The sequence below is a fragment of the Cebidichthys violaceus genome, unplaced genomic scaffold (assembly GCF_023349555.1).
Source record: "Cebidichthys violaceus isolate CVI_PGR_0920_01 unplaced genomic scaffold, fCebVio1.0.p SCAF_7, whole genome shotgun sequence".
In the NCBI taxonomy this organism is placed as follows: Eukaryota; Metazoa; Chordata; class Actinopteri; order Perciformes; family Stichaeidae; genus Cebidichthys; species Cebidichthys violaceus.
The window spans coordinates 3,749,271-3,889,290 of record NW_027176927.1 but is presented as its reverse complement, the minus strand read 5'-3'; the positions used below and the strand labels follow the sequence as shown (position 1 = coordinate 3,889,290).

The window sequence follows — 140,020 nt, the reverse complement described above, 5'->3', positions numbered from 1 at the left end:
AATCAGGACATCAAGAGTGGCCAGAGTCCTCTCATGCACGCGGTGGAGAGCAATAACGCAGACATGGTCCACTTCCTCATTGAGGTAATGAGGGTGTGTGGGCAGCGAGGAAGGAGGGGAGAGAAGGGTTGTGACTCGGCTCTATTTGATAACTCTGGTTTTCTCTTTCTACCTCATAAGCTGCATACTAAGTTTCCCATTCTTTTCTAGCTTAAAGATAAGACCTTCAAAGAATTTGAGCAAAATAGTCATAGTTTAACTCTATTATCAGAGCTGATGTGTTGTACATGGACAGAATTATCTTAATCTCTCCTTTTAAAGCATCGTCTCTTCTTCCTCTCTCCTATCTGATCTAACTCACCCTCTCAATGGATCTATCGTCTGTTTCACTTTCTATGCTTAACTGCGTCTCCTTTGGCTTTCTTTATGAATCACATCTGTCTCAACTTCTTGTTTTTCTCTTACAGAGAGGCTGTGATGTCAACAGCCAGTCATACAGTGGGAACACAGCCCTGCACAGCGCCTGTGGCCGAGGTCAGGTAGACACGGCGCGGCTGCTGCTGAAGAGTGGAGCTGACAGCAGCCTCAAGAACTACCATAATGACACCCCTGTGATGGTGGCCAAGAACAAGAAAGTGAGCAAAGGCTGACAGAAAAAAAACATCCATAATAACAGACCAGATAGTGTCGAGAAAAATAGTAAACACCAAAAGGTTGCCAAATTGAGAATGAACAAGTACCTTGTGATTGTCCAAATTTCCAATCACTCACTGTAATTTTTATGATGGAAATCCACCAAACGAAAGCAAACAATTGCAAAATCTACTTGACTAAGCTCTGGTTGGAATAGTAGGAAGAAATGGTTGGAAATGGAAAGTAAATGTGTGTATCCTTCCCTCTAGAGGACAGACCTAAATGGTGCAGTTTTTTTCTCCACCAATATTACATTCTTGTTTGACTAAAGAGTAATCTTTTTATAGATCACTGTGACATTCATTTTAGGTCATGCATGCAAGTCTGTAAGCAACTGTAAATGTTTTGCAGATAGCAGATGTGTTAAGAGGGAGAGGCTCCAATCAGATTAGAGCTCAAGATCAACACTGTGTGTCTGTCTCACCACATGGGAGTAGCTTTACAGATAATGGTAAGCATATGCACGCAAGTTCACACTCAGGCTGGTACAATCAGATACAAATTGTGATTTTCAGTATTACAATTGTATTAACTTGTAGTCTTTGCTTCCATTTTAGGGTCCCCATCTCCCAACCACAGTCGTGGTTGTTCACCTTTGACTACACCACACACCCCTCATCATAGCACCTCCCATTCTCCGAAGACTCCATCTACGCTTGTATTTCCATTTTACTAGCTCAAAGTTATTGTTGAGTGCAATTTGCAACTACCTCCACACAGCGAACCAAAAAAGAGACTTCAATGCCCACAAGGACATCCAAAAGAAGGTTCAGCTAACCAGCAAAAGACTGCACCTGAATTCTCTACAAGCTGGCCTTATTTTCCTGGATTCCATGCAATCCCTCCTTGGGTTTAGGTGCCTGGACAGTGTGTCTGCCTGCTACTTCCCCGCTCATCCAGCTGCTGTTGTGACTGGGACCAAACTAGCGACTGACAAGCTACTGCTGGATTTCTCCATATGCAACTATGAAGCAACAGAAATGTGCCACTACTGTACATGCAATCGAGGCTGAACATAAAGGAATGTCAGTAAATGATGGGCATGGGCCTAAGCTCAGTGAACTCTGACTCTCTTCAATTATTTTTTTTTGTATAGAGGACTGTAGAGAGTTGGCAGGAAATGAAGGGCAACAAATGTAAATTTGGACACCTTAATTCTTTTAAAATTCCAGTCTGCTTACAATAAGACTGGGCCTTGTAACTTGACCTGCTTAATGTTGCACAGTTCATTTCCTTCTTTCTGCCATTTTTTAAATAATCTATGTCCACAGTACCTTTAAGATGTTCGTGTGCATAAGTGCCTGTGCGCACGTGTGTGTTATTTTATCACTGTCAAAAGTTGTTGATTTTTTTTTTTTTTCTTTTTTTTACATAAAATGTGTCCAACAGATTCACTTTTGTCTGGATTTTGTCCGTTTATCCCGCAGCAACGTTTGCGAATTTGAAAGCAGTGTTGTGATTGGTCGGTGGGAGGTCCTTCGGAGCAAACAACCAGCCCAAAAACGAGCGCGCGGCCATGTTGAATTGTCAATATTCCGAAAGAAGAGACAAAAGAGTGAAAACTCGGTGGATTTCTCGAAACAGCGAGTGTTTACCAAACTCAATTAAACTGCCGATGAAACGTTAAGCAACGGCACAGCGGGGAAGACTAACGGTCGACGTTGCAAAGTAAAGGTAACATTTGTCTCTGTGTGGCTTAAGAGTCAATTATTATGCTTATTGATTTACCGTGTAGCCTGTGTTAACACAGCCTAGCTAAGCTAACACTAGCATGCTAACTCAATCGTTTGGTTAGGTTAAATAAAAGTGTTTAAATAACGGTAGCGAACTTAATGGATGCAGACAGGCTTCCTTTGCGCACATCGTTTCTCGATTGAAAGTTTGAATTGCGGTCCTTTTCACACACTGGAACGAGACTTTACGTTGGTGTTAGCATGCTAGCTGGACGGTCAAAGCCACGTTGCTATGCATAAAGTTTTAACGCCATTTACTGGCATAACTTAATGTCACTAATTAATTTACTTCAAGCTAACTTTGCTATCGACATTGGCAATAACGTGTTCATGAAAGTAGATCCCCACGGGGCAACATCCTGGTGGTTGGCATTACTTTCTATTTTGTTCAATGAGGTTACAAAAAAGTCCAGTGGCTAACATTAACGAGCTAACTTTCAATACAACTTGGTCCGTCAGTTGGCTTGAGTTCTTAGCTTTTAATACTGTTACTTTAGCTCCAGTTAGCATTATGTTAGCTGGTACCCATGGTATCACAACAAAGCTGCACCGCTTCAGTTGTTTGAATTGTTTTTCATGTCAAAATTATGCTGTTGACTCCAGTGTCGCGCTGTAATCTTGCTAACCGTACTTACAACCGTTTTACTTTTTAAACCAGTTTGCGGTCTAACGTTAGCTTTTGCTCCAGCTTATCAAATATAGCCGCTGCTAATGCGCACACATCTGAAATGTATGTAGCTGATATTCAGTAACGTTCGTCTGGTTTCGTCATTGTTAAGTGGCCTGTTTTTTTTAAAAGCTTTGTAATAACCGCCCACGATTGTTTTGCTTATTTCTTGGCAGGTAACCTGGATATTTTTTTGTTGATCGGCAATTCCCAAAGCACTTAGCAGACTGTCATCTCCAATTTTGCTGCAGAAGTGAAGGAAACCGGAACAAGATAACCACAGACATTTAAAGTGGACTATCCATCTATAAAAGCAAAATTGCTAGAGTGACTCTTTTTGAGCCGCAGCAAAGACCTTTTGTGGATTTTTTTTTCCTCCCCTTTTTTTGATGTCAAAGGAACAAATCATAAGAGTCTGAGTTGTGACCAATCAGAAGTTATTTTACTACTGGCCATTTTGAATGTGTGAACATAGCACTTGGACTTATAAATCCAAAATACTTAAAGAACACAAAAAGAAAATTCTGGATCATCATTACAGCAAGGATAAGAGTACTCCTTCAAACCGTTTTTGAAAGAAAAGACTATGTTTTGGTCACATATTTGATTTATTTATTCATATGAATGTTAATTTCTCCCTTTTTTGGAGAGTTGTCTTGTAAATAGACAGAATTCATACGCAGACCTCTTCTTTTCAAGAGGTTTGAACGTCAGATTGTGTACAAAATACATTCTTTAAAAATAGAGAAAGACAAAGTTTTTATTTTTTTACACACTGGTGCATTAAGCAGAACATCGGTGGAAAAGATAACACATTGAGGAAAATTGCCAGTTAATGTGTTGAACCCATGGCTACTGCAAGGACCGCAAACCCCGCACCAATGCTTGGATTGAACAAACCAGCAAATGGGCAGATCAGAGGACAGACGGGACTCCTTCCGACTGCCCAACAGCCCAATGCCCTCCAGAAAAGGACCAGCATTCCTCAGAGCAGTGGGGGCATCAAGTAAGATTCAGTTCCTTTTTTTTTTTTTTTTCTTTTTCAATCCTGCATTGAAAAAAAAATGTTTATGTATCAGTTAAACACTTCTGTTCTGTAGCTTGACTGCTTGATGCAAGGATCTGCAAAATGTAAATGTAATTTCTTTCCAGAGAACAAAGCTTCTAATAGGTATGTCTTGTACAATAAAGTTCACCACATACGTAAAAACGAATCACGGATTTCTTTTGCCATTGTGCACTTTATTGAACATGGTCAGTAAAGTTTTCATTACTTGTGAAGGAAAATAAAGGAAGTCTTTTCCCGCCCCAGTCTTTGAGTAATATACCTTTTTGAAAAATAGTTTTGGGGCTCAATAAATTTCAGAGCCCTCCTTTGTCTATTTTTGTTTTTTATTTTACACATAATGCGAATTCTTGCAATTAGGTTTGGTGATGACTGGAAGAAGTGCCTGGAGCTTCCTCCAAGAGACACCAGGATGAGAACTTCGGTATGGTAACATTACCATTAGCTCTTCTTCTTCGTCTTCTTCTTCGTCTTCTTCTTCGTCTTCTTCTTCGTCTTCTTCTTCGTCTTCTTCTTCATCTTCTTCTTATTATTATTATTATTATTATTATTATTATTATTATTATTATTATTCACAGTTCATAACTCCACATTTTGAATTTGACATGTTTTAGACTCGCTAAAAGTGTGTTGTCTTTAAATGCTATTGGCACGAAATCTGATACGTTTCTGCTCTGTTCACCCAGGATGTGACATCAACTAAGGGAAATGAATTTGAAGACTACTGCCTAAAGCGGGAACTGCTTATGGGAATCTTTGAAATGGGATGGGAGAAACCATCCCCTGTCCAGGTTAGTGACGAGATTAGAATGTAGGGCTGTCTTGTTTATGTGAAGTAGAGGGTGACACAGGAGTAGATTTTCACTTCTGTCCCGTCCCATTCCCATGGCAAAAAAAAATAAAAAAAAAGTTCTGCCCAGAAGAATGATCGGTCATTTTGGCTGTAGCAAATTGTCGGCTAATTTTTTCCTGTCCCAGTCATGTGATGAATAGTGAAATTGACTCCCATCCCATGGGAATCCAGTGATGTGTGGGATTCCCCAAAAAATTTCACCCTCTAATGTGAAGTGAACTTGATATGTATTTTTTTCGGCTGCCTTAATAAATTATACCCACAGTCCTTTCTTGTAAATCAGATTTATACAACTTTATAACTGCACTAACTAAAACCCTGAACAGTACTGTCCATGTTTCAAATTTGAGATGGTTCCAGATTTCACTCGCCAAAATGATGTGGATATTCATTTCAGGTATCTTCTTCATTGGACACATCTAGATGGAATAAAATTACAGATCCATTGGAGATTTAAATTTTGTAGTTTCATAATATAACTTCATGTTAACCTTAAGGTTGATATGGCATACCCATTTATTAAAAATGTTGCTGACTCCTGGTCCGAAGGGTTTGGTCCCACAAAAAAAAATATTTTATATCCTACATCTGAAAAAAATCATAGATTATGCTCTTCGCTCTAGTATGTACTGTTATATTGTGTTATTATGACGTAGCCCTTTTGTGGATTCCAAAGGGTGTTCTTCATTATGGTTTGCCTTATTTCAAAATAAATGTCATGTCCATGGAATCCTACTAATTGTACTGATTGGACTTGTGTGTCTACCAAAAGGAGGAAAGCATCCCCATCGCCCTGTCAGGCAGAGATATTTTGGCTCGTGCCAAGAATGGCACAGGAAAAAGTGGAGCCTACCTCATCCCTCTCCTGGAGAGAATAGACCTGAAGAAGGATCACATACAGGGTGAGTTTCTGTTGCCTCTGGCTGATTAGCAGATGTCGTGTTAAACAAATATTATATTTTATTACACTTTTTTTAAACGATGACGGAAATGGTGCAGAGGTGCGCATGGAGCGCAATTTTCCCCGTTGAAGCGAGTGCTTTACGGATCGGGAAATCCCACGTTCAGAGAGTCTGGTAGGTCCAGTCTGGCAGCAGAGGGCGGGTTCAGCCTTCAGAACAAAGCGTAAAGGTCGTCTGTCCGAGGCAAATGCAGGAAAAGAAAAATGCTTCATATGTGTTGACATGAAGTGACCGCAATGTCGTGTCTCTGTTCATATTTTCTCTTCTAAATCTATAATCTTGTTTGGTATATTAATTATTTTAAAAAAACGCATTCAGTACTGCGAGCGCTGCTGCTGTCAAAGTCCTCAGTCCAAAATTCAAAGAAATTCGAAACTTGATTCAAAAACCTTTTTATTGAAGCTTTGAATGTAGCGAAATGACATTAAGTACAGCCGCTAGGGCTGATCAGTGGGGCTCAGTCACTTCACTTTGTTTCACATTTACAAAACTGTATGAACAATTTTTTTTTTTTTTTTTTTTACAACACTGTCAAAATGACGAGCAACAACAAAGTCTAACGCAACCACTGCCTGATAAGTGCTAATTTTAAAAGAGTTGCAGACGTCTGACTGATGTACCAGATAAATCATCGACTTTTATGTAGTAGTTTTATGAAATTATATTAAAGAATTTGTAATATGCATAACAATTTATTCGGTAATTTTTTCCCATTTCTGTCTCAATCCAGCCATAGTGATGGTGCCAACCAGAGAGTTAGCCCTGCAGATGAGCCAGATCAGCATTCAGCTCAGCAAGCACCTAGGAGGTGTCAAGGTCATGGCTACCACAGGTGGCACCAATTTGAGGGATGACATCATGCGTCTTGATGAGACAGGTACTTGTGCTGTTATTAAAGATAATGAAAATGACTTTTCCATAAAGATTGTAGATAATTCTCTCCTAGAAGCAATTGTAATGGGATGTTTTTATCTTGTCATTAAAGACTGATTTGATCAATTCTTGCTTTTTGAAATTTTCAGTTTAAAGATGATCCTTTTTATAAGCTTTTAAATTAGTTTATTTTTTCTATAAAGATGTATCCACAGCACAAAATGTCTGCTTGATTCCACTTCGGTTGACCGTGGTTAGGAAATGTCCTTTCTCCAGTTGACATGATTTTCCGTTTGTGTCGTCTCCTCTCCTAATAGTGCATGTAGTGATTGCTACACCAGGCAGGATACTAGACCTTATCAAGAAGGGTGTGGCAAAAATGGATAAGGCCCAATTGATTGTGATGGATGAGGTAGGTTTGTCTCTTTTATTTCTAAATTCACTTTCAATATTGTTGAATTTTTTTTTTTTTTTTTTTTTTTTTATTATTATTATAATGACCTTTCTTTAAATATCTTTCCTCAGGCAGATAAGCTGCTATCCCAGGACTTTGTGGTTCTGATAGAAGATATAATCAGCTTCATGCCAAAGGATCGTCAGATTCTGCTTTACTCTGCCACGTTTCCCATCAGTGTGCAAAAATTCATGGTGAGAACTCATAACAGACATAATGTTCACGAAAGGGGTAAAAAAAAAATAAACAATCTGGTTTCATAACATGCTGTGAATGTCTTCCAGAGCAAGCACCTGAAGAAGCCTTATGAGATCAACCTGATGGAGGAGCTGACCTTGAAGGGCATCACTCAGTACTATGCCTATGTGACTGAAAGACAAAAGGTCCACTGTCTCAACACACTGTTCTCTCGGGTAAGTGTGTACCATATGAAACTAAGGGCCTAGAACAGTTAAGAGAATAACACCATGCTAAAAACAGTGCTCAGCCGTCTCTGGTTGAATGTTTAAAGACTGATTATTTTATTCATGGTTTTACAAGTTATTTGATAGACAATGTACAATGTTATCATATATGTATGTTGATATCACAATATAGAACTATGTTTTTGTGATGGATTTAATCCATATTATAAACTCCTAGTTGCAAAATTTAGCAGAAACAAACTTTTTGATTGGTCCTTTTATTAAGTGTGCAGTTTTGTTCCTGTAATTCAAGAGATTGGGTCAATGATTTGCATACCATATAATTAGATTAAAAATGTAATGACAATGGAATAAAAAAAAAAAATGTATTGTGAGGTTATTCCTTCAGTCATCAATTTTCATAAATCTGTATATGCTTATTTCAGCTTCAGATCAATCAGTCCATCATCTTCTGTAACTCAACCCAGAGGGTCGAGCTTCTGGCCAAGAAAATCACCCAACTGGGTTATTCTTGCTTCTACATTCATGCAAAGATGATGCAGGAATACAGGAACCGTGTGTTCCATGACTTCAGGAATGGATTGTGCAGGAATCTGGTCTGCACAGGTGGGTGAAGAGAGTTGAGGGTTTTTAAATATAAAGTGGAAATTAAAATAATTTTTGGTCAGTAAGTTGATCTTGCATCTATATCTATTTTCTTGTAGACCTGTTCACTCGGGGAATTGACATCCAGGCAGTAAATGTGGTCATCAACTTCGACTTCCCCAAAAATGCAGAGACCTACCTGCACCGCATTGGAAGATCAGGTAAGATTAATCTTTTTATAAATACTCACACTCTAAACAATAGGCTTTCTTTTACAGCTACTACTTACAAAAGCTGGCATCTCAGCTTGACACTACTGCTAATGATGTATAACAGCTAAACTGTCTCTTCTCTCGCAGGGCGCTTCGGTCATCTGGGTCTGGCTATCAATCTGATCACTTCAGAAGATCGCTACAACCTGAAGAATATCGAGGATCAACTGGTTACTGACATTAAGCCCATCCCCAGTTGCATCGATAAGAGCCTGTACGTGGCAGAGTTTCACTCTGTTGACCCAGATGCAGAGGACAACGACGAAGACGGCGGCGGAGCCAAAAGCAAGGAACTGGGAGCAATCTGAGTGAATGGTCCGTTTTAGTTTTTTAATTGCTCAGAAATCCACTGTGACTGAAAATAAACCATAACGTTAAATGTTTGATGAGCCCAGTTGAACCAGTTTTGTTGTTGGGCACAAATCAACTAATCTAGTGTAGGAGGGTTGTCTGCTCTCCTGAACACTTGTACAAAGTCGACACAGGTCACACTTCAGCAGCATTTTATGTTCTCCATCTGACACCAAACAAGTACTTGGGCTTGATGCTCAGCCCTGTGTGGCTAGAGAGTGTAAAGCTGCCTTAACCATGACCAATGAAGGTGGGGCAAATTCTAGTTATTTACTCAACTGCAGCTAAGGGATTGACTGGTGGCCTTGAACACAAACTTAATTACCACATTCTGGTTCAGATTGAGTTTGTGTGTATATGAATGAGCATTTTGGTGGACATTTAAAGTCTTATTTAAAACACTACTCTTGCTTGGAGGAGTGCAATCTTGCTAATGGATAATATCCTCTTAACTGAAGTTTTACAGGCTTTAAAGGTGAAAGGTGGAGGGCTGTTGTCCTCAGGCTGTCAAACAGCAGTCAACATAGATTTGCACAGAGCTGATCAGCACAAAGTCGTCTGTCTGCTCGGCAGGTTTGCTTAAGCAGTGACTCGTTCACGTGGTGGTTTTCAGAAATGTCTTATTCTGCTTTTGTCTTGTTTTTCAGGAGAAACACGGCGCCTGGCATTTGTCACATGGTATTGACAAGGCATGACACAAGATTCCAAGGGAGGATTTCTGTTTCCCAGTTGGACACCCAAATGGTCTAATTTAGATTTCTTTTCATTTCCAGTTTGAGTTTACAATCGTCTGCAGTTCTGTCTGTGCATATATTAGTAAACTGGTATCTTCTCATTGCAACTTCAATCATTTGAACTTTCTGCCACAGATGGTCACTGTACATGTGATTTGGGCTATTGCTTAAGTCTGTCATTGAACTCAGCCACTCTCGACAATAGATGGACTTTGTCGTCCTTTGTACTTTGCTGTAAGAATGAAAATGTGAAACCAAAGGTAGACTTGGAGTATAAAGCCCAGCTCACATCCTTGTTGTGCAGATGAACCACGCATTGCAGCGTGCGCATCCTGCTGACATTTACTTAAAAGAAACTCACCCTTTTTTCTTTTTTTTCTCTCTCCAAAAATCTACACTCAGTGGTTACTTTATTAGATACACCTGAATGAAAGCCTGAATTTGTCATGCCAGGGATTTAAAAGCTGCTGGAAACATTCCTTTTTTAAATGATGCTCAGTTAGTATTAAATGGCCAAAATGATATTCTTAAAATCATTCATTATGCTGCCGCCACCAGCCTGAAATGTTAGATTCATGTTTACACCACATTCTGACCCTGTCATCTGCATGGCCATGGGACATCTATCCATTCATCTGCTGTGCTGTGTAGGTGAGCCTGTCTCCTCTGGCCTCAGCTCTCTGTCTGCATACCTCTGCTCTTACGCACAGTGATTTGTTATTGCCACCTTCCTTTCAACTTGAACCAGTCCAACCATTCTCCTCTCACCTCCCTCATTAACGAGGCACTTTTGCTGTCACAGTTGCCACTCATGCGCGGTTGCTTTTTTTTGTGTTGCCGGTAAACCGGATAGACTAGTATGAAAATCCCAGGACGCCAGCACCAACAATCATTCCACAGTCAAATTTCTTCTCTATTCAGATGTTTGGTCAGAATTCTTTTTTTATTTAGTAGCTGTTTTAGACATTGAGCAGGTGTACCTAATAATGTAACCACTGAGTGTATTTTTGTAACTTTTGCCATCATTCCAGGTTTATCGATAACCTTTTGCTTACTAACTTTTATGCTGACATTTGGGGATGCAGCTGTGAAATAGGGCGGATTGTACACATATCCAATCTTTAAAAGGGATCCAAAGTTGGAAGAGTTGACACAGAGTTACAAAAGTATGGATAGAGATGATCAGAAACCAAAATGACCACTTTGCTCTTTGCGACGGTAAAAAGATGGCTGCTATGGTGTTCCAGTAAAGCGCCTGAAACAGTGCAGCTGATGGTTAAATTGTTACTTTTTTATATTGAAGTGTTAACTGTGGAAATACGAATTTAAAGATGGCAGTGTAGTGTCGGAGACATTGTAGTGCATTTTGTCAAAGCACAGATCCCATAATGACAATGTCGGTATTTAATTGTGAAATTACTTTGATCCCTTTTTTAAAGCCATAACACCAGGCAGCATTTTCTTGAGGTTATCAGTAATTAACATGACGGGATGAGATGGGCGATAGTTTACATGTTGTCACCGGCCAACTTGTTCCGTCATGTCGATGTAGATTCTGTGTCCCTCCTCCCCTCCAAAGTGCCTTAGTGTAATGTCAAGCTTCTTATTTTGCCCAGACTCTTATCCCAACTTTGTGTTGTAGGTAAAATGGCCCCCAAACAATTCCTCATTGGTTTCAGTTTTGAAGTGTGTGTGTGTGTGTGTGTGTGTGTGTGTGTGTGTGTGTGTGTGTGTGTGTGTGTGTGTGTGTGTGTGTGTGTGTGTGTGTGTGTGTGTGTGTGTGTGTGTGTGTGTGTGTGTGTGTGTGTGTGTGTGTGTGTGTGTGTGTGTGTGTTGCCTTGGACTTAAGCACAATGTCACAGATGTTTTTCAAATTTAAAACGTTAATACTGTGAAATTCCTGCTTTCTTTTTTTCCCCCTTATCTTTTGGTTCCCCAATTTTCTCAGTACAGTCTGCAATCAATACATAACCATTTTCTCAGTGGGTCTGTAACTTCAGACCGTTTTGGTCCATCACTGTAATCTTGAGAAATGAGTACCTTTTGACTTGATGACCAGATGCTTTAACTAGAAAGACAGACAGGCAACAATTTTCTGTTAAATGTGTCAATGCCAGTGCCCGAAATGCATTAAACTCCAACTGATTTGACTCCTCCTTTTTTGTCTTAATCTTTGTAAATGTGGATTGAAATCGTCTCATACACTGCCAGCCAGGAGCCTTTCTCACAAAGCAGGATATTACTGTAAAACCCACACTTGCACCCTTTTTTTGGCTGGATTAGGTTTGGTTATGGTTTTCCACCAAATATCTCTCCAAGGCCCAGTTTGAAACCACATATCATGCAGTTTTTATTTGATTAATGCTTATGTATTACTTTCTACATAGTCAAATCTTAGTTTCTCTTGACTGCTCTAATCTTATAAATGTCCACATAATGCATATGCTTATTTATATAGCATATGGCAGTACAGGTGTGATTTGTACATGTAGTCATGAACCCTGAACCAGGTGTACCCTTGGAATGTCATTCAGTAGGAGATTGAATGAAATGAATGTTAAGCGAATGAACTCTGGGCTACGTCATCAGGACGGGCCTGTCCCAGCTCTACGTTCAGCCAATCACGATTGACATTACATACATATTAGCCAATCGGTGGATGACTTTCGGGGAATAGGCGGGCCCTCTGTCAACCACGGTCACGGACGTTGTGGTGAACTTTACCGGTGTTGGACTACCCCCGGACCCCAAACCGTCAGTGTGAGTAGCGAAAACGTTACATTAAAATATTGCTTTCATAAAAGGATTATTGTTGAGTGTGTCAAAAGGCCACGTGTTGTATTCCCAGGTACAGTAATTCCCATATGAAGACGAATAGGTCTCGTGGTCGACTCCACATGGCTAACGTTACCTAGCCTGCTAGCTAACCAACCGGCCAATCCTGCTAGCTTGCTTCAGCCTTCACAGGTTAAATACCGGATAGTCTTACCGGCTGCTGGCTTATCTCTAGTTGTAACAAACCACACGTTGCTGCTGAATATTTATTGTGGTCACCAGGTTGTGTTGGAATCTAGTAACGTTATGGAGAGTCGGACTAAACAGGGCCTTAGTTGTAACCAACCGACCTAACCTTACTGTTACTGCCAGGACACCAGCACAGACCACTGGAGCTAAACTAGTCAAGTTAATGTTAGCTAGATGCATGTAGCAAACAGTGCCCAAGTGCACAGGGTCTACTGTGTGAGTGAGTGGGTGATTGTATGCCAAGCAAGTCATTCAAGCTAATAACGTTACTTTTCCAATTTTATATTGCGCCATATCAGGGATTATTTTTAACAGACCGTAACCTGCAGTGATTGGATTACATTGATATATTTGAACATTATTCATCTACTGTCCATCTCTTTCTCCCAGTCTGTTACAGTCTCAGAGTATGGGCAGTGTGTTGGCTGCCGCCTCCCCCAGTCCTGCCCCAGCAGCAGCTGGAGGTAGTCAAGGGGTCCAAGGGCTGGTGTCCGTCCCTCCAGGGTTCAGTATGCCCTCAATGTCTTCCGTCCCTCCAACATCTGGATCCGGCCAGCAGACTGCAGATGCAGACCCTCCACTTCCAAACCCAGGCACCTATGAGGAGTGCCACCGCAAATGTAAAGGTTAGAAAATCAGCCGTTGCGTTGAGTGATGGTAATTTCTGAATGCTGTAGTTTAGCTGTCAAATTTGTTCAGCTTTTTTAGTAACAGGCATTGTATTATAAAGACAGTATGACTATTGGCATGAATAATTGTCTGATGTTGAGCTACATAATCTGGTTGCACTTTCTCTGTTTTAGAGGTGTTCCCTCTGCAAATGGAAGGGGTGCGGTTAGTGGTCAACAAGGGCCTGAGTAACCACTTCCAGGTCAGCCATACGGTTACCCTCAGTACCCTTGGTGAATCTGGTTATCGTTTTGGTTCCACCTACGTAGGCACTAAACAGACTGGACCAGCAGAGGTAATGATCATTGTCCCATCTCTTCAACAAACCACTAAAATTATGTTTACATTTATTATGATAGAAGTCTGATGTATGTCTTTAGTTGCTTCTTTGCTCAATGACTGAAAAAAATAGTCAATATTTGTAAATGAAAAATGTATTTAAAAGCAAGCTTGAGGGATTTGAATGCAAAAAAAATGTCATGGCATGTTTTTTCTGTATCAGTGTTCAAAACTGCATAACATACTTACATTTGTTTTTGCCCACAATGAGAACTAAAGCAGTTGTTAAATACAGCTCAACTTGAAAACTGATGAATGTGTGTTTTGTTCCCCACAGTCTTTCCCAGTCATTGTTGGAGATATGGACAACACTGGTAGTCTGAATGCTCAGATCATCCACCAGCTCACATCTGCTGTGCGCTCCAAAATAGCCATCCAGGTGTGTGGACTTTTTGAGGGAACAGCCTTTCAGATGCTGAGTCTCTTATTCAGCTTTTAAGTGTCACTGACCGTTTCATTCCACTCTCAGAATATTTGTTTTTTAACTTTTTGTGTGTTGCAGACTCAGCAGCATAAGTTTGTGAACTGGCAGTGTGACATGGAGTGGCGTGGTGAAGACTTTACCTCCGCTGTGACACTCGGGAATCCAGATGTAACTGTTGGATCTGGTATGATTTATTTGTTAATAATGCCATGTAACATTATTAGTGAGGGTTTTTATCCCACACTAATTTGCCTTTAACCAGGAGCTCCTGCTGGAGCTCCTGGTTAAGAAATATTTGGTTTCTAAGCATAAATTATTGATATGAAAACTTTTAGACATTCTATGCCAGTGGTTCTCAACTGGTGAGTGTGGCTAAGTTGAAAGCAGAGCCGCCTTTCAATCAGAGGGTCGTCGGTTCGATCCCCGGCTCCTGCTCCGTTAGTTCAGTGTCTCCTGGAGCAAGACACCTAGCCCTAAAATTGCTCCCGTGGCTGTGCCTATGGTGTATAGATATAGATTTTTTACATCATACAGATATTGATTTTTTTTTTTTAAACGTACTATAATATGACTTTTTTTGACATACTATACTATGACTGCTTTTTTTTCGACATGCTATACTACATGGTTGTTTGTGAGGGAAGAAGCTCCGCTTTGCAACGCTGCTGTACATTCGCAAGTGGACTGACCTGCCAGCGGATACTGTCACACCAATTTCAGGAATTGCATTCTCTTAGTTACTTAAGTAATAGCATAGCATGTCGAAAAACATGCTATACTATGACTGTTTTTTCTTTTTTTCGACATGCTACACGATGACTGTTTTTTCCATTTTTAGACATGCTATACTAACTGTGCTTTTGTAGAATTTATTCTACAACAGCCTAAACCAGATGTGGCCAAACTTTTTAAATTGTAGGCTAAATACAGAAAAATATAAGGGATCACAGCCCAAACAACAGTAATAGTAAAACAGTTACACTGCAAGATTGGTACTGCACATGTGCCAACTAGTACTTTACACCTGTGGTTTAAAAACTCTTGTGCACCCTATCGTTTCCGTGATAATGCTACATTGTGAAAAACAAATTTCTGTTGAAATCGGCAGGAGGAGAGCTAGTTATAGTGTGCTCATCACTATTCCACACCAAAGCGAATGTTGGAAGATATCCAAGCTACAAACCATGGCTGAGAAGGGACTATACTGTGTATATAATGCTAGCTCTTCTACTACTTTCCCTCAGGCATTTTGGTGGGCCACTATCTCCAGTCTATCACACCAGCTCTGGCTCTAGGTGGTGAGGTAGTGTTCCACAGGAGACCAGGGGAGGAAGGAGCGGTCACCTCTCTCTTAGGCAGGTACACAGGTAAATCTCCTCTCTGTACTTATTGAAATGTGCACTTCAAGACTACCTAATGCTTGTATTTGTGTATTAAAATCTTGCTTTGTTGACTATGATTAAATATTTGGTTGCCAATTTCCAAAAACGTCATTCATTGTTTTGTGTTACCTGTGTGATGGATGTTCAAATCCCTTTATTTCTCCACAGGGGACAACTACGTTGCTACATTGACTTTGGGCGGGGCAGGAGCTCATGCTACATACTATCACAAAGCCAATGATCAGGTAATGTTAATGATAGTAATGGTGTGTGTGTGTGGATATATTTCTGTGAAACAGTCATGGTTTGTCTCCCAATACTGCTCAAATGCAGCAATTTGGTTGAAAATCTGATGATGAGCTTAAAGGATAGGGTCACATTTTCTCAAGTCTGTCTTAAAACAATCCTCGCTTGCCTATATGTTAAGGCTGGGAAAGTTAACGCGTTATTATCACGTTAACACATTCATTCATCAATTAACGCCGACAATTATATTATCGCGCGTTTACGCAGTTTTTTAAATTTATTATTAAGCAGACATTTTTAACACTAGAACCGGCAGCGAGCGGTGAACAGCTGTGTTTGTGTGGCGTCTCTCCCTTCTCCCCCTCCCCCGGGTGACACGCCCGATCCGGAACCCCCCCTACACGCCGTCACCGTCGGTCCCTCCTGTCTCACACACAAACAAACACACACACACACATACATGCATGCGTCTCGTTACAGGATCAAACGTGACAATATTAAAATACATATTGTCGTGTTTTTAAATAAACATAAGCACGTGAGAACAAACTGCTCTTTACTGCAACTCTTAGCATAACATCCCAGGTTCCCATGCTTCACCTACATTCCCCTGGGTCCTAAGTCCCTCCAAGTACAGCTTCTTATTACCCTCTATGTACCAACTTACATTTATTACAAATACCACACATATTGCACGGTACTCAGCGTTGCATATTTGTCTGACCAACCTTTTCTAAAGCAATTCAAATATAGGGACAAAACCCACAATCCTTGTTCTGTGCAAAAACAAATTCAGCTGAAGCTAATTTGTGGCTCTATAAGTCTGAGTTAGGCATATCAAGCGGGAACATTTCTAAGTTAAACTGTTTGTACTACAAAATGTTTACTTTGTTACTATAACTGCATCCAAGTGTCCGTCCAAAGAAATGTAATTTACACACCATACATTTTTGCATTGAACTAGGCCTGTGGATTTAATTCCCCCCTTCTCTTGCACAGACGGGACAAAAATATCAGTGGCGAAAAGTTCTTTGAATGTCTGTATTAAGACAGACTTGGACTTTAACGTCGGTCTTCTTATACAGTTGCAGATAGGAGTTGAATTTGAAGCCAGCACAAGGATGCAAGACACCACAACATCCTTTGGTTACCAGTTGGACGTTCCCAAAGCTAACTTGCTCTTTAAAGGTAAATAAATACAGTATGAATACCCATATACACATAGAAAACTGCAAAATGAATAATATTTGTTTTTGAAAGGAATTTTCACCGTTTCCCCGTTTCCTCTCCGCAGGTACAGTTGACAGTAACTGGGTGGTTGGTGCGACCCTTGAAAAGAAACTGCTGCCTCTGCCTCTCACACTGGCCCTAGGGGCTTTCCTCAACCACCGCAAGAACAAGTTCCAGTGTGGCTTCGGTGTCACCATTGGCTAGAGGTGTGGGGGCTGCCTGGAGCCAGCTTGCAGGCCACAGCTTGGACCGGCACAGAGACACACAGGAACCTGGACTAAGTTTTAGAAATTTGATTCAGAGACTCTCTCACAACTGTGATTTCTGGGGCAGACAGACACAACTACAAAGGAGCCAGGACTGGCCGAGCCATGCCTACATTCTGTAGCACAAATGTCTTTCCTTTATGGTGTATTGGATATACCCAGAGGCTAGAGAGATGTATATCAGAGGGCATCAGTGATGCATGAGAACATGTGATGTGAAAAACAAGTGGATAGACCTAATATATGGTGATCATGTATGATGATTAAAATAAATGTGATAACTTTTTGTAAAAGTGGGTGTTGTGATTGTTTCTACATTACATTACAGTCATTTAGCAGACGCTTTTATCCAAAGCGACTTACAATAAGTGCATCAACATTGGTAATCAAAAGAACTACTAGTCACCAGAAGTGATAAGTACATCTCCTTTTCCAAACAAGCATCTAAGAGCATGAAGCAGAGCATAACTCAGAGCCAAAGTACAGAGCAGAAACAAGAAAAACAGTTAGTGCTATAAGTAATACAAATACAATAAGTGCAACAAGCTAGTATGAATACAGTAAGTGCTAAGTGGAAGGCTCAGGGTAGCACTTCCTGAAGAGGTGGGTTTTCAGCCTGCGCCGAAAGATGGGCAGCGACTCCGCTGTCCTGACGTCAGTGGGAAGTTCATTCCACCACTGTGGGGCCAGGACAGAAAACAGCCGTGACCGGGTCGATCGGCCGCCAGGACCTCTGAGCGACGGGGCGACCAATCGCCCCGAGGCAGCAGAGCGAAGTGGTCGGACGGGGGTGTAAGGCTTGACCATGGCCTGGAGATAGGAAGGAGCTGTTCCTTTCACTGCCCTGTAGGCTAGCACCAGAGTCTTAAACTGGATGCGAGCTCTTACAGGTAGCCAGTGTAGAGAACGGAGAAAGGAAGTTGTGTGGGAGAACTTGGGGCGATTGAACACCAGGCGAGCTGCAGCTTTCTGGACAAGCTCCAGAGGTCTGATGGCCGACGCTGGGGCTCCAGCGAGTAGAGAGTTGCAGTAGTCAAAATAATTTCCCCTCGCGGGATCAATAAAGTTAGTATCTATCTATCTATCTATCTATCTATCTAGTCCAGGCGGGAGATGACAAGAGCCTGGATGAGAACCTGCGCCGTCTCGTCAGTCAGGAAGGGACGAATCCTCCTGATGTTGTAGAGCAGGAATCTGCAGGAGCGTGTAACGGATGAAATGTTTGCCGAGTGACTGTTGGTCATCCAGGGTCACACCCAGGTTCCTCGCAGTCCGAGTTGGCGTCACCACGGTATCATCAATGGTGATGGACAGGTCCCGGTGCGGGCAACCCTTCCCTGGGAGGAACAGTAGCTCAGTTTTGTCTAGGTTGAGCTTGAGGTGGTGTGTCGTCATCCACTTCGAGATGTCAGCCAAACACGCAGCGATGCGCGTCTCCACTTGGGTGTCACCGGGGGGAAATGACAAGACCAGCTGGGTGTCATCGGCATAACAATGGTAGGAGAAGTCATGCAAGCGAATAACAGAACCCAGAGATGTTGTGTAGAGCGAGAAGAGAAGGGGGCCCAGGACTGACCCTTGCGGAACCCCCGTAGTCAGCGTGCGTGGTTCCGACACGGCCCCCCTCCAGGTCACCTGGTAGGATCGACCCGTCAGGTAGGATGCAAACAGGGAGAGTGCAGAGCCTGAGACGCCCATCCCCTCGAGGGATGAGAGGAGGATTTGATGGTTCACAGTGTCAAATGCCGCAGACAAGTCCAGGAGAATCAGGACAGAGGAGAGAGAGTTAGCTCTCGCGGCGTGAAGCGACTCTGTCACCGCAAGGAGGGCCGTCTCTGTCGAGTGACCCACTTTGAACCCGGACTGGTGGGGGTCCAAAAGGCTGTTTTGGTGGAGATAGGAAGACAGTTGGTTAAAGACAGCACGTTCAAGTGTTTTGGATAGAAAGGGTAGAAGAGAAACCGGTCTGAAGTTCTTGACATCAGAGGGGTCAAGTGATGGTTTCTTCAGAAGGGGGGTGACTCTGGCGGTCTTGAAGGCCGTGGGAAAGCATCCTGAAACAAGAGATGTGTTGATGAGGTGGGTGAGGAAAGGAAGGAGTTCAGTTTCTAGAAGAACTGGGTGCACATGCTCATTATTTTGGGGGTCTATTACACAATACACAGGCTGTACGAACATGCTTAATGCTGTTGAGCCCCGTGACACTACTCCTTCACGAGCCCATTTTTCCAGACCATAATTCCTGCTTTGTAAAAAAACACAAAAGCCCAAACAGAGAATCAAATGTCCAAAGCACCTGTTGTTCCTCTGATACAGACAACCGGACGTTCCAAAGCTACCTGACTGTAATGACAAATTACCTCACTGGTAGATGAAGAGCCATGTTCTACCGACACGCCCCCTTGAGAGTTTCACCAGTGAGGATTTGGTATTTCTGCTTTTTTGCTGTATTGGAAACTGTATCGTATTGAACCAAACCGAGAATTTTGTGCTCAGTTACAGTCTTTTTACAAAGCAGCAAAAGCAAGGCAATAATAATGGAAAGCTCAGTGAGACAGTCGATATGATAAAACTACACTGAAAACAGAAAAGCAACGACATCACATAATAGCCAGTCTGTAGAAATTTGTTTTAAAAGAGAATAACTGATTCAGCAAGCTGTATCTCCTCAGGCAGGTCGTTCCAAACACAGTCACCTTTAGTTTTCAGCCTCGACTTAAGAACAGCCAGAAGGGCCCCACCTGAGGATCTAAAGCTGCGACCTGGTTCATAGGGGGTCAACATTTCCTCTATATATACAGTTGTGGTCAAAAGTTTACATACACTTGTAAAGAACATAATGTCATGGCTCTCTTGAGTTTCCCCGTTATTTCTACAACTCTGATTTTTCTCTGATAGAGTGATTGGAACAGATACTTCTTTGTCACAAAAAACATTCATGAAGTTTGGTTCTTTCATGACTTTATTATGGGTTAACAGAAAAAGTGATCAAATCTGCTGGGTCAAAAATATACATACAGCAGTGCTAATATTTGGTTACATGTCCCTTGGCCATTTTCACTTCAATTAGGCGCTTTTGGTAGCCATCCACAAGCTTCTGGCAAGCTTCTCGTTGAATCTTTGACCACTCCTCTTGACAGAATTGGTGCAGTTCAGTTAAATTTGATGGCTTTCTGACATGGACTTGTTTCTTCAGCATTGTCCACATGTTCTCAATGGGATTTTAAGTCAGGACTTTGGGAAGGCCATTCTAAAACCCTAATTCTAGCCTGATTTAGCCATTCCATTACCACTTTTGATGTGTGTTTGGGGTCATTGTCCTGTTGGAACACCCAACTGCGCCCAAGACCCAACCTTCAGGCTGATGATTTTAGGTTATCTTGAAGAATTTGAAGGTAATCCTCCTTCTTCATTATCCCATTTACTCTCTGTAAAGCACCAGTTCCATTGGCAGCAAAACAGCCCCACAGCATAATACTACCACCACCGTGCTTGACGGTAGGCATGGTGTTCTTGGGGTTAAAGGCCTCACCTTTTCTCCTCCAAACATATTGCTGGGCATTGTGGCCAAACAGCTCGATTTTTGTTTCGTCTGACCACAGAACTTTCCTCCAGAAGGTCTTATCTTTGTCCATGTGATCAGCAGCAAACTTCAGTCGAGCCTTAAGGTGCCGCTTTTGGAGCAATGGCTTCCTTCTTGCACGGCAGCCTCTCAGTCCATGGAGATGCAAAACACGCTTGACTGTGGACACTGACACCTGTGTTCTAGCAGCTTCTAATTCTTGGCAGATCTGCTTTTTGGTGGTTCTCGGTTGACTCTTCACCCTCCTGACCAATTTTCTCTCAGCAGCAGGTGATAGCTTGCGTTTTCTTCCTGATCGTGGCAGTGACAAAACAGTGCCATGCACTTTATACTTACAAACAATTGTTTGCACTGTTGCTCTTGGGACCCGCAGCTGCTTTGAAATGGCTCCAAGTGACTTTCCTGACTTGTTCAAGTCAATGATTTGCTTTTTCAGATCCATGCTGAGCTCCTTTGACTTTCCCATTGTAGCGTTTGTGGGCGTTTGTATCTAATGAGCCCTATTTAAATGGCCTCAGAGAAGTCACCAGTTGTAGTCACTCATAATCACTCACAAGAAGTTAAGAGGCCATGCTATGAAGCTCATTTCATTGACACAACTTTCTAAGTCACCAAAATTGCTAATTCATGTTGCTGTATGTATATTTTTGACCCAGCAGATGTTGTCACTTTTTCTGTTAACCCATAATAAAGTCATGAAAGAACCAAACTTCATGAATGTTTTTTGTGACAAAGAAGTATCTGTTCCAATCACTCTATCAGAGAAAAATCAGAGTTGTAGAAATAACTGGAAACTCAAGAGAGCCATGACATTATGTTCTTTACAAGTGTATGTAAACTTTTGACCACAACTGTATATGAAGGGGCCACACCTATACGTGCTTTGAAAGTGATCAGTAAAATCAATTGTAAAACAAACATGGAGCCACTGAAGAGAAGCCTAGCTGCTGTGTTCTGAACTAGTTAATGCCAGAGAGAAGGGAGTTACAGTGATCGAGTCTTGAAAAGATGAATGAATTACTTTATCCAGGTCAGGGTGAGAGAGGATTATTTAGATTTTGGAGATGGTTCTAATTTGAAGAAAACAGGACTGTACAACTTTTGTGATTTTAATCTGAATCAAATACTACTCCCAAGTTTCTGGCAGTGGACTAAATATGATTTCTGATTTTGAGTTATTGAGTGTAAGATAATTTGTGCCGTCAAACAGTTGATCTCAAGACAGTCTAAAATAGCAGCTAGGCTTCTTTGGTCATCAGGTCTCAGGGGAAGGTATATCTGTGTCGTCTGCGTAGCAATCACGTTGGATGATTTGACCAAGTGGGAGCATGTATATGGAGAATAAAATTGGACCTTGAGGTACACAAGTAATGTGAGATGTAGTTGTAATACGTTTTTATTTGCAACAACAAACAGAAAATTCATCTGCTCAGTATAGTATTTAGAAAAAACGTCAAAAAAATCATTGTATAGTATGTTGAAAAAAGGTCCTAATACAGTAAGTCAAAAAAAGTCAAAGTATGGTGTTTCAAAAGTAATTATTAATAAAACAAATATACTATCATTTGTCAAAAAAAAGAAGTAATTGTGTAGTATTTCGGTAGAAGTCATACAAATGATGGTATAGTATGTCGAAAAAAAATCATAGAATAGTATTTGGTAGAAAGGTAGAGAGGATGGTCTTTCCTCATACTTATTCAACCGGTAGATTTTTGCAAGGTCTCTTTTATAGAAATCTACTTGCTTTTACTGGTTGCATGGACCACTACATCAGACGAACAAAGTTAGCAACCAGTTGGTGAAAATGATGGAGCATTTAGTGGCTAAAATGATTATTGGATTTATTAGTGCAGTGAATGCACATCGGAGTTATATTCATCAGAATGACACACTCCAAATGAATGCTAATGTCCCTCCATATCTGCTGGGTGTAGTGTTCCGTTAATGCTGGTCAACTGTGATTTCTGGGACTGACTCAGTGAGTGAGAAATATCCTGCGACGTACAAGTCACAGTTAAAAACAATATTTAACACCCACCCTATGTTTCTTATTTCCCGCCTTTATGTGTCAAAGAAGACTACCTTCCATCCAGGGTATCCGCATACTTCTGGTACAATCCAATCCAAAATACTAATAAGCATTGTCTTATGACCACAAACAAAACCATGTTAGATACATTTTCTTTATTAATCAAATATGCTATTTATGTCAATCAAGAACCACTGTACAGGCATAGCTATACAATTCCACATCATACTGTACATCTACAGTATTATTATAAAATATAAGCGCTCACCGCAATCTTACCTTTTCATTAGTTAGTTCTAAAATCAGTGATTCTTTCTTTTATTTCTTCGAAAGACTGCAATACCATAAGAAATAGAAGTACATTTGTAAGATAAACGCAGAAAAGATAATACAAATACAAACACCAGAAGTACTGACATGTAAAGACATGTACTTAATTGTAACATATGACGATATAATTGTGACTCTACAACTATTCCCAAAATACACTATCCACCAATAGTTATTTACTTATTACACCTTTTTTGTATTAGTCATCTATATAAGAAATGCTGAATTACTCAGCCAGTGGCAAATTTACTGATGATATCCGAGATGAGATGTGCGCAGGTGGAGACGTACATCAAGGTATCAAAACCATCAATGCTAGCAGGAGGGTGAGGACAGGAGAACACACCAAACCAACAGAAAAGCCAAAAACGCTGCAGCAGGAAGAAAGGACAGGATTAACTAAAATATTTTTCCATTTATATATTTATGAATATACAGACCTGTATTTGTAACTAGTCTATTAGCCCCAACAGCATCATATTAAGCTTTTTGAGCCAGCTGTTTTTACAGCTAACAAATATCTGCAAGTGTAACATGTATGAGTAAATCGTATTACCTGTTGTCATCTGTTGTTTTAGGAGGTGGACGGGTGGTGGGTAAGATCCTGTGAAATGCATATCAGAAATTATATATTCAAATCAGAATTATAAATTATAAATAGTTGTATTCAGTGCTAAAAATGTACTTAATTGATCAGATAATGTCCTACCGTGATGAGCATGGGCCATTATCCTGATCTCTAGGAGGGTGTCTAATCTTCACTGGTTCCACTTTAGGACATGGCAGAGAACTTCCATTAATGAGAGGAGAGAGATCTAACAAAAGAAGAAAGTTTCAGTAATCATGTAAAACAAAACTTCCTCTTAGGTGTAAAGAAATGTTTCAAACAAATTTGTTGTAAACTTCCAAGCAGAGCAGCATACAGTCAAGTTAAGCAGTAAACACTGTTTTATCAACCTGCCTTGGAAGCTGAACAAAAAAATGGCGCTCTCTCCCTTGAGGAAGTCTCTGGATTTCATTTCTTCGGAATTGGCAAAGAAACGTTTGCCAAGCGGCGGTCCGGCAAAAATGGTCTCATTATTTTCATCTACGTATGAAGTTCCAATCGTACGAGGATTGTCCCAAAAATAGCTACCTGTTTATAGAAAGCATATAGATCATTACGGTCAAATAGGATGGCAACCCAGTGGTTTGAATGAGTCGTCTCTTAACCCAAAGTCTGGCAGTTCAATCCCTGGCTCCTACTGTCCTCATGCCCAAGTGTGCCCGAATGAGATACTGAACCCCAAGTTGTTCCCCCACTCCAAATGCTTAGGATGGGTTGGTCAAATGTTATGTAGGTACCTATATGTATGTCACAAGTCTAAAAAAGTAACATATAGTGTGCTAAAATGGTGACTTTTCATTCAAGGATTTCTTTAAGTTTTTTTTAAACTTACCATTATTACTGGATGTGCTTAGATCACTGGTGATACTCCTTTTCTTGGACATCTGCAGCTGGATGTTGGGGTTCTGATCCAGCATTTTGAAGGTCACCTGCCTTTGTGGGCAAGGCCACTCCAGCTGGTCATCATATTCACCAGACAAGAGTTGCACAAATAGTCCGAAAGATTGCCTGGCTAGAACAATCCCAACCCTGTAGGCATAGCCTCCACTGGAGTACTGCCGTGGACTGTATAGAGTGGTTTTATATGAACTAGTATTCCAAAAGTTCTCAAAATCATTGATCTGCATGGTAACGTGTGGATATTTGATCTCAGACAGATTGATGTCGTCGATTGAGAAGCCACCTGAAGAGTTTCCTGTTCCTTTACGAACCTCAAACTCCACCTGGAAGTGCTTCGTGGCATTCAGGGAAACATGCTTGAGCTGCCAGTAAGATGTTGGTGGACCTGGAGGAAAAGTATGCAGTATGAGGTATAGCTTTCAAATATTTGAGTCTTAAATACCATTTAGAGCAGATGATATCAAATAATCATACAGTTTGAGATTACCAGTGATCTGTCCCATGAGGCGGAGTGTTCCTGAGAGGTCCCATTCATCTTGAAACTCTCTGATCCAGATGTTGAGGTGGTCTGACTTGTGTCCACTGTGGTAATAGTAGAACTGGAGACACTGGACATGACACTCCCTATTGCGTCTCATCTTGTGGGTCTCTAGCAAGGCTGAGTCTCCTTCTTGACCCGATGCTGTGCTGGCATGCATGAAGTAACCTGCATCATGATCTAGAATGTTGTTGTCAAAAATGTATGTGTTGTGATGATATAACAGCAAGATTTACGTAAGACTTTCTACAATGCCGTTTTTCCCACTTAAAAGTTATTTTTTTTGGTAAAAATCTGTTTAATTTTAGGGCTGGGCATTGGAACTCAATACATGTCAGGTATCGACTGAAATAATAAAGAACCAAGTAGTATCAAAATGTCTCCAGTCATAACGATACCTGTAATCGATCCTTTTTGTGCCCAGATCTAGAATAAAATGTGTGTGGTTTTGTTCGCAGTCAATCATCACAAGCGTTCTTTGATTTAGTTCAACATGTATAACACTACCGCAGCAGCTACAACCCATACAGCCAGGATGTCCTGCCTGCCCATGGCTCTGAAGACAGCAATGTCTAAAACATGATTAATGCTTGGCGCATCCGCAAGAGTCGGAGTGTGTGCACGGCCAAAGTGACTCACATCATAAGACATGGCCCTTCGCGGGGTTTCTGTTCAGCCTGTCTGTGCACATCCAACATTTTATAACTATGCGATGGGTGGGGAACATGGAGAACTTTGAGGAGCTTTGACATACAAGAGGGGCACAGCTGAATAGGAACAGGGAATATTGTGTTTCATGGTCAATGCCTTAACGACTTGACATGGAACCCCAAAAATTGTATTGCATTAAACTTTAAATTTAGAAATCTTACCACGATCCCCTCCACTTGGTAAATTGGTGTGGTCAGACCTTGGACCACCGGAAACATGTGTTACCATTTCCCAGCCACTGCCACCCTGTGAACAGCGATTCATTTGACACATGGTCCCATTAGAGAAGCCGCAGTACATCTTAAATGCAATGGTTGAGTCTGTAGAGGTAAATGAACCACACAGGATTGACGATTATTAATTAGTTTGAGGATATCAAATACAAATGTAAAAGATTCTGTGTTAAAGTTTGCAGAAGAAGCATCGGTGCATGGTGTGTTATGGCTGAAGTTTAGCCATAGGTTTTGTAGGAGTTAGTGTAGTGTAGAGTTAGTTCAGGGTTGTATTGTAACAATGCCAGGCTTGTGGTTTTGCCCTGTTCACTAACCAGTAACCAGTTGTCACATTCCATTTAACGATATTGATCTTCTCTTCTAATTTTTGCATTAAGCTTTATATATTTTGGGCCACAGTTTCCTCAACAATTCCTGCCACTGAGGTTTTTCTATTCAGGAACTATTGTAATTGGCTGAGTGTTTATTATTAGTCAATAATAATTTTTCAGCTTTTAATTGCTGAAAGGGTAGTAAAAAAACCAACAACAGTATTGGTTGTTTTTTGGAAAACTTGTATAAAACTGTAAAAATGACCTGTGTTTGTAGTCATTTACAAGACTAGGACTTCTTGTGGCTTTTTGAATAATGACTGTTGTCTGTCAGGTCCAAGGATGAAAATAGCTTGATGTTATAGTGCACTGTAAAAACTCTTGAGAAGTCGGAGTTGATGGTTTCTTACGTTGGTTTTGGTTAACCGTGACCACAATCTTTCTCTATCCTTAACCAAGTAGTTTTAGTTGCCTAAACCTGCTTCAAATCCTAACCACAGAGGTGACAAATTGGAAAATGGGCATACGAATTGTCTTTTTATAAAGGCCATTTTTTGCTATTTTATCGAGTACTGACAAACAACATTCACAAGTTTATTATGGAGCGAGATCAGTAAAGCATAAATATTAGTCATTTTGGAAGGCAATGATACATTTAGACTCTGTCTACGCTGGTTGAAACACAGGATAAGTTCCTGAGTTGAAAAGGGAGACTGTTTGCAAACAATTACTTTTCTGTGGGTATTACGTTCACACTGAGTTGACAGATTTTGTAGCTACAATAAATAATGGTTGGTCCCTTTAAACTCCAAACACTTACTGCATTTGTAGAGGAGGTTCAGCTCCAGAACATCACTGGGACTCAGTTCACGTCTTTGACCAATAACATCCTGAAATGTTGGGTCTTTGGTGATAATTGTTGATCCATTGCCATTGTTGAATGCATTTTTTCCGTAGTGCATCACTGACCAGTAGTCGTACGGGACTCCTTGGGTGGTGGTGGTTTTGTTGCTAACTTCTCGAAAATTCCTCTCATAACCTAGATGACACATGAAAGCCAACCTTCAATGAAAGCATACTGTAAAAAAGACCTTGAGAGCAGCGAAGATGGTTAAAGCATAATTCACAAATCATTGATTTGACAATAAAATGAGAGGAAATTAAAACATACATGCATTGATCATACTACCATTGTTTTAAATGCCAAATGATAAGTTAACAAGTGGAAAAAGGACATTGGGAACCAACACATACACAAATTCATTGTAAAACTTGTTTACAATTTTAACTATTCATTAGGTTGTTTATAAGTATTTTTGGAATAATATAAAGCCTTTTTTTATTTAGGCATTAATGTAGTTTTCACATCAAAAATGTGTTTTGGCATGACATATAAAGAACTGGAATGCTATAAAGTATAGTCTTAATACAACCTGCTTTGATGTTCTCGTATGCAATAGTCACATAATTATCTCTGTCATATCTGGATTGTTCATGGTAGAAGCCAAAAGCATGGAGGAACTCATGTTCAACGGTGGAAATCTCATCACAATATCTCCCAATGGAAAGGACCTGTCCCTTGGGTTTTCTGCTTCGCCCAATATGTGAAAAACATCTAAAACAGGAAAAGGCACCCATCAATACTTATCTGACCAGGGGTCTCATTTATCAAAGCATAGTTAGAAAAATAAAAAATGTATATTTATCAAATGTGGTATCAAATATATCTCACAAGCTCTATTATATACTGCCAGATACGGTCAAGTGTTAGCGGCACAAATGTTGAGTTGCTTGTTATGGATAAAAGTAGCAAACAGGAAAAATAAGGACAAAAAAACCATCAGAATTAAGAAAACCTACAGTACATACCCATCTAACTTTTGGACAGAAATGTAATTGTCTTCAGAGTCCCTTGGTTTGAAGTCAATGCATGACTTCAACCTGAACTGGTCAAAGGCTTTCAGGATGACTCCTTTAGCGTTCATCTCTTTCAATGTGGATGGCAATTGTGTAATCAGGACGAACAAAGAAATGACAATGTAAGTGCAAGTTATTCTAGCTCAGATCAGGTTCAATAGTTTTGGTCACGTCAATGTTCTGCTGCTATGCGGCTCCTTCTCCATGTGACAAAAGCCTTCCAGTGGAAGGTTGTTTTTTTTTAACACCGACAAATATTCAGGGTTGTTATGCAGGAGAAAATATATTTACCCAGGTCTTTTTCCAAAACATATGGTACTGGAGATGTCCACAGTCTGCTCTCATCAAGAATTGCACTCCTTTGTGTGTTCGGTGACTGATTTATAAGAAATGTATTTGGTGACCCAAAAAATTCATACACGCATGTTTATCATCTTAATATTTGACCACAAAACTCACCTCCAGAATATCATCATTTAAATCTAAGATAAAAAAATCTAAAGTTAGTGTTTATTTTCAACGAAGAAATCAATAATTAACAGTTGACGACAGTATGAGGCCACAACAAAGGTGCTCTGCCAAATATGAACTTGACAAAACAATTCCACCACAATGCCTATTTAATGATATGAAGAGGTTTAACGTTACCCCTGTTTGCATCTGTAATGTCCTTTTCTTCACCAATATCTACAAAAACAGATGAGATGCTGCCTTATAAAGTAGCATTGATTCATTGAAAATAATTATGTTAAATGACTTCTATCAAATAAAATTAAGAATATTAAAAAATATAACTTACCCACTATCTCCATTTCATTCTGTAAAGAATCATATTTGATCACATCAACATATGTACTAATGTAATGTGTAGATATACAACATAACACACAAGAAATAACTTGATGGCATTCTATTTGCTGGTTATCAGAAATCTGAAAAAGGTTTATTGCCAGGTTTTCATATACAGGGAATTTGTCTTGATGTTTCGGTGCATAACAATGAACATAGTAAAAGATGATGAAGTAAAGATAAAAAGCAAGTATGGCAAAAGTCAAAAAGTCCAAATTCCATCAAAATAAATACTTAATTAAATAACTAACTAATTAAACACTTGTGTAAAATGAAATACATCATAATTTGACAAAATGTCATGAAAATTAAACGATAAAGTAACTCTTACTGGGTTTCGGGAGAATGTTGATGAAACTGCCAAGTTCACAACAAGAAAAATGTAGCCTTTCATCTTGGTAGTGTGTCTTGGACCAAACTTAAATCATCAACATACATCACAGAGATGATATGAAGAAGCATGAAAGATTCAAAGATATACATATATATAAATTAAACACAATTTCATATTTAATAAATTTGAAAAAATTCAGTTTGTTTAATTTGTACTTAAAGAGGATAGAAAATGCTCATCTGTGCTTACCTTCTGCGATTATTTGTTCCTCAGCTGCACAGGAGAGTTTTAAGCGAGTGTGACGTCAACAAAGATTTTTTCAGACTGTTATAAAACAGTTGTAGTCTTGGAACATAGTTTAAATTCCTTTTGTCATTGTCACACGGTTTGTCAATGCCTGCACATGACAGGTAATTTATCAGTAACAGACCATCTGATGCATCAAGTTAGTTGTTTTTTTTAGCATCACTGTAAACCACACCCTCTCAAGGCTTTCTGGTTAACTTACCATTTGGGGCAACGTTCATTTGGTGTGATTCAGCTTTTATGTCTTGCCTAAAGTATCACAATGTAAATGCAAGCTTTGTGCATCAAAGGTGAATATAAAGATTCACTTCTTGAAGATTTCTGAATTATTTTGTAAAAGTCCATGACATAACTGTATATTTAATTACAGCTCAAAACCGCCCTTAGGAGCAGTTCTTGAGTAAATGTACTCACTTACTTTCCACCACTGAATTTAACAATTGACTGAATTTAGTTTGTCTAACAGCTTAATCTCAGTGTTTGTGTGAGTCTATAAAAGGGTCTTTTACTAAATTTCACTATACAATGGCACCTAAATGAGCAGCAGACCCAAAGAAACCCTCCAGATAGCACCTTTTGAAAGTGGAAGAGATAGAGGAGACACAGTGCGTATTACTATGTTGTGGAGGTCCGTTTGTTTCACTTAATAAAGTTCAATGCATGAAGGAATCATGATGACCGAGACCAGGTCTGGAATTTGACTCAAAGATGATCACTTGGCATTAAAGAGAACACAAGTTTGGTGAAGGCCTTGCTACATTTTAGCAAAGGACTCTAGACAAGGCAATGTCTGTCTGTAGCAGGTCATAAGTGATGATCGCAAGATTGTGAAGAGCAAGATGAAGCAAGTGTAAAGGAATGCAGGAAGGTTTTTTGAGTATCACATTTGTACATCACGCACCATGTACACAAAGAAAATATAAAAAAAATATAGCTATATCCTTTAATTATATTTATTATTTGTTTTGCTTCCTAATTTGCTTAATTTTCTCTCAGTCTTTGAGGCGTAGTCTCAAAGCAAACAGAAATAGAAGCTGTCTAGAAAACATCAGAAGTTAATTTAGTTATGGTTAAAATTGTTATGTGCAACAGTGATAAGGTTATTGTATATATATATATATATATATATATATATAGATTAGGCACCTTTAAAAAAAGGGTGACTCTAAAATTACAACTGCACACAGTACTATATATTTACACAAAATGTCCTTTAAAGAGTTATTGTACTTATAAGCAACCTAAAAAGATCCTAACCTTGAGATGCACCTTCATATAGAATGATCAGCTTTAGCGTGACAGAAATGGAATTATGAGGATGAGGTTGTACTGGTTTCCATTCTGTAAGAAGAGGTAAGGTCCCTTTTGTCAAACACACTTTTCACATTCTGTACATACAGTCTCCTGTGACAGACAATCTTTCAACCGATTCATTTTTGTTTTGTTTTGTCCCCCCCCCCCAGCTGGTTTAGACAGGTTCCCTTCTCATCTGTCTGCATCAGAGTCGCTGGGCTCAAGTTAGACCACATCCGAAACTCAGGCGTTCAGTCGAAGACTTGATAAATCTATAAATCACAATGGTGTTTAATATTTGTAAAATTATATTTGTAGGTGTTTGCTTTGGCTGTATGTAACAGTAAAGTAATACTATATTTACAGAGATCAAAGAAGCGGTTCATTACTGGCTACATTTATTTGAATTTTCTGCACCTGTAAGACTGTTTGTTCATCAACCATTTCAGTTGTTCCTTTAAGTGAACTTGTTCTGTTTTTTTTTCTCTTTAGATATATTTTTCTTGTTTCTACTTGAATGGGCTATACATTGACACAAATAGATTTCAGAGATATATAGATATAGAAGATTGTATTATTTTCTCTTGCCGACATTTCATCAGAACAAAATCATGTTTATAAGCATTTACAAAAACAATTAGAAATGGTCATGAAGTACCAAGTTGATAAAACAACGTTGTTTTCTGAGGTTTTCTCCAGTACCCAAAAGGGGCATTTAGGGCAATACCACCTCTTTCTAAAAAACATGTAACCACATTCACACAAAAAATGAACAAACAAAATGAAATGTCACACTTAATTAAATGATTGATGACGTTTTGCTTTTTAACTTAATTGATGTTTTATTCCTTTTCAAATTGGCTGACGTGTAAAGAGTGAAACAAAACGTAAAAGGTCACGTTCACATGGAAAGGTGTGTCAGGATCAGTCCATGAACCAGAATGTTTTTTTATCTGAGTTCCACAATCTTGTGACTCTATTCATTCTTGAAAACTTGACATTTGCTTCGTCTCAGACAATAGCCTGTGTCGACAGGCATGATCCTCTACCTCACACTTGCTTTGAATGCTGGTTAGACTTCTCATGTTTAACACATCTGATCTTACATTCTTTTTGTACATATAGCTGAACACTATTATTATATATTTTGCAAACTACAGTGCCATTGTTTAGAAAACTTTAAATTGAGTTTTGTATGGAAGTAAAACAAATGTTTTCCTTGAAAACGAGAAACACTATGCAGTCAGTCTTTTTGGAGATATAAAGATGTCATGCAGTCACATATTCCCCATTGTACCCTTCAAGCCCCTAAAAACTTGGCACACAAGCAACAATCAAAGTAAAAGCTAATAAATACATTCCTATATTTTCTAAGAGTTTTATAAACAAATCTCAGCTCAACCTGTTCACATGGACTGTTTGAGTGTGGTTTGATAAACAAGTGAAAACAACCCAGCTCACTTAAAGAGGAGTGCAGACAAAAACACAAATAAAGAAATCTTTTACGTGAAATTACTAAATCGGTCCTGACATTGGCAGGTAGGACCATATCATTCATAGCAAGAAGCTGATGGGTGTTTTTAACCTTTAAATCAGTGTCATCCAGTATTGGGTTTTGTCGGCCAAAATTCCTTTTACTGCAAGTGTGACAGAATAGAAACAGCCAAACATAAACTCAAGAGCATTTATAATGTGAATATAATTGAATGAATGATGAGCATTGCTCTAAAATCAAAAGTACCAAGGTAAATGAAAAGTAAATAACAGGAAACAAAGAATTATCTTATTATTGAAATGTGCAGAAAAAAATTAATTTGAAAAGGTCTTAAAATGTTACCATTCGTAATCCTGACAGTGAGTGATGAATTATGCATATAGACCAAATGAAGAGTCAGATTATTAATCTAAAATATGAACTATTAATAAAAAAAATGATTTGATCTAGTTCTTTGGTCTCGTGTATAGTTTTTAGAGAGAGTACTTTACAGCATATTTTTACAAGATGGCCAAGTGGTTAGTGAGCTTGAATAGTATTAATACAGAACACAAAATCTCATGCCATAAAAACAGTTTTTTCCCTTATCTCATTTCTGCACACAACTTCTAGATTCTTTTCTATTCAATATATATATATATATATATATATATATATATATATATATATATATATATATATATATATATATATATATATATTTATAGATCTGAAATATTTTATTCACACTTAAGCTCTTACACTGCCCTGTCACAGTTTCACCACTGGGTGGCAGTCTAGCCTCTTCTATTGGCACAGGTGACACTGACGTCCTAGCATTGCATTACGCACAACAGTAACAATCATTTGGCAGAGGCTTCTGTCTAAAGGCAACTTACATTTCCCCCACACATACACACAAAATTTAGGTTCAGTGTCTACAATCAGGTCGTGGAACTAGTTTTAAATACTTTACATAAGTTAAAGTAACAATACCACCACAAGTACTAGTCCTCAATTTAAAATATTACGTTAAAATACTAGCAACAAAAAGTACCAAACATTAAAAGTAAACATGCTCACTATGCAAAGTCCCTCTCATTTATCATTATTATTATTATTATTAATATTGTTTTTGTTGTTATTAGTTCTAGTATTATTATTCTAAAACAATGTAACACATTTTATAAACTGATCATATATTTAGTATGTAAAACCTGAAAAGTAACTTAAGCTGTTAAATAAATGTAACACAGTACAAAAGTTAAATATTCTCCTTTAAAATGTAGTAGAATTGGAGTATAAAGAAGCATAACATGGACGTACTAAAGTAAACTACAAAACCAACCTGTGGAATTCGCAGACACCACTCTTTATATATGATTGACCCTTACTTTAATATGGCCACATACATACACAGTATACTTATTTTGCAGTCCGATGCAATTGCTCTCCAAAAGATACTACCTTCTTTAGACTAATAGTAGTCTATTTAAGTTTGGACTGAATGGAGCTGTAGTTGATTATAGGTGGAACATTGTTTGGCAATGAGTGAAAAGAAAACCTCCCAGAGACAGTTTTAACAAAGTAAAACCAGTAGCTTCAAGTATTTCATACAGGGCTGTTGGATTATATTATATCTGAGGTGTGCGCCTCCCCAAGATCATCTCCACAAAACAATCCTGTTCTAAAATCAGACCAGCTGATGGGGAACAACAAAGTGGAGCAGACAACACAGCCTAAGTGCATTTACAATGTCCCATGGACACAAAACAGTAAAAATCGTTTCATCTCCACAAGACCTGATCTGCTTATCAAACCAGCAGCAACAGTCTAGTAACAACAACAGTAAACCTCTGTTTGTCACCACAGTGATTAAAGCAAGATGTGTCTTGTTCAAAGGAACTTGTGTGCGTCACAGAACACCTCCCTCTTCTCAGTGGTGTGAGGTGTAGTTTGAATGGAACAGACATGCGTCTGACTTCCTATATTAGAAAGTGGCCATTGGGATCAATGCCTTAACGATGCCCTTTGGCTGTTTTGACTGATAATGCAGTGTTGGATAGTTATTCTGGGTTCCCACACAAATGCTAATTAGGTGTTAAAACAGCATGGAGCATGAAAATGTGAGATCAGACTTGCATTTGTAAAGTCTCACAGAGCTTTACAGTAGTTTGAAAAGCAGTGTTTTACTGAAAGTAGCCCTTTAAATTGCTGCAATTACAATAAGGGGAGATTGAATTCTAGGGACTTGTAGGTTAGGAAAAAGTACAATCTTAGGCTTTGTCTTATAAGTGCATTAACTATTACTCACTATCCTTATAAAGAGTGAAGTTTATAATTTGTGATATCACTTGATATCTCACGATATCTCAAGAATGAGCCACCCATTTTTTTGTATTGTCATTGGACTCTGACCCTCCACGTTGGATGCTGGCACTGTCAATGGTTGGAGGCTGAGGCTATTTACAACAATAAGAGATTGTGCAAGTTTTTATGAAATAAATAATTGTGTGGTTTTCAATGTTCCATCAAAACAAATCTATAATTTTAAATAGAATAAAATAAGAATACATCTCATTTTCAGGGAAAAACACTTTTTGTTTTATATGAAATCTAATGGGATAAATTCACAACTGACTTGTCTAGGCCTCTCTCACATCAAAAAGGTCAGCCACATTTCTCACAAACATTTCTCGATTTTAGTGTCGACACCATGAAGGTGCAGTTCCATGGCAAGCGTTGACAAGTACCCGATTAAGAACAACAGTCTGCATCTGGATTAAGAAGAAAACAAAACTGGGACAAGAGCGAGGACATGTTAAGACACGGGAGAAATACTAGTTGTCTCCTGTGAAAAAAAACATCACTTTTCCCACTGTGGTTTTTGTCCATAGTAGTCCCTCTATGTTTTAGGTAATAATCATATTATTTCAGTGCTTGTCAAAACACTGTGCTCTTAAACAGATGAGGTTGTAGAAGAAACATTTCTTGTGATTAGATTTCTTGCAGATTCACATATTATATGAAAGACTATAAAATAAAAATGTACATTTTCCAGATTTTAATATTTATTTGTGTCAATTTACAGAAATTACAAAAAAGTACATTACAGTCTCCAAGTTCACAACCCACAATAACAACTTAGTATTTACATATTTGATGAGTGCAGAGGTTTGCTTCGCACCTAGTAATAAATATGAGTTTAATTTTGTTTACAGTACAATTCAGATATGTCATGCTTTAAACAGAGGTAGACCAAACAAGGCCAGCATCTTGATAAATGAAGGAGCAAGTGTTGAGGTTGACTTAGTTGGCTTTGGCAAAGGACTCGTAGAGGGACATGAGCTGGGCCTGGAGGTCCAGAGCGTAGGGGTCCAGCTTTTCCCTCAGGTCCTCAGCATAGGGGGCTACCATCTGTTTCACCACATTAGCTCTCTGACTCAGCTCAACCTGGACCTTCTCAGTCATGGGGGCCACGCTATCCTGGAAGTCTTGCAGGTGCTGGTCCACCTTCAGCTTCAGGTCATCGGTGTAAGGCCCCAGCTGAGCCTGCAGATCCTTCACACTCTGCTCCAAGTTGGTCTTAAGCTCCTCACTCTTCTGCATCAGGGTGGTCCTCAGGGCCTCAGAGTCCATGGACTCTGCATAGGGGGCCAGCTCCTGTTTGAGCTGCTCCACTCTCTGCTGGATCTGGGTCTTCATGTCTTTGGTGTAGGGCTCCAGCTGTTCCCTGACAGTGCTCAGCTCCTGGGTCAGCACATTTCTCAGCACATCAGCCTCCGCTGTGATCTTGGTCATCAGGTCCTGGGCTGCAGGGGGAAGTTGCTCCTGCAGGGTGAATGCATACTTGCTGGCTATGTCAGTGCTGTCTGCCAGGCGGGCACTAGAAGACGGACAAAGTAATGGTTAGACCATCAGAGGTTTGTGCAATACCATACTGATCTTAATCACCATGTGACATATTTCACTAACAGGCCAAGTCATCATGGTCCTGTGTGTCACACAACTTACTTGACTTCCTGTCCAAACTGTGATTTTCTGATCATGTGGAGGGTGTCATCAGCTGTTTGGGTGGCCTTGGCAATGTAATCCCAGAATGCATCCGTTAGCACTTCCAGCTGTGGCTTGGGTGCGTCAGCATAGAAGAGGTTGGCATGACAGCCTGAAGGGTGGACACAAGCACAGCTTGAGAACAGTGCAGATTTTCAGCCATTCAGTTTATTTTGACTGCTTTTAGTTGTAATGCCATATTGTAGCTTTGACTATACAGAAAAGACAAGTCAAAAACAGAAAAGCTTGCAACTTACCAGACAGCACTGCAACAACTAGTACAACAAACACTTTCATGACTGCGTCTTGCTGAAAAAAATGAATGATCCAGTTAACTTTCAAGAAGCATTAAAAACATTGCAACAATTGTATTTGTTCCTTAAAATTTAGTATGTAATGTAATGTGATTCTCACCTGCTTTTGGCTTGTTCGACTCTCAGAGTTAAGCGGGCTTGTGGTTCCCTCAGACTGGCACTTCCTTGTATATATACTGAAGCCACATGACAATTGTAGTCAAGAGCCCAAAGTCCAGGAGTCCCTTCCATGTTGTCACAATGGCTCTCTTCCTGTTTCTGGTGCTTCTCAGGGCTACTGTCACATGGCCACCGAAACTACAATGCAGACACACTGACACAACCTTTACAGTATAATTTGGTGATGTGGCTTTTGGTAATGTTTTAACAATAAAACCTCTCTTACGCCACAATAATTATTGCACTAGTCATCCTCTGACCCCTCTCTAGTAAGCATTTAGTAAACAGCAATTAACTTCTCATGCAGTCCAGTGTAAACAGCCTGCAGATAACTCCAGATAACCTTGGCATGCTTACACTAGTGGACTTTGTATGAGGGTTAAGCAACGTGTATACAATAGCACAAGGCACCAAAATGTTTTTGTGTTTTTTTTACAGTAAAAAAGATCAAATTAATCACACATAATGTCAACTTTTAGTATTCAGCAAATATGGCATAGTAAAATATATTCCAGCTGATTGTATTTCACTGGCAGGTTTCAGGCCTTCATACAGGAACTCATAGCAGATGGTGAGAGTTATATTCAGAGTAACAAGAAGATGAGATCAGAAAGGACATTTTAAGAGCACACAGTGTTGTCATTCTGTCTGAGAAAGAAGACCCCCACTGCAAGCTTTGTAGTCACGTCATTTCAAATAGTATAAATTAGCTACTTTTGTGGTGTTTCCGTATTTGGAGCGATTCGCTAACAAGTGATTTATGGTGACCTATTCTCAATTTTAACTGATGATTTCTTTTCTGACAGGATTCTCAATGTAACTCAATTTTATAAATCTCAGTGTGTAAATTCAACTTCAACAACTACAACAGTCTGTCTAACTACTGTGGCAACCCATCTTTGGAGGTCCCAGTATAGTGCTATATAGTGTACCTAAATGCATAGTTAAAGCAGAGGAGTATGCAGAATATGTTAAGTTATTGTAGTATCAATAATAATTGGTCATGCTTAGGCCATGTTCATGTTTCCAAACGAAAACGATCTCCGTCCACACAACGTTTCAGCCATCGTTTTCGAAATGATCTCCGTCCGTTTCTAAAGTCCTCCGTTTTCGGTGCTCGAAAACGCCGGCGTAGTGTGGACGCTCAGTGTAAACGTAGCAAAACATATGCGTTTTCAAATAGAAACGGAGTAGTATGGATGTAGCCTTAGTGTGTTGGTTGTTTGATGGCAGCAGAGAATCAAATAGTGCTCTTTTTTAGACTATTTTGAAAACTGCTTCATCCTTCAAACTGTTAACCTGTACAAATTATTACTGAGAGGAATTACTGGAATAAGTAGTTTGGAACAAATTTACTAAACTACATATTAGAACTCTATTTGAAATTTTATTTGAATACACAAATAAGCAGGAGATAAAATACATATCAAGTTCAGCACATTTGTATAAAAGTCTTGAAAGACTCTCAGGGCAAAAATGATCAAATATTTTCAATAAAATGTTCTAGTTTCAAGTCTCAGAAACGGTGTAGGATCTTTTCCTGTCCATACAATAGTAAACGACAATAACATGCTGCTATTTACAATTTGTTTCAGAGAAGTGGACCATGATATGTCTGGTGTGAATCAGCAGCTACTTTGTCCTTCAGGTGTATGAGTCTGCGAACCTTTGGCCAAATTGACACATAGAGTAGACACATGCTAGAACCATGAGCTACTGTGACGTAAGTTTGTGCATGTCCAGTTAATAGAAACAATAAAACATTCACTGTGTATCTAATCAAATCTGAACATCAAAGAAATTAAGGAAAGAGGTCTTGGCAGGGAGTTATCTGTGATTACAGACAGGCCTATACGAACAGACAGGCTTGTGAGGACAAAGTTCATTTCTGGTTAAAGTTAAGGATTTTGTCAGACTCTAACACTGAAGAATTACACATACATTTAGGTTTTATACATCAAGTAAAGCAAATAAAAAATAAAATCAGGCATGTGATCATTTATATTATCAAGCTGTAGAAAACTGATTATGTATTCATTGTGTATGTGCATTGATGTAAGAGTTTGAGCTGGTGCATGTGTGCTTCATGGATTTTCTGGCACAAAGTTTCGGTGAGGATAGCAGGGTGAGTCAAGGTGACAGCAAGGCACCTGGACTTTGAGATAATTTCAGTCTGACTTGCTATATAAGCTACAGAACCTCATCAGCTGAGCACAAGCACTGCCAAGTGGATTTGCAGATACATTCGCAAACTCAGGTAAGAGGATGAAGAATTGGCTCGGAGTAGCAGCTGAGCTTTTTATTTCAGAAGTACTTATTGCTGACCGCGCTGCTAACCAGCTTTGTATCTCCTTGTTATAAGGTCTAAGAGCCATGAAGGTCCTTGCTGTGCTTGTCCTAGCCGTTTTCACTGGTGAGTATGATAACAAATTACCATTATTCTTTTTTGGAGCATGAAAAACTATTTAAATTCAAATCGAGCTGAAATATTTTGAGCTGTTCTTCAAACTGTCTGTGTGTCTATTCAACAGGCTGTCATGCCAATGACAAGCAGGATCTGGTGACTGATAACTTCATGGACATTGTTGCCGTGGCCACCCAGAAAGTTTATGACACCCTCCAGATGATCAAAGAATCTCAACTCGGACAGGATGTCGAGTATGTCGGACAAGACCATTGTGAACATTGTTGACATGCTAACAGACATGCATTTCCTTCTCACAATAATAATATGAAGTAAAGGTAAACCTTTATCTCACGCTTCCCTCTCTTGTCTAGTGCTCGTCTGACAGAGAGTTTCGATGTGGCCAACAAGTATGCAGTCACCCTGCAGGAGCAGCTTCCCCCTGCAGCCCAGGACCTGATCACCAAAGTTACCACAGAGGCCGATGTGCTGAGAGAGCGTGTCAACCAGGAGCTGAGCGCTGTCAGCCGACTTGGGCTTTTTCCCTACACCGAGGACATGAAAGCCAAGATCCAGCAGAGAGTGGAGCAGCTCAAACAGGAGCTGGCCCCCTATGCAGAATCCATGGACACTGAGGCCCTGAGGACCACCCTGATGCAGAAGAGTGAGGAGCTTAAGACCAGCTTGGAGCAGAGTGTGAAGGATCTGCAGGCTCAGCTGGGGCCTTACACCGATGACCTGAAGCTGAAGGTCACCTCCCTCTACGAGGCCTTTACCAAAGCCAACTAAGTCAACCTCCACCTCATGTTAAACAGAAAAAGATGCATCTAAAGAACACAATTCTCAGATCCAAGCAACATGTTCATGTTCAATATGACAACACAAGTTCACTAGTATTGAAAGTTGAAAGTGTCTTAAACTATACATATTTAAAGTATTAAACAAAAAGATAAATAACAAATATTGAGTGTTTATCTGTGACCAGACACTGTGTTCTCTTTCTATATTATGAAAATAAAGGCAGAACATAAACTTGTGAGTCTGTTGGTTATTTACAAAGTCCTGTTGAAATTACTAAAGAGTGTTAGTGAGGTCTGAGGAGGCCAAATGTTTCGCATTAAATGAAATAAAGAAAAGCACAAGAAACACAGCAATTACAATGTGGTTAAATGGGTAACGAGAAATAGAATAACAATATCTCCAACATGGTTACTCATGTACATGAATAAATGGTTTAATGATTTTAATCAGCTTTAAAAGAAATATTGTTGATGAACATAAAAACAAACACTTTTGGACTTGAATGGATGAAACAAGAATTTTTGATGCCACCTGGTGAACATATAGAGTCACTACATTATATGTACAGTATATTGATGTGCCGGTGAGGGCTAGATAGCGGCCAGCCATTTTCAATGCAGATACTTCACTTTTGGCATTAGTAAGCAATCAATAAACTTTAGCTCCACATACAAATAAGTAGGGAATAAAGCCTTTCTTGTTTGTTCAGTTCATGTTGCAAAATCTTGCCCCCCGCTGCCCCGCCCCTGTAAGATTAAGTTGTGGGTCTTGGATAGGGCATGTTCAGGTTTGCCTTGGCAAGTCTGGAATTTCACATAAACAAGTCCTGCTTCCACCTTGTTTTTTAGTTTTCCTTTTGTGCCTCCATCCCTGCTGCCAGATCGCTCCCACGCTGCCTTACCCAGTGGCAAACAACATTCCTCAGTTCTGCCCCCATTTGTCACTGACTATGCTCACAATTAACCCTCCAAGCACACACAAACACACGGCTCAGATTTCCTATTATGTCTGATTGTGTGAAGGTTTTAGGTTATATTTTGAATCTGCATGTTAAAAGTTGTAATACCGTTCCTGATATATTAATACAAATACCTGATGGGTTTCTTGTTCTACACTATTACAATAATTTTGTCTTGATACGAGTTTGCACTTTGCACCTAGAGCTTTAAAAAATGTTGATTTGGGCTTTACAAACCCAGTTATTACATCATTATTTAAGTAAATGAATGACAAAGAAAAAAAAAACAATCGATTCTGAAAAGCAACAACAAGATGGTATTTTCCAGCATTGTGCAATCAGACAGGAGATACTGGATAGAAAAAATGAAAGACAAATCCATGTAGACTGCAGATCACTTATGATTACTTGCTATGACAAGACAAGTGATCATGTTTGATGATTAAAGCAGACTGAGGAGTTGTGCAATGCGCATTCTCAAAGTAAGAAACTAAGAGTGGTATTAGGCTTATTATCCAACTCTCAGCATGAAAGCGAACAAACGTATTTCCTAAAATGTCAAGCTAATCCTTTAATTAGATGTAATTCACGCTGATTTAAACTAATACTCAACCAAATAAAACATTTGTGATCATTAAGAAACATGTTGCCAACCAACCAACCAACTGCTTTTTATTCTTCAGTCTAAAAGGACAACATCAGCTTACCCTCTTACCCTAAGCATTGAAAAAGGAATGACAGCAGGCAGCAATGTGACTCAGGGTTACTTTTGTTTGTTGATAGACACGCATGAGCTGCTATGCAGCAAACCTGTGACCCCTTCATTGCAGTGAGACGGTGCTATAAACACAGCAGCCCTGCTCGGACAATTGGCTCAGCCTGCACACGTCCCACATCAGCTGACTCTGAGATAGACGGGGGATATGCTGCAGAAAAAACACTCTATTCTGAATTCCAACGCCCAGTTTAACAACTTTTAACCCACAGACTTAACTGCAGTAACCTCACTGATTCGTTTCTACAGATGTTTGCCTGTTTGGAGGGGTGAGATCATCTGGACTTAACAAAAAATACCTAATTCTTCAAATCCAGCTTACAGAAACCATCATCAGGCTGGGGGTTACTTTTGTTCATAACATCTAAAGATGTCCTCTCACACATTTGTTCTTGGTAGACATCAATCATTGCCTCTGTTATTGTGGAGCAAAAGGAGAAGCCACTGTAGTTTCGATGACTGTGGCAGATATTTTACTGTATTACCTCATGCTTCTTCTTGAATCTCTCAGTTTCACTTCCACGCCTCTGACTCTTTATCCCGGAGGTTCAGCAAAGCCAGGCACGCCATTCTGGGTTTGTGGTGTCTGGTTTGTGACCTTTGTTGGTGCATTTGTGTAGTTTGGTCACTGTGGTCCATCACATCTGCAGAATGCAAGCACAAACTATGTAGTTTATGTCTGTTATTGCCATACTGGAAATGCGTTTTAGAAGTGTAGGTGAATGTTTCACAAGAGATCAAACATGTTCTTAAAACAAAACAAAAAAAGTCATTGCGTGACAATGTTTACGGTGGAATTATATTTTTAATCTTGATTTGTTGGTGTGTTTGAACTGGACTGGACTTGTTATCTAGCTGAACATACAGTGTCTTTCTGTGTGTGACACACCTCCTGCAGTGACACACACTACACACTATTGTTGTGGAATATTAAGGTCAAAGGTTTTTTATAGAAAAGTGACACCTAATCATACTGAGTTCAATCTTATCGTATCTTACTTCAAATTTGATCAACCGGTTTTAATCTCATTGTTGTTTGATTAGCGTTTGAACAGGTCCATTACACAACAGCTGAACTATACATTTAGGTACAGTCTTCCGTTTGCTTAGCACACAGTTGACCCCTTTGGGTTATCACACACTAATGTTATCATGCTCTCACACTAATTATCTGACCAATCCAACCCATTTAAACTTTGTTCCTGTGTAAAGTTGGGTTTCTGTAAAATGTTTGGTTGATAACACAGAGCCCAAGTCCTAAAGGGCAAAGGTCATTAAACACAGTCAATGATAGAATCAGAGCAAAACATTTTTTTATATCATAACTAATGGCAGCAAAACACACCGATGACTCATGACAGTTATGCTCTGCCACTGAACATTTGTTGCTCAATAAGCTGAGGTAACCAACTTCTTTCTGTATCAAACATCCCCTTTTCATTTACCAATTGCAAAATCCTGTGAATTTCTTGTCTTCTGTAGTAACCTAGCACATAAACAAATATCATTTGTTTCCTCCATGGTGTATAATCTACTTATTTGGCCCATTGTCCAGTTCACATGTAATACAAATAGTTCATGTTCTCTGTACTTTATTGCCTGTAATCCTTCTTTTGTAGAGTGGTTTTACTGTACCTGAGTGGGATTGACTTGGGGGGTTGTGTGTCTGCAAGGGGTAGATAGGTGGGGTGTCGATGGTCAGCAACGGCAGACCATTTAGATTGCAATGCAAGTGTGAAAGGCTTATTTGCATCCTGGCGCCAGGGGGATTTATATCCACATGAGAACACTTGGTGATAAGGATCAAAGAAAAACCTACAAACTTGTGGTCATTTAACACAAAACATGCAATACCCAGTAGTGGAGGAATTACTAAAATATGTACTTGAGCAAAAGTAACAATACCATTATATAATAAAAGTAAAGGTGCATAAAAATAATGGAATTAGCAACTAAATATACTGAAGAATCAGAAGCACCACTTGTTCAATTACAATTATAGGCACACATTGCTGAGCTGTCGCCACATATATAATTCTTCACATACTGTTGCAGAATATATTAAATCATGCCATCATGCTTCATAGTTCCTCATTCTAAGTAACTAAATGATCTGTTAAATGTTTTTATTTTCGTTTTCAGTAGTGGAATTTAACGAAGTAGGCTACAAGTATGGAACTTAAGCACACATTTAAGGTATTAATTGTTATCTATTTTTTGTGCTTTTTTATAATCCAAATCCGTATTTCAGAGATAAATACTGTGTTTCATACTCAAAGACTTTGCTTTATTGGCAAACATAGTTACTAGTTACTTTACAGACTCAGGTTCTATAATTAAAACTTAAACAAAACAGTATATAAATATGATCGGTAACATCATCTTACCAGCTTTTACTTGTATTGGAGTATATTACAATATTTTACATTGTAGTGAAACTACTACTTGAGTAAAAGAAGCAAACGATTCCAACCTCTGACAATAATGAAACAAGTAAATTAGCCTCATCAAAAAACTTGTAACTTGTAATTTGTTACTTTCTACCTCTAACAGCAACACATGAACGGTTCACTGTTGTTCAGGCTTTGTAAGCTGTGAAAAGAAGAGACGTATTTTCCATGACTATGAACGTGAAACTTTCACCTTGTTATTCTCGTGACATCCAGATTGCTTAATCAACCCCTCAAACAATATAAACCTGTGAGAACTTCGGACGCGGTGTTGGTGACAACTTGCGTGGAGGGAAAACAGGAATCTGTGCAGACAAATCACCATCACCACGTGAATGCTCGCGGGCATCCACCCCCCTCCGCCTCCCCCCTCCCTCCCCCTCGCTCGCGCAACAGTCTCCTGCCACTGTATAAAAACCCGCAGTCACCGTACAGGGAGCACGGAGGAAGCTCAACCTCTCAGGTGAGTGTCAGAACCGCACGGCGTGCAAAGAGACCTAGTGTGTTCTCATTTAATACCCGTTTATAGAAACGTCTTTCTGATTATTCTATCCATGTTAGAATTTGAGTATTTCTCGTTTGAAATCTTTATACTGCTCAGTTATACCTTATGATTATATTTATTAAAAACAGTGACCTTTTTCTTAAAAAAAAAAAAAAAAATTAGCTTAAATTGTAGTCTTGCTGTAATATCTAATGGTAGAATTTCTGCTTTATGTCTTTGCATTGTTGCTTATCTTTCCCCTCTTTAATTTGCAGGAGTATCTGTCTATCCAACAACCATGAAGGCTGTAGCTCTGATCCTTGCTCTGGCAGTCATCACTGGTAAGTGCACTAACTTGGTCCTGGATTGACAACACTAATTATTTGATCAGATTTGCATATTTATCCAACCTTTCCACTGTGCCCATGACAGGCTGCAATGCCCGTGTTGTGCGCCAGGCTGATGCCACCACACAAAAATGGGAGGAATCTGTGGATCGTTTCTGGCAGTATGTCGCTGAACTGAACCAAAAGGCTGATGGAGTTGTGCAGGAGCTCAAGGCCTCTCAGCTCACCAGGGAGCTAGAGTAAGTTAACTTTATCATTCTCTTGCCATCTTGTTTTCAATAGGCAGGGATTAGTTCACTACATCCTCAGTTTCAGTACCTCCACATGCTCCAATGTTGTCCCTTTCCTACTTTTCTCTTAGTCTTATTTCCAAACCTTGAATCTTGCTATCCCACAACCTTGAACTATAGTTACAATCTTAATTTGTCCTCATGTCTGACCATCTTGTCCCTCTGCTTCCAGCACTCTGATCACCGACAGCATGGCAGAGCTGGCAGCATACAGAGATGACATCAATACCAAGCTGACCCCCTACACCGATACCACCACTGGACAGCTATCTCAGGACCTGCAGCTTCTGGCCAACAAACTCCAGAAGGACATGCTGGATGCCAAGGAGCGCAGCACTGAGTATCTGGGTGAGCTCAAGGTCATGATGGCACAGAACACCGATGAGGTTCGCGGCCGCATCAACACCTATAGCCACAAGCTGAAGAAGCGCCTGAACAAGGACACTGAGGAGATTCGCAAGTAAGTGGGGTGAAGGGTTTTACACTTTATCAAACTTTTTTTCTTTGCATGAAATCTAAATGTCTCCTTCTTTTTCCCCCTAAGCACTGTGGCCACCTACCTGGGTGAGATCCAGTCCCGCACCTCCCAGAACTTCGACACCATGAAGGAGAATGTTGAGCCCTACGTCCAGCAGGCCAGTGACACCGCCAACAAAAAGCTGAGCGACATCTCCACTATTCTGAAGACCCAGGCTGAAGGCTTGGGCCAGCAGCTGGAGAGCCAGGCTGAGGGCATCAAGACCCAGCTGGAGGCCACCGTCCAGGACCTGCGCACCTCCCTGGAAGGCAAGATCGACGAACTGACCGAGATGATCTCCCCCTACGCCACCCAGATCCGTGAGCAGATTGAGAACATCATGGAAAAGGTCAAGGAGACCACCACTTCTTAAAGAAAGACTCTGATTTCTTAATACCCTGGGGGTAGTGGGAGTTGATAGTTACCCAGAGTTATCTGGGTGCTCTATTGTTCAGAATAAGGGGATGATGAGATGAAGGAGGGGGATGAGGTGCGTCTTTTACAGAACAGCCATCAGATAAACGTCTGTTTGGGTTCTTGACTGTAGAGTCACCCTTTCTTCTCTTATCACCTCTTATCACTGAACACAAGCACCTCAGTCAGTAACAGCCTTTAATACACAAACAGGAAACAATATTTGGTAATATGCTTTGCTTTTCTACTGGTAATTAACTGTTATAGCTGTCAACCCACCACCTGAGGTTTTGTATTGAGCTTCTTACATTTCGTTTGGTTGTACACATAACTGCTGTCCTCATAGGCAGGGATGGTATATCATTCCTAAATGCACCAAGCATAAGTGTCTTTCTTTTCAATAAATGCACTGAATAATAGATATCATCAAAAGATGGAGGGGGGGCACCTATAGTAATGTGTCTGCTTGTTTTTCGAGAGGTGAACCATTAAAGTGTCCTTCTGTATTCTCTGCATTTCTTGTTGTGCTTCACACAGAAGAAGAATGTAAAACTTGCATCAGTTATTGTAATGCTGCCTGTCTGTTCTTTAGTCTGACTATAGTGTCCCTTGTGTGTCACATGCCCACCATGCTGCTCACTGTAAGCACACTGTCTGTGTGCTGAACAGTGCTGAGTGAATAAAGAACTTAGAAAAGATGCTCCGTTTCCACTGTTCGTTTCTCTGATCAAACACAAGTGTAATCTGTTAAGAAGAGGTTCAGTTACTAACAAGTGGAGACTTCACAAAGATGTTTTAGATAAACTGAATGACTAAATAATAACAATATCATCCTGAGCAACTTCTCATAAACGTTTTCATCTTTACCCATTACATTAGCAATTGCTGCATAAGACTACAAGACTAATTATACAACGGAATTTATAGGAAGTTATCAGCCTATTTGACCACACCCCTTGCTGAATTGGGTCTTTCCGTTCCTACAGAAGTAATGAATCTTAAATAAAAATTTGTTTTACTATTCAAGCTCTCTGTACTCCACCCCAATCCTCCCCCTTTCTCCATTAGCACTCGTCACGCAGCCAAACCCCACAACCCTCAGCCTGCATTTTTGCTAGTCCAGACTTGTAAAGATCTGTTCCCAGATTACTTTCTCTTGATCCAAGCAGGAATTTGGGAACACACTGTGCCCTCGATTGAATACGCATTATGTTGACACTATCATTTCTACCTTTATCTAGGCCCATATTATATTATGCATCAGTGCGTTTGTATACACATCTTTGCTCAGACATGTCAATAAGAGATATTCATATTTGCACAGATGCTGTTTGTAGAGCGTGTGCCCACATGCAAGCATATGTTTGGTGCATACTCCTAGTGGTTGAGATGCATATCATTGAACTGCTATGTTTGTTTCTGGCAGGGGATAATTTGTTGCATGTCATGTCTCTCACCATCAGCTATTAAAGAAAGGCAAAAATGCCCCAAAAAAGATCTATTGAAAAATGTCAGTATGGGTCTTTCTAAATTTACTTTTCATGTTCCTGACAGGTCATACAGTAATTAAGAAACATAACTTTACGACCCAAAGTGGTTGCAAAGGACCCAAATCATGAGATTTTCAGCTTGCTACACATCTGGATCGCCTCAGGGGAAAAGATGGTGATGAATGTCCTAAACTCAGATCAGTCACTCCTCAAATGAAAAAAAGAAAAGTTTATGCTTCTCAAACTCAGCAGGATTTTTCCTTTGAAGTGTAGAGCAGAGGCCAGTAGAGGACACCATTTGTCCCTTGTTCATCTCCTCTCCTATCCCCTGACCCCTTTGTGCAGCTTGAATCCATGCTGCACAAAGTTGCAGCTGTGTTTTCCTTTTTGGAAGATAAAGTAAACCTAATTTGCTTCATAAAGAAACACAAATGCTGTGAGTTTCAAGAGCAGAACACACATTTTTCTGAGATTCATTTTAATCAAGGAGATGGTAACTGCTTAAGAACCACTTTGAGGTGTCTGAACTAAGATAAAACAATGAAATATGAATTCATAAAGATCACATGAACTGACAATTAGAGAATCAATGTAATATAATTAATGCTTGGATTATGCTATATTAGGGATTTTGAGTTGGCATGGGACTACAACATCCATGGTTGGAATCGGACTGGACACTGGGATTGGACTTGACTCCCCCACCCCAATGTCCTCGCATTTCCTTTTTAACTCTTTGTATGCTAACAGAAATAAAGGCAAATGCCCAAAACAATAATCTTAAAGACTTGTGGCTAAGAATGTTATGTTTATGTAGAGATATGTATAGTTAATTGACATTGATATGTCTCTGGAAGTCAATTATTTGTTAATTTAAGCTTCTTTCCTCTACCAGCAGCCTCATTCTGTTACAAGAAAACATGTTTACCCTTTCTATCTGGGTTAAAGGGCATTGCATGTAAAATGAAAGAATGACTAACACCATGGCGGGTGTTTGTCCCCGATGATATCATTTCTTTCAGGAACCAGTGCTTATTTGGCAAATAACAGACAAGTGAAACTGCTACTTTAAACTGTCCTTTGTTGCATGGATCAGTCATGGTTGGAAAAACAGGAAAACCACAAGCATCCTGCCAGATCAGCACTTCTGCTTCGTCTGTTCCTATAGGGTGTCTGCGCTGTGAGTACTGCCCAGCAACCTAAAAAAAACGTCTAGCAAACTAGCAGATGCAATCTAGCCCATGACTGCAAGTAACCCTCCAAAAACACCCCATGCAGAGATTTTCCCTCTTATTGCAACCCCTTTACTCTTTCCACCCCCCCACCCCCCTTCAGAGCTGGCACACAAAATCAGTCACCACATGAGCCCTTGGCCAAACACAAAAACAGCCTTTTTGTAGGCTTGTTATTGCCAATTGGGAGCACGCAGGACGTGCACTTTCACGCCCTATGCCTCCTACAATTATTCAAGAGGAGCTTAAATGCACGCAAGCACAAGCTCATACATAAACCCACTGGCCACTTCATGACAAAAGAGATGGCGATTTAGTCTTTCAGAGGTGATATGTGGGTGTTGAGGCATGTGAAGGCTCATTTAACTCAATTGTAGGCTATTCATCATAGTGATAGCACCTTATAGATCAAGTCGTTCGCAACAAATAGGCATTCGGCCCTTTGCAGCAGAACACTTGGTGTGAAAACAGATATCAAACTATCAGACACAAACTTCTTGGTTCTTACTCAGGTCACAGGGTTACTGCAGTTCAACCAACTGTACTGTTGTTCTGTTGCATGCTAACTTACAAGATGGACCACATAGGGTTTTGTCTGACTCACTTCCCTTTTAAGAAAGGGAAGGTCTGAATAAAAGAGACATCAAGTGAGGCAATAGGGTACTTAGTAGAGAAGTAAATGGAAAATTACACCAAAACAAAACAGGACACTACAGAAAAGCAGTCTGCCCCCTTTATTGTCCTCACTAAGAAAAAAGTAATGGAAAAATGATTCCTTTGCATTAACAAAAATCCCCCCCAAAAAATGTCAACAGAACCCACAGTTTTTTAAATACAGGCCTCTACCAAACGGTTGAGAGGTCACTTTATGGTAAAAGTACCAAAATACATACAAATATCAATACAATAAAAGTATTTAAATAAAATGTAAAATTATTGAAGTAATAAACAGCATAAATGTTTGATACACTTCCAATTTTTGGTGATATGCTGTCTGGTTTTTGATTCAAAAAGGAATATTGCAAAACACAGAAAAACATTGCATTTCTAACATTTCAGTCTCAACACACCTCATGTGCGCAGTGTTTCGACAGCACACATGTTTTTTTGAGCATTATATCTACTTTGTTTCTCATGGTATGCTGCAAAGCATTGCTGGTTTGCATTCAAACACAGGAAAACGTTGCATTACCATCTCGACACACCCTTTGGACACAGGTTGCACCTCCCACGCTTGTCACAGTGAAGGGGCCAATGTCCACAGTTGTCATAACGCACATCTGGTTGTGGTTGTGAGGGTCTTGGGGTGTAGAGTTTCTTCTGAGGTGGTGGAGAGCAGGACGATGGTCTGCCAACTTTGGGTGCTGGCTCGTTGACTCTCATCAAACCATGGGCGACTGCCATGCTGAATCTTTTGAGAGGCATTGGTTTCTCGTTCAGTAGGCCACAATCCCTCTTGTAGACCAGCCAGGAATTTGAGATGCACAGGTCAAGGATGTATCCAAACAGGATGTATCCAAACAGGGGAATGTACCCAAACAGGGGAATGTACTATCGCCTTGACTTGGCTGGGGTCTTGTACAGATGTACCAGCATGTCAGAAAGATCAATACCTCCCATATGCTGATTGTAGGCAGGAATGAGTGATGGGCACTTACAATTACAAACCGTGCACTGTTATAATGCTAGTAATATGTTATTATACCAAAATATGTCAATTGGTTACCATTCAATTAGTAGTTTTATTACTTCTCCGTACTTATTCTAGATCGTTACCATATTTACTTTTTACGAAAATGTATTTATAAAACCATTTAGGAAAACAATATAATGTTACAATTTTTCATCAAATATTTACTGGAATAACATTAAATATATATTAACAGCAGTGAATAATCATATTTGGTGTTGTTGAATTAGAAAAAAGTTGATTTATTATCTCAGAATCACTACTACGTTTACCATAAAATGATAAATCAACCTTAAATGTATCATATTTACAACAATAAATAATCAGATGTGTTTCATTTTATAGAAAATACTGACTTTGATTTACATTAGCTTAACTTTGCTACCTTTATTATAAAGTGACAATTAAACCGTTTGGTCAGGCATGTTTTTAAGAAATTATTTTACCCTTTTTAATTATTTTTTTTGTATCAAGTTACATAATTATCTTCAGTAAGACCATATGTTCTGTAATATGTCAAATAAATTTGCTTACCTTTGAAATTTCCACCAAATAGTGTCCACATGTCTGGAGGAAAATTTGTCTTGCTAACTTCCTGTGAAGAGGCAGGTTAAGAAGGCCTACCCTTTAAGTTGTAGAGATGGCTCAATCAGGTTAAGTCAAAGTTAATACATTTTTTAATAAGATATAGTGACTCAAAATGTGCTCTACCAAACTGTAGAGCAGGGAATTAAAGGGTTTTAACCCTTCAACTCTTTAGCACATTTTGTGCTCTACCAGGAGCTTGTGAATTAAAGCTATAGTGACTTCTGCCCCATGAACAAAATACCATTAAAAAAGTAATTCTTCAATCAGCAGAGTTGGCCAAAAGAATAAGGAATCAATACACAATATAAAATGTTACTAAGATGGCAATGAAAAGTTATTGTACTTATATTCAACTACATATCAGAGTTATGTATTGAACATTTAACTCAATTTATTTGAAAGACATATATTTTTACAAAAGTATAATCATCAAAGGGAAACACCCCAGGTGAATAGGTTAAAATATTGAACTATTGAACCTCCCCAGTTGATTACTTACATTGAGACTATTTTTTGCATTACAATTTTTCTGAAAAAGTGTATTCAAATACACAAATGGAACACTATCTTATTGAATATGTGCCAATTTGCATACATTTCTAGAACAGCAATCTGAACATTGGATAAAGCCAGGTTAAAAACATCTGGTTTCAGGATACAACCATGAAAAAATAAAATGTGCGATATTGTTAGTGATCAAATGTTGCATAAATCAGGCTATGAATGATATATGAACAAACCTCTCTGTAAACTTTCTGAATATAGACAGGAATAAAACTGGTATGAGGAAAAAAATATTTAGGGAAAACGGCATTTAAAATATATTGTAAATTTCCATATATTTTGTATAACACTACAGGTGAATAGGTTAAAAAAAACTATTAGATATCATCATGAAACTTCCCCAATTATTACTTACATCAAGACAATACATTTTTTGGATTACAACTTTTCTAAGATTTTATTTTGAAATATGCAAATGAGGCATTGTCTAATGCTAATGTTTGTTGAATTTAGGAGAACTTTACACAGGCAAATAGACAAAGTGTAGAAAAATAAACATCTTTAGAATATTTTCTTTCCACCTCAATCTTAAAGAGATGTGGAAGCAAAATAGCACTAAATCTCAAAATTGATTAGTGCATGAAAATGCATGTTTTTTCCCTGTTGGTCTTGTCTTGATGCATTGTTATTGATCAAATTAAAGCAGTTAAAGTATTTAAAGCAGCTAAAATTAGCTCTACCTCTACCAAATCCAATATTAGCCTTACATGTTGAATCATCAATAATAATGATTGAAACACTGCCGCAAAGGTATGAAGTATGCAACTATGGAAGTGAAAAATAATAATTTCATCGGAAATCTACATGATGTGTATTATTCTCACAAACATGATTTTTTAAATTTATTTTCACAGTCAGGTGCATACAGTCCTGAAGCAGTCCAGTTCCCTGGTGTGTGTGTATATATATATATATATATATATATATATATATATGTATATATATATATATATATATATATATATATATATATGTATATATATCAGGGAACTGATGATGGTGGATATAAGGCTGTTTGACACAGAGTGCTTGGTTTAGGTCCTAAGGAGCTTCCAAAAAGCTCAGGTTAGTGGTTATAATGCTATCAGTGCTGAACTATGCTCCTCCTGCATCACATCACACCTTATCTATTGACGTCATTGTTGCTGAGGGATACATAATGATCACATCATGATTTTATTTTACACTAAATGTGCAACAGGGACACATTTCTGATAGTAAATTGAGCCATCTGATCTCTTTAGTCATGCCCTCTTCTTTGTAAACGATGATTAGACACTGCACACTGTGGTGGATGATGACCTTTATCGAGAGTCACCTCATCGGTGTGCTGCATATAACAAAATCTTACAAAATTATGCAATTCAGCACGTAACTTATTTGCTTAGGGGCTCTTTACCATAATCAGTATCTTTCAATGCATTTACATAGGTGCTGGCCAAACCAAGAGGGCAGTGATACCTCAAGGTCTCCACGTGGACATGTTGACTGAAGTCTGGTGTTATGTCACCCTCCTATAGAACTGAGTGGGTTTATAAAGAGGAACACACCAAGACCCTCAACTCACTCTTCTTCTTTTTCCTCCTCTGAAACGGACACCAGGTATGTTTGACATTTCATTTGCATCACTCTTGGAACTGAAAATAATATCGTATAGATAAAAAAAAAAAACATTTGCGGGTCAACAAAATTGAGAAAATTCAACCACAAAGATTGCTGAATATTAAGCTTTTAGTTGTTAATCATTAAATTGTAAAGAACGGACTGAACGTAAAGGGAACTGTCCAGTCGCTGTGGTGCTGACGTACGGGGCGCTACTTATAGACTTAATTGCTTCTCTTGTGCCATGTAAACGTGTTTATGCGCGACACAAATAAACCGCAACCCGTCTTTTTCCTTCCTCCTCAAAGAGTCACAGCCAAGATGAGACTGTACCTTGCAGTTACCGTGCTGATGCTGGCTTTTGCCACATACACAGGTATGTATCATGTTAATAAAAAATAAAAATAAAAATCTTCGCTGCTCCATTTTTGTTGTTCTTCTTCCATGTTGTGTAACTTTGTCCGTCTCTGTCCATCGCTCTCACCTACAGAGGCTCAGGATCAGGAACAGGATCTGGCTCTGGCTCCGGATCAGGATCAGGAGCAGGATCTGGCTCCGGCTCCAGATCAGGATCACTATCCGGCTCCGGATCAGGATCAGGAGCAGGATCTGGCTCCGGCTCCAGATCAGGATCACTATCCGGCTCCGGATCAGACTCCAGATCAGGATCCGGCTCCGGCTCCGGCTCAGGATCTGGATCTGGATCAGGCTCTGGCTCCGGCTCAGGCTCAGGATCAGACCATCAAGCAGAGGCTCAATAACTTTGGCCAGCAGGTGGCTGAGAAGGCCAAGAACCTGGCTGAGAAGACCAAGACGACCTTTGAAGAGATACAAAGTGGCAAATTCACAACGGGCTCATGGTAACCGCGCACATGGGAAATAAGTAGGCACACATATATCAATCAGCATGCACACTTTGAATCTGTATAACACGTGTTTTTTTTTGTCTTCTCCTCCTTAGGGACTGGTTACAGATGCAGATTGATCATTTCAAGGCAAAAATGGCGTAAATGAACCAGTCGACATGTCTATGTCTCCAGCCTACAACCGGCCCTCCACCCCTTCAAAGGACACATTGCTATGCTTTCAGTATTCCTTAATGGAAGGAAAATAAGAACATCTGAATGTACTGAATTAATTAAAAAAATGAACAGTTGTGGTGTATAAAAGTATGGCTCCCATATGTTACATAAATGACTGCAATTCATTTCCCTCCAAACTGTTTTTGAAATCACTTACAGAGTTCTAAAATACTGTTACATTTCATAATAAGTGATAAATACAATAATTAATGGGTTGAGATTATTTTCAAATGATCTCACTTATTTTTTTTACAAGAAAGGTCAGTTTTCTTATAAGATGATACATTTTCTTAAACTTCCTTAGAAAAGGTACACTTACAGGGACAAACACTGCAGCGATTGACTGATTTATTTATTTATCTAAAATATTACAGGCAGAAAAATACATTTAAATGAAAGCTGCAGTTCCATTCTTTGCATTGTTTACATTAATTAAACACCCATTTACCTTAATCAATAAATCCATATTTACAACAAGCATAACAAGCAAAACCTGATCTTACTTGGTTATTTGGGAACTAAATTTAAGGCCAGCATGAAAACTGTCAGAGGTTGAATATTCTAAGATTAAATATTTGCACTACTCAGACATAAACAGTTTCCAGGCTTGCAGTTAGTCATTTAAACAAGTCCGCACAATCAGTGTGATATTAAACGGAGGTGCATCTGTGTTTTATTATAGTAAAAATCTATTCATGATCAAGTCCTTGTAATGAGATTTTTTTTTCCTCTTGAGAAAAGTACTTCAAAGCAGACCTGTAAGATATAACGGCCTTTTTGAAAAACTAACCCATGCTGTGAAGAAATGTGAAGAGATGCAAAAAAATGCAGAGGCCTTGCCGTTGCAATTTCTGTTGAGGCTGTATTTCATTGAAGCATCTCGGGACATAGCCTTTTGGGCTTGGTTGGCCCAGGGGTCTCTGAAAACAGCAAGCCGGCACCAGTTGGTCAGAACGGCTGCAGCTGCAAGTTTGGGGAGACTATAGACTTTCGGATGGCCTCAAGGAAGTTCTCACAAACCGTTGGAATACTCAGAAAGCGAGAAAGCTTGTCTCAGTCTGTCTTCAACAAGGGAGGAGAACTGAGGACCCTGATTGAGGATATCGTGGAGCAATGTAAAGAGCACTCTGAGGGACTCCTGAACCCTAACAACATGTCCTTCGTGAAGGAGGCAGAGACTCATATCCCTCCCCAAGTTTGCTGAGGTAGTCAAAAAGCTCCTCTCACGCGCACGCGCACGCGCACGCGCACGCGCACGCGCACGCGCACACGCACACGCACACGCACACGCACACAACTTATTTCCTCAGTGGCTCTTTATCATAGTCAGTATCTTTCAATGCATTTATATCGGTGCTGGCCAAATCAAGAGGGCAGTGATAACTCAAGGTCTCCACGTGGACATGTTGACTGAAGTCTGGTGTTATGCGTCACCCTCCTACAACCGAGTGGGTTTATAAAGAGGAACACATTCAGACGCTCAAACACACTCTTTTTTTTTCCTCCTCTGAAACGGACACCAGGTATGATTGACATTTCATTTGACACAACGATACTGTATGTAGCCTATTTATCGAAACGTTTTGCCATAACCTGAGGAGACTTATTTGTTAGTCATGGCGACATTTAATTCAACCACAAAGATTGCTGAATATTAAGCTTTTAGTTGTTAATCATTAAATTGTAAAGAACGGACTGAACGTAAAGGGAACTGTCCAGTCGCTGTGGTGCTGACGTACGGGGCGCTACTTATAGACTTAATTGCTTCTCTTGTGCCATGTAAACGTGTTTATGCGCGACACAAATAAACCGCAACCCGTCTTTTTCCTTCCTCCTCAAAGAGTCACAGCCAAGATGAGACTGTACCTTGCAGTTGCCGTGCTGATGCTGGCTTTTGTCGCATACACAGGTATGTATCATGTTTGTAAAAAATAGAATAAAAAATATGCGCTGCTACATTTTTGTTGTTCTTCTTCCATGTTGTGTAACTTTGTCCGTCTCTGTCCATCGCTCTCACCTACAGAGGCTCAGGATCAGGATCAGGAGCAGGATCTGGATCCGACCTTCACGACGGGGTTCAATAACTTTGGCGAGCGGATGGCTGAGGTGGCCAAGAACCTGGCTGAGAAGGCCAAGACGACCTTTGAAGAGATACAAAACAGCAAAATCGCAACGGACTCACGGTAACCGCGCACACACACACAGGGGAAATAAGTCGGCACACATCAATCAGCATGCACACTTTGAATCTGCGTAACACGTTTTTTTGTCTTCTCCTCCTCAGGGACTGGTTCCAGACGCAGATTGATAAATTAAAGGAAAGAATTAACCAGTAGACACGTTCCCGTCTCCAGCCTACAACCGGCCGCCCTCATCCCCAACCTCGGACCGCTGACCCCCGTCAAAGGACACATTGCCATGCTGACCAGATGAAATAGTTACGTTGCCTCTCTGTAAAGAGATGTTTTATATAATTTGAAGATAATCCTTTTGAAGAAACAAAGTGGAAAAAGTGATATTACAATTTTTTTTTTCTAAATATACATCCTGTGTTTGCATCAGTATTTCTTAATGGAAGGACAATAAGAACATCTGAATGTACTGAATTAATTAAAAAAATTAACCATTGTGGTGTATAAAAGTATGGCTCCCATATGTTACATAAATGACTGCAATTCATTTCCCTCCAAACTGTTTTTGAAATCACTTACAGAGTTCTAAAATACTGTCACATTTCATAATAAGTGATAAATACAATAATTAATGGGTTGAGATTATTTTCAAATGATCTCACTTATTTTTTTTACAAGAAAGGTCAGTTTTCTTAAAAGATGATACATTTTCTTAAACTTCCTAAGAAAAGGTACACTTACAGGGACAAACACTGCAGCGATTGACTGATTTATTTATCTAAAATATTACAGGCAGAAAAATATTATAAATTAAAATAAATTTTACAACCTAAACCAGACCAAGATACACCCCACACAAGCCAGAAAACCCCCACTCGATCGTCAACCACTCAAAACAAGGTTAATTTTCTGGAAGTGCTCACCATCTTGGCACAAAGGATAGACAGACATCATGTCCTGTATTTTTTGATTCTACATTAAACACCCATTTACCTTAATCAATAAATCCATATTTACAACAAGCATAACAAGCAAAACCTGATCTTACTTGATTATTTGGGAACTAAATTTAAGGCCAGCATGAAAACTGTCAGAGGTTGAATATTCTAAGATTAAATATTTGCACTACTCAGACATAAACAGTTTCCAGGCTTGCAGTTAGTCATTTAAACAAGTCCGCACAATCAGTGTGATATTAAACGGAGGTGCATCTGTGTTTTATTATAGTAAAAATCTATTCATGATCAAGTCCTTTTAATGAGATTTTTTTTTTCCTCTTGAGAAAAGTACTTCAAAGCAGACCTGTAAGATATAACGGCCTTTTAAAAAAAACTAACCTATGCTGTGAAGAAATGCAAAAAAAAAGTGGAAGCCTTGCCTTTGCAATTTCTCTTGAGGCTGTATTTCATTGAAACATCTCATCTTGGTTGGCCCAGGGGTCTCTGAAAACAGCAAACCGGTACCAGTTGGCCAGAACGACTGCAGCTGCCGTGGTAGCTATAGCAAAAACCAGAGCATGTGGCGAGTTTCGGGAGACTATAGACTTTTGGATGGCCTCAAGGAAGTTCTCACAAACCGTTGGAATACTCAGAAAGGGAGAAAGCTTGGCTCAGTCTGTATTCAACAAGGGAGGAGAACTGAGGACCCTGATTAAGGATATCGTGGAGCAATGTAAAGAGCACTCTGAGGGACTCCTGAACAACAACATGTCCTTCGTGAAGGAGGCAGAGACTCATATCCCTCCCCAAGTTTGCTGAGGTAGTCAAAAAGCTCCTTGCGGCAAGGCGTCATGGGTAGAAAAGATTCACCCTGAAATAATCATGGCTCTGGACATTGTTGGGCTGGGCGGATGACACCCCCATCACAGTCACCTGGAAGTCGGGGACAGTGCCTGTGGACTGGGTGATGGTGACCATTTTGAAAAAGAGGGACTGGAGAGTAATGATAAATGGTAAATGGACTTGTACTTGTACGGCGCTTTCCTAGTCTTCTGACCACTCAAAGCGCTTTAACACTACATGTCATGATTCACCCATTCACACTCATTCATACACTGATGGCAGGGGCTACCATGCAAGGTGCCACCTGCCCATCAGAACTCTAACTAACATTCATACCCATTCACACACCGTAGGCACAGCTACGAGAGCAATTTGGGGTTAAGTATCTTGCCCAAGGACACATCGACAGACTAGCGGAGCCGGGGATCGAACATTCGATTTTATGGCGTTGGACAACCCTTTAGAGGATTCTTGGGCATGTCCAAATGTTAACAGGCACCAGGGTAGATCTAGAACCCGCTGGGAAGATTAAACATCTCGTCTGGCCTGGGAACACCTCGGGGTCCCTAGAAAGAGCTGGAAAGTGTTGCTGAGGAGATGGGACGTCTGGAATACCCTCCTAAGCCTGCTGCCCCTACAGCCCCTACAGCCCAGCGCAATATAAGTGGATAATAAATGGATGGATCTTGGGACACATTAATAAAAAAGATTTAAAACTAAAAACAAAAAAAAACACAATCATCCCCGAACATCAAAAAAATAAGTTTACCTTGATGAGTTTATTAAACAACCAACCACTGACTGATTTGATTACATTACATTACAGTTATTTAGCAGACGCTTTTATCCAAAGCGACTTACAATAAGTGTATTCAACATAGGTATTCAAGAGAACTACTAGTCACCAGAAGTCATAAGTGCATCTCCTTGCTTACACAAGCATCTAAGAGCATGAAGCAGAGCATAAACCAGAGCAAAAGTACAGTGCAGAAACAAACAAATACAATAAGTGCATCAAACTAGTATGAATACAATAAGTGCTAAGTGGAAGGCTCAGGGTAGTACTTCTTGAAGAGGTGAGTTTTCAGCCTGCGCCGAAAGATGCGCAGCGACTCTGCCGGTCACGGCTTGATCGGCCGCAGGGACCTCTGAGCGACGGGGCAACCAATCGCCCCGAGGCAGCAGAGCGAAGTGGTCGGGCGGGGGTGTATGGCTTGACCATGGCCTGGAGATAGGAAGGAGTTGTTCCTTTCACTGCCCTGATCACAATTAAATGGATTTAAAGTACTTTAACCAAATTACACTAGGGTCGATATCATGTTAATCAGCACTAAAGCTGATCACTTAACAAAAAAACAGCCAGCAGCATCTGGTGGATAACAGTTTATTTGTGTTAATAGCTGGTACCAAAGGGCAAGTGCCAACATGTCTGCTTTTCTGGAATTTCACAACTCCTGGGCTAAAGTCAGTGTTTATGCTGGGTTAATAATCCACCAGTTGTCCCAGTTCATTGAAATATGTTCCTGTTAAGAGAACAGAGTGACAGAGGTAAGCCGCTTGTGTGCAGAGGTCACAGATTATGATCGTATTGCATCAGTTGTGTGGGCTGACATTAGATTTAAATCACTTTCACTTCAATTTGTTTGTCATTTAGTACATCCTTTTGAGCTATTTAACTAATTAGAGAGTGCATTGTACATGTTAAAAGAAGCTTGTGCTTCAATTGTTGGATTTGGTGGAAAATCGACTTCCTAAAATATTTTTTTAAGTATTGTCTCGTTTTCAACCTCCCTGACTAAAGCCATCGCAAAGCTGTTAAATGACAGCAAAGAAGGGGCACTATCATTTTCAAAATGTATACAGTATATGCACACATACTTTATACACAATATTTTGATCCTTAACACAATTGTATTCTAAGCAAAACTATATACATGTTTTATAATAAATATAACTTTTCTGATGCATACTGGCAGGCTGCATTCATTTCAGGGAAACACACACACACACACACACACACACACACACACACACACACACACACACACACACACACACACATTTTAAACACACTACTATAGAACAGTGCAGATGTGTATAACCAAAAACAAGGAAATATCTCGATCCCATCTGTTTAGACAGCTGTGAGATCAGGTTAGTGCGTCGTTGTTATAAACTCTAATCTCATCAAAAGTGTTGCATTATTCCCATTCAGAACATGCAGCAAGCCTGGACCCTAGGAAAATTCAATTGATTTTGTGGTGGACTCTGCCCACAGAAATGTTCGCTTGGCTGAAATTGTTTGACCCCTCCTACCCCCTCCCCCCAGTCCTCCACTCTTCTAAAAACCATAGTTCTACGACCAGAAAAGAGACTTTGACTGGCCTGTATACATATCAGCCCCCGCCAAATGGTTTGAGATATCTGATCCAAAGGGCACTCGGACAGTTAGTGAACTCAGCTAATGTTGATCTTGAAAAGATATCAAGGGTTCAAGATCTGCAGATCAAAATTGTGATACAGATAACATTTAACAAAGAAATGAAAAACTAATCCCCAAACTTTCTGTGATGGATAAAAACAACGACCATTAGCTTTCATGTAACTCATAAAATATTTTATTATTTAAATCTAAATCTAAGCTCTCTCAATGTGTTAGTCCATTTGTCCGTGCATTTTCTGTGTAAAGTGTTTTCTTAGTATTTGTTAGAATGTCACAACAGTCTAAGAGACAATAAGAGAGAAAGAAGAACCCTACTTTGTGTTGTTTGTAACCATTTAGTCAAAGGCCTGTTGCTTTGCTGTCTCTCAGATTTTCGTCAATAAAATTATGAAAAAAACCACACGATGAATGGTCATCCGATCTGGACCAATGTTCACGCTGTTGCGGTCGCCCAATACAAATAAAATGGCTCGATAACACTTGTTTGACTCAGCTTTTGTTGATAAGAGCTGGAGGAAAAGGTAAAAATCTCCTTTGATCCTTTGCATTTGTGATGTTAATGAACAAATTGTATTTTGAAATTAGGGGTTTCATTTGATATTGTGATGATTTTATTATTATAAAGGGACTTAGTTGAAAAAAATAAAAATCCTCTAACATAATGTGCTATTTTACCATTATAAAGATATGTGACAAATAGACTGGTGATTGTTGTGCTTCTCTTTGCAGATGCATATGAAACAGCTTGTTTTTGGACTCGTCTTACTATTGCAAGGTATGGCTTTAAGAGTAATTATTCTACATCCTCAGTCTCAGTTCTTTCATTTCTGAGCCTGTTGCATCTTTGCTATTCCTGACTGACAAACATCCTCCTCCACAGCATGTGGCCCACTTTTGGCCCAGGCCCCGGCCCCAATACAACCTGAATCTTCAGGATTACTGCAGAGGTTTGCGGAGAAAACCAGGTATCATTATCAGTATCGTCATTATTTAATCATCAGCAAGCACGTTGTATCTCTCTGTAAATGATTGCCAGTTATCAGAATTGTTGAGATATTTTGTTGGCGTGCACATCAACATGTTTGTGTGTCCATGTCATGTATTGCTCATTTGTGAACTTGTGCATCTCGTAGGGAAGTCAAAGCTAAAGTCCAAGATTTGGGGAGACCGGTGCTGAGCATTATTGGTGATTACTATGAAGATCTCATCCAACCAGTGACTGACAGCTACGTTGAGTGGGCCTCTAACCTCAAAAGCTCTGTGTGGGAGAAGATCCAGATTACTATCGACAATTACAGGCCACTGTAAGCAACTAATATTACTGCTCTACCCCCTCACTACTACAGGAAAGCTGACAAATAAATGCATATTCTTACCACATGGCATATCTGTAATTATTACCATTCAATGCTGAACTGATCATGTCTAAGGTTTCATCTGGCAAATACAGAAAGAACCGATAATAAGCCTCTGTTGCTGTATGGGTCCAGCATGTCTTGCAAGAGAGGCAAAGAGAGAGGGGGAATGTTTAATGGCGGCAATGAATACAATGTGATCAGAAGGTAAATTAATCAACATACATGATATGATTTGATGTATAATATGACAATAGTCAATCTACAGTTACTTAGTATAAACATGCACCTTACTGAATGGGATACTGAATGAGTTACATTCAGTTTAGCTATTGACCAAATACATTCTTACTATTACTACTACTACAGCAGAAGTGTAGAAGTGTTACTCGTTCCCAAAATCTAGAAGTGTAGGACAGATGGAAAGTAATAATAGAAAATCACAGAAGAAAAAAGAAAACGTTTAAATCATTGTGAAAAAAAAAAGGTGTAATATAACCCTGCAAGGATGCTGTCGCTGGTTATGAGGGTGAGAGGTGAAAGCAGAAATCCCAGCATGCATTGCTCCGGGTTCAGTACAGTGTGTCTAGACATGTCCTGGTTGGTTGACCTGCTGCTCATTTGAATCTGATCTGTCTCTGAGCAGACATAATACAATTATTCTGATTTGCTTTGTTGATTAGCATGAGTTAATCTACTCAAAATATATTTTATTGCAGCAGGTAACAACAAGTGAACATGTGAGACGTAACGATTTTGACACGCATGCACTAGGACTTTTTGCAAACACACACCTATATGCAGTATTATCAGTAGGGCTCCAAGTGCATCGCCATAGGAGTACAGATAAACCTTCATTTGAACAACATTGCATAAGTCTTATTTCAACATACAATATTTAAAGGGAATATCGTGTTCACTGGACTTTGTTTAGGTGAACATGCATGTGTGTGAGTGTGCATGTGCACGCACGTGTGTGTAGGTGTGTGTGTATGCTCATCAGATGACGTTTGTTTGCAGTCCCCCCCTATATCATCCTGTCCAGATGTGAGCTCCCAGTTACAGACAACTCACTTTCAGAGAAGACTGTCACTTCTTGGATCCGTCCATCCAACTCAACAGCAGGTAATCACTCTTCTTACTGCAGCAGCGTTCGCAGCTTCTTTTCTGAAGCTACTTCTGAATAGATTTCACTAAAACAAGTTATTTGATTTTTGCATTCAGTGTTTCCAGTTTCATTTTCTTGTTTATCGTTACGTATTGGTTAAAATGTCAAATGTGGAAAAGAATATTGAATCACCCAACAGAGAATTTAAATTGAAGTTTTTTTCTTCTTTTCTTTTGTTGCAGACATGAATACAAAATACACCTTGGCACTGATCCTCGCTCTGCAGGGTAAGGCAATTCTGAACAATTGCAGTTTATGGATTTGATTTTTAACTAAAGCTTTACACGTAAAAAAATAGAAAATATACAAAACACAGAGCCATTTGAAGCAACTTATTTTAAATGTAAATGCTTTTAATTTTCCTTCAATCCCTTTTATAAAAATGATTAAATCTAACATGTTTTTAATGCATTTGTTGCAATAACGTAATGGAAACTGTTGCATGGCTGGCTGGTGTATTATGAAGATATGCAAAGTAGGTTTTCTTTGGTTCTTTGACTATTCTCCCAAAGTAATAATTCACATCAACAGCTTTTTCAAATTAACATCTCTTGATGCTCTTTGACTGATTCCCATCTGTATTTTAGTTTTTTTTTTACAACACTATCATAACAATCCTACCTTTCTGATTTCATTCCAGTCTCCATGAGCCTGTGTCAGGCTCCCACACCAGCGGCGGATCTAGTTGAAAAGTATGATGCAATGAAATCTGTGTTCTACAAGAGGCTGCTGAATGCTTTCGGCAAGTTGCAGGCTGCTGCTGCTCCTATGTTGGAGGGTAACACTGAGCATGGACAGGTTGCCAAAGACTACGTTGAGGGGCTGCAGACCAAGCCTGAGTTCCAAGCCCTCGTCAAGGTTGTCAGGTGAGTGTTCACCGAGAACTATCCTTGCTGCAAATGTCCTGTATTATTGACCCTGAAACCAACACATCAACTACACAGTTTCTGTGAAATCACAATTTCTATTGAGATATACACTTACACATAAAATGTAAGGTTTTTCCAAGCAGTGGATGAATCTTTTTATTATGGAGATTTCTTTAAATAATCTGTCTTCCCTGATTTGTGCAGTGGCCTGGGCCAGGAGGCGGGTCCCTTGGTGGACAAGGCTCGTACATCAGTGCTGGGTCTGTATGGACACTACGTTCGCCCCCATGTCGGCGAATCTCTGAGCAACACCATCGACCACATCAAGGTCTACCTGGACAAATTCCTGCCCGCTGAGTAAAGAAGACCAACTGGAGCAAGGCCCCTGTCAGTAGCCTGTAATAGATAATAGATAATAGAAACTACACCAGTTTAGGCTGAGAAGAGTGATGCACAATGCAAATACAATCCTTTGCCTCTTCAATTAATAATTTGTGCCAAATCATGCAGAGTTAAAAGCAAAGTGAACACCACCATATGCAAATTATGCATGTACAGTATTATGTGTTTGATACACTAACCAAAGTCTCTGTGTGATTGTGACTGTATGTGTGATTGTGTTCATTAAAATGAACGGAAACTATATGAAATGTGCTTCTTCATCAAGAAATTGAAGGTTTACTTCAACAGTTGATATCATAAAGCTTCATTTTGTGGCATAAGATATCCTATCAATACTATTTTATGAGCGAACAAAAGTTCAGGCTCCATTCATTGTTTTCATCATAGCTCAATCTTATCTCCATCAAAGTTATTTAAAAAAAGAAAAAAAAACCCATCTTAATTTGTTGCCATATACATGAAGATCTTCCAATCAAACATTATGAGGCGTTTCTTTAAGATCAGTGGCAATTCTGATACAATTGTAATTGTAATTCGAATAGAATGTGTTACACTAGAAAACACAGAAAGATCAAGTTTATATCAAGTATATTTTAGCTCTTCTCAATCTCAGTCTGGGCCCAGTAAGTTAAATGGTGAATGCCAGCAACCTGTTCATTCCTATGCTAAATGTATTAATGTGCTTCAATCATCAAAGTGCAAAACCACACAAACCTCCAAGAGTCGTATTTACTTGGAATGAAGGTGTTGAAGACATCTTCTCAGTTTTGTTACAGTGAGCAATGAACACAACTCAATGAAGCATGCATTTTATTTAGTGTTAATAGACGTTACCAGTTGGCCAAGCCTGAGGTCATTTTGAATGATGACATGCAGTGTGAGAGCAGCAGGATGTTCTTAATTTCTGCCTCATTTCAGACATTCTGGTAATTATAACTTTCTAAGCATTTCGATTAATTATAAAAAAAAACATCCCTACTGTGTAATTACAGAGTTCTAGACGTGACACAACAAAACTGAGATATACATCTGTGTCTTTGTCATCGTAAGCACCGACAGCTCAATTATGCAGTTTAATGTCGTGTTTAGCAGACATCACAGCACTGAATCAGCTGGATTCAATGAAAACCGCAAGCTGTCTGATAGTTTGAATCCCACAGCTGCCACAGCTGTGCTTAAACTGACCTAAGTCCTCGGGTCAAAAGCAACACGACACGAGAGGTTGGATCATGTTTACTTAAGACGCGATCAACATGTAGCCAATACAGAGAAAATGACTTCTCAAACCCGAAACCATGAGATTAGAACTGCGACTTCGCTGTCGCGATTTGAACTAACGAGAAAAGTTTTCATGGAAAAACAATCTGCTCCTTGAGATACCTCAACCATAGGTGCAAAAAGCTCTCACCTATGGAATGCCATTTATGTAATTTGAATAAGTAAATAGATAATTAAATAAGCCTTTGACATTTTTTTAATAATTCCTGAAGTAAACAAATGTTCAAAAAAAAAGTAGACAAAAAAAGTTCAAAATAAAGTTCAATGAATAAATAAATAGCTTGGCTCAAAAGTAATTGGACAATTGTCTGACAAACGGTTTCATGGCCTGTTCTGTCATTATTTCATGACAAATGATGCAGATAATAGGATTCAAAATGTTAAATTAGCATTTGGTAGCTGGTCCATGGAACTCTCAGCATGCGGACCAAAAAGGTGTCAATGCAAGTGAAGGAGGCCATTATTAGGTTGAAAAAACTTAACATACCTATCAGACAGATAGCAGAAACATTAGGATTGACCAAATCAACAATTTAGTACATTCTTAAAAAGAAGGATTGCACTGGCAAGCTAACCAACACCAAAAGGACCTGAAGACCACGGAAGACATCTAAAGTGGATGATCGCAGAATTCTTTCCTTGGTGAAGAAAAACCCTTCATAACATCTACCGAAGTCAAGACCACTCTGGAGGATGTAGGTGTGCCATTGTTAAAGTCAAGAGACGCCTTCATGAATCTAAATACAGAGGGTTTATAACAAGGTGCAAACCACTGGTAACACTGAAGAACAGGAAGGCCTGATTAGACTTTGAAAGAAAACATCTAAAAAAGCCTGACCAGTTTGGGAACAAGATTCTTTGGACAGATGAAACCAAGATGAACTTGTACCAGAATGATTAGAAGAGAAAAGTTTGGAGAAGGAAAGAAACGGCTCATGATCTGAAACAAACCACATCATCTGTTTAACATGGAGAAGGCAGTGCTTTGGGTGGGCATGTATGGCTGCCAATGGAACAGGGTCACTGGTGTTCATTGATGATGTCACAGCTGATAGAAGCAGCAGGATGAGTTCTGAGGTGTTTAGGGCTAAACTATCTGTTCAGATTAAGACTAATGATACTAAACTGATTGGATGGCGCCTCACAGTGCAGATAGATTATGACCCAAAAGATAATGTGAACACAACCCAAGAGCTACTTATGGCAAAGAAATTGAATATTCTTCAATTGGCCAAGTCAGTCACCTGATCTCAACCCAAGTGAGCAGCTTTTCACTTACTTAAGAAAAAACTGAAGGCAGAAAGACCCACAAACAAGCAGCAGCTGAAGGAGGCTGCAGTAAAAGGTCTGGCAAAGCATCTCAAGGGAGGAAACTCACCGTTTTTGGTGATGTTTATGGGTGCCAGACTTCAGGCAAAGGACTGCAAAGGATTTTCCTCCAAGTATTAAAAATAAAGATTATATTCACAATTATGTTAGTTTGTCCAATTACTTTTGAGCCTCTGAAAATGGGGATGATTGTGTAGAAGTGGCTGTAACTCCTAAACGGTTATTGTGATTTTTTTGTTTTAGACATTGAATTAAAGCTGAAAGTCTACACCACATATTGACTGCTTCATTTCAGATCCACTGGAGTTGTATATGGAGGCAAAATTATTTATTTATTTATCAAATTATGTTCTCTCATTTATATATTTGGAATTACATTAATTTATATAATAATATATGTATTGCCTCATTAATGTATTTGAGGATTTTTTTCATAGGCATATTTAATTATTTATTTATGTATTTATGCAAAATTGACTTAAATTGCATTCCATAGGTGCAGTTTCTCACAAGATCTTAAAGGATCTCAGTAATTCCGAAAATAGAGGAGATTCAGATTTTATATAATAAAAGCTTTTCTAAGAATTCTGAGATAATAATCTTTTTAATTCAGAAAAATGGAGTAAATGTTTTCCCCCCCTAATGAATGCATTACGCCTCTGTACAGATGTTCTGCCAGGGCAAACAAAAACGTTTTTGCACTGGAGTCCAAATATTTACCAACCTCAAGGCTGAAAAGACAAAACAGTCAAAGATAAAGATGAACAAATTGACTAAAAATGTATTCATTAAAAAAAAACATCTAAATCATTTTAAATGAATTAACAAACATTAAGTATTATTACTGTATAAAAATAAATAACAATTGTATGAGCACACCACAAACAACAGAAAATTCACGAAACCAAAAGGTCTGCACTTTGTACTCCTAGTTTCAAATTGTGTAAAAAACAAACAAATCTTGTGCTAAAACAATTGTTTCTCCATTTCTGATTAACCCACTGATGATTGAAAGACAAGTAAGAGAGAACATAAAAATAAACCCAAACAACCTTTCATAAAACAAAGAGCTGCAAGGTGTCTTTTAACTGTTGCCAAATAAATATTGACCTAATATGACCTAAATATTTCATAACCCAAATTAGCCGGATGACGTGTTCAACACACTCTAGACTTAGTGCCGTGTTAGTAGGACTTAGGACTATTGTAATGTGACATGAACGCATCACCAACATTGGGCAAGTAACAAGTGCCTCCTCGTGGAGGTTGTGGTCAGGGCAATGTTTAAGAGTGTGCTGCATTAGTGAACTGCTAACCTAATCAATGGAAAATAATTGATCTGGGTGTATTCAAAGGTAGCGTGCAAACACAGAGTTAATGGTGAATGTACCAACATGATGACCCCCTTCAGCCCCTGTGTTTATAATATCCAATAAGTGGCTTTTGATGATGTTTAAAACCCCTTTATATTCAGATTCTTGTGTTTACATAGATAACCATAACGTCTGTTTTATCAAGACGCAATGTCACACACACTCACACCAACACACATGGGCAACAGTGCAGGTTTATCTTCCACAGAGTGCACTTTGGCCCTGGGAGCGACATGTCAACACATTCTCGCTCCTATATAAACAGGTTGGGCCATTGGTGCCTCTTACTCTGTTTTCTGAAGAGGAATACAGTGAGTACTGCCACTTTTACTTGAGTCTTAGAAAAGCATGACTTTTATGTTAGATATGACAAAATTTCAGGGAACATTTATATTGTACGACATAACATGTATGTTCAACATCAGAAATATGTTTTAGTTTTAAGGCTAGAAGAGTAAAAAAGACTTAGACAGTTAATATCAACACAAATCTATTATCACAAATCTATCAGCTACCTATGAGTGGAGAAATGTATGACAATGTCTCGCCCTAGTGGATAAAGTGAGGTAAGCTTTTAAATGTGTCTTTCTATTCTCTGTCCTCATAGATACGAGTGACAGCATGAATAAGCTGCTGGTCATTACTGTGCTGGTTGCACTCCTTGCTCTCAGTAAGTGCATTCTCAGATGATGAAATTGAATTCCGAATAGGATAAATCAGTGATGAATAATATGTGTCGTTTTACGGATAAAACGCGGTGCCCTTTGACACCTCTGACCTGTTTTGTGCAGGCGCTGAAAGCTCCCGTATCCCGAGGCAGGTTGAGGAGGAGGAGCAGGGCACCCTGACCAGGATCACAGAGAGCATCAAGTCCTACTATGACAATGCCGTCAACACGGCCAGTGGATACCTGGAGAACATCAAGGGCCTGAAGCTGGAGGAGAAGGCACAGTAAGAGATTTTGAACACAGATTCATTGATGCAGTTTTGAAACGTGTGGATTCATAAATAAAGCCTTCTCTTTCTGTGTGTCGCCCACAGGAACCTTTACACTGATACTACCACAGTCATGAGCACCTACGCTGGCATTGCACAAGACCAGCTGTATCACATCTTTTACCAAAAATAAAAAAGTGACCTCCAATGACCTCCTCTACCTTGTCTGACAGTGGGAGAACTTTCAAGGTCCACACGATAAGGCCCATTTTTGACATTTTGCTCGTATCTCACCTCACCCAAGCCTTAGAACCTACAAAAGGCATCTTAAAAAATGCGGACCTCTTGCTCTTTGTGGTGCTTATTTGGGCCACTGCAATGGCAGTAAGTGAAGATAACCACCTAACAGGGACTGTGATCTTTTGAAAAAAACAACAGCTTTCAAAGAAGAACAAATTGGTGGGCAAATTTCTCCCTGGGTCTCAGAGCTTAGAAACAACCAGCCATCAAAATAATACAAATAATTTAATGATCTATCGCCACCTACTGGTGTTTTCAGTCATCCCTCATCTGGATACATTTAAATATTTGTGTCATATCTTGAAATAAAATATTTATACAAAAAAAACCTTGTGTCTGTGGTGGATAAGTGTGAATTGAGTTTACAGTTTAATATAGTAAATTGTATTCCTCCTGTCTAGCTGTATAAGACCTGCATTTCCTTTTATCTGACTGATGCAAAGGATCACATGTTTATGTCTGTGTGAATCTGCAACGAGTCGCCATGCTCTTATCAGAACAGAGGCTTCTGTTGCAATTAATAATGGATGAAAAGAAACAACATGTAATGTGTGAGCACAGAGAAACCGACAGAGATGAATACACAACAAAGACTGAGGTTTGTTTTGAGGATTCTGACAAGTAGTGATGCAAGGATGTTATGATTTTTAATTAGTTCATAAATCTACAACATGCGGCCTCTTACGCTGCAACCAAAACAAACAAGAGAGATGTATTTGCTTTCAAGCATCATCTTGTACAGTTGTTACAAAATATGTATGTGGCCGACGGACGCAGGACAAATTACACAAAACACTACTACTGCGACTATACAACTATGATTATACACACAAATAATTAAGGTACAGTGCTACATGCAAATCCTTGTGTTTGCAACCCTGTTGGCATTTGTTTCAGGATGTGGATCAATTTGAGAAGAACTGCACTTCGTGTTTGATATCACAATGTGTGTCAAATGTTTTCTCTCAGCTGCCGACTGTGATCAGATTTGGCTTTGACACTAATATGATTTCATCCGTGGGCATCTGCAGCTGCTGCAAAGCAGAGAAAAAGCAATTCTCTACATCACATTCTCTACATATTCTGCTCTGGCAATCAAAACTTACGGTGTGTCCCTTAAATGTGGTTAGATTATTTGGATTCCCATCTCAGATTGGTTTTGGGTGCGTTTCCGTCTTTAGTTAGAACTGTTCATTTGATTGTTTTTACAGCTGTCATACTTTAAAGGCATGGTACTTTAAAGTGAATGTATACATCCAGTGGTGCTGGGAAGGAATGAGTAGGAGTCACCATTTGTTCTGTTGCACATCTGGACCTCTTGAGTGAGTGTAGACATGGGTAAGAATGTATGTGTGAGTGGGCTGATATTGACAATTACTTTCATCAATATCACCTTCCTACAATTGAGAAATCAAAATGTAATTTGACTTATGACAACCTGAAAAAACAATATTTCCCCTGGGACTGATAATATAGATGGAAGACTTTTTGGAATTGCTGTTATATGCCTCTCTTCTAATATGTCATATATGAAACATATGTTGCATATATGTTGTATAAGTGGTGTATTTTAATTTCAGTGGAAACACCCCAAACAATTGCTCCCTCAAGAGGAGACACTACAGGTGAATAGACTAAACATTTCAACTAACAGATACAGAATAATACAGAATATCTATTTGTCCATCTATCCCAGTTGATTGCTAACATTGAGACAATTATTTTTTGTATCCACAATTTTTTTTTTTTATTCTATGTTTAGATTTGGCAATTGGGCATTACCACCAACAAACCAACTACATCGAACTAAATAAATGAACAGACTTTTCTCTTTGTATACAATGACAAAAGAGGAGCAAATAATATGCAAAACATCAATAATACATGACATTTTGGGAGGCATTTGGGGTCAAATTGACCTTTTAGTCAAATGTGTCCACAAAACAATCACGTGAAAATGTAACCAATTGTTGTTTTTGCCTGAGTACCACAAGTTGTACTGCAATCAATAAAAAAAACTGAGCTCATGAAATTTTAACCAGCTTTTTTAACCATTGCGCCACTACCTTAGTAATAAGTCAAAAATACATTATTTATCAATGGAAAAAATAAACTTATTTTTAGAGACTCAAAGGGGACGAGAATACTATTAGCAAATATCTTGGTTTCCCAAAAGTGCAATATGAGTTGTGCAATCTGTGATGTTTTAATTGCACCATGGTAAACTATTAACTTTCTAAACAGCAGTGGGCATAATGTCTCCACCCCCATCTCCTTTATTAGTACTTGTTGAGGTGCTATTAAAGCTTTGTTCTTTTAACTATGACACCATTATTCATTTTAGAGTGCACTTAGCACAAACTATAAAAAATGGCTTTAACATATCGAAGCTAAAATGATCTGTGCACAGCAGATTTTTGCTATGAAACCAAAACACCGAAACCGTAACTGGAATCTATTATGTCTGATCATAATCATAAGGTAAGCTATAAAGTTCATACACCATAAACAATGGCCTTTCTTGGTCCTTGAAAACAAGGTGTGTCACTCCAATTGAACATACTGTTTAGGGGAGGTGTTGAAAATATCTCTGATAAAGTTATCGCAAAGATTGGACTGGAAATGATGCTGGATAGTAAAAAAGCAGTATGTTCCTCCCACTTCCCTCAAAAAACCTTGCAGGTATAAAGACTCCAGACTAATCAAACATCACACACTATCAGAGCTTCAGAGAAACATTACAAAAACAACAGAGATACAACATGAATCTTCTCCTGCTGGTGGTTGCATTGGGGCTCACAGATAGATATTTACCATGTTGTGTCTAAAATATAACAAATTGATGTAAGAATAGCCATTTAGTTTCTCTTTGTTCTTGTCGCTGTGTTACAGGAGCGTCTCCCCTGCAGGACTACAAGGTGTGCCAGCCTCACGCCAGACCCTGGCAGGTCTACCTGCATGGTGGAGGAGTGTCCTGCAGTGGAGCTCTCGTTGACAAATTGTGGATAGTGACCTCCTTTGTCTGTGCACCCACGTAGGTACTAGTGATTGTTAGTGCCAAATTAAAACTTATGATGATGAAAGCAAAATCAAGCATTTTATATTTTACCTGTAATATAGTTGCTGACACCTTTTCAGCATGACCAGCACAATTCTCCTGGAGAGATAAAAAAACAAAAGCAGCTAGTCACAAATAAGCTAGGTCAGACTATTTACTACAGATTTTTGTCAGCTGTTTTTATAATTTTGCATCACTTCACTGCTGTGTCTATTGCATCTTAATAAATCATGTCTAAGGACATCACATAATTTGTCTTGACAAGTCAATCAGCAAGGCATGTTTTGGATAGTCAGTGTTACAAAGACTTGATATTGTTTGCAGTACCACAGCACATTTCCCTCGTGTTCCTCCTTAATTAAACCACATTCATTATCCTGCTGTTCATGTCTGATTAAGGTTACTGTTCCTCAGTCATGACTCTGTTTCTGCCTGAGTTTAATAAATCACAGTCTCTCTTCCACTGTTCTTGCAGATCCTACAGCACCATTGCATCTCTTGGGGAACATGACGTGACGGTGAATGAGGGCACCGAGCAGCACATTTACGTTGCTGACGTAATCCATCACAGTCCTTACTACCGCTCGCCCTTACACAGCCTGGTGATGCTCCGTCTGGCCGAACCCGCCCGCTTCACCCAGCACATCCAGCCCATCCCTTTACCCAGCCGCTGCCCACAGCCTGGAGAGACTTGCCATGTCAGTGGCTGGGGATCCACCATCCCGAATCAATGTAAGTGGATTTAAAAGAGCTACTGTGGCTTTAACACCTCATTAACTTGTCCCCACATTAAAGTTGAGTATAACTGAAGCAAAGCCGGTGTTCAGTAATCCAGTTCAGAAGTATTCCTTGTCCTACAAGATTTTTACTTCAGCTTTCTTATAAATATCTGATCAAACTAAAAGCCTCCTGTAAAGTTTTTCCTGTAATAGTAGTTGGTGTTTGGTGTTTCTCATCAAAATGCATTATGTGCATCTCTGAGGCCTGAAAAACATGATGAATACATTTGTAAAACCTTTTTGTGTTATGTTTTCAAACCTCAGAGGTCTGCTCATATAATTGAGATGAAAATGTAAACAGACCTCAGTGTGGACAGTTTCATACAGTAGATATATACCCATGAGAACTGTGGACAGTAAATTCTGAGGAATATTTTGTGCATCTATCCAGCTATGTTATATTGGTTATATCTGGAAGAAGATCTTGAATGTTAATGCATCTTAAGAAATCCAGTGTGCAACAAATTCAATGCCAGTCATCTACAAACCAACAAAACCTGGACAAAAAAATCCTAACTATCTGGATGGATATATTCCACTGGAGGGTATTGAGAAAATAGTAATTTTGATAATGATTTGGGAGATCTGACCCTTTACATAGTCTGGGAGGAGAGATACCGCAGTGTATTTGAGGGGCAAAAAGGTAATCTCTGTGATGAATGAAGTCCGACACCACAATAACATCCCAAATATGCTGTCTGTGTTGTTTTACAAATTGAATTTAAGATGTTCTAACTAGATGTATATAACTAACCTGTCTGGCTGAAGTACAATAATGCAGTGTTATGGATGTTTGCTAGCTTGCCTTGCATGTTGAAATCCTTGATGTAATCATTGGTCGTAAGTTCCTTTGTAGTTCTCTTTCAAATAAATGCACATGGAGTGACACCAGGGAACAAGTAGCACTATTCACTTCATAGCAGGAAACATTTATCATAAACTAATAAATACTTATTAGTAAAAAATACTTTTACAGTCTCATCATGACTGAGGGAAATGTTACATTGTGATCAGCAGGTGCATTCTTGCTAAAAAGCTAATCCATATTCCGGTCATTGCAGCGCTAACAAGGCATGAACATTCTGTTTTAATAGAAATGGCTCTCTTTAATTAGAGGACTTTCTAATTGCCTGTCAAAATGCCCAGTCAGTGATCAACACTAATTAAAAAGGCAGACCTTGAAAATAGTATTTACACAAGGTTTAGACCTTAATGCTCCAGTGCAAGAAGTGGTGATGCATAATTCTGGGAGGTAATAGACCTGAAGAGGGGAAGGAAGGAAGCCTTTGTCAACGAGTGACTGGCAGATTGATGAGTGATGGTACAGAATACATCAGAATGACTAAATTGTACTTATGTTTCATATTAACTACAAATGATTTAAAGTACTTATTGAATGAATCAGTAATAACCCACCTTCTTGTTCTTGGAAAACAGATGAGCCTTCTAAACTCCTGAAGTGTATATCTGTGCCTGTTGTGGATGACCAGACGTGCATGAATACGTTCCCTGAGTTCCTGTTCTGGAGCCAGGGCATGGTCTGCGCTGGACAAGCAAACACAGATAACTGCATGGTGAGCATGGTCACAACACAAAGAAGCTGTGGATCACACTGCTGCATTTCTCTGCTTCCCACTGCATATTTTCCATTTCATTTTAACCTCACCTGCTAACTTGCAAATCCCATAAACCACCACCACAGAGTCTCCTATTCTGTCCCTTCTCTCTCTCTAGCGTGGTGGTGGCAGTGTGATGGTGTGCGATGGCCAGCTGCAGGGTGTGCAGTGGTTCAGTCACGGCTGCAGCAACCCAGCTGACCCCAGCGTCTACACCAAGCTGTGCTTGTACAGTGACTGGATCAATGATGTGATGGACCGCCACACGACCACGCTGCCAACTCAAACCACTCCGGTGCAGACGACACCATGAGGCCGCAGGAGACATTTATTCATAGATTAAATGTCAACACTATGAAACACTATGACACAGACATATACAATTATTCATAAACATTATGCAGCAGTCTCAAGTCATGCAAATTCTACGCTCAGCTACAAAGAAAAATGTGAAAAGAAAATATGTATGCAAACTCAAAACTAACAAAAAAAATAAAATATCAAGTGTTCAGGAACTTTATGTTTTATTCATGAATTTTAGTGCACCCTGTGTGATTCCTCCTTTTCCCTCATTTGCTTCAGCAAAAGAGTTTCCACAGCTGGCTAATAGCTGCTGCTAATTAGCGCAGATTTTTTTCAGGGAACATCATGATTACACACATGCTGTTGACTATGTGACAGTGACAGTGAATTAGACATGACGGCGGATGTTTGTGTTGTTCCACATGTTGAACACCAAAACCGTTAGTCTTGCTCCTTGATTAAAGAACCAGCAGGTTTTTTAAAATTTGTCAGACAAGTTGATGTTGATGTGACTACAAATGAGGACAATGTCAAAAATGGTACTTAAAGCTGCTCTAATTAATATTTGTTATATTAACAATAACAATGCAATAAGAGAGCGGTTACTCATGAGGAAGTAGCTGCAGTCTGGTTTTGACTCACTCTTCCATTTGCATCGTTTTCAACTGCAGCAAGCAGCTGTTTTCAGCAAAAAGCTCCACTGCAAACTATACCTGCCCAGCAAACAGCAGACAGGCAGAGTTACAGCTAGCTAGGAGCTTTTAGCTAAAGAGCTATACATATATATATATATTTCCCTCAGAGCTAAAAGAAGAGTGGATATCTCACATTCATCAGGGGACTCCAAATGAATATGATGTCCCATTTACAGGATGAGTAAATATGCAACTGTTTGCTAACAAGTTTGTCATATTATAGCTTATTCGTCTGCCTCCAATGGGCTATAAAGATCAAACAATGCAGGTTTAATAATTTCAAATTTAATAATTTGGCCAACATAGATAATAATGTCAGTATCAGCAAACTGACCTTCATGTTTTACAAGCTTGTAATCACCATTTTTAAGGAGAAAAAAAATTGTGATTAAACATCTAATTAAATCAAATCAAGTCAAATATAATGAACCTGGTAATTATGTGTGTCTGGGAATACTGCATATGTGAGAAAAGGGTGAGCAGCATTAATATGAAGCACCACTAGATGGGGGTAAAGCATAATGATAAAGAAACACATGCCAAAGAGAGACATTTTACTTATGACAGGTGACATGAATCTTGCATTTTTTGCAACGTTTTGTTTGAACTCTGATCTGAGATCTGCGCTCTGTCATGACACCATAATGTGTGTAGAAAAATATGTCGAAGCGATAAACACATGAATCTCATGCAACTTTACCGACACACTGAGTACAAAGGAACTGGAGAACACATTGTGGAGTTAGAGACACAGTTACACACACACACACACACACACACACACACACACACACACACACACACGTACATGCCAAGTGACTGACAGCTGTGTCCATAATCACCCAGGCAGCTGAACATAGGGGCCACTCTGCCATCTGTTCCCAGGATTTCTCTCTCGTCCCTCCTCACCCCCTGTCCCTGTCTACTCCCACCTCTGCGGGAGACAGAGGGCACACTGAGGGGCTGACTTTAGTAACTGGGATGTCACTTTAGAGAGCAGTGTGATGATAATTGGTGTGGGTTTTAAGAGTTGCTATTTTTCTTTTCCTTCAATTTGGATAGCCATTGTTGTATCATTCTGAGGAATTTGACTCAAAACAATGTAATAACTACTGTGTGTGTAATTTCTAGCTTTTGTAATAGATACAATAAATACTTCACTCATTCCCTCAGGCAGGATACCCAACACAACAAGCCAGAAATCCTGTGCGATAGAGGCCCCAGACTTTGGAACTCACTGCCTGAGGTGATCACGCAGTTTGAAAATTAAAGATGATGGCAAAAGAAGAGAAATTAAGTCACTGCCAAAGTTATGATGATTCATCATGACAAGAACACGATTCTCTGCACCAAATTTTGCAGCAATAGCTGTTGAGACATTTCACTCAAAATCACACATGTCAAATGGTGGTGCTAGAGGAAATGTTATAGGGGACTACCAAAGTCTTTAGGGTTCATCCTCTGGGGTCCATGCATGTCTGTCGTAATTTCATTGCAATCCATCTAATAGTTGTTTGGATATTTAATTAACTGTCAGAGGGACAATGCTAGCAATGCGAGCCATGTCGCTAGCATTGCTAAAATCTACAATTTCTTACAGAGTTCTAAGTTATTTTAAAAGGTAGGTGAAAAAGAAAAATCTATACTTTAAATACAATAACCACCTGGACAAGCAGCATAGTTGTGTGTTTTCTCTTGAAAGACAAATTCATTCAAAATTACACATTGTGCATTGGCCGGTGGAGGTCAGAGGCATCTTCCTAAACTCTCACTCAGAATTTAATGGACCAGTTGTAAAGATAAGATGACCTATGTGGTCAGAGAGATTTGTATGCCTTGAAAACGTTCTAGCCACAAGTCCCACTAAGCCCTCTTCGTGTCTGCATATCTTTTTCTACCTTTCAGACAAACATGCACACATACAGATTGTGGAAATCCTCTCTCAGCCCGGTTAGCCATCATATGTTTATTAATGGTTAACCAATGCTCCTTTCCTTACTACCTCACTCCCTGCTTCCAATTTACTGTAAATAATTTCCCAATTTCTAAACATTCTCCCTTCAACTGTTTCTCTCTACTGACTTTCATAACTCAGGCAGGCATGCACAGCCCACATTGAAAACAAATATCATCCTCAATTGCCCAAACACCGTGGAATAAACTGATTAATGAGGGAATTAAAATGAACGATGATCCATAGGGGGAAATCTTTTTCCTGGGGTGTGACAGTGCTTATCAGTGGTTGGTACAAAATCTGTAGAGTAAATGGGAGGCATCTCCCTCCCTTGCTCTGTTTCTCTGGCAAAACTGTCGCCATCACTCATCACCGGCTTACATTCCCAGCATTCCCCTGTGGCACCTGGCTCACGAGAGAGAAAAAGTGACGAACACACACTCAAACGCACCTTCACAAACCGAGAAAAGTTTGCACGGCGCACACACTCATCTCTCCATCACATGCTTTTTTTCTTCCAAACAACTGACAGGTCTTTTCACAAAGATGGAAATTAATATGGGAGGGGGGGGGGGGGGGGGGGTTGACTTGCATTAGCACAGGTTTTGTGTGCGTGTGTGTGTGTGTGTGTGTATACTGTATGTGTTTCTGTTCACTGGGCTAATGGCTCATTGAGAAAAGCACAGGCCACGTCAATCATGCCGGATCCCTCCCCGTCGTCCCATTGAGACCTGCAGCTCATCAGGGGAGATAATTAGACTGAAGAGCTTTAATGATACTAGCCTAATAGCAAGAGCACAATGTGAGGCAGCAGTGTGTACATGTGTGTATTTGTGCACGTATATCGGGGATGCGGTGGGTGTAAAGGTGTGGGACGTTTCTCCTAAAGGCAGTAGTGAGTGAATAAGTGATTAAAATGATGTTTTGTTAACACATGAGTTTATGATGGTGTGTGTGTGTATGGTGATATTATGGAAGCTTATGGGATAATGAATATTGTGGCTATCAGCCTCCAACCCACACACACACAGTCTCAGAGGTTGTGTGTGTGTCAAGGTTAACACACAACCTGCTCAACTGTAGTACTAACTATGGTGGAAGGAGTGGGATAAAAGCAGTGTAAAACTGGGATTTTGTGTGTTTGTGAGAGAGACACACAGAAACAGGCAGAGGTGGGGGAGGCATTATGCATTCATATTGGAAATTGCTATGAATTTAAATGAGCCTGTGCACTTTGGGGGACACAAGCTGTTTGGTAAATGCAGTCACAAAGTGCATTGCAGTGCCATGAGTGCTTACATATAGGGGGTGGACACAATAATGAGAACATTTCACGCTACACACTAGCTTCCCGCTCAATACATCAATATATCGTATATCATTGACCCTTCTATGACACAGTTTGAACATACAAATGAACATTAATAATAATATTTATTATATTAGTTTGATTGTACTTTCTTATTTCCATATATATGTGATAAACTTGAATTAATTCAGTTTTCTGTATAGTAAAGCCAGGACAACAGAACAAAAGCTATAAAGTGAGATGCATTTTTTCCTAAATCAGTCAAATTTATCCTGCAAGGAAAACTTGATTCTACCAAGATGGAGGATACCTGACAATTCATTTCGACAATGCTGTACGAAAGGTGTTTCTTGGCTGTGCAATAAACTGTCTTTAAAGCACACACAATGATTTCAGTGTCTCCAACATGCCAAACACATGGGATCAGGTTGCACTTTTGTACGGCCACTTTGGAAAAGAAATATAAAAAAAAAATGTCTTTCATACATTTACTTTGGGAAAATGGGAATCAAGCCTTTGTGCCACAATAACTTTTTTTTTTGGCACAAAGGCTTGATTCCCACTGAAGGATTGAGACACACTCAAAATGTCTCACAGATACACTAACACACACACACATTTTCAGTAATGGCTTTCACAAAAAGGGGCCACAGCTACAAAGAAGTAAACCCCACAGGGAATCCATTTGCCTTCCCTTGCAATCATCATACACTTACTCCTAAAAACACCATGGACTGGCGCCGTTGCCATGGATACACGCTGCCGTATCCCTCCCTCTTATACTCTGTATTTTTTCAAATCTCTCTGTGGAAGACCTGTAATCCCGATGGATTGGTTAACACTCCTGCTACATACCAGAACATGTTGTTTCCTGCATGTCTTAGTGTGTTTGTGTGTGAGGAATGCTGTAAGAAAGCGTTACCTGAGGGCTCACTTCACTCCAGGGAGACAGAAAAATACCACCTAATGATCCCACACTGATAGATATACAGTGTGTGATGCTGTTAACAGTTGCTCACTGCAGTGAACCGGCAATATGGAAAGTATACTGTACGTTTTCTCAATACACACACACACACACACACACACACAACCCAAGGAGAGAGAGACGTCCCATCGCTAACACCAGGTAAGCCTGACAAACTCCCCTGAGCTAAGCCGGGACTCATTGATAGGTCTGTCACACAGGGAAAAGAAGCCAACTCGTATATCACTGCAGACCTGGAAACTCCCCGCTTGCAGAACATGTCATCTACAGAATACAGAAAATACCACAGACAGTGTTACTTTCCTGAGAGTTAACAAAAGGCATGTTGGGTGAATGGCTGGCTGATCATAGTTTATTTCATCTCAATGGTCCTGTTGTAGCCGAGTTTTTCCTGCTTCACGTCTGAGAAACATAAATAATAAATCATTTGGCAAGAATCTCTCCATTCATTGAGCAATTGATCTCCACAACAAAAACCTCTTACACACGTCCACAAATAAAAGTATGAGATTGTTTTGGTTTCATGTCAGAATGGAGTTTTTATTCCAATTGTAATTAAATTTCAAGAACAGACACAACTTGTCAGGACAAGTAATAGAGCTGGGAGTCTGGGGGTTTGAAGTGTAAATATTTTACAACAACATGCTGTTATTGTTGAGCAGGAGTAGTAAAGTAGAGCAGGTTTCACCTATTAAAACTGGGGAAATAGTTTGTTAAACTTTACTCCTCTAAAAAGATATCAATCCTGTTCCTTATTGTAGGAATGTAGGAAAAGCAAACTCAAAAGATGTATGATTAACAAACATGGACCTCCTGAAGCGGATGAAGTGGATTTGGCTGCTTTTACATGTTACAATGTTATCTTGAGTAAAAAGGAAAGAGTATTTTTGGCATGTGAACAACTAAAACCTTTATTCTAGTGGATCAGTTATCAGTGAGAGTCTCTTAAACTTAACTAAACAATGTTCTGCCTGCCTCATGAATTGATGCTTGATCATTTGTGTCTTTAACATAATCAGTAGCACATTAACACTCGGTAAGATGGCTTTTTTTTTGCTTTTTGTAGTTACAAGTTTACAAGTGAGCAGCCGACTTCTTCTATGTCTGTATTTTAAACAAACTCCTGCTGCTGCCACATGGATGAATGCATCATTTCCAGTGCAGCAAAGGATTTCTACTTGAAAAGAGACACATTCCCCTGAGGGCTAAAATCGGCAAATGTAAAAATCTTTCATGAGCTTGGGCATAGATTGAATCAATGTTGCGCTACAACTTTTTCCAATAGAGCAAATGTAGCAAAATTAGCACTGATTCATAAGAGCAATGTTGCAGATTATTATTTTGAAATGTATATTCTTACAAGACACAGAAAGCACCTTGAAGCAGAATCACAGTTGGACAAATGTCCCCTGATAGGACCCCTGACCTCGTCCTTACTGTAGAGCAACAGCTAACCTTTGAAACATAAAACCTAACCCCCCGGCTCTCACCCTGCGGGTCAAAGGTCAACTTTACAACTGCATGTCTTGGCGGCAATTTTCCAAACTATTCTGCACCACGAAGCATAAACACAGACGTAACACACACACATACAACACACCAAGGGAAGGGCGGGATGAGGAACACACACACAATTAGTAAGGAATGTTTGCCCCTCTTGCCCCACCCGTGCTGCCCCTTCCCTTCAGCATGTGGCTCAGAAAAGAAGCACGCCCTCAGCCAGCCTTTCATACGGTACAGGTCAAGACCAGAGGAGCAGAAGCCTTTCTTGTGATTCTGTAAAAGTATTAAAGTTAAGGCAGCTTTGTACATTTGTACAGAGGTCAAAGTTGTGGAGAATTAGTATAGGACATGTATATATATATATATATATATATATATATATATATATATATATATATATATATATACATATATATATATATATACATATATATATATATATATATATATACATATATACATATATATATATATATATATATATATATATATATATACATATATACATATATATATATATATATATATATATATATATATATATATATATATATATATATATATATGTATATATATATATATATATGTATATACACACATATATATCTATATACATATATATACAGTATATGGTAGATATATGGTGTGTGTACGGACATAGCAGAGTGGTAAGAGACAGACACGGTCAGGCGGTGTAAGGAAGAGGGAGAAGAGTATGGCAGTTTTGGAAGTAAATTATTTACACTGACACTGACACACACACACACATTTAATATCTCACACAAAAACACTTCCTCTCTCTCACTCTTTCACACACATACCTTTTTTCTGCCGTGTGTGAGTGTGTGTGTGGTGTGTGTGTGTGTGTGTGTGAGCTTATGCAGAGCTATTTTCCCTGATCCAGCATCAAATAAAGTGGACAGGTCTGATAAGCAGATAAGGACGCAGCTGAGAGAAATGCCAGGGCCTTCTCACTCACACTCACTCACACAAAGAGGCGATGCAGGAGAAGGAAAACCTTGACACAGGTAGACACACTGGCACAGCAGCTGTCAGCGACTAAACACTGTGTAGTGTTTTCTATTACTGCACAGAGCAGCTTGATAAGACCCCTCTGGCTCTGTAATAAGCAGGGCTCTCTCATCACTAGATAGCTGGTAGTTTTTTTTCCATTAAGGTAAAGGAAGTGGGGAAGGTCACAAGAGCAAATGAATGGAATAAAATAGAAACTGAGGTCGAAGGGGGAGATTGAAAATGGAAAAAAAGAGTATAAATGAAGGGAAAAAGAAGACCTATCCGGGTTGTTCCAAATACTCTCGCCCTTGTTCAACACAACAAGTGATACACACAAGATCCTGTTTATTCCAACAGCAGAAGAGACAACATGAAAAAGTTAACAAAAGAAAAAAGGAGGACAGGGTGGGATATAATTGGGATATTATAGCAAATCTCCATTAGTAAGTCAGTGAAGCATGTGATAGTAATTACCAGGTGTTCTCTTGGGATGCCTTAAGTTGTTCTCAGTGTCACTGCTATTACAATACACGAGGGAAACAAACACCTTTCACAGCATGTGTGTGCGCATATGCATGTGTGATGGAAATCCTAAGAAGAGATAGAGGAGAGAGAAGGAGCGATGTAAGCTGGCTGGATGATGTAAATGCGACCACTGTTTTTCTTGGCTCTGTGTGTGTTTGCCCTCAGGCAGGTGTGTGTGTGTGTGTGTGTGTGTGTGTGTGTGTGTGTGTGTGTGTGTGTGTGTGTGTGTTTTAAGGTGTATTCTGAGTTGGGCAACAAGGTCAAGTGCAAAGAATGTGTTACTCTTTCATTACGCTACGCAACTCAACATGCTTCAAGGTATTTCAGGAGCCTTGGTTTAAACACACACACACACACACACACACACACACACACACACACACACACACACACACACACACACACACACACACACACACACACACAAGTACACGTTCAAGATGAGAGTTATGTGTGTGCGCAACTTTAGTTTTTTAGTTTCTGTGTGTCGTTATGGGGATGCCGCGTTTCTGGGTGTATATCATCACCAAAAACACAAGTGTGTGTGTGAGTGTTTTATTCTCCAGACAGCTGCTGTGCTGTAATGTTAGCCAATGGGAGGAGCCTGTAGCATGTACAGAAGTTCTCCAAGGAGCAGCTCTCAGCAGCTGCTCTTGAGCTCCTGCGGGCCGTCTTTCTCTTCCTCTTCTTTTAACATGACTTTCTTCTCTGATCCTCTTTCATTCTGTCTCTCTCTCTCTCTCTCTCTCTCTATCTGGCCTCAGGGGATTTTTTTTGCCTATTGCAGTATATCTGCTGTTTTAATGGTGTGTGACTATGTGCAAACACAAATGCATCTACAACATACAGTATTCTATCATATCAATTATAAGGAAATCATTGTTGCAGTTCATCACAAAATTTTACAGTAAAGATAATCTGATCGATGGTCTAGTTCTCATGCTGTTTTGTTCTTTGACAGGCTCGTTCCATTAGTCTACTCTAGTTTGTATTTCTTGAGTTGGGGTTGTATGAGGTACTTATCCACAGTCAATGTATTACATAGAGTAGATGGCGATCAGCGCGCCCCTAGCTTGAAGAAGAAAGGCCCACTTAAAAAAAAAAGATCAATATCTGTGTAAGTGTACGCTATATTTAGAATACCTCACCGCTCTACCTTTGCCGTCAGAGTCAGACAGCTCTTTCCTATGGGGAACTGAAGCCGCTATCCACGCTCTCTTTAAAGACTCCTTTTAACAAAAACACCTTGCAGAACAGAGAAGTTGCTGGTCTACTGCTGACTCAATCGGTTAGTTTGTTTGTGTTATTGTGTGACTTCGATGTTTCAAAAGATTAGTTCAGATTCACCAAAGTAAAATAAATTGTTTGTTTTAAATCAATAGACAGAAAAAGGACAGGATGTATTTCACTTTTAGTATTAGTGTTACTTCCTGACTGTTTTAAAGGTAGGGAGATTCCGTTTGTTGTGCATCTGGATCATTTTTACAACAGGGACTTTGTTCTATGACCGAAAATACAGAATTATACAGTTTGTATTCCTGTAACTTTTCATAGTAGCAGGTCTTGAAACTATTGAAAATACATGTGGCGGTAACTTGAGTAGTCTGTGGTTAAAAGAGTTCATCACTATTTCACCAAAATGAGTCCATATGACATGATTAATGCTTGAGGAGTGGTATTATACAATTTGCAAAATATGTAGAGAAAAAACAAGGAAGTTCATTATTTAATATCTTTAAAACAAATATTACAATCTCTAGATTTCGTGTTATTTACCAGTAGCTTCTGTGACTTTCTGTTCTACTAAATAGAGTTTTTGAGTGGTGAACTACTATTAAATTCTAACAAAAGACATTTGCTCTCTTAAGCCTGATTGTTAATTATATAGTCACAAACAATTTGTCATAGAAAAAAATGCAACATTTGTAACAGGAAAAAGTTTTCAGCTTCTATAAAGTTGTCTCTTATAGTGTTTTCTTTTTTCTATTTACATCGAACTAACTGGTAAATAAACAAAAAAAACAAACAGATATGAGAATGTTTGTGGGAATCTAAGTGTTATTTATGATGATGTTATTATTTCTTCTACTTTACCTGCAGTCTGTGATGTAGTCTAAGAAACTCATAAAAGCATTCACAAAGTGTTTTTCACAAATACAGCAAGCTGCACTGTATCCGGGCACAGTATGTTGCTGCTATTGTGTCTGGAGAAAGTGCCTTTATTTCCTCTTCTATGACGGATTTGCTCCTGTGTAAACATTGATGGCAGCAGTTGATGGACTTGGGATTTTGAAAACCTATACCAATGCTTGGTTATCCCTAATGCTTAAGAACAAGAAACAAATACAAATGTAATCTATTCATGAAAAATGAATTAAATTAAGAAATTTCAAAATAATGTCATGGATCCACAAAATTAAAGGACATCCCCAGCCAGCATTTTGGACTGGAATGTTTGAACGGAAATGGTCTTGACCTTAATGGTTTAACTAAATCTTGGAGTTGACCTCAGCTTGTCATGGACAATCTAAGTGACCTTTGACCCTTGCAAATTAACCCAGACACCACATGATGCCATTAACTTAGATTAACTGAAAGGGAGTGAAGCACATAAACAAAGCTCTCAGTCTTCCATTACATTCCTGCTTTTACACATCAATGCTAGGTATTTATAGTTGTTTTTACACTCTTATCTCCCTCTGTATTTGCCTCTCATTCCCTCTGACACAACATAAAGTAGCCTAACCAATTAAAATTAAAGCACACTGTGCCTTAAAAACCAAACATCTCACAGGTGGCCTGTCACTCCTGAGTGACACGCAGTCACATACTCGCTGAAGCTCGGGTGGCGGGGGATCGGCCGCCACTCGGTTTAACAGCACACTCACAGATACAATCAATGCAAGAAATCCTTCGTGCTGCGAGACAGATATCAGAAATTCAGCAAATAAATGCAGTCTCTCACAGGCAGGCAGGTGTAACACACACACACACACACACACACACACACACACACACACACACACTTACTGAGTACACATCTCTCCGTTCTGTCTCTCATAATCTCACCCAAACAGTAAACACATTCGAGCCACACAGGATATTAAACCATAGGACTGGGGGTAGATAAACACATTTATCACACAAGCGCTCTTTCATTATTAATCTCGGTCCACCTCTCTGCTGTACACCTCCACTCTTTACCTCCCTTCCTCTTCTTTCCACTCTCCTGTTTTATCACAGCGCCCATGCAGATTTATGACCTCTTAACAAGGCATCTTCTGTTCCGTCCTTTGTCACCAATCACTACTTTCATTTCCTCTCATCCTGACGGTAACTCCCATTATCCTACACCATCTCCTCCATTTTGCTCCCCTCCCCCTGTACGCCGCCTAGATTTTTCCCTCCTCTGCCTTTTTAAGTCTCTTTATCAATTATCTTCTTCCTTCCTTTCCTCCCTTGACACAACCAGTACTCTCTACTAATCTCTACATCCATGGTGAACATCTTCTTGCCTCATTGCTTTTGGGGTCGTGTGTGCAAACTGCATGAGCGCTGATTGTGTATGATGGATCACATATTGTCAGCGAGGCTGCCACCAGAGCCTAGTTGATCCATCTCAACAGCGCTGCATACAGAGTAGTGTGTCTATTTCTGTGCGTGTGTGTATACTGGGCTGAATCCGAGCCAAGTGCCACTGAGTAGCCATCAGATCCGGGTCGAGCAGGCCGAGGGGACAGACAGCGGTTGTCATCCTTCAATAGGCTGACACTAAATGGCTAAATCAGTTTAAAGCTACTGTAACTAAACCCAGCAGGAAAACTCACAGTGGGTAGACGGAGGGAGGAGGAAGGAAGGGAAGGACACTGGGAGGGATGACAGTAATCCCTCTCATTGTTAGCAAGACTGAAAAGCACTGATCCTCTCAGAATCTCTCTCTCTGTCACACACACACACACACACACACACACACACACACACACACACACACACACACACACACACACACAAACTTTGAATCCATATCACACACTTAAAGCCTGGTTATTCTGTGCTCATGATTACATTTCTTACAGTCACTAATCACTATTTCCAACATCCCAAAGAGCAAGTTTTAAAAAGTTGTCAAAGACGAAATAACATATTTCCACTTTACATAAAAAGTGAAAGATAGATCAATAAAAGACACCCACACACTTTGTCAATTCAGTTCACTCTGCTACAGCCTTTCGTGGCTTGGTATGACCAGTAGCTTACAGTGACTAATGTTAGCAAACATTAGTTACTATGCCACTGACTTAATAGATCATCTCCACCTCTACGAATAGAAAAGAGAAGAAACGCAACATCCGGTTGTTTTTTGTGATATTTTCTTAGCCATCTTGCTAACGTTATCCATTTGCCTACATTCAGGAATCACCTGGTTTTGTTCAACGTTGTACGCATAGGATGCACGGTGTAACCCTGTAATCCCTGTGAGGACGGGGCTTCTGTAGTATGCAGTGCTAAGTGCTAAGCTAACAGGTGATGGTCAGTCAATACCTTCAAAATGGCTGCTTGTAAAACCACAATGTCTCCTTTTCTGTTTCAACACGTAAAGTGAGCAGCCTAATGAATGATGTAACTAATTCCTGTTGTTGTTGAGTAATTAGTAAAGTAGTACAATTACTTTTTCAGAGTTGATTATAGTGCATTTTTCAAGAAACTCGCACAACACAGGTCACCATACATTTGAATGGTTTTATCATAAAGTAAACACATCTTACCTCGTTGGCAGGTCTTCACGTCGTCAGGTGTCTTTATGGCAACTGTCCCCAGAAAATCTTGGGAAATTAAGGTACATTAGATTAGAATTGTGTTTGTGTGTGTTAACGGTGCTGAATCAATTATTTATTTATTCATTATATTGATGCTAGAGACATTCTACTATCCTTACATAAGAATTTAGTGTATGTTTTTTTTCCTTTGTGGAAACAGCAAATGTTTGAAGGTTTCACTGCAGGTTTTACAGTCTGAAAACCCTGGAGATGCTGACATCCGCACATCAATCACATCAGCAGGGGCTGACATTGACACTGTTATTTACAATTTCCATAAACTCCCCTTTTCTGCCAACACGCTCTTACAGCTTCTGTCTTTGCTGCTTTGTATTCAGAGCTTTCGATCGATTTCTCCAGGTCACATTGATGGGAGACATTTAATTTCCTAATGGAAGAGCCAGCAGAGCAGGGGGTGTGTCAGGACGATAGCGCTGATTGGCCCGTAACCAGAGAGCCTGTGTATATGCATGGTGTTGGGCAAAATTGTTACAAATTGGTACAAGGTTAACGCACTGTTATGTAAGCTTTCTGTTACAGGGAGGGGAGATTCTTGCTGTGGAGAATAAACCAGCCATGTTTAGATTTTCAGAGGAATCCTTTCATTCTTTCGTCTTGATTGACATTTGGTTTTGATATATGCATTTTCAAATGGTCAATTATGATTATAGCTGCTATTGAGTAAGAGTCATCCTACTAACTGTTACTTATCAATGTACAAGGCAGCACTGCAATTTGCAGATGAGTGATGGCTTCATTTCAAGTAATTTCTTAACATGAGAGCAAGTGGAGCGAACGCTGCGTCATGAAGTCGATGCAAAAAACATGAGCTTCCTTCATTTTTTCTGTTCTGTCACAACAAATCATGGGATCAATCAATGTGGGGGGGAATTTACATAATGTCGGTTATATCAAAAAGATTTAACTTTGGTGCAAGCTAGGAATCAATTTAGATGTCATCTTCTGGGAAGTGTGAAAAAAAAAAATACGGATGAATTACATCAAAAGCTATTTGATTTTTTGATTGCTTTTGGTCTGGTGTGTCAAGATTTTAGAGACGATGTTCAATGGTGTGTAAGCATAACCAAATGTTATCAAATGGCCAGGCACTGTTTCTAGCTTCCATTCGACTTTGTGTATCTAAAAAAGCATACACAGTGAATTTAGTCCTGTTCGTGATCACGATAGAAAAATAGAAAAAATCACTTAACAGTTTTCACAAATTGCCTGTTGCAGAGATGGGAATAAAAACACGGAGAATATAGTGTTGTGATCATTTTTCTTGAGTTTTTTTTTCTTTATAAATTCTACACAGCTGGAACCAAATAAAAAAGATACATCAACACACCACAGAGGTCACAACAGCGTACCACAAAATACACAGTATACAGTACAGAGAGAGAGAGAAGTAAAGCACTGAGAATATCTCCTAAAAAAAGAATCCTCCTAAATAAAAAAACAAAAACATTTCTCTCTTCTCTCAGAGCGAGTGGAAAAGCATGGGAAAAAATGAAAACTCAGTAGTTCCAAAATAAAGAATCCCCCTTTCTAAAAAAAACCCAACTTTTATACCACATTATTTTTATGTAAAACATTAAAAATCAAAAGAGGATGCTCCAAGTTCACTTATCTATCTTCGCCTGCCATCACAGGTTTGCTAACAGTCAATATGGCAAGATCAGTAGACAGACATTACAAAATAAAATGAGCCCTGTGGCCGGAGATAGTTGTTTGAGGTGACATTCTTTTAAAAATCAAGGCCATTGGGTCCAGTGTACAACAACGTAAAATGGCACGTCAACCAGCTACCAAACCTCTCTGGCCTGCCGACAGTGTAAGGGAGGAACAGAAATGCCAGTATTACCTAAACATAGAAACACTCCTGCTGTGACACTCAAAAACTCTTCCATTTGGTAAAAATAAAAGGTACATCACATACTCCAGCAACAACCCCCAATCCCTCCCACACCTTCCCTGCTTGTAACAAACTACAATGAACCTGTGCCAGTGATTTCTACTAGCAGGTGAATCTGTAACTACTGCAGCCCGTAAAAGTCCCATTTTGTTGTCACGGGAAAAAATGACAACACAGCAGGCCACAGTTTGAGAGAGTCGACCATTTCGCCAAATTCCTCCAATTTTACAGTGAAAATGAAAGCTGATGATAATTGGATTTTTGGAGCAGAAATGGTAGCAATTACTGTCCCGGGCCAGCAGCTAAGTAACCACAGACACTTTGAACTCCACATCATGCACAGTAGCCTACACCTCCTTCTTAATAGACAGGGTAATAGTAGTATTTGAATTTACAGAGAAAACAGGAGAGCAAAGTGAACGATTGACGTACTAACATAATATACAAGTATGCTGGAAATGGCAAGAACAAATTTGTACAACCTCATAGCTTGCTTATTTGGTGGCGTTGCAGCTGAATTTAAAAAGGCAAGCTATTTAAGAGAAAAAAATCGGCATTATTAAATGCTTGAGCTGCTTCTACGGAAAGCTAATTAGGGGTATTGTAAAAAACACACACAAACATTCACAGGTGGCAAAATGGCAATTAAACAAACAGCGCTAGAGCACAAACGCAGAGCTTCTTTGAGCGGAAATGTTACAGCTGCATGTGCCAAACAGTGGGCAGAGGGATTTATTGTTGTGAAACATCACTTGTTATTGAGGTGAATAAAAGCAGAAATGGTACTGTGTGATAATTTTTCCCAATATACCCAGCAGAGAGCAGTGAATTTAAGTGCAGACTCCAGGGCAGAATAGACGTTGAGTGTGCAGGCAGACGCACACTCCAGAAAATCACAGTGGCTTATTAGCATTTATTTGGGGAAGAAAAGAAAGATCGTGCCACTGTGTTTGGATTGTGTCAGCCGTGTCTCGATGTTCAGCTCTATTCTGCAGAGGAGTCAACCGAAGATGTGATTGGTGAGGAAGAATCAAAAGAAGCCGTGATAATAATGTCATCCAGTGATGTCACATTGTGATTTTGCACAAGTATGGTTTTAAACCTGTGGTAGCATAAATGGATAGAGTCTCTAAAAAGAAAAAAGAGAAGAAACTCCATCTAAAGAGGTCTACTCCAGGTTATAAAACAAGCATGACCAATGCATGTGCCTCCCGAGGTCCCCAAAACAAACCATTGTCCATATTCCACCTCTTGTTGTCCCCCACAATCTTGTGTAGTGAATAAAAAGTAGCCATGTTGTCTTCATAACTGTTCTCCTCCTTCCCTTCATCCCTCTGTCGGTCACTTTCATGCTCTTGTTTCATCACTGTGAGAGAAAAACACACAAAGAACAATGAAAATGTGACCATGGTCCATTTGCATTTTTCTATTAAACAACTTGGATGAAATTAAATAAATTTGAAAAATAAATGTTTAAACATGCTTCAAAGCAAACTGAATAAAGGATATTCTTTAACTTAACATTACTGTGGCATTATACAACCTCTATATATTTATTCACACAATTATCTGGTGCTAACTAACACAGTAGCATTAAAACAACTACAAAAAAATATTCTCATGCTAATGAGAGTGGTCAGGGTATTTTAATTGCTGTTTGTGTACAATGTATTTTCCTTCTTTAACACATGTAGTACAATGGGTATTCATATTCTTGGCTGATATATGAAATCTAAATTAGTAACTGACCCAATGCATCTTGACATTTTTTCTATGATATAATCTTTTACATATATGGTATATTGGGGGGAATTGTACGCCTTTATTAGAATGCTGACATGGAACAAAGGGAGCTGTAGAAATTATAGAAGATTTGATAACAGAATACTATTTCCGAACAGTGTTCTGCAGCTGGCATTACAAGCCAGTTGTGTACTTGGTATAGTAAGACATTCTCCGAAATAAATATGTGTTTGGCTGGGGCTGCAGCCTTTTCGAAGACAGCTTACGGGGGTTATAATTTTTTAATGACATCTCAGGAAAGGAAAATCTCTTGATAGCATACGGAGAGACCCACTTTTACATCTTCTCGTTATATCCATTTCAAAAGCAAAGAAAGTGTGTCTGCAATCTCTCTGCAGTTGTGAAATGTCACACAGTTTGGCTGTCAGTAGGTTCAAAAATCTCATAAAACAAGACTCGCTTAAACTGGCTTTTACATCCCCGTCAAATATGCCACTACCATAAACTTCACGGTGAAATGTTTTACATTTATGATGACATTTTCAGAGGATTCTGAACAGCTGTCACACTCCATCAATTGAGATGCAGGGGCAGCTTTCTCAAACCTGCTTTCTTTGAACTAAAACTGACTTTAGACTCTCAATCGTCATGACTGATGTGTCTGAAGATATTTCTGCTGACTGTAAAGCTTGTGTTTATGCCAAATGGATCACATTTGCTATGAAGGATCTTGTCGGCAAGTTAATGTCTACATGACCATTGCGATATATCCAAATAGGTTTCTGACTATTCTACGGCTTTTACGTTGCTATTGCTTGCTTCTCCAAATAATTGGAATGTACTTTAATACATTTACCAGCCAAATATAACAAATTCCCATAGAACATGATTACAGACTTTAACGCTTCTTCTTGTCTTCTGTGATAAGTCTACATCTCAGCGGACTGACCAAAACATTGACTCAATGAAAAAAGTGATTAAATGGAAACTATGTTTTCATCCAATGCACTGTCCTAACAGGCAGAAGAGTCCTTGACTTGTCCCTGCATACCGTTAGTTTGTAGCATCAGGAGTGAATACAGAAGGAATTAAGCTCACTGTTGACCAAAATCCAGGTCCACCCCCCCTTAACCCTTTGATGCCTGTAATCCGTTGGCCTGACCTGTTCTGTGGAGGGTCTCTTGTTGAGGAGACCGGCTTCTTCGTTAGCCTTGTCTGTCTTCATCTCCACCACAATGTCATTGTTCACCTCTCCACTGGCCCTGCGGAGAGAGCGGGTGAGAAAAAAAGGTGTCAGAAAAGTGAATTATTTGCCTTGAACAACTAATGGATGTAGACATGACCAAAGCATGTTGATTGCTGCTGTAGAGACCATTTACCTCTAACATTTGGTTTACAGTTTTTCAAATTTCTCTGCAGTGATTGGCGCATACTGTTTACTCTTTAAGGATTACAAATCAAAAATACCATAAAACCCTCTTCCAGCTAATCAAGACATCCTGACCAAAAGAAAACAATATCTTTTTGTGGATTATTTCCCAGTAGAGACTTCCAGATTTTCAGACTGTAATCTGCACACTGATATGAAAATATGGGGAAACCCAGCATGTTGCTCAGCATAATGCGAAGCAGTGGAGCAATCAGGCCTATTAGCAGCTCTGTTGTACATCATTTTACGCTGATACTGGTAGAGAAACTGGCATTTTCTCATCCAAGAGACTCCTAATTTCTCAGAAAGTGCATACTTCTTACTTTTATCATTTTTGATTTATTCATCCATTTATTCATTACATTATAGCAATTAATCTATTTATTGAATTAATCTATTTTGTAAAAAAAAGGTGTACAAAATGGAACATGCTTTACTTCTTTTATCATCACTGTTTTAATTGCAGAGATCCTATTGAATTTACTTCAGAAGTGTTTTTACAAAGAACAAGCTTCATAGTGTAGTTTGCCTTCAGTGGTTATTGAGTCACATGAGGTAATCACTACCAACATTAATGCTCATTAACGTCCCCCTATTCCTTCCCTCCCTCCCCCACTCCCCAACTCCCCTCTTGTGTACTCACACTTCCTTCTTGTCCTTCTTGCTGCAGGGCAGCTTGCTCTTCTTGTTCAGGAAGTAGATGAGAGCCACCAGCAGCAGGAGCAGCAGAACACACACCACCACGGCAATCACCACCCCGCTGGAGCCTCCCTGCTGCTTGTCAGCTACAGCACCGCAATGGAGGGACACATGGAGGGAGGGATGGAGGGACGGATGGTGGGAAGGTGGAGGGGAGAGAGGTGGGAGGAAGGCGTGGGGGGGGGGGGAATCACAGTGGAGGAGGTGGGAGAAATGGGGGGAGTTTTTGATTTTGGAGGGGCAGTGGTAGGGAGAGGGTAATCATGAGTGTAGGTGATGTTTGATTCGTGGGGTAGAAGAGAGGGAGGCATGGGGAGGAGAGTAATTTAATTCAGGGTACCACGGGAGGGAGACGGGATGGAAGGGGGAGGACGGAGAGAGGGAGAGGATGGGTGTCCAGATGAAGACAATGGATGGATGGACGGGTGGAGAGGAGAAGGAACGGGGAGTGGGATGTGGGGTTAGTCTAACTTTTGAATGCAATGACTGAAAAGTGATGGGACCCAAAAAATGGGGCCTGTATACTCACAGATAACGACGAGACAGCTGACCAGAGCCAGAAAACAACACTGAACATACTCACCCATCCACCTACACTTGTATTACTATACTTGTGAGGACATGACACTACATTTACCAGGTTTGATGCTGTTCTACTTAAACTTTAACATTATATTACGTTTAGCAAGTGTTTTGAAGGCCTGTGTTGAACAATGGCTTTTAAGAATACTTGTTGTTGGATTGGCTGGCTAGTGTCACTTAAAGGAATAGTTCAACATTTTGGGATATTTGCTTGTTTGCATTCTTGCCAAGAGTTTAATGAGAAGATCAATGGTTTTGCAGGGGGCTTTTGTGATGGATTTGTTTGATGGGGAGCAGTGACTTCCTAGAGTCTCCGCTGGTTGCCTTGCAACTTCACAGTAATGAAAAGACTCCGGGAAATGTCAACTATTCCTCTAAAGTTGTACCACAGGCATAGTTCTGGTAAACAGTTACCATTCAAAATCCACCACAAGGTGTATTTAACGGAGGGCAACTGTACTGCTGCTTTTCTCTGCGGCTAAACTGGGCGCAACATTAATTAAATTAACTGCAAACAAACTTGAATAAACATGCCGTTATATGCTGTGGCATACTGATATACAAAATACACCTATATCATCAACATTTCCAACAAAAGCAATGTAATAATAGGGCTTCAGACAAAACAAGACGACATTTTCCACTGTTCTCTGACATTAAGATGACCAAATGAATCCTCATTTCAATAAGAGAATAATCCCCTGATTAATCAAAAAGAAAAATAACTGTTAAACTTCAGGTTGTGATGGACAAAATCTTCCTCCCTTATCTAATATCTGTCCTCTCAGCTACGGTAATACAAGTATGGATACACAAACACATTAGCTCTTGTAAACACAAATACATTAATGCTGTGTGTGCACACATACATAAATACACAGTGACTTACAGGTCTAGACGAACGCCATACACATGTCAATAGGGTTAGCGATACAGACCTGACTTAAGCACAGGGTTTCCAGAGAGCAGCACTTTGAGAGAAAGAGAGTTTCTCAGTCCCATAGCATAGCAAAGCAACAACCACAAAACACACACACACCACTGAGAGCATACGGACACAAAAGCTAAGGTTACTAAATCCTACACACAGCAACGCGGCGAGTTGAAACGGCGAAAAGGAAAAGCGAGAAATAAGAGGGCAGTCGGAAAGAAGAGGTGACCAAAAAGGAGACACAGTGAAGAAACAAAGAGAGGAAAGGAAGAAATAGAATAGAATAGATTCCTTTATTGTCCCCAAGGGGCCACAAAAAGTTGTAGTAGCATCCACAAAATATAGGACAGACATCATACAAAGGTGACAAGAGAAGAAGAATAACAATATACAATATCCACAGTGTTCGGTAGCAAGAGGGGAAATATACAAGATTACAGTACAGTGGAGGGAGTTGTGTGTAAGGGTGTGTGTGTGTGTGTGTGTGTGTGTGTGTGTGTGTGTGTGATGGAGGGGCTGGGGCAAAAGGAGAGGAGTGGAGGGGGGGGGGGGGGGGGGGGGGGTTCTAAATTACAGGGTCTGTACAACACAGAGTCCTGACAGAAGGAGGGAGGAGAGGAGGAGGAGAAGGGAGAAGGCTCTACCTCTGTCGGCCGAGTTTTCAATTGCTGCGAGACAAGAGGAGGAAAAGAAGAAAGGGTTTAGATTGCAGGATGTGGTGCTGGTAAAAGAGCAAAAGAAACCTGGATTCGGTTGCACCAGCTATTTGTAAAATTATTAAAATTGCGTATGAAGTCCCTCCTGAGTTCTTAGCAATTGGTTGCTAGGAGACCTCTACAGCACCATTCAGTCAAAAGCAATCATCTATGGAGCAGCCTAACAGGAAGTCTCTGTAGTTTCACAAACAAAAGCGTGACCTAATGACAGTTTTAGGACTCAAACAAAATATTGAATTAATTTGCCAGGTCTCATAAATTTGTTAAAAGAGTATCTACTTACATGGACAAATGTGTGATTCAAAGTTAGCAGTATTCATGCAGAAATATCAGATTTTGCTAACCTAGCTAATTTTATTTTGGTATTTAGTCTTATTATAAATTAATATTATTTAGTATTTGAGCTATGAATACAATTTAAAATCTCTATCTTCATTATTAAACAGCATTTTGTCAAGTGTTCAGATTCGTCGACCATATTCCGCATTTCTTTTACTACCAAAATGTTAGCAAGCTAACGTTTTGTCATTTAGCTCAGACAATCAACCTCTACATAAGAACTAGTTTGTGTGGCGCCACTTATCTTATTCAGTGATGCATTAATCTCCATTTAGTAAACACTAGAAACACCGACACACTACTCCGAAGTAAATGTAACTCCTTACTACACACCTCTGATTATAACTAGGCTCACTGAGTTTGAACTTACAAAAAAGCTCAACATGTTTATCACTTGTTAATCTCTTTATCACAGCTGATCATTAAAAGCATGAAGAAGGTTATGAAGGGGAAGGAGGGAGGGAGGGAGGTAACGTAGCGTCAGCGGTGCCGTCGTCTCTTGACACTGACCTCTTTTGACAGATACCAGGAAGGTCTTGCTATCTGTTCCGTGCTCGTTAGAGACCTCGCAGGTCACTCCGTCCTTCATGACCTCGGCTGTGGCTTGCAGGGTCACGGTGCTCACCACCTTGTTACCTTCCACTGATACTGACTGGCAACGGAAGAAGGAGAGAGATGGAAGAAAAACATTCATTTTTACATACAGTATTCCCTCATCATTGCTTGCAAATATTTTATATTTGTGGCATATTTTCCAATAAATATTTTTGCACTAATTCTTTCTAATAAGCCTGGTTCCTATTATTTTGCACACTGTAGTGACAATATATTAGATATTTCCTCCACTGATTCTCACTCAAACATCACGATCTGATCTTAAAAACGGTCACTTGTGAAAGCTTCATTATCTCTTCCCTTTGATGTTAAGTAAAAAAGTAATAAATCCCTATTTGCTTCTAAAATGATCAAATCTTTCAGAAGGATCATGAAAGTTTGATTTCACTTTATTTAAAGTAATATTTCAATCATGAAGCTGTATTCCCCCTGTAAGCTTCTTTAAAGCTGCTTCATATAGTCTTTTCAACTATATCACATCAATATGAAATATGAGAATAAAATATTACTTTCCATAGTCCCGCAAGATGGTTCTGTCCCTCCTTTTTCTATTGCTTTTGAAGTTTAACAACCAGCCTACCAAGATCTTCAGATGTTATGAAAACTCATGCCATAAATTTCACATATTGACCCCGCCCCCCCGAAAAAATAGCGATAGCTGATTGTTGGAAGTACATTTTTACTTCTGTGTTTATAGTTTTACTCGTGCAATCCCTTCCAGGAAAGCAGCAATTAAATCTGCTTACTGAGTGATTCGTGTTAATTGCACAAAGAAAAAACGATGTTGTATTTTCCTCTCCGTTTGTCTTGACTGTGTTTTTACATTCGTACCTCTTTCACTGAGGGCTTCCAAGTGAACTGAGGGGCAGGGGAGCCGTAGGCTGAGCACTTCAGAGTCACCATATCTCCTTCCTTCCCCACCTCTCCAACAGCGGGAGTCTCGATCATTGGCTTTCCTGGAAAGGGTGTGAGAGCCAGTGAACGAGGGGACTTTTGGTATAAACAACACAGCAAACGCTCAAACACACGTACACATATATATATATACACACACACACACACACACACACACACACACACACACACACACACACACACACACACACACACACACACACACACAATTCAATACTAACCTTTATTGTGGTTTATATTGTTTTAATTACTTATGATACTTTTTGGACTTCAAACTCCAAAAAGGGGCTCTGGAGAGTTTAACCCTCGTAAGATGCATGCTGGGAAGTCTGTTCAAAAACTAAATTCAACAAGTCAAGATAACTTTCAGCAGTATATTCATTCAGTGGTCTGAAAAAAACCCTATAATTGACTTCAAATAAATGAAACAAATATGCTTATCTTAAGTTAAGGACAAAAAAAATAAGTTGATTCCACTAAACTCCTATATGGTGTTTTTTAACAGTGCACTAATGGTTTCATCCCATACTAAAACTACATTATCAACAGAGTAGGAAGCCACACCTATTCTCAGTTGCATCCATGAACTATAAAACTTCCTTCCTCTGACTGAAACAATACCCAGCACACCCTAACACCAACCATTGCTATTATTGTGTGTGTGCGTGTGTGTGTGTGTGTGTGCGTGTGTGTGTGGTTGTGGCAAAGGGTGGGTAATTTGGAAAGAAATGATTACCCTTTGTTTACAATTGAGTATAAAGTGCTATTTCATTTGCAGCTCCTAAGCAGTAGGACTCATATTTTTTAAAAAGGGTACAAAGCTTGGTAAATTTAGCAGTGGAAACACACTGTATATGAATGAGTGTGTGACTGTGGCTGAATTGTGTGTGTGTGTGTGTGTATATTAAAATATGATATACAGATGCTGATGTGATTGAAATCTTTACTAAAGTCCAAACACAGTTTTGTTGGTTTTCCTGTGCATGTGTATGTTTATGCAGGGGTGTTACCTTTGACAGTGAGGTTGACACTAGCCTGGGCTGTCAGTCCTGGCACAGCTGGCACGGCTCCAACACACATGTACTCTCCAGCTTTATCGTAGGAAACATCTTGTATTGACAGCATGCCGTCCTGTGAGAGCACCTCAGAGCCCTGGAGGACAAACACACACACACACACATACACACATACAGAAATAAAACCAACTGCAGTCACCCCATCAGCCCACAATTCTTTCTTTTTATTCTCTGCGCGTGAATACGGGAGTAAAACAGCATTGTGAATATCTAGTTTGAAGGAGCGCAGCTATGCTGGGAAAGCAGAAGAAGAACATTCACACACACTGTTCCAAAGCGCAGTGATAACAGATCAAAGTCCGTCCTCCATGATGAACCTGCCTCTTGCAATTCATCTCGACTTCTTCTTATAGGAATCCTTCTTACGTAGAACAAACACGTTCTCTACTCTGAAAACCAGCAGTCTGGGAGTTTCTATCACACCCAGGAGACACAACAATAGATATACAGGCTCCAACAAACAGGCTCAGCACGGGAGGAACATAACATAACATCCCATAACAAGTGGAGAAGAGGAGATGAATAAAAAAATACCAAAAATATCACCGCTGTCACACTGATTCGTGGTTTTCCAGTGTAACATGTTAACTGTTGAAAATGCATTTCGAGCAGTCCTTTTGGTGTCCATAGAAAAGAGACCAGAAGGAGTGCTTTCCGTTAACTATTACCTTAAACCTGCTACACACAAACTCCAAACTGTTTTAATTGTCTATAACTAGCATGTCTACATGTTCACTCAGACAGTGGCATGTCATGAAGTTATCTGGCTGCTACTGTAAAACTGAAATCATACATAACATAAACTAAGCTTCCCTGTTTAGATGAGGATTTATGATGAATTATATAATATATCATGAGCATATGATGCAATATTTAATAGTGTATAATATCTATTGACACCAAATGGAACTACCACGAGTGTATGCACTCCAGTTGCTGCAATTGGACACAACACAATGCAGCTTGTGTAGCAGAGCCACAACTGCACTGCGACTGATCCAAAGGCTGTTGTGTTGAGTGCCAGCTGCACACTAAGTAAGTTCTGTATGTGTCACATTACGAACTATGTCCTATCCAATGACGAAAGGTAGCGTTGTTGAGAACTTTGCATCGAAAATGAACCAGATGGATTCCCAGTAAGAAATGAGTTCTTGTTTAACATTCAGCCAGTGCTGTAAACATAAAACAGATTTGTGTTTTAAAACTGTTATCTAGGAATGCTCAGAAATAATTCTGTTGACACATGAGGAAAAGAGCAAAGCACTGTATTCCTAGAAATACATCATGAGTGAGACTACAAGGAGAAGGGATTTAAGTTTGAGAAAGAAATGGAGCACACCTTTTTCCACTGAACAGTGTGGACAGCAGAGGCCTTGGTCTTACACTGCCACTCCACCTTGTCTCCGAGCATGACGACTTGAGGTTCGGCAGGGATCACACTCACTGGGTCGATGTCTGGCAGAGACAAAATGGAAAGAGAGGGAAGAGGACACATGAAACCTGAGGCCTACTATACATTTTAAGGAGTTCAAGAAGTGCCACTTGAAGAAGCATGCAATAATATAAAACGACCGTACGCAGCAGAATATCAATTTTTTTTAAAGTACAAAGCTAATGCAATTACTCTGATGTTAAGCCCATTTCGTAGCCAAAGTTAAGCCTATTCCATGCTATTTCTGGGCTATCTCCGCTTAATAAGTGCGATAAGATCAAATTATAGAGTGTAGTTGGGATAACATTAAAGTAACAGATGAACTGTGAAAAATTGAATTGGATATCGGCCCCCTGAAAGGATTCCATTAAAGCTCTTTCCATTGCAACCCTTTTAATTATATGACTAACTGATGAAAAGAAAGGCAAAACGGCACAAACAGGAGGTAAATTGTTCTTTATGTGAGTTTACTTAATTCTGCAATTGTGTGTGTGTGTGTGTGTGTGTGTGTGTGTCTTTGGCTCACTCACAGTTGACAGTGAGGGTGATGATTCCACTCAGGTCAGCATCCAGGTTATCGAAATCTGTGGCTGTGCACTTGTACACACCACCTTCTGTGCGCTTGACAGATTTCAGCAACAGGACACCATTCTGACCACTGATGGCTTTTCCCTGAGGTTGGAAGGACGGGGATTGGCAGAGAGACAAATAAAGATTGAGTGAGAGAGTAACTAAGATTCATGAAATGTTTTTATGAAAAGTTGGTATATACAGAGCAAAAGCAGTAAACAACAACAACAAAGCTCTTTCTCTTCCAAGCACACGTACATCTTTAGTGAAGTCAAACTCAGGCTGAGGGTTTCCATCAGTCACACACTTCATGGTAACAGCATCGCCCTCTTTGATTGGATCCGTGTTGAGAAGGGAAAAGGTCGCTTTCTCAGAGGGATCTACATGAACAAGAACAGACATGAAACAGGTGGAAATTCCTTCTTTGGATACATTTACACTACACTATGTCATCAATCAGAGATGTGAAAGGCATTCCAGAGGGGATGTTTTACTTTCCCAGTACCTCCTCTTTCCTTGCCTCATCACGCTTCTTTAGCTGAATATTAAATTCTATGACAGTGTTTACACTAATAGATGTTTGTTGATCATGTTTAATTTAAAAGGGCTTGTGTTTTTTGTTAAAGTGAAATAGTAACATGAGGATAAAACATAAATAAATAGATTGATTTTCTTGAATCGGTCCACACTAAAATATCTGAACATCTTTGGTTGGATGGATTGCCATGACATTTTGTACAAACATTTATGGTCCCCAGAAGTTAAATCCTAATAACTTGATGATCCCCTGACTTTTCTTCTATCGCCACCAGCATGTTGACATTTTTGGCTCTTAGTGAAACAAAACTATTGCCATGAAATTTTGTATAGACGTTCATGTTCCTCTCAGGATCACTGGCTTTAAATATAGCGCCATCATAAGGTGAAATATAAATTTGACAAATACTCTATACTGGTTAACATTGTAAGGAGTTAAAGACGTCCCAATTGAAATAAAAAAATGTGTCAATACTTAAACAACTATGTAATAATGCTTTTAAAACAACTGTATTCATAATAATGAAATAAAAACTCATAACGTAATGTTTTTACAAAGCTAATGCATTTACTCTGAAGTTCAGCCCATTTCAAGTATATTTCATGTTATTTTGTAGGCTATCTCCGCTTAATGTGTCAGATAAAATCAGATTACTTAATTCTGCAGTTGTATTCTGTTTGTATACCACTCTTATGTCTTAGCTTAGCATAAAGACTGGGGGGGGGCAGCTAGCCTGGCTCTGCCCACGGGTGACAAAATCCACCTGCCAGCAGATGCAAAGCTCACTAATTAAAACGATTGTCCCTCCACTCACAGTTGAGGTTGATGGTGATGGTGTCAGACTTCTTCTGTTTGATCTGGTCTCCTGGCATGCTGTACTCCACGGTGCACTGAAACACAGAGTCTTTGTCTGCCTTTTTGGGCTGCATGTGCAGGGTGTTCCTGACGGTGTAGAGACCCGAGGCCTCCTTCACCACTGAGGAAATCATATAGGTCTCTGACAGAGAGGAGGGGAGAGAGCACACAGATTACCTTCTGGTCGGCGTGTGGATGTGATATTAGATTATTTTATCTATTTATTTATTTTATTTGTTCAGAAAATTCTAACAAACAGCCAGATGACACATACTCTCTTTCCTGTCCTTGACCTCAGGTAGGGGCTGGTCATCTTTGAACCAGATAATTCTTGGCAGGGGATGTCCGTTCATCGTCACACAGGTACCAATCTGATACACATGGGAAAACGCAGGAGGGACAAAAGAAAGTCGACTGAAAATGTGTCTCCAGTGTTCACATGAAATCTGAATCTCACACACAGGATGCACATACAGTCATAGAAATTGCTCACAAACCTCAGAGCTGGTAGTCTCTCCCACAGAAATGGCCTGACTTGACGGCTTTGTGAGTTCTGGCTTCTCAGGAGCAACTGAAAAAAGTAGGGGGATTATCATCATTTCATTATAATTCACTAGAAGGGAAACATTTAATATAGACACACACACACACTCACTCCACTTCCGTACATGCAGTCCAACCCACATGCTTGCTGACCTTGTTAATTAAGTGGAGCAGTAAATATCCTGCCTCACATTATTACAGTAAGACCTGGTTCACATGAGCCGATAAGAGTCAAATAACAAAAACAGCAATCCTCCTCTCACTGGCTCACACACACACATACAACCACAGGTGTAAGTATTCCCTCTAGCTGCTCTGCTTTATTCCCTAGCTCACTTGTTCACATGCAAGGTCATCTTATCACTGCCTGCAGCTGTTGACTGCTTATAAAAATAAACAGTAGATGGGTATTCCTCTCTCTTGTCTCACTCACACTCAAGTCTTTGTGTTTAGTCCTTTTGGTTACACTGCTCACAAAACTGCTGGTGTATTTCAACAACCACTCCCCTTCCATATGCTGTGTACTGCAGGCAGCCATAGGTACGCACAGTCATTTAGATGTACAATGTGGACTAAAACTGCCTTTGCAGCCTCTTACATTGAGCCGAATAAAGTTTTTTAGCGTACAATAAGTCATTTAAATGTTAACAGTTAAGAGGGCACAATACACAGAGACGCATGGGCAGGGTTATTTTTATCATGTTTTTGCTGAGCAGACACTGTTTCCTCTCTTTATTGTAGGCCTCCTGAGAGAGAGAGAGAGAGAGAGAGAGAGAGAGAGAGAGAGAGAGAGAGAGAGAGAGAGAGAGAGAGAGAGAGAAACCAGGCTGCTAACCCTCAGGAGACCTCATAACTCAGTCCTATTAAGTTAAGGCAGGAAAGACGCACTATAATTCATCCCCCAATGAGTCAAGTGGTCAAATGTGGTCAAATTGCTGGTTTTTGAGACAGTTTCTTACAACTGTGGGCATTAAGTACATCTAAAAGGGCCTTTGTCAAATAGAACCGCGTTGAGGTATTGTCTAGCACTGACTGGTCCATTCACAATTAATAGCTTATTTTATGAGAGTGCTTTAAACCTCAGAGCCTCTGAGTGCATAAATGTTAATGGTTAACGTGGAAGTTCTTTTTTTTCCAAGTGGGAGCTTGACTAAATAAGGGGTTGTTTTGCCATTCTCCCGACACAAATCCTCCCTCTTTAGAGTGATTGATCAGTCCAATCAAAAATGCAAATGAATTGTATTTATTTCGGTTATGCCTCTAAATGCTAAGTATGATTGATGTCTGCTCAGGGGTTGCTGAGGGAGGGGAAACGGACACCGCGGCCTGCAGAAAGGGTCAGCCCTTGGCGACTTGGTGATAAATCTGGACCGTTATTAAGGTGAGATATGAGACATGACAGGTGTGATTGAACTATTCATCAATTGTGTCAAGAGTGATTAGATTGTAGTTAATTGACCTCTGGGGAACTTATCGAAGGCAATAGGTAACCCCAGGCTTTGAAAAAGGTTCTAAAGTCTTCCAAATAGAAAGAAAATATTAGCTGAATCCTGCTCCTTTATTGACACACATGGACAATTGTGACAAATCATACTTTATGATATCCGACTATATATAGAGGTTTTATAAAGAGGTTTTTCACGGAGTAACTTAGAGTACAGTATGTGCGAAAAGCAATCTGCAAAATGAATTACATGCATTAGGTACAATTAGCCAATTCTAAATGAAAGTATGCATGGATACACACACAGATCTGATTAAAGCCATAAACCTTTGGTGGCAGTGACAAACCAAGTCATGAATTCCACTCATTAAAGACTGATACTGTGTTAGTAAAGGGGATCCTTTTTGAAAAGGTCTCTTTGAGGTGAAACGACACTGGCAGACTCACAGAAGACTTTGAGCATAGTGGTGGCCTCTCCAACCCCAGCGGTGCCAGCGGTGACCTGGCAGTAGAAGTCAAGCTCGTCGGAGGGTTGAACCGAGGAGATGGTCAAGGAGAAGTCTTCTCCGATAGTGACCCGCCCAGTCAGAGGGGTGCCGTCATCGCTTTTTCCCTCGCCACCCTGGGAGAAAGCCACGCGCTTCCTGGTTCCATGCTCCTCCTGGATGTATGGACAGGTAGAGGGAGATACAGAAAGAGGGTGGATGAAGCATGAGGAGTAATGAAAGAAGGAGAAATAAGACAAAGAAACAGCAATCATTAAGAGAAAAAGCAAATGAATAAAATAATAAAAACAAAAGATTGCAGTCATTTATGAAGCATTCCTAACACTTGGATATGACAAGCTTTGATGGCCAAAAAAGGATTTTTCCAGTCGATGGATGGAGAACATTATTATCTGGAAATGACTTACAATGTACCACTCCACGACGGTGTTGCTTGGTGTTGGTGAGACAGTATATGTGCAGGGCAATGTGGCAGTCTCTCCTTTCAACACTTCCACTTTAGGAGTCACGGTCACGGTCACAGCACCACTACAAACTGCAGAGAAAAAAACACACAAAGACAGAGAGAAAGAATATGGTTAATGCCTCAAGCATAGAAAGCCACAAGGAATGGTAGTAATGTGTTAACGTGTTGCATCGATACCAGACATGACAGGCATGTACACAAAAAGTCTGCATTCAAACAGTCAACGGCAGCCATTCGCTGAAAAGGAGAGCGAGCTACAAGTATCAGTATTCTTTTAAAGGTCCGTGAACAGCAGTAAAAGCTGTTAAGGGACCCAGAGGGAAGCTAGAGGGCCCTCGTCACTGTCGGCATTCTCCATTCAATAGAGACATTAGGATGCACAAATTGTCCCATATAACAAAGGGAGCGAGTAGCAGCTAAGGCACAAGATGGACCCAAACTGGTTCCAGCGGGGATAGGGAACACTATAGCTCTCTTAACTCTCTATACAACCTCGCTATGGAGAAACAACGTGACAAAGAGATTGCATTACAGAGAGGAAAGGCGGGGGAAGGAGGAAGGGGAAGGACGGACAGCTAGAGGAAGGGAAGGAGCTCCATTTCTGCGAATGAAGTGACTGCAGCACATACAGTGTCATAAATCCTGGTACAGTGACACATGAAGTCCACTGTGTGGTGAGTGGGAGGCTCTATCGTTGAGAAAGAAAGGACAATTTCGTTGTTTAAATCTTTGACCCTCAAAGAAAAGTGTTTTCATGATATGGACGGCATATTTCATAGTCTATGCAGTTTGATATGCACGACCACTTGGCAGGCTTGTATGACAACCTCCGTAGAAATAAAAAACTAGATTGTTTTTATAAAGAAAATAATGGATGCTTCAGGAAAGCAACAGTTAAACACTACAAACACTGTTAAAAAGCCCATAGATCTACACTCAATTCAATATTTATATTCTGGACACATGTGTAGCTAATGAACAACCCAGCCCCACACTAAATTAATCATGTCATCAATTTCTGGACTACAAAATCTACACGTAAATAATTTATTTGTTGTGCGAAACTTGCCAGAGTGGGGAGGATGGACTTCTGGGAATCCTGGCTGTTTGACGGGTTAGTTTTAATAACAGGGCAGAGAAATGCAGAAGGGGGAGATGAAAGAGCGTTTGCTCAAAATGTCTAAAGCGAGACGAGAAGAGCTGAGGGACGGCCACCTTGTTATCACTTCACTGTGAGGAAGAAAGAAGGCGAAGGATGGAAGGAAAAGAGAGAAGGCTGAGAGTTCATAAAGAGGAGATAACAGGGAGTGCTGTCATAAATACACACTGTGGGTGTTAGTGAGACACATTCCACCAGGGTCAGATGAGATTCACCGTGACCCACAACCCACACAGAGGCCAAGGGTCAGTCAAGCGTTGACATTTGATTAAAAGATCTCGTCTCTTTCCACCGTTCTTTCACTTCTTGATTTACTTTTTCACTTCCCTTCTCTATTTTCATCCTGCCTCTCATTTTTCCTTTTTTTTTTGTTGCCTTTTTCATCCACCTCACTTTAAATATTTTGTTTTATAAGCTCAGCTCTCAAGTGAAACATTAGTTTTGCAAACCAAGTCTCATATTCCGAGTCTGCAAGAGAGATGTAGCCCAAAAGAAAATCCTCCTGTTTCCACGCCAACACAAACAGCGAGCCAGACAAGCAAACGTACGAATGTGTGAGTAAACCAAGAGCTGCGCTTTCAGGCAGGCACTCGGGATTTAAGAGTCCTGTTAAGTGGTGCATGGGAAAAATAGACACACACACACACACACACATACCACATTAAATCAAGTGACTTACTGGCACATGCACAGAAAGCCCAAATCTCTCTCAACTCAGTTACTCGAGTAATTTGGTTTTGGGAAAACACATGTTTACACGAATCTCCAAATTAAAGTGACAGTTCACCCCAAAATAAAAAATACATATTTTCCCTCTTAACTCTAGAGCTTTTTATCAACGTAGATTGTTTTGGTCTGATTTGCCTAATTGTGGATACAATGGGACTATATGGCACTTTATGTGTGATGCTCAAAGCACCAAAAAAAAATCCCAGCAACAATGCCTTTTGCCAGAAAAACAATCTAGATTGATATGTAGTATGACAAATATGTTGTTTTTTGTATTTTGAGGTGAACTGTTCCTTTAAGATTGGACAGAGTTTGTGAGAAATTTGGCAATTATGTTTTCATCTGCTGGGTGCACATTTTTTTAGCTGTTACTTGCAAGTAATACAAAACGCATCACATTCACTTCCTGGGAAATATCAGCGTTATTCTTGGGTCATATTTTATGCACATTTTTCAGTCCCCGACACAATTTTGCCAGACATAATGGAATATGATTAAAATAGCTGAATCCTCACTTTCAGAACAGCTTCATCTTTCATGGGATAATAATAGTCCCCTACTAGTGTCAGCAACACAGAACAAACATCCCACTGAGGATGTTTGGATGTCTATGTTTTAATCGCTTCGTATCTGTTATAAGCTAGACGTGTTTGTATTTTTGTTAACTGGGTTTGCTCAGTTGCTGGGTTGCATGCGGGTAAAAAAAAAGCTACTGAGAGGCACTTAAAGCAATGATATGTGCTGAAAATGTAGATCAACAGAGTCCATCTGCACCTCATCTTTCTTTCTCTGCAAACCTCTTCCTCTCCCCCTCCCTATCTCTCATTGGATTTTATTGTCTGTCTCACTCTCACCCTTGGGGTGTCATTCACAATATGTTTTGGTCCAGAGTGATCAGTCAGGCTGCTGCTCTGTGTTCTATACATGAGGCAGATGGACAGACAGAGACGGACAATTAAAGCATAATTAGGGAAGTCCTCTGTCCAATCTGAGTCAAGAGCAGTGTGTTTGTGTATTTAGAGACACATGCTGTTGGGTGTCACTGTGTGTGTGTGTGTGTGTGTGTGTGTGTGTCTGTGAGAGGGAGAGAAAGAGAGTGGCCGGGGCTGTTAGTGGTGGTGGGGGGGGGGGGGGGGGGGGGGCTGCTAGCTTCATGGGGGTCTCATTAGCTGGCGCAGGCCAGATAATCGGATTTAGCCAAAGAGAGGGAAAGTGTGTGTGAGGTGGTGTGTGATGGGGTGCGTGACCGGGTAGAAAGACAGATGGGAACGAGACGGTCAGACTGTGACCTGTACATACACACACACACACACACACACACACACACACACAACACACACTCTTACAGTATATCTATAATGCATGTGATATTTATGAGCAACTGAATGAATCACCCCAAAAAGCTACGGTTAAGTACAGTGTGTGTCGTGAAAAAAAAAGACCCAAGTCTGCAGTCAAAGCGGCGTGGCAGAGTGAAGACCCAGAGAGTCGTGTCAGTCCCACATCTACTGAAAAGTTAATGTGAAACCATCTTTAATACTCTCTCTGTGTCTCTTTCTGCCTTTTTTCTCTCTGCCTGCATCTCTTTCACCCTCTCTCTCTCTCTCTCTCTCTCTCTCTTTCATACAGACACACTGACACACACGAGGCGAGCGCCCCTCATTATGGAAAGAACCAGCTGGATCCTCTCTCCTGTCCTCTTTTCCTCTGTTGTTCTCCCTTCACCTACTGTCGTATTCTGGACATCAAACCAGGAGCCTCTTTCTCTCTCCGACTCTCCTCTTTTTATCCCTTATTCTCAAAGAGCATTCTTTAATACCCAGTGCACAAACTCACTTCTGTATCTTGTCTGCGCATGTGCGTGTTTGAAAGATGGAAAGAGAATGCAAGATAGCACAAAGGCACAAAGCAAATAAGAAAAGAGGGAAAATGAAAGAGCGAGAGAATAACAACAGTGTGCGTGGAAACTCAGTCTTACCTATATGACTGTCGCCCAACTACGGCCTATTTATGAAGCCACCATGAACCTCCTTTCACTGTCTCCCTGCGAACCCAAACATCCCTCCGCATAAAGTAATGGCTGTTCTGGGTAACTCGGCTTTATTTAATTCTACTGTATACACAAGATGACGGTGCTAGGGGTGTGAGAAGAAAGTGTGTTCGATCAGTCAGCAGGCGTCACGGAGATAGAGCAGAGATAGAGCAGAGATAGAGCGTGCACATCTGCATTAGTGCCAAGACTGTGACGAGAGTACGGAAGAATTAATCTATTCTGTGAGTCTATAAAGTTCAAGAGGAGTACGTGATCCGACAGACGAGGAATGTCAGAAGGTGTGTGTACCTGTGTCCATGTGTGTCTGTCTGTGTGTGTGTGTGTGTGTGTGTGTGTGTGTTTGATGGTTGTGGCCTCTAACAGGATTAGTGTGTTCGACTGTTGGCAAAGCAAACAGCGTCCTGTCGCTTCAATGTCACAAGAGCTGAGTCACCTTCAGCACGCGGTCATTAAAAGAAACGACACAGAACAATAGCTTCCTCACTTTTATCCATCACTTTTAACTGATCAGCCCCTCTTATGAGGATTTCTCAATAGCTACATCCATATGTAATCATTAAGGGCTTACAGAGACTGCATGCATAGGCTGTGCATTCAGGTTGCAAGGGTTAATCGATAGTTGCACCCGTACTGTGTGGTTAGAGCAGAGCTCACGTGCAGCTCCTCACAAAAACAACTACATCCACGTTTCGGGTGTCGGAAAATCGTAAAAAAAAAAAACATAAAATGTATTTGAAGTCCAATGTGAATCCATCAATTTGCTTTTTGGTCTGATCAACACTCCAAAACCAAAAGATATTATACAAGACAATAAAAGCAGCAAATCCTCACAATTGAGGAATGAGACCCATGCAAGTGTTTATATTATGGTTGCAGATCAATTTTCTTTAGACTAATCATTTTAGCTCTTGTTATGTTTACTCCTGCAAGTTTCAAATGCCAGTGTTGATAGTGAGGAAAACATCAATAAATATTTGAAAATAATTTTCAGCAAAAGCAGACATATTGCTTCTTAAGAAGCTATCTCTCCGGCAGGGTTCACTAGGAGTCTCACTCTCCATCACATAGTGAGTGAAAGAATGTAAACACAGTTACTTTGTGGTACATAAAAGCTGTGGCGATATAAATGACTGAACTGAATTGCTGAGCTATAAAAGCATACCCACAAGTATAAATGTGGCTTCACTCCCACCACATGTTGTGATGGTTACTATCACCACAGACACAACGTAACTGACTCACTGTTATCATGAGCCAGAGGCTCAGTGCATGTACAGTATAGTCAGTACAGTTGTGGCAGCGGGGCGTGGCAGGTTAACCTCAGCTCTCACACAGACAATGACCTGTTAATATTGCGGACTGGACCCCATTCAAATCTCGTGTTTACGGGCCTTTCACATTCGCTCAGCGCTCACTTTAGTCCGCCTGCCCTGCTAGATTGGAACACTCCTCAGGAAATTCAGTTTGTTCAGTGAGTTTCATTTTAAAACTATAAATTTCAAACTCGATCCATCTCAGAAATGCGCCCAAGAGGGCCAGCTGTGAGGCGGAAAAATAAACAGAAAGAGGCTCTTCAGTGGGTGCTCACTTCTGAAGACGGTGGTGTTTGCTGATGTTGTTAAAACTACTGGATGTTGCTGGCATTTGCAAATAATACAGTTGTGGTCGGACACTGCAGAGACATGAAAACGGTTCAGTTCGGTTTGTGCACTTCTGTTGAAGCATTGAAAGGAAAACTATGTTCCCTTGCATAGTTTGAATAGCAGTAGATATACTGTATGATTAATGTGTGTGTGTTTGGGGGTGGGGGTTGGGCAGGGGCAGGCTGGGTCAGACTACCAGTGTCGGGGTGGGTCCATGTAAGGCCTGGAGTCCGTCAACGCCTGACTGATGAGACACGAACAGGTGCAGCGTAGGAACAGCAGCTGCTACACACACACACACACACGCGCACACACTCACTCACTCACACACTCACTCACTCACCAACAATGAATGCCACATGTAGGAGGCAAGGAAGGGAGTGAGGGAGACAGGCACAGTGAGACACAAAGATGATGGACAGGAAGGGAGAGAGAGAAAGAAAGAGGAAGTTTCCCAACTCTCTAGAATGCACAGATTCAAAACGTTTGTAGAGGCAGAAGTTTTTGCAACCAAGGAGACAAAAAATAAAAACACACAGACACACACACATACAATGAGAACCAGACAGAAATAGATACGTTCCCACCGCAAACATTGCTTGCAGTCTGACAAAGCATGCAATATCCTGTTGCACTGGAAGTCTGATCGTGTACATGCACATGTGGTGCTTCTGTACACAGATATGAATATGTCTATTCAAATGTCAAAATTGTCCCAAACAATGCAAATCACCATTCGGCACAGAAAATGATTTAGTAATGAGTTTGTCCTTCACAAACCAGCACAAATAATCATAAAGGATTTGTAGCTGACCTTTTTAACAGAGTTGGGTGCTTATGTATGCACAGCGGCTGCTGCTGGCTCTTTGTATGAATCTGTTGTGTGCTACTGTGTCTAGATTTGCTTATGATGTTCCACGAGAAAGGAAATTACCCCAAGTGGGACCGATAAAGTAGTTATAATAAGAGTCTCCATTGAACTGCTCCCAAGACAAATTCCTGTTTATTGCTATATGACTGCTGATTCTGATATGGGGGGGGGGGAGACCGGTCTGTGAAGACATCTTAATCAAAAAGAATTTTAAGTGAAAAGAAACTCTTGCGAGTTTCCAACAACTCCTACTGTCACATGCTTCACAAGGAACCCTTGACAAACTTTTAAGTTTTTGTTATATTTGGTTGGCGGAACTCTGAAGTAGCAATCACAGCAATCAGAGAATCATCCTCAGTCTTGTAAATCTCATCTGACCCTTCACAAGCCAGTCAAAAGCTTCTGCAGTCAGGACTCCCCAAAGCAGACAGACGACGTCTATTGTGCTTCAAAGATGGTATCTGGGCTTCTAATTGGCGTCAAACACAATAACATCTTTGGTGCTTGAATTCTATTGTTAGGTGAAACAGGGAGCCCTCATTTAATCATGTTTTTTTTTACGAGGGTTATGTGTGATGTCTGTATGTCGGCAAAGGGCGGAGAGGCATCTTGATTAAAGGTGAGATAGACCGATCCCGGATGTTCAGATGCCACACGCTAAGCCCTTGCACCGCAATAACAGGATATGAAGGGGGTTGTCTGTCTTCCTGTCAGGGCTTGTACCGATGTACCACCTGAGTAGAAGTAAAATTCACACCTGGGACCCTGCAGCAGCAGCAGCAGCAGCAGCAGCAGCAGCAGCAGCAGCAACACACACACACACACACACACACACACACACACACACACACACACACACACACACACACACACACACACACACACACACACACACACACACACACACACACACTCAGACTGCAGCTGGTTGTGGAGGTCATGTGACTCTAGCACAGGAGACTGTGTTTTACCACTTTGGTTATTTACTGGTACTAAAACCACCAGCTATGTGCGTCAGCACGAGATGGAAGGGATGAGACGGGGCGAAGGAGAGACTGAGGGGAAAACAGATTTTATCATTTGTTTTATAAGAATCCTGTAACCTTTTTATTGCTCCATATTCAGTTTTCCTCAGTTTTTGTATTAGCTCCATTTGTCCCTTCGGTCAGGTTCTGATATCAACCTTCCTGCTTTAGATCCGTTTCCTGTCTGATATTTAAAGTTTTAAATGAGGGTAATGCGATTAGCACTTCAATCACGTTTTAACTTCATTGGGATTCACAAGTTGATCTTCATGTTAAATGACTAAGAAGAGACAGAGGACGACGTCAGAAGAACAAGGACACGAGTTCAGAAGAGGACCGATGTTCCCGGGGATTTCACGTTGACGTAATGCAGCTGACTCAAACGTAAGGCCACTTTCAATTAGCCTGGGCACACATCAGTCTTCCACACCATGTTAGCATCTGCTTCCTACTCAATGCAATAAAATGCAGAGCCGCAAGTCATCGCAAAGTTCAATGAGTCGGCAAATGATGTCTGTCCAGCCACGCAGCGGGTGTGTGGATTTCTTTGTGTATTAAAGTGTCTGTTGTATTAGAGCCGAGGGCAGAGAGGTGACATCACAGTGTGCGCAGTTGCGACAGATAAATCACAGCTCTCCTGGTGTGTGTGTGTGTGTGTGTGTGTGTGTGTGTGTTGTGTCATCTCATGGCAGTTTAGGGGCTCAAGACAAACAGTGTGAAGTGGGGCTACAAGGTCGGCCCCTCACACACTCTTTTGTCTACCAGGAGATTCCCCCTCGTTGGTCCTGTCGTCTTGGCAACTGGGCGAGAAGTCAAGCCCATTCAAACAGTTGAGTTTAGAGCTGTGTGGTCATTGAGTGTGTGTTTGTGTGTGTGTGTGTGTGGGGGTGTTGGGATGGGAGAGGTGGGTGTGTTTGTCTTCGAACATGAGCCAGTGAGTCGGGGAGAAGAAAATGAGGACAAGGATAGATGGTAGGAGAGAGGAGGAGGAAAAACAAAAAAGGAAAAAGCGGAGACAGTGTGCATGAGTAGACTATGAATTTGTAGTGCTGACATTGCGGTCCTGCGCCCCACTCTGGATGAAAAAATAAACTAAAACAAAGCCAAGACGTCTTATAAAGAGATTATGAATAGAGCTATGAATGCATGAGTCCTGTGAGTTTTAGTGCTGCGTAAGTGCTTCTGCAAAAGTAGCTTTGATATATGGTCTCGCTGATAAACCAAAGTATTCTCCAACTGTCCTTCACCATTAGAGTTAGCTGAGTAAAATTGAAATCATTCCTCACATAGAATATCTGGGCCATTTGTAAAGCTAATATCTTTAAGCCGACACAATCTGGTGCCATTATATGTGACTCCATTAACAGTGAGTTAGCGAAACAATGGCCAGAGTCTTGCTCCTATTAGAGCTCACTTTTGGGTCTTAACACAGTGGAGGTAACAAAGATAAGAAAAAAAAAAAAAAAAAAAAAAGCAAGGCCATAGCGGTGAACGACATGCAGGATCGGATAAAAATATCAAGAGGAATTTCATTATTTTTCAAATCAAAGGGCACAAACCAGAGTAGGTTGGCCAATTACCGCACCAAGTCCCTTCCTGCATGCCTTTCATTTTCAGAAGGAACTCAATTTGGTGAAAGAGAGAAAGGACTGTGTGTGTGTGTGTGTGTGTGTGTGTGTGTGTGTGTGTGTGTGTGTGTGTGTGTGTGTGTGTGTGTGTGTGTGCGTGTATCCTGATCGACTGAGAGAGAGAGAACCCAATCAGTAGATGTCACCAAGGGGGCAGAGATGAGAAAAGGTGTTAATATTTAATGTTTCAGGGCCCCTGAATCTGGGCCTCCTTTCCCTCTTCCTTCCAACCCTCTCGCCTCAGGCACTCCAATTAACACAGCCTGTCCTTTTCTCCCCCCTCTCTCTCCCAGTCTTTCTCACTATTCCCCTCCTTCCTTAAAACGGCCCATGGCGAAAAATAAAATGTAGAAACAGAGTGGAGGCAGGAATGGAGGGATAGGCAGGCAAAAAAAAAGAAGGGAGAGTTGGGTAGTGTTAAGCAGATGCAATGAAAAGTTTGGTTGAGTTGAGAAGACTAGAGGGTCTCGCGGAAGAGATGCAGCAGACACAAGAGGATGCTGATGCAAAATGCCGGCATGAGCATCCAGCCAGAGAAAGGAAACTTGTGCACAGAAGCTGTCGTAGACGCAGGAGTTCAAATTGGGGCAAGGAGAAAAATGGAGGGAAGGAGAGGGTCCCCTGCATTTCTTTTTCAATTCCCCTCTGCCGCTGCCCGTTTATCAAGGTAAATGACTCGCTTTAATGGGCCAGAATGATATGCAATGTTTGGCAGAGGCAATCTGCTTGCGTATGTTGCCGCTAATGTTGCTGGCGTCCATAATGGGGTGTCCTAATGAGGTGCCTTCAGTGATGAGAGAAGCAGTAAAGATTATAAATTCCTCTCAGGGAAGGAGCAGCCCTGAAAAGAGGATGGGAGGATGGATGGATGGATGGATGGCACTGTTGCCCTCCAACATTTTTTTATTCTATTTCTGATGACATAATAAAAATTGGATGACTGTCAAGAGCTCCAAAAGCACTGCATCTGGCATTTTTTCTTAAGATCTTCCTACTTCCATGCACTCAGACATCATTGGGTGCATTTTCTCAGAATTCACCAACGGCACCAGAAAGAATTCTAAAACAGTTTTCACTGGTATGGCAGTATGCCGGTAACATTAGTATCAACCAGTGGTTTCTCAAAATGCTGCGGAAACTTAATCTCCTAACTATGGTCATGGAGGATATTCTACATTTTGCGAATGTCGAGAATGTTAGGTTATGTACTTCAGTATTTATTACTCCATCCATTCCATTTGGATGTCATTCATATCAAGATGAATAGAAAGAAAAAAGTAAGCATGTTTTTCGTGGGAGGACATCCTCAGGGTTCACTGTCCTTCCCTTCTGTTTTTACTCAACGTCACTGCTGTTGCAGAACAGTCCGTGCTCAATTCGCTGCCGTTTGTTGCTGTAATGGTTTTAAATTTTCAAAATGAAAACTTATTGACGCCTCTGTTTCCTACCGTCGGGACAGATTGTCAGACGAGAAAGGCTGACTCAGAGTATAAATAAAAGGGAGAGACATTAAGGCTACAGCTAATCTCACTAAAAGGGTTAGGACAAAGTGCTGCCGCCTCTGCCGTCTCTCTCGCTTCCCCTCTCCCTCCATCCCTAAATCAATTCATTCTGCAAGTCATTTCCTAGCACACAGTGCGGATAAATACTCAGCGTAAGGTAGCTCTTATGTCCAATTTACTGTAATAAACCACCCACTGGAGTGTGTCCATTACAGTGTTTGTATACGTGTGTGTCTTTGAGAATACAAATGGCACACGGTGTGTTTGGTTAAGATAAAATATACATGCCCGGACACTTTTGTTCCGGAGGGGAAATACAATTTGAGATAAGTTGTAAGGTGAGGAAAAGGTGAAAGCAGGCCAACATGTGTATCTGCGGGTCTCAGATTTCTGCTCTGAAACCTTACTACCACACACACACACACACACACACACACACACACACACACACACACACACACACACACACACACACAGTATATTTAGTAAAGGCCGAAACAAGCTGACCTGCCAACCCGTGTGTATTTTCATACTCATGAGTCCGGGGATGGATGTCTCAAGTTCTATTTACAGTAGTCTATTTACAGTATGATTACTGTTACAGTAACAAACCGAGAGAAGCACACACACAAACACACCTGCTTGCCCTTCGTATCTCAACAGCCCAATTCCTCAAACGCACAGTCGCGTCGTTTTTTTTTTTTTTTTTTTCAGCAGTCATCTCAAGCTGCATTGTAGCACCCAGGTGTTTGGTTGGCCTGACAAAAGGCCTTTTCCTGGGTGGATGGGTTATCCACACACTGCACAAGCTGAGGTAAACAAAGGGAGGTAATAGCGGGACTATGGGTAAATAACACCAAGATGCCGCTGTAGCTTGCATCCGGATCTTGCCTCTTTTTAAAATGACTTAGATATTTGAGATTAAATCACTATATGAACAGATGGAAAACAGACCCACAGATCTTTTTCTCTCTGTTTTAGATTTCTGTCCACAGAAAGAGGCTGTTTCAAATCTGAGCTTTTTTTTTTAAAAAAAGGGTCACTCATTTTACATGAGAGCTAATGTCGTTCATAAGGGCGAGGCTGTATTTTTGTTTTGACTTTGTCAAATGACTTCGTGAAAGTAAATCAATCATTTGATCCGTATGTCAGTGCAGCTGCACAGGAATGACTGTTTGCTTGGTTATCAGTATATAACCGCAATCAAATCACTAATTTGTCTGTATTAAAACATAAAAAGAGGGGTGAGATCACCAGGCGACAAAGGGAGATTTAACAAGCTGAGTCTCAGACAGTTTGCTAACTGAAAAGAGATAAGAAGACCTATCAGTTTCAGTGTGGATCTTTACAAAATGACAGAAAATGTCAGCATGGATGGTCAATTTCACATGAAATTGGCATTTCCACACTTAGCCTTACAATCAAATTGCTTTTATCTGATGCAATAATCAAAATAAAAACTGTTCTTGCTTGTAGTCTTATCCCATGTTTTGCTCCACTTGAGCAAAATCACTCTGCATTCTCTCTCTCTCTCTCTCTCTGCTGTGTCCTCTTTCACTGTCTTTCTCTCATTCTCTCTGTAGGAGTGCTGAGTAGCACTCTGCCCATCTCGTTTAGAACCGGCCCTCCCTTCACTTCTAATGAGCCTTCATTTTGGCAGAAGAGGGAGAAAAGCCAGAGAGGGGAACACCATTTCCACTACTTCAGCTGACAGCAGTTGCCTCTTGAAGCCCTCTTCTGATACCCACGTGGGATGACACAAGAGGCCTGGAATAGGCAGAAAATGGTGGAGCAAATGGATATCCACTCTTCCTATTAGCCTCCATTATCCGCAAGCATCATTTCATAACTAGCAACTAACAAGGCTTCTGTGTATGTGGCCGTGCCCCTTTAGTACATTCGACTGTGTGCCTTGCCTGAGCTATAGGATACACAAATCTGGTGTGGACAGCTCAGAAACCAGAGAGAATTGCCCTTCTTTGTGCCCAATCTGAAATACGAGAGCGCTTGCTGAATAAAGGGGGTCTTATAAGGGGGTGAGGGCGCTCCTTAGGGGGCCAGTCAGCCGGGCGTGACAAGCCGGTGCCGCTGTAATGAGATAACAGGCCACTGGAGTACGCGTTGATTTGCCCCTCCATTCTTTCCTTTCTCTACATCCCTTATCCCTTTTGCCTTTTTCTTATCCATCCGTTGCTCCATTTTTTTAAAAAGCAGGCCCCCGTGCTCAGCAGAACGGTAAAGCCCGTGTGTGAGGGACAGATAGAGGGATAGAGAGGAAGGCGTGAACACACTGGCAGAGCGATAGGGCAAAGCAGAAAGAAAAGGGCACAAGAGCGTGGAAATGAGAGCTTGAAAAGGAGCGTGGCTCTTTGTGCACACGCTCCTCAAAACATATTCAAGTCCATGTTGTTAACAGGATCTTGGAAATCTTGAACTCAAGGAAGGCCAGAGTAAAAAAACAAAAGAACAAAAGAAATGGCACAGTTAAAAAGTTAAGAGAGAGATAGATCAAGAGACACAAGACACTGTGTACATACAGAACGGGTCACTGGCTCCAGACAGGCTGGATAAAACCTACCTCGACTCCTCCGCCATCACAAAATTACCCCTGCACCTGCCCTCCGGTCCTACTCCCACCCTTTCCCTCCCCCTAACCCCTCTTGTCTTGGGCAAACAGTCTTATACAGTGTTGACAGTGGCAACACTCAGTGGGAGGTTAAGAGATACGGGAAACCCTGACTAAAAGGTCAACTCATTCAGTGTGTACTGGGTATATATGACTAACCCTCACCATGTTTCGTTTTTTTTGCTCTTTCCATAACTTGTGCTAATTCATTGCCACCATTGACCTCCATGTGTCAGCTAAACCACTAGACTCCAACTTCTCTTTCTCAGCTCGTCATACTCCACCACTGATTCATTGGTATGAAAAAAAATAAAAAAAGTTTGCTCCCTGTCTCCCTCTTAAATCAGTGTTTCCTTATCGTATTTGGGTGGATTTATAATGGCGATGGTGAGGCGCTCAAAGCCATGATTTCATCTGAACGACATGAGCTGTCGGCCTGCCTGGGCTATCAACACTCGCTGTCCCAAAACAGCGTATAAGCCGGAGATTTAGAACGGTCTGTCTGGCCCTAAATCTGTAGTCTCCTGCCTGGAATACCTCACACACGGCCGACTGTTACTCTCACTACCTTTTGATGCCCCCCCCCCTCCTCCCCGTGTTCCTTCTCCCCCTACCTTACTCTCTCCCCCACTTTTTGTCTTTTTTTGCCTATTATGGCGGATTAACTCATAATGCTTGGATGAACTTCAGTAAGTGGGGGGTACAAAGTCACACATCAATACACACAAAATCACTGGCTGGCTGGCTGGCAGATACGGTCACAAGCCCACTGGCACAGACACATGGAGCCTTCTGGAGTACAGTGAGACACATGCGGGGTACGCACACACACACACACACACACACACACACACACACACACACACACACACACACACACACACACACACACACACACACACACACACGTTTACATAGAGGGACCAGACTCCCATGCTGAAACAGAGTGAAAGGTGCAAAATCCAAACTAAAGCCTCTATTAATCCCCCTGATCCCTCAGAGATAGAATAATTCAGAGTTAATTACTATTCTCCTGCATTCCTCTCTTTTCTTCCTCTTGATTTCTAAATCCACTAAACTCCCTATACTCCCTCTGTCCAACAACCATTTGAATAAATCATCTACTGTAGATCCGTCTTTGTCTCCTCTCTCACATTTCTATTTGTTTTTTCCCTGCTGCTCCTCCTGTCTCTTGGCAGACTCGTCTATAGTATTACTTGACAGAGTGAAATGAGAGGTAAATGTGGTTATGAGCCCTCTCAATTTTCTCTCTCCCTCTCTGACACACACACACACACACACACACACACACACACACACACACACACACACACACACACACGCCAATGTACAGGTCTTGGCAGCAGCTGACACAGAGTCTGGCACCGAGGTTGTGTCTTTCTGGTTGGAGCTTGGAACCACAGTGAGTTTAATTAGAGTGGAGAGGGACCACATGGCTGGCTGACTGGTTGAGAGGCCGGGTACTGGAAAGACCCAATAACAACCACACTGTGCGATGCTAGCTGTAAGGAGAAAAACATACACGCCAGTGTGCATACACTGCTGATATATTTATAGATATAGATACAGTGGCACCACACTCATTTGTATGCGGACAGCTTCCTCAAATGTCTCTCTGCCTCAAACTGATGCCAACAGTTTTCTCATGCAGATAGCTCATTATGGAGAGATAAAACACCCTTGTGATATCCAGTTAAAAGCATCCTACATCATTTTCCGTGTCACGCTACATTATCTTTTGTGTCTTGCGGTATTTTGTTGAACGTTGAATGGGACATATTTCACACAGGGGAGAGGAACAGAGAATGCGTTCTCACAAAGTAGTTTCTATTTTCTGCATCAACACTTCGAGACAGTCCGGCAGATAAGCTGGAGACGAGGAGATAGTGAGAGGCTGACGCTCGCCCATACATGGGAAGGGCAAGGAGACGGAAGAAAGCTACGTATGCACGCACACACACACACACACACACACACACCACATATTAACACACCCAGTGAACATATTTCAAATATCATTCAGCGTATGGATAGACCAAGCACACATATCATGAGTGGCATGCAGATCACGTATTATGCACACATATTTTATCGTAAACCCGAGGGAATATGAGCTCGCGAGCGCACACAAATATGCACTGGAGTTAGCCAACTCCCGTCTGTGTTAACCTTCCAGCATTCCTCGCTAATCTGCGCTATAATGGCACACCTGTCCTCTCCCGTTCTCCATTACTTCCACAGACATACAACGGTGGTTTGAGGGGGAGCGCAGAAGAGGGCCCACTAAACATATTCATGAACAAACAGCTGATCCATCTAATTCTCTCTTTCTGTATGCATCCCTCTATCTTTAACACATCCTCTTTTGATCTGTTTCCATACAGGGAGCAGTTTGGGGTTTTTGGTTTTTTTAAATGAAAGGAGTAGTGGTTGGTCTATGCTTTCGGGGGGCTGTATGTTACCACGGTAACAGACAGAGGTTATTGTCATAGCTAGACAGGCATTATTGTTAAAAGTGGAAACAAGGGCCAGGAGAGGGCTTTTTTATTTAGGGGCAGGTCAGAGATTGGAACAGTGCAGGCCAGGGGGCGAATAACTAAAGCAGTGGGCAGGCGGGGTAGATAGGTAGGCCACATTATTATTGATTGCCTGACATTATGTGGACAGCAGGGGAGTCCGCAGAGACGGACAAATAAATTGTGGCTTGACATCAAAGTCCGGCTGCTGACATTGAGCCCACAGGGGACAGAGGCAGCCCGAGGCTGGATTAGACGTGGATAGATTCACGCACAGACGCAGAAATAAACAATGAAAACACTGTCCTCGAGTTACCTGATAAAACAAAGGCTGAAAAGAAGGAGAGCTTGAAAATGACAGAGCGAGACTACAGGAAACGTCAACCATGAATAATTTCAATTCCAAGCTCGGAGTTGTTTTTTATGAAGCCATCTTCACATTTTTCTGAATAACACACCAAAAACGTCTAACTCATTTACACATCAAGGCTCACCAGGGACTTTCAGAAGGTGCATTATTCCAATCCTCATAAAATTACAATCTGCTACCCAGTGGGCTGCATTTTTCACATTCATTTATGCTTCATTATATTATTATTCATTGCCTGGATTGTTTTATGATTAGAAAATGAATGGGAGACCACAGAAGAAATAATAAGGGAAATAAAGCTGAGATTTAAATATTCAACATTAATTTTGACTCGATTCCAGAGACACTCTGCTGGTGACTCCGCAAAGCCAAATAGAAAATACAACTGACAGGAGAACAAAGTCGTCCATCATGACATACGTATTATGCTGTTAAGGCCACGCCTGGCACGGACCTTTCATCTGCGGGCACCAGGCCTGACAGAGCTCACATCCGTCTTTGTCTGCTAAGTGATTGACTTCCCCCGTGCAGATGGGTATCAGCTAAGCTAACCGGAGCCAGGTGATAATATCTGGAATGTGTGAAACCTGAGAGAGACAAAACAACACACGTCTCAACCTGCACGGACCTGCAGCTCCAGGAGGTGGAAGACAGAGACACTGTGGGCTGATGAAGATGGAGGAGAGGAGGGGAGGGGGGGGTGAGGCAGGTAAGGGCTGGTGGGTTTGCTTGAAGAGACACCAAAGTCAAAAACAAACAGTGGGACGTCGTCATGGATGGGGAAAGAGACAACGTCAAGTAATGGGAGGGGGCGAGAGGAAGAGGATGAGGGGAGAGAGGGGGGAAAAGGTCAGACATAGTAGTAGAGTGAAAAATGCCTCATCCACATTCTGCTCCCTGACCAAACCACATGAACCACCAAGCACTAGCTCATTCTCTCTCTCTCTCTCTCTCTACAGATTTTAGGGCTCACACAGTGCCCATGTCCGGCTTTTCAGGAAAACACACAGGACAAAAATACCATCAACTCCTCCTCTCCTTTGAAATGAGCATAGCCAAGGTTATACGCTGCCGTCAGTGCCGTGTGGTGCTGTTGGCCTCCCATGAGATCTCACACCAGATGGGCCCGTGACCCTGCGGGTGGTTTAGCATCCACACACATACACAATTATTCACCCTGATTTAAATAAAGCACATTTACACATCTATAAGGTCTATGTTTCCCCACTGACATTTCATCAATATTGTGGCCCCTTAAAGTTACTGACGCCTATACCTCTTTTACTGGCTACTAAAAGCCAAGGGACCAAGTGAAGAGTGTGGTAATAAGAACATGACAGATCCTCTATAAGGAAAGACAGAGCAGTTCAGAAAGGGTTGAAGCAACTAAAGCGGCTATTCATTTTAGTGCCGACAAGGCTGAAAACTGAAAATCCCTTCTCCCCATTACAACTGGCCACAAACGTAGAGAAGAGGATCTCCTTCACTCGCCTAAAATACTGTGCCTCCCTGCCTCCATTCTCATGTAAACGAACAAACCATGTGTCCAGCCAAGATACCATATCAAGAAAAACAGTCAGAATTACTCAGAAAACAAAACAAGTGATGACAAGAAGATTGAGTCTGACAGGCAGAGATTACAAGGATGACAGATGCTGATAGGAACAGAGGGAGGGAAGAAAAAAAAAAGTGGCAAAACTGGCACTGCATTGCAACTGAAGATGCAATGTTGATGGCCAGCATACCAGAATCAAAGGGGGAAAAAAATGAAGCACACAAGAGGAGTGTGTCAGGCTGTCCTTCATTGAATTGCTTTAATCATGGCTACTGCATACCACAGAGTATGGAGAGAGGTTGGTTCCCCTTTTAATTAGACTGTATCCTAAGATAAGGAACCTCTGATGTTTTGTACATGTCTATGATAAGATAGACTTTATTTCAGACTCAGGGTCTATGCTTTTACACCAGCCTTAAAACCTAAATGTAGGGTTAATCTAGCCCTGGCTTACATAGAAATAAGTATAATACAGTAAAGCGTTGTTCACCAAGCAGTAGCCTAAAGGAAAACTCTGGTTTCTGTCCAAGTACATACTGTATGTCTTGTTGTAGGTGTTTACAGGAGCAGATGGTCCAGGTAGGCGTTGCAAAGTGCTGGTTGTTTACAATAATGGACAAAATAAAACATCATATGGTGGGAAGCTAAGCAGGATGGTTGAGTGCATGTATATCTTTGTGCATGTGTGCAAGAAGGAGGCTTCTGGAAGTTCGTAGGTGCATCGAAGCTTAGCTATCAGCACCTCCACTACCCTGGCACCATCTCATCCACCTCCTCCATCTCCAGGCATCTGGTAATAATGTAGAGACGTTTGAGCATACGAAGGTAGAGGGAGGCAGAAAGCATGGCTGGGTGGTTAGAGAAGAAAAGGGAGGAGGAGGAGGGGAATGGTATGGAGGTGAGGACAGAAGGGTGGGGTTAGATAGAGGGTAGTGGGCAGGACACCATTCTGAGCAAGATAAAGATGGAAAAGATCAAAAACCTGCCTAGCAGCGTTCTTGTAAGTGACACAAGAAAGGGAAATCATGAAAAACATGTCACTTGAATTTAACAAAAGTGGATAGAGAGGAAGAAATGAAAAAAGGGAAAAAATGCAAAGAGAAGGGTGAAATGAAACGCATCCCGTATATTATGTCTGTGATCATTTGACTAGATATTCATAGCCATCAGCCTGTGCTTTTCATTATAAGAGAGGGGGATGGAAAGACAGAGGAAACAAGATGGAGATAAAAGCGGACATGATACTATTGAACTTGTTTCAATTAGATGAACTCAAAGGCGGCAGTGGCGGCGCTGCATAGCTGGACCTCCCATCAGCATCATTCATTCATTATTCATAACACTGTGCAAAATCACAGGCCTGATCATGAAAGATGTTGTTTGTTTTTTTTATTTATCAAAGGCTCAGTTGATTTGAGCATGAGTAAGATATTCAATTTACATTTCCAGAATTATTTTCGCTGTTGTGACGCGAGTCACCGGAGTGAGTTCTTCTCAAAGACTGTCCGCTGAGTCTATGTGTCACCAAATGTCATGGAGAGCAGCGTGCTCTTGTAATGCCTGACTTAGAATTACACACATTCTGCGGTTGGGTTGGGGGCCCTTGGGCAAATTTTGACATTCATGGTGGGGAAGGTGTTTGAGAAGGGTTTGCAGAGGCAGGCAAAAAAAAAAACATGTCCTTACAGGTATATGAGAGGAAGAAGGAGACTGAGGGGAAAGAGGAAAGGACAGGAAGGAGAATGGAGGGGGGTTTGGGGCTGTCAAATCCAAGTAGAGGTGAGAAGGATGAAAGAAGTGTGAGCTGAGGAATGTGGAAGAGAAGTAAGCCAAGTGACAGGAGACGTGGAAGCTGACAATCATCGGCAGGGCTCCAGAAATTTCCATGACTTCATGGACAAGCAGAAAGGTAGCTTGGGGGGGGGGGGAGAAGCCAGCCCTGTATCTCCATTTCTCTATAATGACCTGTGAACCACAAGCGAGGCAGGGAGACACATGGAGGTAACACTCCAGCTTGAGTTTCAGCCACGCACAAGTGAAGGCAGATGGGATCGGAAGACCCAGTGGATCGGGGGAAAATGTGTTCCCCACATTGAAGAGGCAACATATACATTTAGCGCACTAGAACCACAGATGCTCACCACTCTCTGTTGTCATAAATCACACCAAGTGGTTGCTTCATTCATAACATTTTGAGAATAAGTAGCCACATATGGGAGCTATGCACCAAAATGTACGCTAGGCAAGATTTATATAAAAAAACACAACCATCTCTAGAGCAGGGAACGGCCTCGACTGAGTTCACGGTTTTCTCCATTTGTATTTTTCTGGTGAATACAGATGCAGGAAATGAAGACTCAAAACTTGAGCAAAAACCAAACTTTCTGAACTCACTAATGACTGAACATGCCCTCACCCGCTACTAAGGAAAAAAAACATATTCGATCTCTGAAATTTAAACTCCTCTTCCCACCCACATTCATAATACCGTAATGTGAAAACCGGCGATAGCAGCTTCTGTATTTATCTGATAAATTGTTCCATTTTGGATTGTAGCATTACATCCAAAGCAGCTGTCATAGACAAACAGAAGCACTGCAGTGTGTCAGTGTTACTGGCTAATATGGTTTATGGGCAGACCTGTGGACCGAGCCTGGCTCAAGCTGATATGGGGGCTTGTTTCTGTAGTCCGGAGCCAACCAGCCAATCATTTGGATATTGTCTCATGTTTGTACTGGAGGCTTTGGCTGCCCTCTGTGAGTCAACTGACTGATAATCCACCACAGGGACTCTGACCACATAGTCGAGTGGGAACGGACTGACACAAACAAGACAAAAGAAACAGTATAGATAGAGAGAGAAAGAGAGAGAGACAGTGGGATGTGGCATAAGACATGGAATGATCGAAAGGGAGAACAGAAACCAAGAACACAAGGGGAACTGGAAGAAGGTGAAAGTGTCAAAAGACAGGGATGGGTGAGGAGACAGTGAAAGGAACAAATGAGGCCACAGAGAGAAAGAGGTGCAGACTGTGTTGTAAGTGAACACATGCAACACGATCTCGAGTCCATGACCGTCCAGCTGTCTCTCTTCTTTCGCTGTCTCTGCCACCATTTCCTTTGTCCTGCTAAAAAAGCTAACCCTTCCCAATGGGAGATGGCAACGAAAAAGAAAGACGGACTGAAGCACAGTGTGGGCGGGGGAAGGAGAAAGTGTTGGATGAAGGACGGGAGGTCTTGTTCGGATACTTGGACACAGCCGAAGCGAGGGAGGAGAGAACAGGTGGGCAGCCACAGGAAGACAAGTATGCCATTGTTTGGCTGTCGCCGATGTAAGCATAAGGCCCACGTCTGCTCAAACTGCACCATAGCATGTAGCATCTCTCACCGATCTTCCCATGAAGCTAGCATTAGCAAGGGGTCACTGCTACATACTGAGCTTTGACTTTGTTAGCACCGTCATGCCGATGGTGGCCGGGCTTTGATGCTCTCTTGAACCGTTATACCAACTGCCCCTAAAGCGGTGCCAAACGGAGACACACACTCACACACAAACAGATGGGGCGAGGTGGGGAGTGTGTGTGGGTGAGGGACTACCGAAAAGGGTGTAGGCAGTGGATGGTAGATTTTTTTTGGCTGGCTTTAAGTTGCCAACTTCCTTGCCAAGGAGAGCAGGCTCCAATTCTGACAGCCTGGATCAAATACCACCAGCTGGTGAACCAGAGGCCACAACCACAAAATGACACGAAGCAAACAGGGAAAGAAACTACCACCAATGTATGACAAAGCAAGAAATAGAGGATGAAAACAATCGAGAAATAAATAGTAAAGCTCAAATAAAGGCTTGACCTCCAATTCTTTTGCCATAATGTATTAATCTGGTAGACCTCAGTTTAACATAAAGACTCTAATAAGGGGAGGTGGTACAAGGCATGTGAATGTGAGGCCCCCCGAGAGTAGTGCTGGGCTCCACCACTGTCCCATCCCCAGCTGGTACTGCCATCGATGTGGGATTGTGTGCGTGCGCGCGCGCGCGCGCGCGCGCACACACACACACACACACACACACACACACACACACACACACACACACACACACACACACACACACACACACACACACACACACACACACACACACACACACACACACACCTATTTATAACCTCCGTTAAGTCCGGATTCCAGTTCATGTTGGGGTTGAAGTAAATGTTCACATGCTCCTAACAGACCTGACCGCTTCAATTGACGGGTGCCCACACACAGTCGGGTCCTGCCCCACACACGCAACTAGCTTTTTAGTTTGCGCACACACACACACACACACACACACACACACACACACACACACACACACACACACACACACACACACACTGCGGTGTTAGTTCAGTTAATAGGGTTTGCATTCCAGACACACATTCAAATACCCAGACACCCCTTCTCACAAGTATCTGGATGAACACACCCACAAACACACACACTGTGACATTCTTAAGGACCTGCATACATACATGTATTCATGCGTGCGTGCACAATCACACACGGTTTAAACGTCAAAGAGTACCACCGAGAGTTCGTCAAGCTCTCCCATTTTCTGCGCCTCAACGTGCTGCCCTCCTTCACTCCCTTCACTCTACACCTCGTCTCCATTCCTCTCTCCTTCCTTTCCTTCCCTCGCTCTCTTTCTCTCTCTCTCTGCCGTGTGGATAATCTGCCCAGCATTAATACCTGCATTCCGACAGCCTACAGGAACGTCTCAACAATGTAGCCTTGTTCAGGTGCAGAAAGAGAAAGACCTCACTGAAAAATACATGTAAAAAGTGGTGCAGTGAGGAGTCCCACGGCTACAGCATGTATGAAGCGAGGCACTTAATGATTCGAGATGAACACAGTGGAGTGGAATGTACTTGGCTCTCTGTGCTGCCTCCAACACTCAAAGCCAGTCCATAAAGAAAATAGATGATATCAGTCAAGTATAGCACTTATTAACTCTTACAGTCTATAAGGCCAGGATGCACAGGATCAATTGCCATGCAGCTGAGCCATGCTGCTTTAACGGTGAGTGATACTTCAGCATTATAGTTCATTGATTTTCAATGATAACATATTGTGATGGAAGATTATATTATGTTGTCTTACAAAGTGGTGCAAATTATAGGTGCAACGAGTAGTCTATTAATCACAGTCAACAGAATTAATTAGTGACAATTTTTACAGTCAATTAATTATTTAAGTCATTTCTTGGCTCATGTGTCTCAATTGTGATGCATTATGTTTTACATAACTGTTAAATGAATGTCTTGGGGCTTTGGACTGTTGGTTGGACAACAAAACACATTTGAAAACTTATTTTTTGTAAACCAAACAATCGACTTGTTAAAGGATAAAATATTAAGCAAACAAATCCATAAAAATGAATCATTATTTGCAGCCGTAGTCAAAAGTAGTTATGCCAAACTAACGGAAATTCAATACTTATTTATGTGACTGGCCATGCTGTGATATATTTCAATTTGGTAAAATATTCCTTTTCATATAATGAAATAGATTTCCAGCCGTAAGTAGGAGTGAGACATAATGAAAAGCAGTGACATACTGAGAGCTCCATCCCTCCCCTCTGCCTGTCCCCCTTTGTCAGGCCTTATTATTGAACATGTGTCCTCTCTGCCCCTGCCATTAACCATCCCCACCCTCACACACTGCTTTCAATGCACAGGCGCACAGGCGCACAGGCGCGCGCACACACACACACACACACACACACACACACACACACACACACACACACACACACACACACACACACACACAGGGCAGCACACACTCCCAAAGTGCTTAATTGACATGTGGAGTCGGTGCATCTTTCATCATTCTCCAGAGACAAATCTTGAAGTGTGTTTGTGTGTGATGTGGGTGAGGAATGGGATCAAAGGGGGTCCTCCAAGCTGCCTTGTCCAAGACCTCTCAGCCTCTCTGAGCACTCCCGAATCTCTAACGTAGTCGCTCTTCACAAGTACCGCATGTTCAGTTGGCTTCTGCTTCATAGTCATTCTGTACCAATAATTGTTAACTAAATTTAGTCTTGCTGCTGCAACAGGCCCAGGGCAGAATGCAAGATGCTCTCGGGCCAAAACACTGGGTTTATAATTACTTTATCCCTTAATAACAAGAGGCTAAATCAGTTAGGAACTCTGTAAGTCTAACATTATCCCCACAATAACTATCCATCACGTTTGTTGTTCTGCAGATTGCAAAGACATGTAATTGGGAATCATTTAGCCTGATGGAGTCATAACCCAATTGAAAGGCATTGATTTTGGATTAAATATTCATATGGATCGGGAGCAAGCTTGTACTTTTTTCCCGCCAGGCTGAAGGAAAATGCAGCTATGAAACTTGACTCTCCTTGCATTACCGGAATATGGACACAACTGATGAACAACACAGGAGATTCGGCGTTGAATTTCCCAATAAAACCAAATATAAAAAAGGCACTCTACTTATTGGATCAGCAAAGTCAAGTGCCTTTCACTGTACAGATGCAAATGTATTAATATTGTAGCACCGCTGGAAAGTGATTGTGAGTCTTCTGGCTTGATTATTGTCATTAACTGAACCGTCAGTCAAAAAAGAAGGAATTCCCTTCCCCTACTGCTCAGAATCACCAGGGATTTGAGACACCCTGCTACCAGTGGCTCCTTCTGTTCAGGCTACTGTGATGATTAGGCAACACATGGTCCAGAGAATGCATGTATTTTGTGTCTGTCCCTGGCAGGGACGAGAGACAGATGACGGCTGGAGGGTGAGACACGTGAGAGGGAGGGAGAGACAGATGAGTGCGAGAGATGTAGAGGGGGAAAAAAAACACAGTGATAAAAGGGATGATTTACAGAGCTGGGCGTAAAGCAGGGTGTGGTAAAGCGAATTCCAGGGAGAAATGTAACTTAAAGATAAAAAAAAAGACTCAAACTAAAGTTAAGAACAGAATGCGACTTGGGAAGAACATTAACAGTCAGAGCATGGTAACTTTACTCCTCTACTCTCTTTCAAAGTCAAGTTCACACAGGCAGAGAGGAGAGATGGGAACTTTAGGGCTGTGGTCGTTGTTTCGGAGGGGGCTCAGGTAAGCGAAACCTCAACAAAACAAAGACGAGTTATGTCCTTGGGCGAGCCCTGAAAACTGACACTGGATCTGTTCAACGATGACACTCTGGCCTCGTTCTCAGGTAACGTGGGGAACCCCCTTTTCTCACACAAGCAGACATGGAGTCATGGTGAACAACCAACACACAGAATACTGACATAAGCTGAAAAGTATATTTGGTACCACCTCACGCACAAACACTCCCCCCCCCTTCTACCATCTGCAGCTCCTCCTCCTCCTCCTCTTCCCTTCATGGAGGATTAATGTTCCCACTCCTGTCTCCCAGGTCCCCACGGTTCAGTTAAAGCAATAAGATCTCATTGTCAAACAGTGCCCAGCCACACTGGAGAGGTTAACCACCGCTGCTTAACCATTAACTAGATTAAAGTCGGGAGGGGGGTGTGGGTGCAGGAATGTTCTCTGACAGATGGAAAAGGGAGATTGGACATGAAAGGTGGTTTAAAAGAGAGAAGAGTAATGGCAGTGGTTTTTGGCCAACCTCTGCGGCGGTCGTTTGAGTAAATGTACGCACACGCGTGCACACACGTCAACACAGAACATTCTGTAGGCGAGTTAACTTCACGTCACCCTCATCTTCTGGTTATCATTAATACAATCCAGATAAGGGAGGAAAAGAATCCCTTGAGGCTCCGCCGTCATATTTCTGGAGCTACTCCTTCAGAAGAAGGAACTACTGGGTCAGAGGTGCATTCAAATATCAGTCCACAGGCTTAGACTCAGTAGCATGGGAAGTGATTCAAATCATGTACAGTCATTTTGAAGAAGCATGTCAAATAAATACTCAAAAATCAACGAGACAAGCAAGTTAAATCAGGGGTGCTTTCACAGCAAACATATAGCTGTACTCTCTCCTTTCCCCACACCAGGAAAAGCCACTGGTGTGGAAAGACACTGTCTGAAAGACAGAGGTGGTAATGAAACCCAAGTGTGTGTGCGCGCGCGCGCGTGTGTGTGCGTGCGTGCGTGCGTGTGTGGCTTCTTTGGAGGGATGCATTCAACAACTGCTGCTGAGGCAACTGTTGATGTCTGAAAAGCAACAGCTTGCGGGGCTCCCAGAGGACGCTTCGCCAGCCAACAGTCAGATGGAGGGTTTAGGGTTGGAGGGGCGCAGGGGTTAGGATTTCCTCTCTACTGCCAGGAAAATGATCTCCTTGGCCACAGATCCAGGCTTTTCCATGACATTCCCCATTCCTAATTGGCATTCGTCAATCCTGACGTACTCCGCCTGTCTGATCCTCACTGCTGCTATCTCTGCCTGTATCGCTTTTGTTTTGTTTCAACCCCCACAGTCGCGCGCTACATGATTGATTAAAACAGTTGGTCACAAGAGGGTGTAGTAGTATAAATGCCATTTTCTGTGGCAGGCACAAAACATGTAGGCCATCATATTTCCTTGACGTTTTATGACACAGATCTGTACAACGCGTGGCTAAAAAAGCTCAAGCCAATCCTGCTGCTTTATCTATTCCTACAACAACACGCTGAGGTATGGAGGCTCTTATCCGCGTCTTGCTACAGCACTCTCCTGCTAAATGGATTGGCAGCACTTAACCTCGTCTCCCGAAAGAGCTTTGTGAATTTTCAATTTTGCTCCAACCCTGATTTGCCTCCCCCACCATCCCATACACAGAGGTAGAGACAAGGACACCCATACAGACACATGTAGACGCTTTTCAAGGCTGCATTTGAAATTACCCATCACCGTCATCTTCCTCCCTCGAGACGAGAACAACATGACTGCTCGGTGGCTTCACAACAGTCAGCTGTAATCATCTCTCATCCCATCCCTTGATCTCTCTTTGTCTGTCCCTTCCTCTCCGCTTCCTTCCTTTCCTCCCTACAACTCCCACTAATGACAAGCCAGCATCCTCCAAGCAACAGATGAAACCAAAACAACTTCTAGACAGCTTCTTTTACACCTCATTCTAAATATTCATGACAGTGTGTATGGAGGTTTTTCACAACAATGAAACTTAAAGTCGAGACTCAAAGACAAGCAGAGAGAGACACCAAACTGGAATGTTTTCTATGCAAATAGAGAAAGAGTGAACATGCCAAGCGGGGGAGGAGGGGCTTCTCTTATTTTTAAATCATCAATAGTGGCCATAAATCTGCAGAGGAACGTCTCTGGGGATGGGCGTGAATGCAAACACAGCCTTCTCCCACTGAAACACAGCAGGCAATCTTCCTGATGCTATGCAGGGTTATTAACTGTGCGTCATGCACAAAAGCCCAGAGGTCAACAAACGCAAAAACAACAAGGTAAATCACAGCGAGCTAACAAAACTGGACGTGAAAAAAAAACCTACTCTGAAGTGTCATTGACGGTGGAGCGAAAGAGAGACGGACCGAGGTGGAGCGATGGACAGACAGACGAAGATGGGGAAAAAAGACCGAAGCTAATCCGGTGAAACACACCTTTTGTTTTATGTATGCGTAGCTGTGGAAGTGTGTGTAATCACAGCTTTGGCTGCAGCTCTTTTGAAGTTCTTGCGGGGGATTCAAGGACGAAAAAGCCGGGGGATAAACTTTTCCCGTCTCCGGTGTGAACCACATCATTCTTACTAACTTGACTTCAATCACGTGAATGCAACCTATCATCTGCTGATGCCCGGTTGCTGATTGCCGGCTCATCAGCCAACATCAGTGTGCTATCACATTGCTGTAATTGACTTTAATGTGTCGTTCACTGCAAATAATAAACACCAGTGGGCATGTGTGAAAAGGCTGGCGAGCTCAAATCCCCTTAGCAGAGCTCAATGATTACTAAATGGACTTCCTAACACAAGCCAACCACAACATGGTATTTACCTTAACTGACTAATGTTTAACTGGTGCCCCCCCCGAGTGAAACCCAGTCAAAGAATGCACACAGCTTTGCACCTATAACACTGCCTCTTGATGGTGAGATGGAGGCCGCATTGGGGCCACTTGTTTGTAGATGGATTACTGCCTGTGACTTGTGGTGAGAGGGGGGCTTTAAAGCAAGAAAGGAAGCCCTTGTCCATAGAAATTTTTGAAGTGATGACAAACAAACACACACATTACAGAGCGAGCTCGGACATGTCCGGAGGAATGCCACTTATTCCGTCTCAGTGCTCTGTTCCGTCACTGTCACACACACATATGTACGAGCACGCGGCGGGGAATGAACCACCCCAATAATTACAGCCCTTCCATTCCAAGGCCCACTCCCCCAGAGGCCTAAAAAACAAGGGGGCAGACATGGACTTGCTCTCCCCCAAAGCAGTCACTATCAATCTGTCACTCACTGCTATACGAGCTTCCAGTGTTGCGCAACACCAGAATCCTGTAGTTAGCGGCTCTACATGTGTGTGCTTCCGGGTGAGGTGACATATTATGTGTGCAGGTGTGTTAATAATGTGAGGTTGTGGGAGTGCACCCTTCCTGGTCCGTGAATGCATGCTATATGTGCATGCCTGTTACTATTTGCCATCTGTGCATTTAGGAATGCACACATGTGTATGCTTGCAGGAGACTAAAAGCAAATGCCCCAGGACAGTTGTGAAAAGAGGTCCCCTGGCTTTTATCTCCTCATGGCTAAATGGCTCTTTTTCTGGCCTAATACCATAATAATTACACGTCTGCAGGGGGTGCACTTTTGATGTGGCGCTGGCGGGGGGGGCAGAGAAATTAAAAGTGAGGAAATGACTGTGGGAATTAAGGTGGCAATCGACAAAGAGGCTGACGCTGCGTGTTAGACCTTAACACCTTGAACTCAGCTGATGCTTGTCGCTGCGATTCTTTCCGCCGGTTCCTGACCACTTTGGAGTTTCTACAGTTTAGCGCAAACTCATCTGACCATTGACTCTCCTTTTGTATCTTAATGTCTCTTTGTTCTTTTTACCCCCCAAAAGAAAGTGAAGCAGTGCCAGCATTAAAGTGAAGTTATTGCTTTGAAAAAAAACATACTCAGAAAAAAAACACTGATTGTATTTCAACTACCTTATATCTCTTTGTAGTTTTGTGAGGCTTTAATGCTGTAATGTATTTTCCTCAACATCCGCTCAAAAAAAAAAAAGTGTTTCTAATTTGAGAGTCTGTGGTTCAACAAGCTTCAGACACCTAAAATGAAGTTATGTTTCAGCATGTTTCTGCCGTCGATGCTTGTCCCGCCATGGAGAAGGCAATGGCATCTCAGGAGCGTACAGAAGAGGAGCCATTTACCAACATGTCTGGGTCAGCGGGTCAAAGGGTCAGCGGCGATCCTGGGCACCGGCATGCTGAGCATTTCGGGGCGCCCCTGTCATGCATCACATATCCATGTGTCACAACTACAAACATAAATACAGGCTCAAGAGATGACATGGGTGTTACGTGTCCCGTGGTTCCGTTTACTGCCCTTCTATGCTCAGAACTGACTACATAGTTTGAATTTGCCTGTGCATGTGACCAGTAATTGTGAGAATGTGGGTCTGTGTGACAGAATCCCAGTGAGATCCAACAAGAGCTGCTATTATTAGACAAAACTATGAGAGAGAGAGAGAGAGAGAGAGAGAGAGAGAGAGAGAGAGAGAGAGAGAGAACGAGAGGGAGAAAGAGAGGGAAAGACTTCAGTAACAGAGGGATTTGGCAAACTTTCACTTTGAACAAATCAACATTTGTAGCTCTTAAGGGAAATAATGACTTTCCTTCCGTCAGACTTCAGCCTGGGGGGGGGGGCACCTGGAACTCAGCCTTTGTGCTCAAAAGCACCGCAGCTGTACAGAGGGATGTGATTAACACTGCGGCCATCAATTACAGGGCACTTTTTTTTAGTAGGCACCTGTTAAAAGGCTCCATGAAGGACAGACAGCCAGCAAAGCACAACTGTCTCTGACGCCAGGGAGGAGGCAGTCGCTCTGTAAGAGCAGATCCGGGGTGGTGTAGAGGCGGTATGTGGAAGGGGAGGGGAGGAGAAGTTACACCAGGTGAACTTGGGAGGAGGAGGCTGATATACAGAACGCTATGTTTGCATAAAATGAAAAGAGGTTGCTTGACATCGATGTGAAATGATGATAATCATACAAGGATGCAGTGAGTACAGTAAGCGAGAGATAAAGTGCTATAAAACAGAAGGGGGGGGGGGGGGGGGGGGGGGTGCAGAGCATTTCCAGCCCCGCCCTTCAGCTCATCCTGCTTCAACCCACTCAGACTCTCTGCACAGGCCAGGAATTAGAAATAACTTTCACAAGATGACCACAACGCATTCCAGCAAATTTGATCTTCGCAGTCAAATAGAACCCACACAAACTTTCAAGTCCAACACATGAGACACACAGATATCAACATCAAGCAAGTAATCTATTATACATGACAGTTGGAGGGAGTGAATTGGACATGAACCTCTACGGCAAACGCAAAACCAGGTCAATACTAAACTTGCAGCTTAGAGCAACTCCTTTAATGGATATATGGTCAGTAATCAGAAACTTTACTTTGACGGGGATCATGTGAGGCTAAAGTCAAGTTGAATATAAATTGGCTTAGTCTCTCTGGCAGCACCCAGGGGTGCTGAGGGCGAGGCGCGCTGCCAGCAAAGGAGACGCAAATCCCGCAGATCAGACATCAAAGCGCTGGAAACTGCACCCAGCAGCCAGACATAGCAGCGTGGATGAGCCAGAGTCAGGCAAAATAAAAGCTTCACATCTCTCACCGTTAAGGAAGAACATGTTTAGAATATCCGAAACATTCTTGGAAGGTCTTTTTTTTTTTTTTTTTTTCTTAAGATTTGACAAACACTTTATTTACACATAAACATTACGATTGTTCAATCCGTGTTTTATTTTGAAAGTTCAATATGTTTTATTGTGGCGGCATCGCAGAGGTACATGCTGCTGTTTTGGTGTTATTGAATTGGCAGCGGGGTGCAGACTGAAATAACGGTGTGCGCTTTTAAAGTGCACTCAAGTGCGGAGCTGAGACTTACCGCACAACTACAAAGAGCCACTATTAACCCTTTAAAACATCCCGTCAGCGGAGATAAACCGGGGTCGGGGCTGCGCAACCGGACGGCTACTATTTGTTTTTCACCAGTTAGGCTACTGTTGAAACCAACAGGGCTTGTTCGATCGGCTACATGTCGATTTTTGGTTAAATCCGGTTTTCCACCTGCTATCGACGTGTTTCTGGCTTATCTGCTCCGCCGGTAACAGGTTGCTCAACATCAACCAACCAAATACAGAACAAACAACTAAGTGTGCAAGTAGAACTACTCAATGAGCCGCTTCTGACTGCGGCACGTACGGACAGGTCTGTCCGGTGAGCAGCGGACCTCTTAAAACTCGGGAGTCCGCGAAAGAGTAAAGTAAGAATCTGCAGCCTGAAGCCATGAAAAACTAACCAGCACCGCGTCTAATGCATTGTAAAGTTACTAAAGCGGGGTATCATTTCAAAAATAAAATAAAGTAGCGGAAAGTATCAAAGAGAATTACCTTGAAATGCCCAGAGCAGCAAGGTGCACAGGAGCGACGTGCGTCCGAATGTGGTCCCGTCCATGGCCGCTTTTCTAACTTTTTCAAGGAAAAGTATATCACTTTGTTTATGGTTGTAGAGTGTGGAAGTCTGGCAGCAGCGACTCTTCTTTCTTCTTTCAATGCTCCACAGCTTTCTGGACTTCTCTCTCTCTCTCTCTCTCTCTCTCTCTCTCTCTCTCTCTCTCTCTCTCTCTCTCTCTCTCTCTCTCTCTGCAAAGGAGTGCCTCTCTCTCGCACACACACACACACACACACACACACACACAGAGAAATCTGATGCTGGTGGCAGTCTTCTTGGTTGATGTATTTGCACAAAAGGTGACCCCCCCCCCCTCCTCCTCCTCCTCCTCCTCCTCCTCCTTCTCCTCCCCCCAATACAACCCCTCCCCTCTCTCTCTCTCTCTCTCTCTCTCTCTCTCCCTCTCTCTCTCCACCTCTCTTGCAGTGAAAAGACCTGCTTGACTAATCGCGTGGGTCCACTGGGGCCCGCAGAATTTCTTTAAAGCCAGTTAAAAGTGATTTTTATCATGAGGCTGTCTCATTGCAACACCCAAAAACCTACCCTAGAAAATAACTTGAGTTTTATGGGGGTGAAAATTCACCCAAGAATGAGAAGAACGGAAATAAGCTCCCATGTCCCAATTAACACAGAACAGTCTTTGGACTTGTTTAGAGTGATATCAACATGGCCAACTTAACAGCTTTAAATTAAATCTCTTTTATGATTTGGAAATTGTGGAGCATGGAATTGGGAAAAAAAATTCTTAATAAAAACCATAATAAAATAGGCAGTTGAATAATTAACTGTTGATTAAGTGGGAAATTGGAAAAGATGTTTTTTATCCATTATAGCTTAAGGCTAATACATTAATCTGGCAGGTTACTAATCATCATTCAGATGTCTTGATCTTACCCTAAAACTAATTGGTTGGAGTATTAATCGCCATTATTTGGCTACTTTGTTCTACAGACAAATTTCCTGCCCCGGTTAGGCCTTCAACATTGCATTTGTCTCAAATGATGAATTTAATTTTCAAAACAACCGGGGGCAATTTCTTGACAGTGGACTAAACTGTCTCGCCTTGACAGACATACCATTCATTCCTAGACATGTAATCTCTTTAGAATCTGTTTGGGTATTTACTGGGCATGGTAAAGTTCAGACATACAGTTATCATGAGGGGCTAAGTGGCTTATTCGCAATGCGATAATACCAGTCGGAGTGCCTGGAGTGTGTGATCTATGAAGTTGAAGCTCCATAAACTAGCAGTTGGAAAGCATAAACATGTCAATCCCTTATAAGATGGCTTAATGGAACCACTGCCCATCTAAGTGCACAAAACAAACATCTATATCTCCTTGGAGTTTCTTTCTACTGGAGACTGTTTGGCTGCCACTCAATAATCGGCACACCCTGCAGGTAATAATAGTCCCTTGCAGAGCAGTTGCATTCAAAGACACACATTCCAAACATAGTTGGTCCAAAAACAGCTGGTTAATATTTTCTCAGCCCCGTTCGAAGGGGAGAGGCGATACTTGCTCCACTGCATCGTACACACAAAAACACTGATAGTTGAGCTGCCTGGAACACACACACACACACACACACACACACACACACACACACACACACACACACACAGTTGTTCTAGAGGAAGACACTGGCGGGAATTTGCATCAGCTACTGAGAGTTTGATGGGGCGCAGGCAGTTTACCATCACACCGTCTCTTTCTCTGAATCTCTCTTCTTCTCTGTCTATTCCCAGCAATGACAGCGGGAGGGAAAAAAGCCTTTCCACTGACTATCTCACATCAATACAGCCTCTCATCCTTGATATCGACCCAGTCATAATCATCTCTCCGTGTTGTAAAGACATGAGATCCGCTACAAGTCTCCTGTCCTGTGGTGAAGGACTAAGCGCTGCGTAACCCGCACACTGCCTTACATCAGACCTGTGTCATGCCGCATAGCTGTGGCTAATGCTGATTTAGCAGAGCGAGGGGCATTCTTACACAAGGACTTTTTGTCATACACACTGTACAGTAGCAGTGGCTGTAATTTACCGTATTGGCTCATTACCTAATGGAGCTGCAGGGGAGGAGATGAGAATGAGGATGGAGGAGGACAATGAAGAAAACAGAAGAGGACATAAAAAGTAAAAGGAAAGGGGAATTGAGGGGAATATATAAAGAGATTAGGATTAATGTAGTAAAGTAACAGAGGCAGGAAGGAGTGAAGAATAAAGTGGAAGAAAGATTTCTTGACATAAATTCCAGAGTATTTGCTGAAGTAGGTCTTGGTGACAAATGGTTGCTTATTGTCTCAGAGTTTAGCTTTTTTAGATAGCACAGGTGGAGCAAAGGTGGAGTAAAGGTGGGCTTAAACATGGGAGGAGGTAGCCCTGTGCCTGATTTGTAAAAGTGGTGTCAGACAAGAGTATAGTTTTAAAATGACAGGGTGACCATCGTTATCAGACAAACTGTGTTTTGTGTTCTTTGACATAATCCACTGAGTGCAGAGCACTGTTGAAATGCTATTATTTCAGAACCATGAACCCCAT

The 140,020-nt window shown here is 40.8% G+C and overlaps 12 protein-coding genes across 14 annotated transcripts in view; 9 read left to right on the top strand and 3 right to left on the bottom strand.

The window, feature by feature from the left end:
* Positions 1–2,083, top strand: part of bcl3 (BCL3 transcription coactivator) — a 16,325-nt gene extending 14,242 nt beyond the window's left edge. The window contains exons 6-9 of the mRNA XM_068736453.1: positions 7–84; positions 468–635; positions 1,045–1,144; positions 1,251–2,083. Coding sequence (XP_068592554.1) covers positions 7–84; positions 468–635; positions 1,045–1,144; positions 1,251–1,369 — 465 coding nt within the window. The 3' untranslated portion in view covers positions 1,370–2,083. The remainder of the gene's footprint in view (positions 1–6; positions 85–467; positions 636–1,044; positions 1,145–1,250) is intronic.
* Positions 2,084–3,668: 1,585 nt separating this feature from the next.
* ddx61 (DEAD (Asp-Glu-Ala-Asp) box helicase 61) lies at positions 3,669–11,818 on the top strand. Its single transcript, XM_068736455.1, has 12 exons — positions 3,669–4,099; positions 4,520–4,583; positions 4,846–4,950; positions 5,785–5,914; positions 6,705–6,851; positions 7,165–7,259; positions 7,373–7,495; positions 7,586–7,714; positions 8,152–8,332; positions 8,431–8,532; positions 8,671–8,898; positions 9,582–11,818. The coding sequence occupies exons 1-11, from the start codon at positions 3,942–3,944 to the stop codon at positions 8,889–8,891; spliced, it is 1,455 nt and encodes a 484-aa protein (XP_068592556.1). The 5' UTR covers positions 3,669–3,941; the 3' UTR covers positions 8,892–8,898; positions 9,582–11,818.
* A 539-nt stretch (positions 11,819–12,357) lies between these two features.
* On the top strand, positions 12,358–17,535 carry tomm40 (translocase of outer mitochondrial membrane 40 homolog (yeast)). Its single transcript, XM_068736456.1, has 9 exons — positions 12,358–12,428; positions 13,083–13,318; positions 13,496–13,656; positions 13,978–14,079; positions 14,203–14,308; positions 15,369–15,491; positions 15,675–15,751; positions 16,838–16,940; positions 17,047–17,535. The coding sequence occupies exons 2-9, from the start codon at positions 13,102–13,104 to the stop codon at positions 17,184–17,186; spliced, it is 1,029 nt and encodes a 342-aa protein (XP_068592557.1). The 5' UTR covers positions 12,358–12,428; positions 13,083–13,101; the 3' UTR covers positions 17,187–17,535.
* Positions 17,536–23,895: 6,360 nt separating this feature from the next.
* Positions 23,896–29,650, bottom strand: LOC137891033 (meprin A subunit beta-like). Its single transcript, XM_068735442.1, has 13 exons — positions 29,582–29,650; positions 29,207–29,225; positions 29,056–29,094; positions 28,867–28,889; positions 28,699–28,783; positions 28,360–28,477; positions 27,924–28,105; positions 27,311–27,529; positions 26,108–26,266; positions 25,185–25,415; positions 24,630–25,082; positions 24,152–24,325; positions 23,896–24,005 (listed from the first exon to the last, which is right to left on the bottom strand). The coding sequence occupies exons 1-13, from the start codon at positions 29,648–29,650 to the stop codon at positions 23,896–23,898; spliced, it is 1,881 nt and encodes a 626-aa protein (XP_068591543.1).
* A 6,062-nt stretch (positions 29,651–35,712) lies between these two features.
* LOC137891592 (apolipoprotein A-IV-like) lies at positions 35,713–37,190 on the bottom strand. The gene is made up of 4 exons (XM_068736285.1): positions 37,131–37,190; positions 36,974–37,025; positions 36,678–36,828; positions 35,713–36,549 (listed from the first exon to the last, which is right to left on the bottom strand). Exons 2-4 carry the CDS (start codon positions 37,011–37,013, stop codon positions 35,973–35,975), a joined length of 768 nt encoding a protein of 255 aa, XP_068592386.1. The 5' UTR covers positions 37,014–37,025; positions 37,131–37,190; the 3' UTR covers positions 35,713–35,972.
* Positions 37,191–39,388: 2,198 nt separating this feature from the next.
* LOC137891146 (apolipoprotein A-IV-like) lies at positions 39,389–40,625 on the top strand. The gene is made up of 4 exons (XM_068735601.1): positions 39,389–39,446; positions 39,552–39,602; positions 39,721–39,847; positions 39,968–40,625. The coding sequence occupies exons 2-4, from the start codon at positions 39,563–39,565 to the stop codon at positions 40,380–40,382; spliced, it is 582 nt and encodes a 193-aa protein (XP_068591702.1). The 5' UTR covers positions 39,389–39,446; positions 39,552–39,562; the 3' UTR covers positions 40,383–40,625.
* Positions 40,626–45,001: 4,376 nt separating this feature from the next.
* apoeb (apolipoprotein Eb) lies at positions 45,002–47,328 on the top strand. Its single transcript, XM_068735764.1, has 5 exons — positions 45,002–45,040; positions 45,337–45,402; positions 45,494–45,647; positions 45,871–46,158; positions 46,243–47,328. The coding sequence occupies exons 2-5, from the start codon at positions 45,360–45,362 to the stop codon at positions 46,586–46,588; spliced, it is 831 nt and encodes a 276-aa protein (XP_068591865.1). The 5' UTR covers positions 45,002–45,040; positions 45,337–45,359; the 3' UTR covers positions 46,589–47,328.
* An 8,959-nt stretch (positions 47,329–56,287) lies between these two features.
* Positions 56,288–57,505, top strand: LOC137891529 (apolipoprotein C-I-like). The gene is made up of 4 exons (XM_068736188.1): positions 56,288–56,400; positions 56,719–56,786; positions 56,901–57,060; positions 57,162–57,505. The coding sequence occupies exons 1-4, from the start codon at positions 56,303–56,305 to the stop codon at positions 57,211–57,213; spliced, it is 378 nt and encodes a 125-aa protein (XP_068592289.1). The 5' UTR covers positions 56,288–56,302; the 3' UTR covers positions 57,214–57,505.
* Positions 57,506–63,610: 6,105 nt separating this feature from the next.
* Positions 63,611–65,275, top strand: apoa2 (apolipoprotein A-II). The gene is made up of 4 exons (XM_068735877.1): positions 63,611–63,713; positions 63,939–63,983; positions 64,397–64,622; positions 64,830–65,275. Exons 2-4 carry the CDS (start codon positions 63,941–63,943, stop codon positions 64,984–64,986), a joined length of 426 nt encoding a protein of 141 aa, XP_068591978.1. The 5' UTR covers positions 63,611–63,713; positions 63,939–63,940; the 3' UTR covers positions 64,987–65,275.
* A 4,004-nt stretch (positions 65,276–69,279) lies between these two features.
* On the top strand, positions 69,280–70,571 carry apoc2 (apolipoprotein C-II). The gene is made up of 4 exons (XM_068736390.1): positions 69,280–69,318; positions 69,615–69,677; positions 69,799–69,958; positions 70,049–70,571. The coding sequence occupies exons 2-4, from the start codon at positions 69,629–69,631 to the stop codon at positions 70,134–70,136; spliced, it is 297 nt and encodes a 98-aa protein (XP_068592491.1). The 5' UTR covers positions 69,280–69,318; positions 69,615–69,628; the 3' UTR covers positions 70,137–70,571.
* Positions 70,572–72,938: 2,367 nt separating this feature from the next.
* On the top strand, positions 72,939–76,211 carry LOC137891189 (trypsinogen-like protein 3). Its single transcript, XM_068735687.1, has 5 exons — positions 72,939–73,045; positions 73,136–73,277; positions 73,777–74,033; positions 75,518–75,654; positions 75,815–76,211. The coding sequence occupies exons 1-5, from the start codon at positions 73,006–73,008 to the stop codon at positions 76,007–76,009; spliced, it is 771 nt and encodes a 256-aa protein (XP_068591788.1). The 5' UTR covers positions 72,939–73,005; the 3' UTR covers positions 76,010–76,211.
* A 13,858-nt stretch (positions 76,212–90,069) lies between these two features.
* On the bottom strand, positions 90,070–137,764 carry bcam (basal cell adhesion molecule (Lutheran blood group)). 3 transcript variants are annotated; one of them, XM_068735463.1, is made up of 17 exons: positions 137,418–137,764; positions 106,060–106,187; positions 105,594–105,807; positions 103,657–103,730; positions 103,434–103,530; positions 103,119–103,301; positions 102,025–102,146; positions 101,727–101,868; positions 101,104–101,219; positions 99,699–99,840; positions 98,605–98,729; positions 97,669–97,810; positions 96,748–96,771; positions 96,111–96,143; positions 94,535–94,676; positions 93,625–93,724; positions 90,070–92,085 (listed from the first exon to the last, which is right to left on the bottom strand). In XM_068735463.1, the coding sequence occupies exons 1-17, from the start codon at positions 137,479–137,481 to the stop codon at positions 92,083–92,085; spliced, it is 1,851 nt and encodes a 616-aa protein (XP_068591564.1). In that variant the 5' UTR covers positions 137,482–137,764; the 3' UTR covers positions 90,070–92,082. The 3 variants fall into 3 exon arrangements, with proteins under 3 accessions (XP_068591564.1, XP_068591565.1, XP_068591566.1); XM_068735464.1 differs by lacking the exon at positions 96,111–96,143; XM_068735465.1 differs by lacking the exons at positions 96,111–96,143; positions 96,748–96,771.
* Positions 137,765–140,020: the final 2,256 nt, after the last annotated feature.

Excerpts from the sequence above, each read along its gene's own strand:
- LOC137891529 (XM_068736188.1), top strand. The coding sequence starts at position 56,303 with ATGCGTCACCCTCCTACAACCGAGTGGGTTTATAAAGAGGAACACATT. Across the intron at positions 56,401-56,718 it reads TCCTCTGAAACGGACACCAG|AGTCACAGCCAAGATGAGAC; the intron begins GTATGATTGACA and ends TCCTCCTCAAAG. Across the intron at positions 56,787-56,900 it reads GGCTTTTGTCGCATACACAG|AGGCTCAGGATCAGGATCAG; the intron begins GTATGTATCATG and ends TCTCACCTACAG.
- apoeb (XM_068735764.1), top strand. The coding sequence starts at position 45,360 with ATGAAGGCTGTAGCTCTGATCCTTGCTCTGGCAGTCATCACTG. Across the intron at positions 45,648-45,870 it reads CAGCTCACCAGGGAGCTAGA|CACTCTGATCACCGACAGCA; the intron begins GTAAGTTAACTT and ends CTCTGCTTCCAG. Across the intron at positions 46,159-46,242 it reads GACACTGAGGAGATTCGCAA|CACTGTGGCCACCTACCTGG; the intron begins GTAAGTGGGGTG and ends TTTCCCCCTAAG.
- LOC137891189 (XM_068735687.1), top strand. The coding sequence starts at position 73,006 with ATGAATCTTCTCCTGCTGGTGGTTGCATTGGGGCTCACAG. Across the intron at positions 73,046-73,135 it reads GGTTGCATTGGGGCTCACAG|GAGCGTCTCCCCTGCAGGAC; the intron begins ATAGATATTTAC and ends GCTGTGTTACAG. Across the intron at positions 74,034-75,517 it reads ATCCACCATCCCGAATCAAT|ATGAGCCTTCTAAACTCCTG; the intron begins GTAAGTGGATTT and ends CTTGGAAAACAG.
- bcam (XM_068735463.1), bottom strand. The coding sequence starts at position 137,481 with ATGGACGGGACCACATTCGGACGCACGTCGCTCCTGTGCACCTTGCTG. Across the intron at positions 101,220-101,726 it reads CATCACCCTCACTGTCAACT|ACATCGACCCAGTGAGTGTG; the intron begins GTGAGTGAGCCA and ends TGTCTCTGCCAG. Across the intron at positions 93,725-94,534 it reads AAGAAGGACAAGAAGGAAGT|GGCCAGTGGAGAGGTGAACA; the intron begins GTGAGTACACAA and ends CTCTCTCCGCAG.
- LOC137891592 (XM_068736285.1), bottom strand. The coding sequence starts at position 37,013 with ATGAAAGTGTTTGTTGTACTAGTTGTTGCAGTGCTGTCTG. Across the intron at positions 36,829-36,973 it reads AGTTGTTGCAGTGCTGTCTG|GCTGTCATGCCAACCTCTTC; the intron begins GTAAGTTGCAAG and ends TCCACCCTTCAG. Across the intron at positions 36,550-36,677 it reads CAGTTTGGACAGGAAGTCAA|TGCCCGCCTGGCAGACAGCA; the intron begins GTAAGTTGTGTG and ends TCCGTCTTCTAG.
- LOC137891033 (XM_068735442.1), bottom strand. The coding sequence starts at position 29,650 with ATGAAAGGCTACATTTTTCTTGTTGTGAACTTGGCAGTTTCATCAACA. Across the intron at positions 28,890-29,055 it reads CATTACAGATGCAAACAGGG|ATTTAAATGATGATATTCTG; the intron begins GTAACGTTAAAC and ends TTTTTATCTTAG. Across the intron at positions 27,530-27,923 it reads ATACGAGAACATCAAAGCAG|GTTATGAGAGGAATTTTCGA; the intron begins GTTGTATTAAGA and ends TGTGTCATCTAG.
- tomm40 (XM_068736456.1), top strand. The coding sequence starts at position 13,102 with ATGGGCAGTGTGTTGGCTGCCGCCTCCCCCAGTCCTGCCCCAGCAGCA. Across the intron at positions 15,492-15,674 it reads TCTCTTAGGCAGGTACACAG|GGGACAACTACGTTGCTACA; the intron begins GTAAATCTCCTC and ends ATTTCTCCACAG. Across the intron at positions 15,752-16,837 it reads ATCACAAAGCCAATGATCAG|TTGCAGATAGGAGTTGAATT; the intron begins GTAATGTTAATG and ends CTTCTTATACAG.
- ddx61 (XM_068736455.1), top strand. The coding sequence starts at position 3,942 with ATGGCTACTGCAAGGACCGCAAACCCCGCACCAATGCTTGGATTGAAC. Across the intron at positions 6,852-7,164 it reads CATGCGTCTTGATGAGACAG|TGCATGTAGTGATTGCTACA; the intron begins GTACTTGTGCTG and ends CTCTCCTAATAG. Across the intron at positions 8,533-8,670 it reads GCACCGCATTGGAAGATCAG|GGCGCTTCGGTCATCTGGGT; the intron begins GTAAGATTAATC and ends CTTCTCTCGCAG.
- apoc2 (XM_068736390.1), top strand. The coding sequence starts at position 69,629 with ATGAATAAGCTGCTGGTCATTACTGTGCTGGTTGCACTCCTTGCTCTC. Across the intron at positions 69,678-69,798 it reads GGTTGCACTCCTTGCTCTCA|GCGCTGAAAGCTCCCGTATC; the intron begins GTAAGTGCATTC and ends TGTTTTGTGCAG. Across the intron at positions 69,959-70,048 it reads AAGCTGGAGGAGAAGGCACA|GAACCTTTACACTGATACTA; the intron begins GTAAGAGATTTT and ends TGTCGCCCACAG.
- apoa2 (XM_068735877.1), top strand. The coding sequence starts at position 63,941 with ATGAATACAAAATACACCTTGGCACTGATCCTCGCTCTGCAGG. Across the intron at positions 63,984-64,396 it reads ACTGATCCTCGCTCTGCAGG|TCTCCATGAGCCTGTGTCAG; the intron begins GTAAGGCAATTC and ends ATTTCATTCCAG. Across the intron at positions 64,623-64,829 it reads GCCCTCGTCAAGGTTGTCAG|TGGCCTGGGCCAGGAGGCGG; the intron begins GTGAGTGTTCAC and ends TGATTTGTGCAG.
- LOC137891146 (XM_068735601.1), top strand. The coding sequence starts at position 39,563 with ATGAAGGTCCTTGCTGTGCTTGTCCTAGCCGTTTTCACTG. Across the intron at positions 39,603-39,720 it reads TGTCCTAGCCGTTTTCACTG|GCTGTCATGCCAATGACAAG; the intron begins GTGAGTATGATA and ends TCTATTCAACAG. Across the intron at positions 39,848-39,967 it reads CAACTCGGACAGGATGTCGA|TGCTCGTCTGACAGAGAGTT; the intron begins GTATGTCGGACA and ends TCTCTTGTCTAG.